Source organism: Pelophylax lessonae (genome assembly GCF_965119305.1).
Source record: "Pelophylax lessonae genome assembly, chromosome: 6".
Classification (NCBI taxonomy): domain Eukaryota; kingdom Metazoa; phylum Chordata; class Amphibia; order Anura; family Ranidae; genus Pelophylax; species Pelophylax lessonae.
Genome location: NC_138773.1, coordinates 45,858,827 through 45,980,722, shown reverse-complemented (window position 1 = coordinate 45,980,722; position 121,896 = coordinate 45,858,827). Strand labels below are relative to the sequence as shown.

Below are 121,896 nucleotides of genomic sequence, written 5' to 3'. Positions count from 1 at the left end.
ATGATTGGTGTGAGTGGGATGAAATGATCCCTATGATTGGTGTGAGTGGGATGAAATGATCCCTATGCTCACACCTGTGAATGGGCCTGACAATGATGGGATGGGAGATCCCCAGCAGATGGAAGATGTGAATTAGGCGGATCTATGGTGGATCACATTGTATTATGAGATCTCTCAGTACAGATGAGGGTGGTGGGGATTCTTATGCAGATGACTTGAAATCCTCCTACACTTTCCCTGGGACATGGATAGGACAACACACAGTGCAGAGCTGGATGGACAGGCTCTCTGGTAGTTTAGCAACCAGCAGAATGGCTGTGGGCCTGGCCTCGATTGTTTGTGCCTGTTGCTAGGAGACGAGGACGCTGAGCCTGGGAAGAGGAAGCAGCAGATCTGTGTGCAGGAGACGTCCAGGTATGGGGTACAGGCCAGGGCCTGCATGGACTCCCCCACATCAATACACAGGGAGGGTGCAGGGACTGTAGAGGACTATGGGCTTCTCATGATAATAAGGGACACAGGTTTCATCTCACTTTGCTCAAAGTTAAGCTAAATGAAATCTCACTTTGCAAAGAAGCACAGAACAGCCAATCATGTGCAAGGAAAATAACATAAAAAAAAAAAAGAGAAAAAAACATTTTTTGCTGCTAGGATGTGATTGGATGATTGAAGTCAGCGCAGCATCACCACATTCACTAAGCTGAGTGCAAGTTCACATTGTGACTTTTTTTTTTTTTTTTTAAATGTTTAGCTTAGTGAATGGGGGGGGGGGGGGGGGAGGGGTGCACTGACTTCAACCATCCAATCGTGTGCAAGCAGCAACATATTTTCCCTTTTTTTGTTTTTTTAACTTTAGTAAAGTTTTCCTTTTAGCCTTTTTATTTATTTTTTTTTACATATTTTCCTTTAGTCATTTTCCATTTTCTTTAGTAAATCAACCTCAAATGTACTATGAAAACTGGGACTCCAGGGTGTTAAAAAAAACAAAAAAAAAAAAACGATCACATATATATATATATATATATATATATATATATATATATATATATATATATATATATTTTTTTTTTTAATGTATATTATTTTTGTATATCTTTCATAACTGTTGACCTGATGCTCCATATTTGTATTGTCTGTGTGTGTGTGTATATATATATATATGAAAGACAAAAAAATGTTATATATATATATAATAAGTCTTTTCATAACTGTTACAGATTTTCTGTACCATATTTGTAGTGTCTGTGTGTGTGTATATATATATATATATATATATATATATATGAACAAAAAAAATGTTTTATATATATATATATATATATATATATATATATATATATATATAATAAATATTTTTTTATGTAATTTTTTTTGTAAGTCTTTTCATAACTGTTACAGATTTGCTGTACCATATTTGTAGTGTCTGTTTTGTGTGTATATATATATATATATATATATATGAAAGACAAAAAAAGTTTTATATATATATAATTATTTTTTTATGTAATTTTTTTCTAAGTCTTATAACTATTACAGATTTGCTGTACCATATTTCCAGTGTCTGCGTGTGTGTGTGTGTGTGTGTATATATATATATATATATATATATATATATATATATATATATACATACTGTATATATAATATATATTTTATGTGCACTATACTGACACTAACCTTTGGTTTAAAAAAATCTATTGAAGTTTGTATTCTTGAAGTAGAACTAAGGGCAAAACAATATATTTTCTTGTTTCATTTGAGATAGCATAAGGGAGGGTTATAACCCCTGTCATGTTATTTCCATCTGTGTCCCATTGGGGAGATTTCCCTTCACTTCCTGTCCCATAGCCAAAACAGGAAGTGAGAGGAAATTCTTTGTTGTCACCAGAACTAGTGTCCCCATTAGAAGAATTCCTGTTCTGTAAAGTTGGGATTTTCTTCTATGTTGCCCTGTAGATGATAATGGTAAACATGACAAATAGAGAGGGTGAATCTCCCTAACAGGGAGAACAGATAGCAATAAAGGCCTGACAGGGGGTCTAATATTTCTCCACTCTATCCATAACTAAAAAGTGTTGCCTTTAGTTATACTGTACTTTAACTCAGAAAATTCCCTTCTATCGCTCCGGCCTCCTCCAAATCTCCAAATTCCTTTTATATGTTTGCTGCTGTGATTGGACCTCCTGTTAGAGGGTGGCCACCTTTGTTCTCTATGGTCCCCCCTGTATGTAGGAAGGTAGCCCCCCCTCTTTTGCTCACTCCTGAGATGGACTATGAGAAGTGTAGTGTGCATAGAGCAGGACTAATTGACATTTCACACAGCTTGTTCCATACAAACAGAAGTGAGGGGGAAAGGGAGAAGTTCCGGATCTCACGGAGGATGTTACAAGGAGGCAGAGAAACACAGTAATAAATCATTTCATTGATTACAGGGCCAATAAATAGTGGATGTGTGTGGATAATTTTTTGGGAAAACAGGGATATCCTTTTTAGTGTCACTTTAACCTATTTTGGCTGAAGTTTGCCTTTAACCCTTTTGCCGCCAGACAGTGTGTGTGGGGGCGGGGCCTGTTCGATGGAACCATGCCGCCCGTTTCCTCCCACACACCCCGGTAACACTTCCCCCCCCTTGCCCGCACACGCCCCACCATGTATCCCAGGTTCTGCTTGCCCATCTCTGGGCCCGGAACGGACATAGCGGGTGACCCCGGGAAGAGGGGAGGGAGAGGAGCGGACACACATCTGCTCTCCTCCCCTCCTTGTTTTTCCGAGCTGGAAAGCGACATCTTTGACCTCACTTCTGAGTCCACCTCTCAGTGTCCCCGGCACGCATGGCCAGCAAAACATGTACAGGGGAGACGTCTGTTATTATTGTACAGGATTTATAGAACGCCAACAGTTTACACAGCGCTTTACCATATAAAGAGGGGCGGCACAATTTACAATATAAAGAGGGACGGCACAATGTACAATATAAAGAGGGACGGCACAATGTACAATATAAAGAGGGACGGCACAATGTATAATATAAAGAGGGACGGCACAATGTATAATATAAAGAGGGACGGCACAATGTACAATATAAAGAGGGACGGCACAATTAACAATATAAAGAGGGACGGCACAATTAACAATATAAAGAGGGACGGCACAATGTACAATATAAAGAGGGACGGCACAATGAACAATATAAAGAGGGACGGCACAATGTACAATATAAAGAGGGGCGGCACAATGTATAATATAAAGAGGGACGGCACAATGTATAATATAAAGAGGGACGGCACAATTAACAATATAAAGAGGGACGGCACAATGTATAATATAAAGAGGGACGGCACAATGTACAATATAAAGAGGGACGGCACAATGTACAATATAAAGAGGGACGGCACAATGTACAATATAAAGAGGGATGACACAATGTATAATATAAAGAGGGACGACACAATGTATAATATAAAGAGGGACGGCACAATGTACAATATAAAGAGGGACGGCACAATGTACAATATAAAGAGGGACGGCACAATGTATAATATAAAGAGGGGCGGCACAATGTACAATATAAAGAGGGACGGCACAATGAACAATATAAAGAGGGACGGCACAATGTACAATATAAAGAGGGACGGCACAATGTACAATATAAAGAGGGATGACACAATGTATAATATAAAGAGGGACGGCACAATGTATAATATAAAGAGGGACGGCACAATGTACAATATAAAGAGGGACGGCACAATGTACAATATAAAGAGGGGCGGCACAATGTATAATATAAAGAGGGACGGCACAATGTATAATATAAAGAGGGACGGCACAATTAACAATATAAAGAGGGACGGCACAATGTATAATATAAAGAGGGACGGCACAATGTACAATATAAAGAGGGACGGCACAATGTACAATATAAAGAGGGACGGCACAATGTACAATATAAAGAGGGATGACACAATGTATAATATAAAGAGGGACGACACAATGTATAATATAAAGAGGGACGGCACAATGTACAATATAAAGAGGGACGGCACAATGTACAATATAAAGAGGGACGGCACAATGTATAATATAAAGAGGGACGGCACAATGTATAATATAAAGAGGGACGGCACAATGTATAATATAAAGAGGGACGGCACAATGTATAATATAAAGAGGGACGGCACAATGTACAATATAAAGAGGGACGGCACAATGTATAATATAAAGAGGGACGGCACAATGTACAATATAAAGAGGGACGGCACAATGTACAATATAAAGAGGGACGGCACAATTTACAATATAAAGAGGGACGGCACAATGTACAATATAAAGAGGGACGGCACAATGTACGATATAAAGAGGGACGGCACAATGTATAATATAAAGAGGGACGGCACAATGTACAATATAAAGAGGGACGGCACAATTTACAATATAAAGAGGGACGGCACAATTTACAATATAAAGAGGGACGGCACAATGTACAATATAAAGAGGGACGGCACAATTTACAATATAAAGAGGGACGGCACAATGTACAATATAAAGAGGGACGGCACAATTAACAATATAAAGAGGGACGGCACAATGTACAATATAAAGAGGGACGGCACAATGTACAATATAAAGAGGGACGGCACAATGTACAATATAAAGAGGGACGGCACAATGTACAATATAAAGAGGGACGGCACAATGTACAATATAAAGAGGGACGGCACAATGTACAATATAAAGAGGGACGGCACAATGTATAATATAAAGAGGGACGGCACAATGTACAATATAAAGAGGGACGGCACAATGTACAATATAAAGAGGGACGGCACAATGTATAATATAAAGAGGGACGGCACAATGTATAATATAAAGAGGGACGGCACAATATATAATATAAAGAGGGACGGCACAATGTACAATATAAAGAGGGATGGCACAATGTATAATATAAAGAGGGACGGCACAATGTACAATATAAAGAGGGACGGCACAATGTACAATATAAAGAGGGACGGCACAATTAACAATATAAAGAGGGACGGCACAATGTATAATATAAAGAGGGACGGCACAATGTATAATATAAAGAGGGATGGCACAATTAACAATATAAAGAGGGACGGCACAATGTATAATATAAAGAGGGACGGCACAATGTATAATATAAAGAGGGATGGCACAATTAACAATATAAAGAGGGACGGCACAATGTACAATATAAAGAGGGACGGCACAATGTACAATATAAAGAGGGACGGCACAATGTACAATATAAAGAGGGACGGCACAATGTATAATATAAAGAGGGACGGCACAATGTATAATATAAAGAGGGACGGCACAATATATAATATAAAGAGGGACGGCACAATGTACAATATAAAGAGGGACGGCACAATGTACAATATAAAGAGGGACGGCACAATTTACAATATAAAGAGGGATGGCACAATGTACAATATAAAGAGGGATGACACAATTAACAATACAGAAGGAATAGGAGGGAGGGCTTTGCTCATGGAGCTTACAATCTAAAGGGAGCGGGAGGAGGTACAAAAGGGAATAGCTGATGGAGGTGACCCGGGTACAGTTCTTAGGTGGAGGTGGGGTGGGCTTCCCTGAATAAGTGCGTTTTCAAAGATCGCCTGAAGGTGGACAGGGTAGGAGCTGACCGGACATACTGGGATAGGGAGTTCCAGAGGATGGGAGAGGCTCTTGAGAAGTCCTGGAAGCGAGTGTGGGAAGAGGTAACAAGGGAGCTAGAGAGCAGGAGGTCTTCGGAGGAGCGGAGAGGACGATTTGGGCGATATATGCAGGTGGGATCAGTGATGTAGCTGGGGGTGATGCTGTGAATGGCCTTGTATGTTGTGGACATTGGGGGTCTTTTAGACCCTGGATGTCTCATTAACCACGAGGATTCCCGACCAGCCGCCACAATTATACAGCGGCAGGTTCCCACAAATTGCCATACCTGTACGGCGGTTCAGGGAAGCAGTCCTGTGGGCGCGCCGTGCCCACTCGCCAGCGGGGAAGCCGATCCACAGGGCTGGCGGCTGGGTATTTCACTCATTAACCACTTACTGCAAAGTGACGTATGGGTACGTCGGCTGACTTTGCGTGGTTATACCGGGATGAGGCCTCTAGCTAGAGACATCATCCCGGTACCGCTGTTTAGAGCCGGCGTTCGGCTTTCTGGCGGTAACGACCGATGCTGCTCGATCGTTACCCCCCGGCGAGCGGAAGGGGACATGTCCCCCCCTCCCCCACCGCCTTCTGCGGCTCTGCCCGTGTCTCCTGTCCCACCGGGAGACCCGAGCACCCAGCCGGCACGTCTGCCGGTTGGATGGAGTCCCGATCTAAGCTGGATGCTGCTTCGATCGGGTCTCCGATGACGTAACCCGGAGGCGGCGTCCATGACGTCACGTCCGGGTTACTCGGCTGCTAAAGGCGGCAGATTCAAAAAACGAGTGTATTCAAAAATGCAGTTTTCGGCGTTTTGCATACATGGAAGTGCAGTGGAGGGGTTTGTGGTCTTTTAGACCCTCGATCCCTCCATAAAGAGTACCTGTCACTGGATATTGCTGTCAAAAGGGATGTTTACATTGCTTGTGACAGCAATAAAAGTGATCCAATTTTTTTTTTTTTTTAAACCTGTGTTAAAATTAAAAAAATAAATAAAATAAATAGGAAAAAAAAAATGTTAGCCGCCCCCCGTCACCCTTAGCTCGCGCACGAAAGAAAACGTATACGGAAGTTGCGCCGTGAATTAAATCGCTGTTCAAACCACACATGTGAGGTATCGCTGTGATCGCCAGAGCGTGAGCAATAATTTAAAAAAAAAGAGCTACACTCTAACTCTAAACTGGTAACCGTTAAAATTTTTTAAAAGCATCGCCTATTGAGATTTCTATTAACATTAGTTTGTCGCCATCCCACGGGTGTGCGCAATTTTAAACCGTAACATGTTGGGTATCTATTTATATATATATAATGTTTGGGGGTTCTAAGTAATTTTCTAGCAAAAAATACTTTTTTTTTTACTTGTAAACCAAAAGTGTCAAAAATAGGCCTGGTGGGTAAGTGGTTAAAATGCAAATCAATTTATAACTTATAAAGTGTTTTTCTGGATATTTTTGTTGTTTTTCTGTCTCTCGCTGGTAAAAATAAACCTACTATTAAAATTATAGACTGATCATTTATTTTTCAGTGAGCAAACGTACAAAATCAGCAGGGGGTCAAATACTTTTTTCCCTCACTGTAGGTGACAGGAGGAAGACAGAGAGGGTCAATAAATCACAACCAGTTGAAGGATTGGTTCAAGTACATTGTAACTGTTCAAGTACAAAATGACCTGTTGATCCTGCCAGAAATCGTGTGAGCTGATAACTCTCTGCTTATGCTGGCTGCTATCAGTTACATTGTCCCCTGCTGTCTCTGAGGACTACAACACCCCTCATCCCACATCTCATGGAGAGGAGGAAGGGGGAGGTTTTTGTAGTCTCTCCCATTTCTGTTGCTCTGGTACAGTGTAGAGTCCCCCCCCCCCCCCCCCCTAAAAAAAAAAAAAAAATATGACGTGTTACTGCCAGGACCACCAGGTGAAAATTAGAAATCAAACAGCCTGAAAAAATAAAATAAATGCAGCCGCCGCATGTAAGGTCTGGTAAGCTGCAATATATTATATTTTTGTTTTTGGTTCCTTTCAAACTAGCAGCCCCCCTCCCCCCATATGAAAAGCACTTCATGGTAGGTCACTTTTCAGAGGGCAGTGAAAGGAGGTTTACAGGCATGCAGGAGGCGATACTGTTCTTTTTTTTTAATTTCTAAATTGAGACCAGACCAGACCAGACCAGACCAGACCAGACCAGACCAGACCAGACCAGACCAGACCAGACCAGACCAGACCAGACCAGACCAGACCAGACCAGACCAGACCAGACCAGACCAGACCAGACCAGACCAGACCAGACCAGACCAGACCAGACCAGACCAGACCAGACCAGACCAGACCAGACCAGACCAGACCAGACCAGACCAGACCAGACCAGACCAGACCAGACCAGACCAGACCAGACCAGACCAGACCAGACCAGACCAGACCAGACCAGACCAGACCAGACCAGACCAGACCAGACCAGACCAGACCAGACCAGACCAGACCAGACCAGACCAGACCAGACCAGACCAGACCAGACCAGACCAGACCAGACCAGACCAGACCAGACCAGACCAGACCAGACCAGACCAGACCAGACCAGACCAGACCAGACCAGACCAGACCAGACCAGACCAGACCAGACCAGACCAGACCAGACCAGACCAGACCAGACCAGACCAGACCAGACCAGACCAGACCAGACCAGACCAGACCAGACCAGACCAGACCAGACCAGACCAGACCAGACCAGACCAGACCAGACCAGACCAGACCAGACCAGACCAGACCAGACCAGACCAGACCAGACCAGACCAGACCAGACCAGACCAGACCAGACCAGACCAGACCAGACCAGACCAGACCAGACCAGACCAGACCAGACCAGACCAGACCAGACCAGACCAGACCAGACCAGACCAGACCAGACCAGACCAGACCAGACCAGACCAGACCAGACCAGACCAGACCAGACCAGACCAGACCAGACCAGACCAGACCAGACCAGACCAGACCAGACCAGACCAGACCAGACCAGACCAGACCAGACCAGACCAGACCAGACCAGACCAGACCAGACCAGACCAGACCAGACCAGACCAGACCAGACCAGACCAGACCAGACCAGACCAGACCAGACCAGACCAGACCAGACCAGACCAGACCAGACCAGACCAGACCAGACCAGACCAGACCAGACCAGACCAGACCAGACCAGACCAGACCAGACCAGACCAGACCAGACCAGACCAGACCAGACCAGACCAGACCAGACCAGACCAGACCAGACCAGACCAGACCAGACCAGACCAGACCAGACCAGACCAGACCAGACCAGACCAGACCAGACCAGACCAGACCAGACCAGACCAGACCAGACCAGACCAGACCAGACCAGACCAGACCAGACCAGACCAGACCAGACCAGACCAGACCAGACCAGACCAGACCAGACCAGACCAGACCAGACCAGACCAGACCAGACCAGACCAGACCAGACCAGACCAGACCAGACCAGACCAGACCAGACCAGACCAGACCAGACCAGACCAGACCAGACCAGACCAGACCAGACCAGACCAGACCAGACCAGACCAGACCAGACCAGACCAGACCAGACCAGACCAGACCAGACCAGACCAGACCAGACCAGACCAGACCAGACCAGACCAGACCAGACCAGACCAGACCAGACCAGACCAGACCAGACCAGACCAGACCAGACCAGACCAGACCAGACCAGACCAGACCAGACCAGACCAGACCAGACCAGACCAGACCAGACCAGACCAGACCAGACCAGACCAGACCAGACCAGACCAGACCAGACCAGACCAGACCAGACCAGACCAGACCAGACCAGACCAGACCAGACCAGACCAGACCAGACCAGACCAGACCAGACCAGACCAGACCAGACCAGACCAGACCAGACCAGACCAGACCAGACCAGACCAGACCAGACCAGACCAGACCAGACCAGACCAGACCAGACCAGACCAGACCAGACCAGACCAGACCAGACCAGACCAGACCAGACCAGACCAGACCAGACCAGACCAGACCAGACCAGACCAGACCAGACCAGACCAGACCAGACCAGACCAGACCAGACCATTGGTAATTTAGCTCAATGCCTCCACCTACTGGTAAGTATCATTAATAATACACAATGTAACAATACAGAAGTAGGATAAATGGCAGACACAAACAGGTAAGGCTAGGGTCGCGTTTGTGCATTGCAGGAACATTTACATGCCAAACATGCATCCCTTATGCAGGCTTGTGGCGGAGTCCCTAATGGGACCCCAATGCAACCTTGCTAACACACGTTTTAGTGCGGCGTAGTTTTGAAAAAATGTCCATGCACCTCTCCTGTGCGAATCTCACAAGTAGGGCTATCCGGTGAAATGAATAGGCTGCCCTAAACGCGCCAAGCAAAATTGTGCAAAAGCACACATGCACCGGCACACCTTCATGGAGGTGATTGGTGCCTAATTATCAGTAGCATTGATCTTTATTTAGTCTTTACAATTGGCTCTATTACAAAACATGCCCAAAGGTAGAATTGTCATCTAGGGCGCATTCACATTGGCGCTCAGCCCCATAGAGCACATAGAGCTGTTTGTTTCCTCATCCTAGCACTGAGCTGTGTGCAGGCAGTGTACTGTATATAGATAAATGGAGAGGCATCGGCTGTACAGACTCAGCAGCCCATCTGAGCTTAACAGGTACACAGGGATGGGTGTATGGCCCTGGATGGACAGGCTCTGGGACCATGCACCTGTCCTTGTCATGGCCAATAGGCCAAGCCACACTTAAAGTGGTTGTAAACCCTTCCATATACCCAGTGAAGGGACTATCCTCAGGTGATACATTGAGATGAAACAAATCCTCCTACATAAGTTGTACCTGTTTATCTGCAGCCCCTCTTCTCTACCTCTGTTCAGAATAAAGGGGGCGGAGAGCTGAAATTACACTCTGCAGAGCTTAGTGAGGAGAGTCCTGAATGCTGATTGGAGGGAAGGGACAATTATACCATCATATAGCTCACAGGAACAGAGCTGAGGCTCCCTCCCCTGTCACCATCTTTGTCTTGGTGTCAGGAAAACTTGTCAGAAATAACTCATGCTGATAGCAGAGGAAGGAAACTGCAGACAGAAATTACATTTGGTGCTATTAACCACTTCCCGCCCGCCCTATAGGCAATTGATGGCGGGAATGTGGTTGTGTTATCCTGACCGGACGTCATATGACGGCGGCAGGATAACACAGCTCTGGGCGCCCCCCGGGGGCGCGCAGAGCGGCGATCGGTGATGCGAGGTGTCAGCCTGACACCCTGCATCTCCGATCTCGGTAAAGAGACTACTGACGTAGCTCTTTACCATGTGATCAGCCGTGTCCAATCACGGCTGGTCACATCGTAAACAGGAACAGCCGTTGATTGGCTTTCCTTAGTTCGTGCCTGACAGGCACGAGTAAAGGAGCGCCGATCGGCGGTTCCCCTGACAGGGGGGGGGGGGTCGGCACTGGTAATCAGATCATTGATTACCAGTGCAGACCCTCGGGGGGGATGCCACTAGAACCACCAGGGATGCCCACTATGACCCCGGGGATGCCCACTATGACCCCAGGGATGCCCACTATGGCCACCAGGGATGGCAATCAGGGCTCAGGGAGCCCCCCATTGCCCTCGCCATCCATGCTGCCCGCCAGTGCCCTCCCTATCAGTGCTGCCCACAAGTGCCCATCATTGCCATCCTTTAGTGTCGCCCACCAGTGCCCATTATTGCCCACCAGTGCCGCCTATCAGTGCCCATTAGTGCGCATCAGTGCCGCCCATCAGTGCCGCCTATCAGTGCCCATTAGTGCCCATCAGTGCCACCTATCAGTGCCCGTCAGTGCCACCTATCAGTGCCCATCAATGCCGCCTATCAGTGCCCAGCAGTGCCGCCTATCAGTGCCCACCAATGCTGCATATCTGTGCTACCTATCAGTGCCGCATATCAGTGCCACCCCATCAGTGCCACACCATCAGTGCCTCCTCATCAATGCCTGTCAGTGCAGTCTCATCAGTGCAGGAAAAAACGTATTTATTTACAAATTTGTATAACATAAACAAAAAAACTTTTTTTTTTTTTTTCAAACTTTTCGGTCTTTTTTTATTTGTTTAGCAAAAAGGAAAAAACCCACAGGTGATCAAATACCACCAAAAGAAAGCTCTATTTGTGGGGGGAAAATTACATAAATTTGGTGCAGGTACAGTGTTGCATGACCGCGCAATTGTCATTCAAAATGCAACAGCGCTAAAAGGGGAAAATTGGCCTGGGCAGGAAGGGAGGAAAGTGCCCTGTATTGAAGTGGTTAATTGAGACAAGAACACACTATATAGGGGTTATGCTTTGTTCATATTTCATGTCTGAGGTTTACAAGCACTTTAACCACTTGATCTCCAGAAGATTTACACCCCTTCATGACCAGGCCATTTTTTGTGATACGGCACTGCATTACTTTAACTGACAATTGTGCGGCTCTGCGACGTTGTACCCAAAAAAAAAAATGTATGTCCTTTTTTCCCTACAAATAGAGCATTCTTTAAATAGTATTTAATCACCTCAGCGGTTTTATTTTGTGCGCTATAAACAAATAAAGACCGACAATTTTGAAAAAATATATATATTTTTTTTACTTTCTGCTATAAAAAATATCCAATAAAAAAAATTTAAAAAATCTAATTTCTTCATCAGTTTAGGCCAATTTGTATTCTGCTACATATTTTGGGTAAAAAAAAAAAAAAACCTAACAAACGTATATTGATTGGTTTGCGCAAAAGTTATAGCGTTTACAAACTATGGGATAATTTTTATTCATTTTTCACTTGTAATGGTGGCAATCAGTGACTTTTAGTGGGATTGCGATATTGTGGCAGACAGTCAGACACTAACTGACACTTTTTTGGGGACCACTGACACTGATACAGTGATCAGTGTTAAAAAATATACACTGTCCCTGTACTAATGACACTGGCTGGGAAGGGGTTAACATCAGAGGGCGATCAGAGGGTTAAATGTGTCCCTAGCCAGTGTTTGTGTACTGTGGGGGAGGTGCTTTTACTAGGGGAAGGCATGGATCCATATCCCTGCTTTGCAGAGACACAGGATTAATGTCTTCCCTACTGACAGAATGACAATCTGCCTTGTTTACAGATGGCCGTTCTGCCTGTACAATCAGGGGAGGGGCTGACATCGAGTCCGCGGTACCCACTGCTGGGCTCCCGCTGTGTGTGGAAGCAATGGGATTGGCAGCGCGCATGCGCCCCAGACCCGGAAATGTCAGACCGCGTACTAGGTACGTGATCTGGCGCAGAGCGCCCGCCCTGCCGCAGTGTATCTATGGTGGGGGGTCTTCAAGTGGTTAAGCGATCCAATATGGTTATGTTAGAGAGGAACTTACCCCCCTCCATCCTTTACAGCCAAGGAAGCTTGCCATCTTAGCATCTCTTTGATTGGCAGTTGCCCTGGTTGGTCAGTTATGACACCAGCCATTTGATGGCTTGATGATTTGGTTGAGAGCACAAGCAACTGTGACAGTTAGCATTCACAGCACGCCTTGTACAGTAGCTATTCGTTGTGTTAGGGTAATCCACTCATTATGAATTCTTATGAATTCTCCTTCACTGGTGTACTCTGATGAGGCGACACTGATAGGCTGCACTAATGGGCACTGATAGGCTGCACTGGTGGGCACTGACAGGCAGCACTGATGGGCAATGATGGGCAGCACTGGTGGGCACTGATTGAGGTCACTGATGGGCACTGATTGAGGTCACTGGTAGGAACTGATTGAGGTCACTAGTGGGCACTGATGGGCACTGACTGAGGTCACTGCTGGGCACTGACTGAGGTCACTGGTGGGCACTGATTGAGGTCACTGGTGGGCACTGATTGAGGTCACTGGTGGGCACTGATGGGCACTGATTGAGGTCACTGGTAGGAACTGATTGAGGTCACTAGTGGGCACTGATGGGCACTGACTGAGGTCACTGCTGGGCACTGACTGAGGTCACTGGTGGGCACTGATTGAGGTCACTGGTGGGCACTGATTGAGGTCACTGGTGGGCACTGATGGGCACTGATTGAGGTCACTGGTGGGCACTGATTGAGGTCACTGGTGGGCACTGATGGGCACTGATTGAGGTCACTGGTGGGCACTGATTGAGGTCACTGGTGAGCACTGACTGAGGTCACTGGTGGGCACTGATTGAGGTCACTGGTGGGCACTGATTGAGGTCACTGGTGGGCACTGATTGGTGTCACTGATGCTGGTGTTTTTGCTTTACTGTTGTCAGGGCACTGATGATCAGTGCCCTGATTACTTGTCCTAGATTTCCCTTTGAGGAGGAGCTGCTGCTCGGCTCTCCTCACCACGCACTCTGACAGTGTGAGGCGAGGACCAGCGATAAACGGCACTTCCGCATTTATATGTGACCAGCTGATATTGGACACAGCGGATCACATGGGTAAAGAGCTACGTCATTGGCACTTTACCAAGGTCGGGGTCACGCAGTGTCCTAGGAACATGGCGCCGCCGCGATCGCCACACTGCGCGTGAGACCGGCCATTCTGGGGCGCCATCATATGACGTCCTCCCAGAACGAGAGCCCCACCACTCTGCCATCATTTGACGGTGGGCGGGCGGCAAGTAGTTAAAGAGAGAAGTGCTCCTTATATTACATATCCTTATTACTTATTGTTTTTTTAGTGCCTGAAAAAAGTAGGCAGGTCAGAAGTATTCACTTCAGCACAGGTTAACCTGCTGCATGTGACAAGTCCATGGCTCAGAAATGATTGAAGCCAGAGACAGCCAGGCACCTAGCATTTTCATAGCACCCTCCTCCATCTTTCTTTCAGCACAGTTTTTATAGCAGAACTATACTCACCCGCAGTCCAATGATATAATGTCCCTGGAGCTACACGCCAGTGGCTGACGGGCCTCCAGCTTCCGGGTTTCAGTTGCCAGCTGCTTTTATTGGTCAGGTGGAGGTGGGGTCACTCCTGCTTATGCTCAGGAGTTGGTCATTGCCAAACTTGAACACTGAGCTGCAGGATCACTGTACAAGGGAGGACAGGCAGGTAAGTAACTTTAATGCAGAAGAGACAAAGCATGTGTTAAAAATTCCATCCGCTCGCCCATTTTGAACTTTTTACATAAAGTTCCACTTTAAGCACCTCCCACCTGTCGCCATGACAAATGATGGGTGGGCAGCCGTTATTTTTTTATAAGACGTCATATGACATCGTCCCACTCTCGCTACACTCGCGCGCCCGCAGGAGCGTACAGTGAGGCGATCAGTAGTGTGCTCTGCCCCTGAGACATGGCGCATCACCGATCTCGGTAAAGAGCTAATGATGAGGCCCTTTACCCATGTGATCAGTGTGAGGAGAGGAGGGGAGAGCCAATCAGCGATATTTCACCACAGGGGAAATCTGAAATGATAATCAGGGTACGATAATCAGTGCAGCTCCAGCAGTGATGCCAGTCAGTGCTGCCTTTCAGTGCCTCCTCCTCCGTGCCCATCAGTGCAGTTTTATCAGTGCTGCATATTAGTGCCTCCTCATCAGTGCAGCCTCATCAGTGCCCATCAGTGAAGCTTCATCAGTGCTGCATATTAGTGCCTCTTTATCAGTGCAGCCTCATCAGTGCCCATCAGTGCAGCCTCATCAGTGCCCATCAGTGCAGCCTCATCAGTGCTGCCTAATCAGTGTCCATCAGTGCTGCTTCATCAGTGCCCATCAGTGCAGCCTCATCAGTGCCCATCAGGGCAGCCTCATCAGTGCCCATCAGTGCTGCCTCATCAGTGCCCATCGGTACTGCCTCATCAGCGCCTATCAGTGCAGCCTTACCAGTGCCCATTAGTGCTGCCTCATCAGTGCCCATTAGTGCAGCCTCACCAGTTCCCATTAGTGCTGCCTCATCAGTGCCCATCAGTGCTGCCTCATCAGTGCCCATCAGTGCTGCCTCATCAGTGCCGTATACCAGTGCCCATCAGTGCAGCCTCATCAGTGCCTATCAGTGCCGCGTCATCAGTGCCCATCAGTGCTGCCTCATCAGTGCCGTCTACCATTGCCCATCAGTGCAGCCTCATCAGTGCAGCCTTATCAGCACACATCAGTGAAGGAGAAAAAATTCTTATTTACAAAATTTTATAACAGAAACTAAGAAAACCTTTTTCTTTTCAACCTTTTTGGTCTTTTTTAGTTTTTTTAGCAAAAAAAAAACCCCTAGTGGTGATTAAATGCCACCAAAATAAAGAAAGAAAGCTACATCTGTCTCCAAAAAATGATATAAAATTTTGTTTGGGAACATTGTAGCATGACCGCGCAACTGTCATTCAAAATGCAACAGCTCTGAAAGCTGAAAATTGGCCCGGGCAGGAAGGGGGTAAAAGTGGGCGATAGGCAAGTAGTTAAGTTCCCTAAGAGGCGATCCCTTTAAGTCGAGTTTGCATGTTGCAGATTGGATGTGTTTCTCGAAGGCGGCCAGCGGTTATGTTGGCTCTGCATTTCCCCCCCTGACCCCTTAAGATGGAGTGCATTAATATGTGACACTTGTAATGGGACCTACATCCCTAATCTCATGCTTTCTTGTCTCCGTTCAGATCCGTCGCTATGGAGATGCCACTGATTCGCCCCCCTGTGCCGGTACACATCACGGTCCTTCGAGCACATGATCTGGTAACACTTTTCATAAATAGCACTTAGTGTGGGGGGGGGGGGGTCTACTGACTCGATTAACCCTTCACTGACACACCGCAGGACTGTACATTGAAAGGTTTGCTCTAAGATAGATAGATAGATAGATAGATAGATAGATAGATAGATAGATAGATAGATAGATAGATAGATAGATAAGATAGATAGATAAGATAGATAGATAGATAGATAGATAGATAGATAGATAGATAGATAGATAGATAGATAGATAGATAGATAGATAGATAGATAGATAGATAGATAGATAGATAGATAGATAGATAGATAGATAGATAGATAGATAGATAAGATAGATAGATAAGATAGATAGATAGATAGATAGATTAGATAGATAGATAGATAGATAGATAGATAGATAGATAGATAGATAGATAGATAGATAGATAGATAGATAGATAGATAGATATTATGTATCTATAGCACATACAGGTGCATCTCATAAAATTAAAATTTCATCAAAAAGTTAATTTATTTCAGTAATTAAATTCAAAGGGTGAAACTCCTATTTTATATAGATACGTTACACACAGAGTGATAGATTTCCAGCATTTCTTTCTTTTAATTTTGATGATTATGGCTTACAGCTAGTGACACCCCAAAATGCAGTATCTCAGAAAATTAGAATATTACATAAGACCAATAAAAAAAAAGGAATTATAATACAGAAATGGCTTAGCTCCCAAATTCATCACGGACTGTGGAATCTTTTGCATTCATTTGGAAATAAAGGTCCCAGAGTCTGGAGGAGGAGCGGAGAGGCACAGATTCCAAGTTGCATGAGGTCCAATGTGAAGTTTCCACAGTCAGTGATGATTTGGGGAGCCATGTCATCTGCTGGTGTTGGTCCACTGTGTTTTATCAAATCTACATCCGAGCAGCCCTCTACCAGGACATTCTAGAGCCCTTCTTGCTTCTCTCTGCTGACCAGCTTTATGGAGATGCTGATTTCATTTTCCAGCAGGACTTGGCACCGCCCACACTGCCAAAATTACCAATACCTGGTTTATTGATCACTGTGCTTGTGCAGAGGATGACAGAAGGAACGCCAAACCAATAAAGACCCAACCTATCACTGCCTATAATGCTGATACTTATTGACATATTGGGGTTGATTTACTAAAACTGGAGAGTGCAAAATCTGGTGCAGCTCTGCATTGAAACCAATCAGCTTCCAGGTTTTATTGTCAAAGCTTAACTGAACAAGCTGAAGTTAGAAGCTGATTGGCTACAATGCACAGCCGCACCAAATTTTGCGCTCTTTAATTTTAGTACATCAACCCCATTGACTCTTCGAATCCAGTCATTTCACACTTAGGCTGGCCATACATGTTCAATTCTTTTGTACAATTTTCCTTTAGATTTACCAAAAACCATATAATTTGAAGTCAAAACCAAACAACTTTCAATTGTATCCAATTAGGCAGGCGCTTGCATTATATAGTTTAACCACTTATCCCTGGGTGGACGTCATATGACGGCGGTAAACTTTGCGGTAGTGTACCGGGATGATGCCTCTAGCTAGAGGCATCATCCCGGTACCGTGGTTTAGAGCCGACGGTTGGCTTTCCGTCGGTACCGACCGATGCGGCTCGGGAGCCGCTCGATCGTTACCCGGGGGGGGGCGGGAGGGGATGTCCCCCCCTCCCGCCGCCTTCCGTGGCTTTTACCAGGGCTCCCGTCCTGAGCCCCGAGCACCCAGCCGGCACGTCCGCCGGCTGGATGGAGTCCCGATCAATGCCAGAAACGGCTTTGATCGGGTCTCCGATGACATAACCCGTGACGTCACTTCTGGGTTACTGTGCTGCAAAAGGCGGCAAGTTTGAAAAACGGCTGTATGCAAAAACGCTGTTTTCGGCGTTTTGCATACAGGGAAGTGTAGTGGAGGGGTCTAGGGTCTTTTAGACCCTCGATCCCTCCATAAAGTGTACATGTCACTGCATATTGCTGTCACGAGGGATGTTTACATTGCTGGTGAAAGCAATAAAAGTGATCAGATATATATATTTTTTTTAAACTGTAATAAAGTTAAAAAAATAAATAAAATAAATGGGGAAAAAAAAAAAAAATTTAGCCGCCCCCGTCACCGTTAGCTCGCGCACAAAAAAAACGTATACGGAAGTCGAGCCGCAAATGAAATCACTGTTCAAACCACACATGTGAGGTATCGCCGCGATCGCCAGAGCATGATCAATAATTTAAAAAAAAGAGCTACACTCTAACTCTAAACTGGTAACCGTTAAATAAATTTAAAGCGTCGCCTATTGAGATCTCTATTGACCGTAGTTTGTCGCCATCCCACGGGGGTGGCGCAATTTTAAACCGTAACATGTTGGGTATCTATTTACTCGCGGTGACATCATCTTTCACAATATAGAAAAAAATGGGCTAACTTTACTGTTTAGTATTTTTTAAATGCAGTGAAATGTGATTTTTCTAAATTTTTCCAAAAAAAAGGCGTTTTAAAGACCGCTGCGCAAATACCGCGTGACAAAAAATATTGCAATGACCGACATTTTATTCTCCAGAGTCTTTGCTAAAAAAATATATATAATGTTTGGGGGTTCTAAGTAGTTTTCTAGGAAAAAATACTGATTTTATCTTGTAAACAAAAAGTGTCCGAAATAGGGCTGGGGCTTAAGTGGTTAATGTAAATCTAAAGGAAAATTGTATCAGAAAATTGATCATGTATGGCCAGCCTTACATAGATATAGGCAGAAATACTTCTGGGTACTTTCAAGTTCTTACTAAACCTTAATCCCTGATAAAAGGGGAGTGTGTTTGCCCCCGAAACGCATTGCCTTTTATGTGTGAAGCATTAAAGCTATTTGGACTTATGGTTTACCATCCAGTTTGGTGCTCCTTTGACCGGCTTTTTTTTTTCTTGCAGACACTGACTGACATAAGCAGAGACTGTCCAAATGTCTATCTCAGACAAGTCCTACGCCGACTGTTGGCTATTATTCTAAACATCTATTGTGTTTATGTGCTGAATATGCTTTTTACAGAAAGGGGTTAAAGGTGACTCGCCGGTGACTTACCTGAGGTCAGAGTTCAACAACGTCCTTCTGGGGGACTCCCCGAAACTAGAAGCCACCCCAGACCAACAGACTGATTACAACTTCACTACAAGCTTTGACCTTGGCGGTGAAAGCCCCCATAGCCTGGACGATGTGGCCCACAAACCTTTCATAGGTAAGTTACTCAGCTTGGAGAATGCTGTTTATTTTACCAAAAAGAGGTCAAAGCCAGGCAGTTTTTCTTATCCATTGTGAAATATTTCAGCAACTGTAGAAAGTGTTAAACTTCACAGGTGAGTTTAAAGCCAACCTGTCATAAATGAAATAAGTGTAGCCATTACTGACCCTTCAGAAAATGTTATTTGCTTGTCTGCCTTGCTTAGATATCCGTTCCATTAATTTCTAAATCAACGGCCCAGAATAAGTGTAAATGATAAAAATTTATAAATTCAGAGGCGTAACTAGAACCTTCAGGGCCCTGGTGCAAGAAACCATGAAGGGCCCCTCGGACCCCTGGCCGGGCCCTTCCCTTTAAGCCTGGGGCTCATCCCACTGATCCTGGGGCCCTTTACTCTCGTTGCGAGGCCCTTTCACAAGTTCTGCAGTGAGCCCCCTTCCTGCCATCTTGGGGCCTCCCCACAGTGGTAGAATGCCAGGGCCCGGTCGCAAGTGTGAGACCTTTGCGATCCTGGAAGTTCACCCACTGGTGTCAGTAGTTTTTATTTTTTGGTATTTTAATTGTTATTTTTTTTATCATTTTATTATATTTTTATTACAATGTCACTGACTATGACTCTGTCCATTCAGAAAAGGAAGGAGCTGGTAAATTACATATTTACTGACCCCTTCCTGGTTCTCTATTGCGACACATCTAGGGTTGCCACCTCATCCCTTTAAACCAGGACACACATTAATTACACAGGTTCTGTGGCTGATTAGGGGGTAATTAAATTCAATTAGTGCCTTATGTGCATTATATCAGCCTCAGAACCTGTGTAATTAATATGTGTCAAGGTTTAAAGGGATGAGGTGGCAACCCTAGACACATCCCCTGCAGCAGCCGGCAGGAGAGGGAAGGAGCACAGTGGGCGAGGGGCAGCACAGTAGGGGGGGGACCAAGGGAGCACACAGGGGCCCAGAGACAGCAGAACACAAGGGAACTGGATAGGAGGGGTGGCGGGGGCAGAATACAGAGAAACTAATCTTCTCCATTTTCCTCCTGCAGCTACAGGAGGAAAAAGGAGGACAGTGATTTCTCTACATGGCGCCCCCGCCGCCCCTCCTATCCAGGTTTACAGAGGAGCCGCACAGGCCCCCTGGAGCATGGGGCCCGGTTTCAATTGCAACCCCTGCAACCCCTGTAGTTACGCCCCTGTATAAATTGTATAAAAGTATAAACTTGTAGAAGCTCCCACTTCTGCTATGAACTAGCACTGACTGTTATTTGAATGATCCCCAGCCTGCAGATCAGTCCACATACAAGTAGTTTTGAGTCCATTTAACATTCTCCCATTTTAAACAGCCTTAATTAAGCCAAATTGGGTGACCCTGAAACGCTTTGGATGTTCTTTGCCCTGCTTGTTGTAACCAGTTAAACAATAAAGACTTTGGACTTCTAAAGATTTTTATTTTATGCTTTATTTGACCTATTATACTTGGATTTTCCAACTTGGATGAATGTCCTCCTCTCCTGGGGGATCCTTGTCTTTGTGTTGAGCTGCCAAATACAGGCCAGTTGGGTCCAGGTAATGAGTTTCTCCACATTTTGATTACTTTTGAAAATCTATTTCTAGCGCCCCTCTAAAACTACCCCTAGGTCTTTATTACTGTATGTGTCCCCAATGCAGAGAGTCCCCCCCCCCCTTTTTTTTTCCTGGTGACCGTTGTCCCAGAGACAAAAAGTGAAAAGAAATTCAAAGTTCATTAGAGTCGGTTCACACTAAGGCAACACGACTCTGTACTACTTCGGGGGCGACTTGTGCATTGCCATGCACCACGACTTCGGAGCGACTTGCATGGACTTCACATAATGGAAGTCTATGCAAGTCGCTCCGAGGTCGCCCCGAAGTAGTACAGGACCCTTTTTCTAAGTCGGAGCGACTTGTATCGCTCCTATTAGAATGGGTCCTGTAGCGGTCAATGGACCGCGAGGGAGCGCGACTTGTCAGGCTGACAAGTCACCTGACAAGTCGCGCTAGTGTGGATCGACACTTAAAGTTTTCACAAGAGAAAAAGGTGAGGGTAAATGTTCTTGTGCAAACCTTTGAAGATGGGCTGTCCATTCTATTAGAAAGCTTTCCTCTAATTTGCTGTTGTGTCTCCAGGACAAGAAGTAAAGAGAAATGTAACTAGGTGACGCTGGCAGCAATAAATAATATGGCAAGGATTTTTACTCTTCCCTATTCTTTGAAAACTTAAAAAAAGGCCAATGATCAGGATAAGCAAAGAAAAGCTGAGAAAAAACAAGACACAGGAGTTGATTAGGCATTTGCTGATTGTCCAGCACTCTACTTAAAGACTTCCTTAATTAATACAGGTGTGCACAGCAAATACCTAAACTGCAGTGTTGACTAACAACTGGCAGGTGGTGAAAGCTCAAGCTTGATTGTTACATAATTCTATCGGATTGGTAATCCTCACCTCCTCTACTTGCAGTCACTGTCATTGAGATCCTGCCCAAGGAGAAGAAGCAGAAAGAGGAGAAGACAGCTGTTCTGGGACAGGCAGCTGTGGATCTACTTCCTCTGCTACAAGGTGGGGAATGATTATACTTCTTCCTTTTAATTGGCTCCTATTGACTTTTTTTTTTATTACTTACAAACTCCACCTGCCACAGGAAGATAAAAACTTAAGAGACATGGTTGAAGGAAAGGGCGAGAAAATGAAAGAAAAAGAGAGAGAGAGAGATAAAGAGCAAAATAAAAGCAGGCCATATATGATCTGATTTTCTTTCCTTCCACCATGGGTGAAAGGTAAGAACATTGCGCGATTCCCTTATTAACACAGTCAATGTTGATAGGGGAATGCCTTTCGCTGTGTTATTGTATTCTGCCAGCAGGGGGCGCGGGGAGCTTTCTTGGCTGGCAGAATGCAATGACTACTGCTGGTGGCTATAGCCACCGGCAGTAATCAAATCTAGAAAAATCCAACAGGCTGGTTGTACCCAAGTCCATCAATGGATTAACTTGGGTACAATCAGCCTGCCCATACATGGATTGAAATTTGGCCGGTCCCTGCTGAATGTATGGCCTGGTAAAGTCAAAAAGATATTCACTACCCATTCAGGACAAAATGAATGACTGCTGATAGTCCGTCCCCTCAGGCTTTTATACTTATGGACCCATCCCAGCTTAGACAGGGGATGGCATCATAGCAAATATGATATTGATTTATGTGTATATTCTTTTGTTGCATTTTTTGGCCTTCCTGATATGAGTGACTTCTGCCTGAAATGCAATGGTTCTATATGTTTGTTGTATATTGTTCTATATGTTCTGGACTATTATTGCCTGGTTTGGCACTTCAGTCTTAGATCCTTCAAGTTACATTACAAAGCAAGGAAACTGTGGAATATCCCTGTGTGTGTAGAAGCTGCCATCCCAGAAATTAGAAACCCGGTTCCTACACCACTGCAACACTAATTGTAAAGTTTTAGGGTTCGGCGCTACTTATTCATGGCATGTGACCATGTTCAGGCCTGCTGTTTGGCCAATCACACCTGAGCACTGGTAAAAATAGAGGTAATATGCTCCCCCATACCTGGAGCGAGAGCAAGGGAGCATGGCTTAGTAAGTACAGTATATATGACTGGAGAGTTAGCTGACATGGTGATTTGTGAAAGAGGGAAAGAATACGTTTATATCATTCTATCCTGTAAATATTGATTGCATAAATTTTTCTAGGTGAATGTAATTTTAAGATGACGGTGCCACTGTATCCAGCAACTGGCTCTCCGCTGGAAAACATTCACCCAGATGCCAAGGTATTTATACCACATTGAGGGTTCAACTGGTGTACTTTGTGTTAAATTAATTATTTTTAATGTTTTTCATATCATTTTTCCTTGGTTTCATGAGCTTGTGTCCATATATTGTAGTACTAGCTTGTCCTGCTAGAGCCATTATGTGAATTTCGTAATTCTTTCTGCTGCAATGTACCATCAGAGCAATGGTTTTCAACTTACAAAGTATAAAGAGCCTTAACTATGGCCCCTGACATCACCCATAATGCTTAGTATATGTAAGATGACTACAGACATAATAGAAAAAATGATGGTCATAGACTCTGGATGTGCTACAGGTTTGGTTGGAGACTGGAAGGATACTGCAGAAGACAGTAAGAGACTGAGGACATTTACCATAAAGTTAGTAGAGACCCTGCTATTACCCCCCTACAAGCGAATGCTTGCAGGTTGTATACCCATGATCTAGAGTAGGGGTCTCCAAACTTTCGAAACAAGGGCGAGTTTATTTTCTTTCAGACTATAGAGGGCTGGACTATGGCCATTGGAAGTGGAAGAAGTCTTGGCATCAGTGGGAGTAAACCATGCCCCATCTTTGGTGTCAGTGACAAGAATTGTGCCCATCATTGGTGTCACTGGGTGGGAAAAATCATGCTGCACTGTTGGTATGACTGGGGGGAACAGTGCCCCATCATTGGTGTCATTGGGAGAAACAGTGCCCTATCATTGGGAGGAACTGTGCCCCATTTTTAGTGTCATCAGGAGGAACTGTGTCCCATCGTTGGTGTCATTGGGAGGAACTGTGCCCCATCATTGGTGTTATTGGGAGGAACTGTGCCCCATCATTGGTGTTATTGGGAGGAACTTTGTCCCATCATTGGTGTTATTGGGGGGAACTGTGCCCCATCATTGGTGTTATTGGGGGGAACTGTGCCCCATCATTGGTGTTATTGGGAGGAACTGTGCCCCATCATTGGTGTTATTGGGAGGAACTGTGCCCCATCGTTGGTGTTATTGGGAGGAACTGTGTCCCATCGTTGGTGTTATTGGGGGGAACTGTGCCCCATCATTGGTGTTATCGGGAGGAACTTTGCCCCATCATTGGTGTTATTGGGAGGAACTTTGCCCCATCATTGGTGTCGTTGGGAGGAACTTTGTCCCATCATTGGTGTCGTTGGGAGGAACTTTGCCCCATCATTGGTGTAACTTGGAGGAACTGTGCCCATTCATTGGTGTCAATAGGGGGAACAGTGCTCCATTGTTATTGTCATTGGAAGGAACTGTGCAGGCTGATATTGTTGACCCTTATTTTTGGAAATGAGAGTTGCTTTGCTGTCTGGTTGATCCTTTGAATCTCTTACTTTTTGGGTCCTAAAAAAAGTGTAGAGACTATGTACTGCATTCTTGTTCTGTGCCAGTGATTATGAAATACTAAAGCAGCATTAAGTGCCGGTTCACATTGGTGCGATGCGGGAACCCCGCAAATCCACTGCGGGTACCCGCATCGCACCCGACTAGCAGGCAGTTCACGCTGGCATATGCGAACTGCTGGGAGTGTCAATACAAAGTTAATGACCCCCCAAACTAGTTTGCATATTGCAGTGCAAGCTGTCAGTTGGGACAGGAATCGGATTGCATAGGTGTGAATACCCATGCGATCCAATTCTGGTGCAGACCAAAAAAAAGGGTCCTGCATGACTTTGGTTGGAATGTGATGCAAATTCAGCCATACAATGTGTATGGCTGAATTTGCATCGCACAGACATCGCATGTGATTTGCATAGCAGTGCGGTGCGAATCACATGCAATGTCTGACATCGCTATAGTGTGAACCTGCACTAAGGCAAAAGTGTTTTTTGTATTAACCAAATCTGGAAGTGGCAATTTCTGCCCCAGGGCCCTCTCTGACAGGTTAGTATTGAAAATTCAGTCCAAATTACCTTAAAAGCTCTAATTAGAGGTATATGATTTCACCCAGGTTATTAGGGGAACTTAGCACAGTTTTTCTTTTTCATGCACATGCAGTGTTTTCTGTTTAAAAGTCTAACCTGGAGGCTGCTGACACTGCCCTAGACCTTTACTCAATGATTCACAGATTATTAATATAAATATGATCCAAGTGATCTTGGAAGCTGCTAGAAACTCAAATGAGGGCTTTGCGATTCCACCCAGGGTACTGGGGAAGCTGAGTGAAGTTCTCATTTTTCATATGCATGCAGTGTGCTCTGTTTTAGCCAATGTTAAAAGTAGTGCTTTCTGTCCTGGGGCCTTTACTTACCAAATTACAAATACAACGGTGACCTGAACCAAGTGACCTTGGAAGCTGGTAGACACTCAAATGAGATCTTTATGCTTTTACCCAGGGTATTAGTGGAGCTGAGTCTAATCCTCCTTTTTCTTATGCACTGTTTTCTTTTTAAGCCGAGTCTGGAGGTGGCGGTTTCTGTCCCGGAAAGTTTACTCACCGAGTCACAAATTAATAATGGGAATCTGATTCGAGTGACCATGGAAGCTGCTTATTGTGTCCCTGAGTCCTGGAACCCACAAGGGCCACAGTACAACTATGTCACCAGCCTTCAGCTACCATCTATTGGAGAGGTGAGAAATAAACCATCCAAGGTAACCCAAAGAAGGATACTTTTTATAAATATAAATGGTAGGAAATGAAATAAAGATAATTGCTAGAGTGTGCTTCTCTTCGCAGTTGTTTAAAGTGGACCTGTCACTTGTGAAAATCTTATTGACCCTAAATAAGCCATTCATGCGCAAAATGACCCGTCCTTCAGTCAGTGAAGGTTGAAGTCATTCTGTGCATGCACCAACACCCAGGAATTAAACGCAATATTCTCCATTCACACGTTCCCGAAACATGGCTATTCGGTATTGCTGGGTGCTCTAATGACTACAGGCTGTGAACCGCAGACAATCCAAGTGAAGAAATGTCACCAGCACACCAGACAGACAAGTGACGAAGGGGCCCTGCATGGCTCCAAAGCATTGCCTTATGTTTACCATGTAACCAAGAAAATAAAGCTTTGAACCCATTTTGAGGAATCCTTGGTGTGCTAGTGACATTTCTCCAGGAATGACTCATTCCTGCCAACATGTAAACAGTGTAATTAGCACCCGCTGATTACACACTATTTATTACAGGTCGGCCTTTACCAGTGGCAGCAAGGTCCTATACACTGTACCCGTGTAAATATTAGCACTAATGTTTACATGCATACAGTGTAAAATGATGACCAAACGCCTACACTGGACGCAGAGTTTTCTAGTTTTTGTCTACACAACAGATCACTGTGGACCAATACAAATGTGGGTGTATGAGCACATAGTTTACAATACTGTTGTGCTCAGATTTAAATAAACTAAGATCTGAAGTCAACAAATTTATGTTTGGTAAAAAAAATCGCAAAAAGTGTATTTTGATTGGTTTGCGCACAAGTTATTGCGTTTACTAACTAAGGGAAAGAATTTTGTAATTTTTATTGTTTTTTTTTTTTGAGAGTAATGGCGACGATCTGCGATTTTTTTTTTTTTGCGGGACTGCGACATTGCCGCAGACAGATCGGACCCTTGACTGACATTTTTGACACTTTTGGGGGTACCAGTGACATTACTACTGTAATCAGTGCTATACATATGCACTGTTACTGTAAAAATGACACTGGGAGGGAAGGGGTTAACTTTATTGGAGAAGGAGGGGTTAAGTGTGTCCCTAGGGGTGTGCTTCTAACTGTGATTGGATGTGGCTGTGTGTGTAACAGCACAGATCAACGGTCCTACATAGTAGGACCGTATGATCTGTGCTGTTACACAGGGGACAATGACAGGCGGCTGTGTTTACATTAGCCGCCTGCTTTTCTCCCGCTGTATCCGACGATCGCGAGTGACCGGTGGACATCGGGTCCGCCGGTCACACGCGCGGGCTGCTTAGGGAAGGAGCGGGAGCGCGCCTCCGGCGGCACGTGCTCGCCCCCTATTGGCTCATAGGCTAGTGACGTACCGGTACGTCACTTTGCCTGTGAGGGGCTGACCGCCGCCGTATATAGTCGGGCGGCGGTCGGCAAGTGGTTAAAGTGCAAAAAATAGAAAAACCCAGTAATGATTAAATACCACCAAAAGAAAGCTCTATTTGTTTGAAAAAAAAATCATATTGGTACAGTGTTACATGACTGACTAATTGTCGTTCAAAGTGTGAGAACGCTGAAAGTGGGCAAGTGGTTAAAGTGGTTGTAAAGGCTTAAGGTTTTTTATCTTCATGCATTCTATGAAGGTAAAAAACCTTCTATGTGCAGCAGCCCCCCGATCCCCCCTAATACTTACCTGTGCTCCATCTGGTTTCAGCGATGTGCATGAGAGCAGTGCTTCTCCCGGGTCTCTTCCTCCTTTTTGGCTGAGACAGCCATTGGCTCCCGCTACTGTCAATAATAGTCAGTGCACCAATGAGAACAAGGCGGGGGCAGGGGCGAGCCACACTCCATGTGTTAATGGACACACAGAGCAGCGGCTTGGGAGCAAGCCTGCTCGGATGCTCCCGTAGCAAGCTACTTACTATGGGGGCACTCAACAGGAGGGAGGGGCCAGGAGCTACGGCAAGAGACCCGAGAAGAGGAGGATCGGGGCTGCTCTGTGCAAAACCATTACACAGAGCAGGTAAGTATACCGTGTTTGCTATTTTTAAAAAAATATTTCTTTAATATCACTTTAGGCTTGGGTTTTATTGCAAAATTTCTGGTGGCGGGGGTGATTTTGGAAAAATGGAGCCACCCAATAAGCATATTTGCTTTTTTTTTTTTTTTCCAGAAAAATAAAAGACAAAAGCTAGTTGTTTAACTTTTCTTGGTCCTTCTTGTTTTTCTCCTGACACAGAAGGACCTCAATTTGATCTTCTCAAATGGAGCCCTGAAGGCAGGGGGAGAGAGTGAACCTCTGTCCAGGCAGAAGAGATGGCCAATGAGCGGTATCATGGCGCCAGGAGCTCAGCATATCCCAGAATCATTCATTTTAGGGGGAGCGTATGAAGAGGAAGATGGAGAGATGAATCGCAAAGAGGTTAGATAGTTACAGAGTTGGGTTAAAAAAAGATTCCTATTCATCATTTACAACTAAGAAAAAGAAAACACAATAGGCTCAATACACTAAGCTTTAACACAAAGTTTTGCCACATGAAAAATGTTCAAATCTTATTTGATTCCACTAAAAATAACTGTCACTTTTTTGAAAAAAGGTATCCTTTCTTGGTGTGTTAGCTTTATGAATGGATCCTAATGTATCAAGCTTTTCAGGAGCACTCAAACCAAAGCAACAGGTTTACTTTAAAGCGGAGTCCCGGTCAAAATATTTTTTGGGGATAAAAATACCCCTAGGACAGTCAGGGTTAGTGCATTTAAGCAATGATAGCCTCTGAACTGTCCCCTGCTTAGTGTACCTGTAAGAAGAAAAACTTACCTTGAAAATTTCTTGTCACGCGCTGCCATCTCCGGTGTGGACAGCTGAAGCCGGAGCGTCCCTCATCGCGTCCCTCTTCCTGGATGTCGGAGTCCCAGAATGCCATGCTCGTCACTTCCGGGGCAGGCGCGTCATCCCGCAGCTGGTTCTGCGCATGCCCAGAAGCTGTTCTAATTCATTTAGCAGAGAATGACGCGCCTGCACCGGAAGTGACGCATTGACTCCTGGGATTGATGACGCTCACCTCCCAGGAGTCAATGCAATGGAGGAAGTGACGTCAGGGGCCTGGGCCACATAAGGAGGAAGAGGAAGGAAGGTAAGTTAATTTTCATTAAAAATAAGGTAAGTGAAACAAAAATTATAATTATCCAATTCTTTTTTAGGTATTTTTAATCTAACTGACGGTGTAAAGTTAAAAAATAGGGTGGAACTCCACTTTAAATCTCATCTCTGGGAGTCCTGCCTTCTCACCTACTATTGTTCTTCTACCCATTCACAAACTCAATGCATATAACATTTTCAATGTATGAGCTGCAGAAAGGATAAATTCAATATATTAGTACCTGTGACCAGGGCTGCTGTTTGAAATCATGGGGCCCCATACAGCCTACCTGACAACTTCAATACACCCACCATGCCCCTTACTAAAAACCGTGGAATGTCTATTTTCCAAAAAGGGGTCATTTGGGGGGTATTTGTACTGTCCTGGCTTGTTAGTGTCTCAAGAAATTAGATAGACCATCAGTACATCAGGTGTAATCAGTTGTGATCAATTTTTAATGATTGGCACCATAGCTTGTAGACTCTATAACCTTTACAAATATTAATATAAACTGATTTGGGTTATTTTCACCAAAGAAATGTAGCAGTATAAATTTTGGTCAACATTTTTGTAGAAGAATTACTAATTTGCAAGTTTTTATAACAGAAACAAAGAAAATGCATTTTTTTTTTTTTTACAAAATTTTCAGGCTTTTTTTATTTATAGTGCAAAAAAAAAAAAAAAACACCAAAAGAAAACTCTAATTGTGTAAGAAAAAAAAAAGCAAAAATAATTTCATATGGGTAAAGTGTTGCATGACTGAGTAATTGTCATTCAAAGTGTGAGAGCACTGAAAGCTGAAAATTGGCCTGGTTGGGAAGGGGGTATAAGGGCCCAGTGGTGTGTTAGCTTTATTAATGGAACCTAACGCCTCAAGCTTTTCAGGGGCACTCAAGCCAAAGCAACAGGTTCACTTTAAAGCTCATCTACTATTGTTCCTTTACCCATTCATAAATCCAATGCATATAACATTTTCAGTTTATGAGCTGCAGATAGGATAAATAAAATAAATTAGTACCTGTGACCAGGGCTGCTGTTAGAAATCATGGGGCCCCACACAGTCTACCTGACAGACACCCTGCCCCCCCCCCCCCCCCCCAAAATCCGAGAATATCAAAGTCTGAGAATAGTAAACACTATGCTTCAAGAATGATTGAACACAGGAGTGATCAATACTAATCACTTACTGTGTTCATTCAGGAACGGAAGGGAACAGAAAATATGACCTATTTACTCCCCTGCCCAACACTCCCTGCTCTCTGTCCTGAAACCACACCCTATGTGCCCACGGGCCACGGCAGTTGGTGGGAGAGGAGGGAAGCCAACAGTGCTGCAGGGAAGACGGAGCATGCAGGGAGGTCCAACAGCAGGTGGAAGGGGGCGCAGATCCTAGAACTGATCCCCCTGCAGCGCAGGGAGAAAGAAAAGTAGAAGCCAACAGCGCTGCAGAGGGATTCAGAAGAGCCACAATTGTCAGCAGTAAGCCCGGTACTGGAGAGCTGGCTGTACTGCCTTATCAACAGCCCTGCCTGTGATGTCATCAAAGAGCTTTTGTATATTCGGCTATACTAGGATGCCTGGAGCAGGCGCTGCACTTCATTTCCTAGCATTTTGTGGAACTACATGCCCCATAAATCCTCAGCACTGTAATCATGGTCACCAGATGAGCTTTGTGTGCAATGGGCAGTGTTAGGCAATACAGGGAGAATGCAGATGGGCTGATCTCAATTAATTTAGATATTCTCACCTACATAACTCTATGCAATTTATGAGATCCTCCCTGAAACCGCCTGCATGTCCTCTACTTATTTCAGTTCTCGAAAAACAAGCATGACCCTTTATCAAAATCACACTGCACTGGGAGAATAGAAGGTAGAATCTGATTTGTTGCTAATGACAAGCTCAGTTCTTCCTTCATACATGTTAAAATATCAGGCCTAATGTATAGCATGGAATATAAGCTATATAAAAATGTTCCTGTGCACCATCTGCAGGACAAAGAGTTCCGCATGGAAGCCGAAACCCAACGTAAGAGAGTGATGTGGGACACGGAGAGGAGGTGCTACCTTGATAAGCCCGCACTGACCAGGTAACGTGTAGACTCCATTCTTCTAAAATTGGGAATCATAATGGTTTTTCATTATTTATTTATGTTTATGAATTTTATAAACTGATTATATCTCTATATTAATATCAAATCTTTTTTTTTTTTGTTATACAAATAAACATTTCATTTAGGACACATTCATAACACTAGATTCATCATGGTTTTTCTAGCTTGCTTTTGACTGCCTCTCTGTCATTGAAACTCTGTCTGAACAGAGCAGGAAGGGATAGGGAGGAGTCATTTCTTCAGTTTGAGATACTGAGTTCTGTAAGCAAAGGTCTAAGCAAAATCTAGAGTATGTGAAAAAAAGGGAGCCAAGAGCTGGATAGGAAAAGACAAAACATTCATATGTATTATTTCAAGCTTACTTGGATTTAAAAAATATAGATATGTAGCACTACTCCCTGGGGAGCTGCTTGAAGCGGATTCCCCTGGGTTACCCATAGCACAACTTAGCAATTCAAAGTACTTTAAGCGTTTGGCTCAGTCAGAAAATAGTCCAGGGGATGTGTTTTTTTTTTGTTGGTTTTATTTTAGAACTGGGGTAGTAGGAGAGACAAGTGGGATACTACAACTTGATGAAATATGCACAATTTTTGGACTTCTAGCTATGTTGAGTGTGGCAAGGCCGCTACTTCACCTTGCCACTGTAGTGAAGTTTTTGATAAGCGAACTGTATAGTGAATTACTCTTCAGGGCCCCGCTTGGCACCCCCTTTACCCCTACTCTTTAGGGTTCTACTTGGCACCCCCTTTACTCTTGCTTACTGTGTGAGCTGACCTTCTATCCTCTGACTTCTCTGGAGTGGTCCCCCTTCCTGGGCGGACCCCTTGGCAAGCCCCCTGGTACTCATGAACACTGTTTTTCCCAGATGACTTCTGCCTGCAGCTCCACCGTCAGCTTTCCAGGATTCTTCAGGCTCAGCTCCACGCCTGGCTCACCAGGCCAAATGCCTGTGACCACCTTCCTCAGACTGCAGGAGGAGAGACAGCCGTCACCCTCCTCCTGGGACTCTGCTTCCCGCCAAAGATGCCCTGTCACATGTGCCCTTGGCTTTTATGGTCAGTCCCAGGATGCACTGCGGTAGTGCCCTCCCACTGGGACTGCCACAAAGCCCGTTTGCCTCTGGCTAGGTTTCCTCCACTTTCCAACAGGCTCCCCTATTGGATACAGTGGGGACACTCCCTCAGACCAAGTGACTCACACCTGGACACATGCAACAGGCAAGACTAACAGATCAGGCTCCCCTGATAAGCGGATGGAGCATAATAATGCTTTTTCCCAGCACCTACCTAGGAGGGCGCTACAGATATTTTGTCTAAGCCAACGTGACCCCATCTCCGTCCATCACTAAGACCTAACCGCCGAAACATGTTGGCCCCCTGTGTGGATTTTATCTGTTTGTGAATTTCACCAAGGTGTTGGCATTTCTTCAAGATTCAGATGTCTCCGTCACATGTAGTATGGCTCATATGAATGACATTGGTGTATTTTCAGCTTACAGAAGCGGATAGCGGAGTGCCGTTACTGGCCGGTAGAGATAATGAGAGCGCCAATTTCAACCACCAGCAAATCTAAAGCAGGCAAGGCAGAAAAGGTGAGTACACCGAATCCAAGAGTGAGTATATATATATATATATATATATATATATATATATATATATATTTTGCATTACAGCAACATCATTATGCAAGGTGCTAGACGCCAGTGGAACACATGGACACTATACTTTTTCACAAATTAGTAGCAAGTCATCTTGCAACCTAAAATAATAATTTGCAAAATAAATTTGTAAGTCCCCCGTCTTCTCCTTTAAACATTCCCAGAAGAATGAAGGATTCTAGAAAATGCTGAAAAGAGTGAGAGACTTGTGCCAGGAAGGGGTTCCTGCCATCAGCCTGACCATTGGCCTCGGCAGGCTTTTATTAACTGTGACAAGCCTACTAGGTCTGTACTGGACATCTCTAAATGTAATATCTTTGTTTTTATTACTTTAAGATAAATTAGGATAAATTAGGCTTGAGGAATAATTAAGGGTCCATTCACACTAGCGCGACTTGTCAGGCGACCAAGTCGCCTGACAAGTCGTGGTCGGTCGCTCGCTCGCCATTGATTAGCACAGGACCCGTTCTAATAGGAGCGACACAAGTCGCTCCGACTTAGAAAAAGGGTCCTGTACTACTTTGGGGCGACCTGGAGGCGACTTGCATTGACTTCAATTATATGAAGTCCGTGCAAGTCGTGCCGAAGTCGCCCCTGGAAGTCGGCTCTAAGGGTAAAACTTAAAAAAATTATAAATAAATAACAACATAAATAGGTCCACCCTTTTCTGCCACAACATTTGGATGTCAGTCTAGCTCGTAACTGAAGAATATATGCAAACATATACTGAACAAAATTATAAATGCAATACTTTTGTTTTTGCCCCCATTTTTCATGAGCTGAATTCAAAGATCTAAGACTTTTTCTATGTACACAAAACACCTATTTCTCTCAAATATTGTTCACAAATCTGTCTAAATCTGTGTTAGTGAGCACTTCTCCTTTGCCGAGATAATCCATCCACCTCACAGGTGGGCATATCCAGATGCTGATTAGACAGCATGATTTTTGCACAGGTGTGCCTTAGGCTGCCCAAAATAAAAGGCCACTCTAAAATGTGCAGTTTTATCACACAGCACAATGCCACAGATGTCGCAAGTTTTAAGGGAGCGTGCAATTGATATGCTAACTGCAGGAATGTCCACCAGAGCTGCCCGTGAATTGAATGTCCATTTCTCTACCATAAGCTGTCTCCAAAGGCGTTTCAGAGAATTTGGCAGTACATCCAACCGGCCTCACAACCACAGACCACGTGTAACCACACCAGCCCAGGACCTCCACATCCAGCATCTTCACCTCCAAGATCATCTGAGACCAGCCACCCGGACAGCTGCTGCAACGATCGGTTTGCATAACCAAAGAGTTTATTCACAAACAGTCAGAAACCGTCTCAAGGAAGATCATCTGCATGCTGGTCGTCCTCTTTGGGGTCTCCACCTGACTGCAGTGTGTCGTCATAACCGATTTGAGTGGGCAAATGCTCACATTCGATGGCACCTGCCACTTTGGAGAGATGTTCTCTTCACGGATGAATCCCGGTTTTCTTAGAGCTTGGAGTTCAGCTCATGAAAAATGGGGCAAAAACAAGTGTTGGGTTTATAATTTTGTTCAGTATATATGGATAATTGCACTCCGCTAAAACCAATTTTATTGATACAGTGGGAGGAAGGTGACATCCAATGCGTTTCACGCTATACAGAGCCTAATCATAGCACGGATACGTATCAATTAAAGTGGTTTTACTGGAATGCAGTCACCCACTTTTTCCTGCATATATAATTGTATATTTTAGTTTAAATAAAGTGAAGAGGGATTAGAACCCCTGTCGGGTTATTTTTGCTGTCTGTGGCTTCGTTAGGGAAATTTACTCTATTTGTCCTGGTGACTGTTATCACCAAGAGTGAAAGTGAAAGAAAATCCCAAATTTTGATTGGTCGCCAGAACAGGAGTAGAGGAGAAATCTTTTGGAGGGATTTTGGAGGGATTTCCTTTTACTTTCTGTTGCATCTATGGGACAAGAAGTGAACATATATCTCCCCTATAGGACACAGGTGGTGAAAAAAAGAAACGTGAAAGAGGTTATAACAAGGGTTTATAAAGAAAAAAAAAAGTTTGCCTTTACTTTTACGCACTAGGAAGTTTGTATTGGTGCTGCTGGACTGGGGATTAAGCAAAGGTATGCATGAGATTAACACTGTTAACCTTTTTCTGGTTACTTGAGAGCAAGGTAACAACTCTTGGGCTGTCCTCTTCTTTCTTCTTCCTTCTTTCTTTTTCCTATTTCTTTTGTCTTCTTTCTTTCTTCTTCCTATGTTCCTTCTTCCATCTTATCAACTCTTGGGCTGTCTTCTTTCTTTTTTCTTCTTCTTCCTTCTTCCCTCTTCCTTCCTTCTTCTTCCATCTTTCTTTTTCCTTCTTCTTCCTTTTTTCTTCCTTTAAATACGTGGGAACCCATAGAAAGTTGTTTTTTTCCCCCTTTTTTTGGCTAGTTCTTTACTCATGCTATTGGTTCATTCTTCAGTCTTCCATTATATCTTCCAGCAAAGTGAAGAGGACACCCAAATATCATTTCATGGTGTGGCCTACGTGAACATGGTGCCCCTGTTGTATCCAGGAGTGAAGCGTCTGCGTGGAGCCTACCGGATTCTGGCCTACCAGGAGGCTGAAGTGTTGGAGAAGGTAGGAATCAGACAGACGAGTCTAAAAAAACATAACTGTATTCTCATCTCTGGATTTCTGCAAAAATTACAGGATCGTCTACACCTGAGATATAGCTGTAGTTTTGTAGCCCCATCGAGAATCAAAGTTGCCCCAAGGGCATTGTGAGTGTAGGTGGCAAACATTGGGTCTTGGGTTGATTATGGTTACCATAAGCCCTGCAAGTCAACTATACATTTCAAATGGTAGGGGCTAGGAGACCCTCTTCTTAAAGAGACCCTGTCATCATCCTGAAACGAGAAATACAATGCAATAAATCTCAGTATACCTGTATTCGTAGGCCTTAAGATAACCTATGGACTCCGGTATAAAAGGGAGAGAATGATGTTTTGTGTGTCAATCCCCTTCCTTAAAGTCTTGAGACCATTAGCACAAACTCTAATGTATAATGCAATGAATGGTAATGCAGAAGTCAAATTTTACACCCTTTTCTTATGTAAAAGAGTTCCCCTTTTACTTGTACAAGTATTTTATACTGAGTCCCTTGGATTATGGCAGCAGAGATGCAAGAGTCCTTTAGGTGGAGACATCCAGTATCTTCAGCCAGCCAACTTTTATGCGAGAAATGGAACACTCAGTGACCAGGATGGACTAATGTGCAGTATCTTTTGTATAAGCACAAACAATGGCGGAAGATAAGAGTGTCGCTTGCAGTGTTTCTTTAAAGGTGGGCTTAGGGTGGGTGAGCTTCTGCCCTCTTACTGATCCCAGTAACACCACAGCCCTCTGGTCAGGATAGCCTGAGGTAGACTTTTGAAGGAGGCCCAATTGAATGCCTGATGATCCAGAGGCCTAATGATATCTACGTCAGTACTCACACAGCCGATGAAGTGCCCGTGGCGGTGAGTCTGCATCCAACTGTGGAGATGTTTAAGGGAAAGGCTGTCCCGCCATCCTGGCTTCGATGCCCCTTGATTCCCATTCCAGAACCACCAACCAAAACAGACCCCTTCCTGTCCATTCTCTGCCTCATGGTGTCTCTCCCTTTCTGAGTGTCCCCCTCATTACACCTACTGGGAATTGTATTCTTCCTACAGGAGATTGTTACTTATAACCGGGACTACACATCCCAAGATCCTCTGCTTGATCCTTTTGATTGGTCCTGGTTTTGGCAGATTAGGAGCAGACATTGCCAGCTTGCTGCACAGGCACTGTCTGTCCTTTCCTATGAAAGCGGTAGCTGGCCAAGCAGGAAAAAGAAGTTGGCACTCAATACATATACAACTATAAACATAAGACTAAAATGTGGGACAAATGAGGAGGAAAGATGGACAGAGGGACTTTGTTCCAAATCAGGGACAGTCCCTTGAAATCAGGGACAGTTGGGAGCTATGTTGCTGTCATCACTCCAAAGATGGCAGCACCCAGCAGCAGTCTTCAAGCTATTGAATGTCTACAAAAGAGGGGCTTTTACAGATAAATAACATGCATAAATACATTGAATGCACATATATTGTTATCGAAAGGCTATTTTTCAAATGAATGGTCTAGTCATAAGTTCTTTTTAAAGAATACCTATGATGGGAGAAATATGGGAGTTGTCATCGCCATTCTCCATGCTAGTTTCCTGGCTGTGTCTGGCTTCTGTATGTCTGAGTCCCTAACCCAGATTAAGCATGCAGCAAACAAATGATGGGTGTAGGTCCAAATCTCTTATCCCTATACTCATGTTAGATGAGTGACTCTAAAATATTCAAGTCCCTGTCACAGCATAGCAGCCAGGCAAATGTAATGTTCAGAAGAAAATTACAGTCTCTATATTTATCTTATAACAGGTTCAAGCCCAACTCTGGCCAAACATTGTTTTTTACATTTAGACAGAGTAGGAAAGGATAGATTCCCTGACAATTCTTTAATGGGGGTCTGTACCCCCATTGGCTAGTTTTATCCTTTCTTCCTATTATTACTGTTTTGTGTAGTCTTGTCTGGTGACCACTGCTGGCCTACTTTTCTTGTCCTGCTGTCACAACCTGTCACAGGGTCCAGAAGTGGAATAAAATCTCACCATTAGGTCAGAAATATTGGAGAAAATGATAAATTGAAAATTTAGGCATAAATCCAAATGAAATTGTTAGAACTGTCTAGCATATTCATGAAATTTTCATAAAAAACAAACATGTAACAGGCGCATAAGCCACACAATTAAGCCAAAGTCCATAGGAGTCAAAAAAGTCATTTAGTGGGATGGGAAGGAAAGTCCACCGTATTAGGGCAGCCGTCCAGAAACCAAAGCCAGGGGTTCCACAGGGCTAGAGGCAAAGAAACAAAGGTGACCAGCGCTATGGAGTGTACGGTGAAAGAAAAAATAGGTACTAGGTGTAAGCAGCCAACAACCGAACCCCCGGGGGGTTAAGAATTAAATAAAAGTGCAAAAGAGGTTGAAGCGGCGCTACCTATAGGTGTGTATATATACACATACACACATATAGGTGTGAAAGTAGCGGAACCCTATGCCTGCGCTAATTAAATTATTTGCAGGGATGTGGCTCCGCTCCTATCACACCTATATGTGTGTATGTGTATATATACATATATGTGTGTGTGTGTGTATATATACATATGTGTATATATACATATATGTGTGTGTGTGTATATATACCCCTATACAGAAGTTCAGATGTTATGCCTGCCTCCAAAGACGTCCAAAAAATGCCAAAAAAACGCCTGCAACAAAAAACGCCCAGGTGTGTTTTTGCAGGCATTTTTTGGGGGATTTTTTGGGCGTCTTTGGAGGCAGGCATAACATCTGAACTTCTGTATAGGGGTATATATACACACACACATATATGTATATATACACATACACACATATAGGTGTGATAGGAGCGGAGCCACATCCCTGCAAATAATTTCATTAGCGCATGGATGGGGTTCCGCTACTTTTACACCAATATGTGTGTATGTGTATATATACATATATGTGTGTGTGTATATATACCCCTACACAGAAGTTCAGATGTCATGCCTGCCTCCAAAGACGTCCACAAAAAAGCCCAATAAACGCCTGCAAAAAAAACACCCAGGTGTGAAAGGAGTGGAACCACATCCCTGCTCTACTAAAAATTCTAAGACAAACGATCTTTTTCCTATAGCGGTCACCCTGACATGGATGAATTCGATCACCCTGGCATACAAAGAGCGGAGCCCCATCCCTGCTCTACTAAAAATTCTAAGAAAAATTATCTTTTTCTTATGGCGGTCACCCTGACATGGATGGATTCTGTCACCCTGGCATAGCAGTCAGAGTCAGCTCACCCTACACTACACTATGGTCACCCTGACACATAACACTTTCCCTACAGAAACTAGATTATTAAATCTAACTATAGTGGAAAATAGTACCCTAACTACACTAGATATCCCTTTCCTCACACTAATAATTGCTAAATGACACTTTTGCAGCAGGAGTAACAGAACTGCTTCCTTTCTCTTCCACAGCCCCTGTATTACAGTGCTAGAGATTTGGCGGGGCTATGTTATATACTGGGGGGCGTATTCACTACTCATTGGCCTCTGGACCCCCTAGTCACTCCAATCACATTCCTAGCATCCTCCTGCCCCCTCAATTGGCTTTTACTGATGGTTCTGGTCCAATCAGGGGCTTTTAAAGCCCAGTTCCTGTCCCATTGCATTTTGGTCGGTTCTGGTTGCCGAATTCCGAACTTTTTCCGCAAAAAGTTCGGAATTTGGCCGAATTTCGAACAGTCAATGTTCGGGTCGAACCGATGGTCGACCCGAACCGTTCGATCATCCCTACTCATGAGAAGACCCATTCTGGAGGTTCCAAGATGGGTGGGTGGTGAATGTTGTCATCCAGTCTATGCAGCCATCCTACTGGGACTGAGCCCTCCTCGCCGTAGCCGGCAGTGACGGCGAAACTTGATACAAGAACGAGGCTCAAAGTCTGTCGGTGAAAACGAGGCTTGGTTTGCAGTCAAATGCGGATGACGTCATAGAAGATGCGACTTGTTTCCGAGCGTGCGTGCTGCTGCCCACCCATCTCAGAACCTCCAGAATGGGTCTTCTCATGAGCACCTGTTTATGGATGTGAGTGCATATTTTTACTAATAAATGTGTTTACAAGTCTACACGTAGGGGCGCCTCTGTTTTTCTATGAAATTTTCATGACTTAGATGCAGAGGTGAGCTAGCACTGTCTTATTCTGTCTTCGACACAGACAAAGGTTCAGTCGTCCGTTCTGCGGGATCTTGTGCGGAACAACAGCTTGATGGGAAAAGTCACAGGCGCTCCTTTAGGCCACAACTCTTCACATGTGAAGCCGGCACCCAGCCGCATGGAGAAAGGCCCCAAGGAGAAGGAGGGCAGACGGGTAAGCCTTGTGAAGCTGGAGGCGTTCCTAAGCTCCCACGGGCCCCAGGGGTGGAAGATGGTTTTATCATATATATCTCTTGAAAAAAAGCTTGTGCCTCACCTTGTTTTGCCTGCAGATGTCCGCAGTGCTGAAGTCGTCAGAAGTGGCGGACCTCGATCAAGCAGCTGCCAATGCCCAGGCTGTACCTCCCAATGTGGAAGGCCAGGTAACACCCACTTTCTACTGAAAGCAATGAGTGGAGGCCTAAAGAGAATGTGAAGCCACTAGGATTTCTTTTTATTTTACATAAAAGTGCAAAACAGATCAGCTTTCTTTTAAATAATCTTATCAGTTGTGTGTTTGCGTCAGGAATTGCTTGAATGATAATTATGAGTAGTTTTACCAGTCAGATTTATTTTTTAACCTCCCTGGCGGTATGATTCTTTCCGATTTTAGGTGCTGAAAGCGATACCATTATTTTGCATGTAATTCTTAAGAATGAGCAGCCCAAACCAACTATTTACATATGATTTTTTTTTTTTCTGTGCGTTCTTCTTTATAACATCTCGATTATGATAAAGTTTGAAACACAAAATCCTAAATTATAATATAATAAATAACTATAAATAAGTTAAAGTATGTATGTATGTATGTGTATATATATATATATATATATATATATATACGTATATATATATATATATCTGTGTATATATATATATATATATATATATATCCTTAAAAGTACAGTAAAACTGCAGGAAAGGGCACTGGGGGGCAAACTAATGTGAATTTATATTTTTATTTTCCAATGTATCAGTGTGTTTGGTGTGTTTAACTTTTTGGATTTGCCGCCGGTTCCACCCCCCTGCGAGCGTCACGTCGCAGGAGACGGAAGCCGGGGCACAGAGCATCGGGAGGAAGATCCGGCCGCTGCACACTGCCGGGATACATCGCTGGATCCCGGGGACAAGGTGAGTACCCTCTCTTACAGGATCCAGCGATCTTCCTAGCGGTACCCCGAGTGTGGCTCGGGGTTACCGCTTTTGGCACTGAAATTTAACCCCGAGCCACACTTGGGAAGGTTAAAAACACAGATCAAACAATATGAATACAGACTTCAAATGGAATATTTATTCACTAGACATGTATTCACAATAAAAAGTAAAATTATGGATGGACAAAAATAAAATCTTACATGAAATACAAATTATTATGTAACACTTGCTAATGGGTTTTGATACAATATGAATGTAACGAAAGGATCAATTTCTCCCCATAGACACAAAAAAACATATATATATATATATATATATATATATATATATATAATTAACTATCAGCAAAAAGTCTGCGATTTACGCAGCCAACAGTTACTCCTCTGCAGCAGGAATAAGAGTTAAACTACGTAAAAAAAAAAAAAAAGATTATAACATTTAAAAAAACAAAAATAAAGTTGAAGAAAAATCCACAATGGTTTTTAAATCGGGGAAATAATAATCTAAATGTTATGAAAAATCAAGAATCAGTATTCAAATATTCAATGAATCAGGAACAGATCATTATAACATAATTGCCCTTCCAAAATAGCTGCTGGTTTACATTGGTCGATACCAGAGTCCCCTAAGTTGGCTGCCTTTCCCAAAATGCCTTCTCATCTAGGTGAAGCTGCATCTTGGCGTCCCTTAAAGTGTCAAATGATGAGGCGTGATAAGTGTCTGAGGTGTGAATGAAGTGCAGTGTGTCGTGTCGAGTCAAGCGTCCCCTATGGCTTCCTCTCCTGGTCCTATATACCGTTCTGCACAATAAGTTCATAAAAATTTGAATAAGCCTTGCCCAGAAGGTGGAACTTCTTTCCACTGGTTCATGTAGCTAAATATTGGTTCCGTTATTGGATTAGGCATTGCCTCTCTTAGCCACCAAGTGGCATTCTAAGACCAGGGATATATTTGTTCTAAATAACTTGTTGTAGGACTGTGCACTTCCTCATGATACAAGTGTGACCATGTAATATTTCTAATACCTCGTTTCCACTAAATGGTACGGTGCGGTTCGGTTCAGTACGGTACGGTTCGGAACGGTACACCTTGCGTTTCCACTGCCAATAGTACCCTTTCATGATAGGCGTGGTGTAGCAGGAAAGCTGTGATCGACGATTCTCTATCAACCAATCAAGGTTCTGCAGAGTGTAGCTCCACCCTGTTGGTACGGTACTAATGTGCTTGGTACCCCAACAAAAGGGTCCCAAAAAAGTGGTATGGTACGGTTCGGAATTAGGGTACCATTCACAATGGAAACGGCAAAAATTGCATACCGAACCGAACCGTACCGTACCGCTTAGTGGAAAGGAGCCATAATACATATATATTGTGTAGTGTTAGGAGATCTGGTAACAACATCAGATAAGTATACATTTCTAATGCAGCAACATTTGACAGTACCAATTTTTTTGATGATCAGAAGTTTTAATTCCATATAGAGCAAAAGGAATACGCAAAATATTTAGTAAAATACTAAAACACACTATTATTTGAATATAGTCATGTCACACACACACACATTTTCCTAATATTATAGATTACCAATAAAAAACTGTAGTCATAATAACACCGTTTTTCCGGCAATGGAATATCTTGCCAGTGTAACATATCTTTGTATTATTTTCTGATTTACAATCATATAAATATGTCCATTATGTTTGTCAGGTAGAATTGTTTATAACCCATTGGTTTACAGTGCCTTGCGAAAGTATTCGGCCCCCTTGAACTTTGCGACCTTTTGCCACATTTCAGGCTTCAAACATAAAGATATAAAACTGTAATTTTTTGTGAAGAATCAACAAGTGGGACACGATCATGAAGTGGAACAAAATTTATTGGCTATTTCAAACTTTGTTAACAAATAAATAACTGAAAAATTGGGCGTTCACAAATAAACATATCCAGGTGTTGAAATGGCCAAGTCAAAGTCCAGACCTGAATCCAATCGAGAATCTGTGGAAAGAACTGAAAACTGCAAACGCTCTCCATCCAGCCTCACTGAGCTCAAGCTGTTTTGCAAGGAGGAATGGGCAAAAATTTCAGTCTCTCGATGTGCAAAACTTACAGCTGTAATCGCAGCAAAAGGTGGCGCTACAAAGTATTAACTTAAGGGGGCTGAATAATATTGCACGCCCAATTTTTCAGTTTTTTATTTGTTAAAAAAGTTTGAAATATCCAATAAATTTCATTCCACTTGTTGATTCTTCACAAAAAAATTACAGTTTTATATCTTTATGTTTGAAGCCTGAAATGTGGCAAAAGGTCGAAAAGTTCAAGGGGGCCGAATACTTTTGCAAGGCACTGTATATATACAGATTATATCACACAAGCTCCTGATAATTTGCAACATAGAAATTGTGAAGTGACTGAATATTATATGAATGTCTTTAGCTGGTGAAATGAATACAGGATAAAGTAGTTCAGTCTGTGAGGTCTCCTCTGGGCTTATCTTTAAAGTAGCCAGTCATTGGATAACTAGCCTTGTTTATCCTTTCTGTCTATAAGCCTACCTGGATATACATAAGGCCTTGGAAAGTCAGTTGAAGTTTACTGTTTTTTTAGGGTTTTATCACTAGTGCAAGGATCCTCAAAACAATTCTGACGTCAGCGGGGGGATTTTTGGCCTCGCCCGCTATAGCTATCAGAGAGGAGAGAGCCGATGTGTCACGTGAGCGCCAAGAGACGCTCTAAGTAAGATAAGGTAGAAATCAGCATTTTTTTTTTTATACAACACAGGCACTGGGACACATAGCATTAAATAACAGATGGGATAGTATTCAGATGATATCGTTTTTTATAGCAGCAGTAGGGGGGGGTCGGTCAGTGTCTGGAGCTGACAGGCAGGGAGAGGACAAGGAGAGCAGAGACAAGACACCGCGAATGATGGAGGCACGTAAACTGACCACGGTGTCAGGGCTCAGCAGCCACGATAAACCGTGGTCAGTTTACAGGGGGGAGGGCAGAACCAGGCAGTATCAGCCAAGTATTTTAGGTTATACAAGGGGCCAAATTACACAGCACAAGCACTGTGCTGTATAACAGGCTTAAGGGAACAGGATCTATTTTTTTTTTTAGGGTAACAAACACTTTAACCACTTGCTGGCCGCCCCACGCATATTTACTGCGGCAGGGTGGCTTGGCTGCACATAAACACGTAGAGCTACATGATTATGTGCATGCGGTTACAGGGACGCGCTTGCGCTGCCAGAGCTGCGCTCCCACTGTGATTAGACACAGCAGACCGGGGGAAGGAGCGGTCTCGATCTCCGCCGGCCTCCCGCAATCTTCAGAGAAACTGAGAGGAGAGCCGCCTGCCAATGCAAACAAAGCAGACGGCTCTTCTCTTAGACAGGCACACTGAGATTGTGTGTTTCAGCTAAGCTGAAACACCGATCTCTGTGTGCCTGTCACAGAGCCCCCCACAGTTAGTAAGCACATTTAGGCATACATTTAACCCTTTGATCACCCCCAGTATTAACCCCTTCCCTGGCAGTGCCATTTATAAAGTAACAGTGCATATTATTTAGCACTGATTACTGTATTGGTGTCAAAAATGTCAGTTAGGGGTCCGATCTGTCGGCCGCAATGTCACAGTCCCGCTAAAAATTGCTTATCGCCCCATTACTAATAAAAACAAAAATAAAAAGTCCAAAAATCTATCCCATAGTATGTAGATGCGATAACTTTTGAGCAAACCAATTAAAATATGCTTTTTGGGATTTTTTTTTACCAAAAATATGCAGCAGAACACAAATTAGCCTAAACTGATAAAAAAATTAATTATTTTTTTATTTTTTTATTGAGAATGTTTTATAGCAGAAAGTAAAAAATATTGTTTTTTGTTTTTTTCAAAATTGTCGATCTTTTTTTGTTTATAACACAAAATCTAAATAGAGGTGATCAGACCACCAAAAGAAAGCTCTATTTGTGGGAAAAAAAGGGCATTAATTGTATTTGGGTACAGCGTCGCACGACCGCGCAATTTTTAGTTAAATTAATGCAGTGCTGAATCGGCCTGGTCATTAAGGGGGGTAAAACCTTCCGGAGCTGAAGTGGATAAAAACAAGTCTATGGGTCTTCAGACTCACTAAAAACAATGCACTCCCTGTGCAGGCGAATATCTCCTCAGTAGTCGAGGGGGAGGCTAAGTAACTGTGTCAAGCTCCCTCTTAAGGCTAATCTTAAAATCTTAATGGAGAAGTAGGGCCAAATCATAGTTCCCCACTCCTGTGACCCAGATTCAGCCGGGTAAAGCCCGCTGATGGCTGACATCACACAGCCGTCCATACCACGAAGGTATACCAACTTTAATGTCCGTATCTGCCCAGATGCCTGAGGGGCAGCTGGCTCAGTCGCTCAGCGTGACGCTCAACAATGTTGCATCTACCTGGGTGAGTATGGTTATTTGTTATTTTGAAATCCCACACTTCTCTTTTATTATTCAATACAAAATATTAAAGGGTAAAATTGTACAAATATGACAGTGATCAAAAATGTAAACACTGCAATAATAAGTTCAAATTTAAACTACAACTAAAGACAAAACTTTTTTTTTTCATCTTGGATAGAGTAAGTCACGGTTATAACTCGTTAGAATTATTATTATTTTTTTTTGCTATTTGTGTGCCATTTGGAGATTTCCTTTCACTTCCTGTTCCATAGCCAAAACAGGAAGTGATAGGAAATCTCTCCAAACTGAGGAATTCCTGGTTGTCCCCAGAACTAGTGTCCCGATTGGAAGCTTTCCCCACTATTACTGTTCTACAGACAACAGAAAATTTGGGAATTACTTTTCACATTCAATGATAATGGTAAACTAAACAAATAGAGAGGGCAAATCTCCCTAAAGGGGACACAGACAGAAATAGAGACCTGACAGGGGTTGTAATCACTCTCCACTCTATCCTAAACTAAAAAAGGTTTGGCCTTTTTTTCAAGTCGATTTTAAGTTGATTGTTCGTCTACGAAAAAAGATTTTTTTTTGTTAAGCAAACTTTTTCCAGCTATTTTTTATAAAACTGTTTTTTTATAAACCACCTTTGTGTATGGTGGATGTTCACATATTGCAAATACAAGTCAACCCTTTTCTGGTTACTTGAGTGCAAGTTATCAGCTCTTTTCTTCTTCTTTCTTTTTCTTCCTTTTTTCTTCTTCTTTCTTCTTCCTTCATCCTTTTTTCTTTTTTTCTTCTTCTTTCTTCTTCCTTCTTCTTCCTTCTTCTTCCTTCTTTCTTCTTCCTTCTTCCTTCTTCCTCCTTCTTCCTTCTTCCTTCTTCCTCCTTCTTCCTTCTTCCTTCTTCCTTCTTCCTCCTTCTTCCTTCTTCTTCCTTCTTCCTTCTTCTTCCTCCTTCTTCCTTCTTCCTTCTTCCTCCTTCTTCCTTCTTCCTCCTTCTTCCTTCTTCCTTCTTCCTCCTTCTTCCTTCTTCCTCCTTCTTCCTTCTTCCTTCTTCCTTCTTCTTCCTTCTTCCTCCTTCTTCCTTCTTCCTTCTTCTTCCTTCCTCCTTCTTCCTTCTTCCTTCTTCTTCCTCCTTCTTCCTTCTTCCTTCTTCTTCCTTCTTCCTTCTTCCTTCTTCTTCCTTCTTCCTTCTTCCTTCTTCTTCCTTCTTCCTTTTTCCTTTTTCCTTCTTCCTTTTTCCTTCTTCTTTCTTCTTCCTTCTTCCTTTTTTCTTCCTTTTTTCTTCTTCTTTCTTCTTCCTTCTTCTTCCTTTTTTCTTCTTCTTCTTTCTTCTTTCCTCTTCTTTCTTCTGCCTTCTTTCCTCTTCCTGCTCTCTTCTTCTTCTTTCCCATTCTTTCTTTGTTTCCACTAAAGGCAAAACTTTTATTTTTTTCATTTTAGAGTAAGTCAGGGTTATAACCTGTTTGAATTTTTTTTCTCTTTGTTTTTTTTTTTTTTTTTATGAAATTGAATGGGTTTTTTTGCTAATCAACTTACTTTGCTATTTTTTATGGAACGCTATTTTTATAAACCACCTTTTTGTATAGTGGGTGCTCACATATTGAAAATACAAGTCAACCTTCCCATTATGGCCCAGCACTATCCCCACTATCCTTGCTGTTGTGCTTGTGTGTGTTGTGGAGTTCCAATAACTTCTTTTGCGAAGTGGCACTCACCCATGGGTTCCTTTCCTTCCCTTCTCTACAGCAATATGTGGATTCTGGGGCTTACCTGGTGCTAGAGTTCAGTCTGGAGAAACCCCTGGTGCCCAAACGCATGGCGGAGGAGATGGAGCTGAAGTAAGTATCCAAATCAGCTCTTCTATGTCTGTTCAACAGTCTAATCATAAAGCTGAACTGCCGACACAAAAACTTTTGTTTAAATATATTTCTTAAAAGCCACCGATTGCCTTTGCAAACCCAAAAATTACATTGTAAAGGTTGCAGTGGCATTATCACTGTGCTGTACGTAGCCTGTGCAGAAATAAGAGATGTGGGAGGGGCCCAGCAGACTCCACCCACCACAGGACAGGACCAGTCACCCTGCACAAGGAGAGAGAGCAGCAGTGAGCGGTCTTTATCACAGGAAGTTCTTGCACAGAAGTAAAGTCCCACACTGGATTACTGCACAGATCTAAAAGAAATACATAAACACACCAAGATTCAAGAAGAATACACATAATAAAAGGAAGTAGACAATATTGCTTTTCTTGACGTTCAGCTTTAAAGTCACAGATCGCAGTAAAGGGCCAATCACAGCTGATCACCTGTAAACAGACTTGCCGTTTATCAGCAGTCCTTTCCTCCCACGCTGTGTCTGTGTGAGGAAAGGAGAGCTGTTAACCAGCAAGACAGTGCATCAGTATATTGTTTATACTGATAATCTGAGCACTGATCATTAGTGCCCAAATTATCAGTGCAGCCTATCAGAGCTGCCTATCAGTGCTCATCAATGCTGCTTATCAGTGCCCATCAGTGCTGCCCATCAGTGCCCATCACTGCTGCCTATCAGCAGGGCCGTTGCTATACTATTTTACGCCCTAGGCAAGACCAGCTACTTGTGCCCCTCCCCCCCCCAACAGTGGTGGAAAGCCAGGACCTGGTAGTTCCGCCACTGCCCAAGACACCTGGCATCTTCCTCTGTCCCTTCTTCCTCCCCCACTGCCATCCCTCCCCTCAGCTCACAAGGATCATTTATGATGGAGAGAGAGTGCTGACTCGTAGCTGCACCCCTAGGGGGCAATGCGCCCTAGGCGGCTGCCTAGTTTGCCTAGTGGAAGCATCGGCCCTGCCTATCAGTGCTGCCTATCAGTGCCCATCTGTGCCACCTTAGCAGGATTCTGAGCTGAGAGTGTCTCTCTCATACAGCACAGAGCCTGCACTGAGACACTGAGAGCTCCCTCTACCTCCGTCCTCGCTGGGATGGGAGAGGAGAGAGACGATCTGCTCCTTCTCCTCCCACCCCTCTCCTCCTGTGTGTGCACTGCAGGAAGTGTAAAGTCCAGCAGCTGAATGATCAAATTTACACATCCCGCCATGCACACAGGAGGAGAAGGAGCATATCACAGGAACATATCAAGGGAAGACTCCGTCCCACGGGAACATATCAAGGGAACACTCAGTCCCACGGGAACACTCACTCCCACTACCCAATGATGTGAACATGGCCCAAGTGAAGTACTCCATCCACTAATTTGCTTTTGGTGCCTCCAAGTCTACACCACCCTGCTCTCTGTTAAAGTTGGCACACGCTTACTCTCTGACATCTGGTCAAGTGGGCACCCTTCTTACTAGGTTCTAACCCATCTGTTGTCAACTTATGAGCTAAAAGGGGCCGTTAAAGGCAGCCCCTGACATCAACAAAAGGGCCATGCAAAATTTTCTAAATATGTAAAGCTTGAAAGGACTTCAGAACCTGCAGACTTAATAGAGGTATTGAGGGTCAGAAGACAAAACAAAACTGGTGACATGTTACATGAGGCTAGTAGAGAGTAATGCTATTACTCTAATCAATGTTCCCATTAAAGACTGCCGAGGTCCAAGGTCTGAGGTTAGAACCCTGGTGCCCAACCTGCGACCCAAGGACCGCATGTGCCCTTTGGTATGTGATGTGCGGTCCTTGGGCCACTGGTTGGACACCAGGGATCTAGCCTATCCATACTCTATCCAAAAACAATAAAACATTAACACAAAAAAAATGTCTATAGATATACTTTAAAGTCTGTACATGAAATGTAGAAATGACTTGCTATGGGCATTTGCACTTTTATACATATACATTTTTACAATTTCATATCTTAGTCTTCGAGTGTAGAGAGCAGTCAGTGTATTGGGGACACAAAACCTACCACACAGCTCCACATCTGCTAATTCCCTTCCACCAGTGTTTACGACCAGCAGACCTCAGCGTCGGATAACAGCTGCCAATTTATAACTATATCTGTCTCACTCTCAGAGTGCCCCTGAAATCTGTGATCAGCCTGACATATGATCCTCACCAGGAAAATAATAAACCACCCAAGTGCCACCAGCCATAAAGAATGGCTGTGAATTCTGACACTTTGTAATAATATATACAAGATCATGTTCAAAGTCACACTCAATGTTGTCTCATCACACAGGGTGAAGGAGCTTGTCCCACCCCGAGCACAGCTTAACCGGCGGACAGCCAACGCCCAGAAGGTGAGGATTCGGTTTTGATGGACATAATTTATAATTCACAGCTGTGTATAGGCCATCAGTAGATGCTCCAGAGTACGTATAACTGTATTAAACAACAGAGCCCCATAATGGTTGACATTTTTCTTAAAGGATAAGTAAACTTTAAGACAGAGTGCACTTATCCATTTTGCCCCTTTGCCCTGACCTAACCTAACCTACCTTCCCTCTCCATGGGAACCTACCGTGACCTAGTGGCAACAGTTTTGTTATATGTTTACATCCAGCAGTGTAAGTCGTAAGTGTCCTAGCCATGCATCCCCTATAGAAATCTGTGGGGCTGTAATGCGTAGGGATGGCCAAGAGGACTAAGACCTGTGGCACTGGATGTAATAAAACAGCGGATATCACGGCCATTGGATTGCGATAAGTAAGAGTCTATGGGAGGGGGCATGGCTTCCGCTGCCATGGACAGATGTGGTTAGCATGAGCTCCGTGCTCAGCCTCTAGTCCGTGGTAGTATCCTGTAATAGACCCGCGGCTCTGAAGACCCAAAGGGTGTTATAACTCTGTAGGTGGAACAAGGATCGGCAACAAACGGCTCCGGGAATATATATATATTTATATATAGGACAGGCTGGGTATGGCTAATCAGTTCATATTTTTAACATGGAATGAGTGACAGGAGTCACTTTGGGTGGGGGGCTTGTGGAACCCAGATTACTTTAGAAAGGTCGGGAAACTCCTTGTCCAGCTTCCTCAGCCCCTCTTATGTGTAAGTCACCCTGTGTCTATTAGGGACACAGGGTGCCCAAGAACCCCAGTTGGGTCTGCACTAATCAGACTCGCTGTACAACCACACTGGCCTTTCGTGTTACCCCGGTTATCTGAGTTCTATATGTGTGGTTTGTATTGAAAGAGTGAAGGGCTCTTTCACTTGGCAAAATAATATTTCTGAACAGTGTCCCTCAGGAAATATATGAAGATGAACGGTTTGACTTTTCAGATTGCTAAAATATTGCAGGAGTGTCTCATAGACCCTTGCTAGATAGTGAGGAGGGGTGGGGTTTGTTATTGTTAAGTACTTGTATTCCATTGATCTATTGTTTCTGTCTGCGTTAAGATCAACCTATTATGGGATGTATATGTGTATGTGGATTGGCTGCTAAGGGGGAGGGGTTGTCCCACAGTGTATATCTCTTTGTGCCTGTGTATGAATAAACAGTTTTATTCTGGTTGACTCCAAAACTGGTACTGTCTAGTTCTTGGGGTAACTATAGCTAGATTCACGGATCTCATGTTCCAGAGCTTAGGAAGCAGCTTCTTGGCGGAGATACCCAGTCAGGGTGTCCGAAGGCCGTCACAGAATGTAAGAGGCCTTCGGATAACATTGAAGTGTAATCAAGTATTTTCTATCATACATAAGTCCCAGGCTAAAATATTATGTTTGCAAGAAATGCACATGATCAAAGAGCATTTTGACTATTTTAAAAAACCATGGGTTCACTGGTCATGCCATACAATATATTCGAGGGGTGTCACATTAATGGTACACCGGACTGTATCTAGGGAATGTATGCGGGTTAAAAGAGACCCGGATGGAAGATATATATTTGTGTATGCTAGGTTGTATGCATTACTATTTGTAATCATAGGACTTTATAACCCTCCCCTGGCTAACATAAAGGTGTTAAAGGAAGCTGTGTTATTGATGTCGCAATACCCAGATGCCCATGTTATATCTATGGGAGATTTTAATATGTTAATGGACTCTGTTCTAGATAGATATGGAAAGTCTCCCAGGGATCAAGTAGGGGGAATGGGCATTCTTGGGAAATTTGTTAAAGAGGTTGGCTGGGTAGACATATGGAAGATGAAGAACACCCATACTGGAGCATATTCCTGTTCGGTAAGAGATGTTTGTCTAGGATAGATTTAATACTGGGGAGTGAGAAAATAATACCATTAGTAGACTCAATTGCTTACCTTCCCCAGGGGGTATCGGATCATGGTATGCAAGTTAACAATATGCCCCATGGGAAGATGCCCAGGGTGGAGAGTACATTCTTATCGGTTGTCTCAGATAGGAGCCAATAATAGGATAGTAGATTAATTGAAGGTGTTTTTGGAGGCCCATGGAGAGTTCCAGATGGACAGGATCTCATGGGACCTTCTTAAGGCATATGTAAGGGGGGCCTGGAGGTCTACAAATGCATATATAAAATGGGATATTAGGAAAGCGGAGGAGGAGCTAGCACGGGCATGTGCCCAAGCAGAGGCGGATTTTATAACTAATAATTCAAATTTTAATCAGCAAAGATGGGAAAGTCCTTATCGCCAGTATATTTTTCATTTAGTTGCTAATGCTAAAGGTAGCCTTTTTATTTCAAAAACAGAAACATTTGGAGCAGGGAGATCAGTCAGGCAATTTATCAGAATTTTTAGTAAAACAGCAAACACACACCTCAGTAATCTCCAAAATAAGAATGGAGAATTCTCCATAGAATAAAACCCTGACCCTGCTCTATCCAAAACAAATTAAAACAAAATTGCTGGGGTTTGGATTTATCTCTGTTATTTTAAATCTAATGCACACTTAGGAGTTAAAATACACTATATTGTCAAAAGTATGGAGACTACTGCCTTTACATGCACATGAACTCTAATGGCATCCCAGTCTTAGTCCGTAGGGTTCAATATTGAGTTGGCCCACCCTTTGCAGCTATAACAGCTTCAACTCTTCTGGGAAGGCTGTCCACAAGGTTTAGGAGTGTGTCTATGGGAATGTTTGACCATTCTTCCAGAAGCGCATCTGTGAGGTCAGGCACTGATGTTGGAGAGAAGGCCTAGCTCGCAGTCTCCGCTCTAATTCATCCAAAAGGTATTCTGTCGGGTTGAGGACAGGACTCTGTGCAGGCCAGTCAAGTTCCTCCACCCCAAACTTGCACATCCATACTACTGTATATTGGCAAAAGTATTGGACCATCCCTCCAAAACATTTGGTGGAGAGGGGATTATGGTGTGGGGTTGTTTATCAAGGGTTGGACTTGGCCCCTTAGTTCCAGTGAAGGGAACTCTTAAGGCTTCAGCATACCAAGATATTTTGGACAATTTCATGCTCCCAACTTTGTGGGAACAGTTTGGGGATGGCCCCTTCCTGTTCCAACATGACTGCCCACCAGTGCAAAATGCAAGGTCCATAAAAACATGGATGAGCGAGTTTGGGGGGGTCCTAACTAGGGATGTAACGATATCGAAGATATCGCGATATCGTATCGTCGTGGTCGCCTCGATATCGTCGTGGTTGGGTTACAATATTAAAAAGGACAGGTGTCCGTCAAAAAGCAAGAGGAATAAACACAGTCCCGCGGAACAAATCATTGTTAACTACATAGACCAGAGTTTAAGGATTTTTTTTACTGTTTTTTTTTTTTTTTTTTTTTTTCTTGCAATGTAGATATTTTGATCTTTCTGATGAAAAACGTGAACATAAGCTAAATGATAGGTCAGTGTTTTTTTTAAAGGCTTTTTGACTGACTATTTAATTTAGGTTTAAGTTATGTTCCTAAATACCAGTTTTAAAAGGCTGCCTTTATTTGCCTTGCACATTTAAACCTGACTTAACTTGATCTTTGTTTGCACTTAAAGGGAATTGCCTATTGTTTGTTTACAATTGTTCTAGCTGCTTCTTAACTTGAACATTGCACAGAAGAATCAGTTATGCAACCAAATATTACTATACAGAATATTGATGTTCCTGACTACAACTTGCACTTTAAAAGCACTATGTGATCAGTGTTTTATGTTGTCATGGATCCATAAATACAACAATAAATTGCCTGTTGACTGGCAAAAGCAGAATAAATGTCGGTATTTTTTCGCTATTATCATCACAAACACTATCATGAGCTATTTAACAATACCATGAGATTTTCCACAATATCGCAATAAATATCGTACCGTGAGGTCAATATCGAAATTGTATCGTACCGTGAGATTTTGATATCGTTACATCCCTAGTCCTAACCTCAACCTCAACTCGTCCAACATCAGTGCCTGACCTCACAAATGCACTTCTGGAAGAATGATCAAACATTTCCATAGACACACTCCTAAACCTTGTGGACAGCCTTCCCAGAAGAGTTGAAGCTGTTATAGCTGCAAAGGGTTGGCCAACTCAATATTGAACCCTACGGACTAAGACTGGGATGCCATTAGAGTTCATGTGCATGTAAAGGCAGTAGTCTCCATACTCATGTGCATGTAAAGGAGGCATTCCAGTACTTTTTACAATATAGTGTATATTATAAGGTATCAGCATGGGATAGGTGGATAAAAATGTAAAAAGCATGTTTGCATTTCCATTGTGTATTTAACTGCTTGTCTTGAGTTCCTCTTTAACCATCCCTTGTGTCTCTCTGAATTCTGCAGGCAGTTGCTGACTTTCAGAGCCAGGTCACCAGCATAACAAAGGCCATTTTGGAGGAATACTGCGATCTGTTCGGTCAGCAAGCTGCCAGCGGGGTGGAGGTGGATCCCCAAGTTCTAGAAGAACAGAAATGTCAACTCAACTATGAGTTAAACTGCTCCGGAAAATACTTTGCTTTCAAGGAACAAATCAAGGTAGAAACAGTAGAAATAAGAGGAACAGAGTTTGACAAGGGGGTTATTCTCCGTACCCTGATACATGTGAAAGCCAAGAAGCCTTTTTTAATGCTGATTTTCCTTCCCTGATTCATCTCTTTACCTTCATCATCATACTAATGAAATTTTATACAAAACCTTTCAATTTTTTTTAAACATTTCCCTAGCACTTGGAACCAGTGTTATCATCACTAGTTATCTTTGCTTCCCTCTGCAATGCAGACAGATAAAAGCTGGAAGGAGAGGCTGTAATTATTTCCTGGAAACAGCAGACCTCTCTAGGTTATGCCTAGGATGCTGCGCCTCCATGATTGAAAGATTTGAAAGATCTAGATGATACTGGATGTCCTTAAGCCAAAAAATGAGCTATATCTACCGTAACTTGCTGCAGCTTCTAATGCACATTGTGGCTACTTGATTGGTAGGGATGGCGTCATCCTGCACGTGCACAAAAGAATAAGTCATTCAGGCACAACCGAAAGTGTGCCAGGAATGCACTCTGAGATACGCATGTACATTTGGTAGCTAACTGTGAGCAGGCAGGTACGTTTGTATTATTAATTTAATAGTGCTGCCCATGCCCTTTAAATTGTGCAAAATTCTACAAAGTAATGAGTCAAATCACATTAGATCATATCAACCAAAATCATAGAAATAATTAATTCCCCATAAAATATTAAATAGATCTTATTTAAATATATACTTGTGAACACCTAACTGTAAGCTTCTGGTCCCCTGATGATGTCAATTCTGATGAAATGCGTTGGTCGGGGCTTAACGATCTGTTGTCATTGAGCACTCTGATCAGCGCAGCACCATCTTTGTTTAGAAATTAATTAATTAAAATGTTTTCAAGATATAAGCATGATGAAATCTTTTGTGTAGCACGCAGTAGTGAAGATTGTCAGGGAGAAGTACCTGAGGACCACAGCTTTCGAGGACCGTGACCAGCTGCAGGCATTCCTGAGTGAGCTGTACATTTACCTGGTGGACCAGATGCACATTGCTCTGAACAAGGTAAGAAACACCGAGCTCTGAGAAGTCTAACATATGGGAAGAAGGGAACATAGACATTTACATTGGTTTACACCAGGTTTTCCAAAAGTTTGGGAGGACGTCCATTCATTTGGCAATGGGTGAGCCTCTGTTTCTTCCATCCCCTAGACTCTATTTGATGACAAAGAAGAGCCGCCCCCCGATCCTATGACAGATACGGAACAGCTGTTGCGATTTGCCAAGGAAGCAGAGATGAATGAAGATTATAATCTAGCTGAGATGTATTATAAGGAGGTAAGGAAATGCTTTGTATGTGTAATAATTTACAATATTCTGCAGCTATTTGCGAAGAACAGAGAGACATTGACATTGGGCACCTATCCCCACCACACTCATTCAGGTCCAACTTTTTTCAAGGTCCCAGAAACCAACTAGTAAGATCTCGGGAGGAAAGCAGAGCAACCAATGGAAATCAAAACAAGTATCTCTAAACTAGGGTGCCTATTTGGCTTTCCTGGGGTGCCTTGAGCACAAGACCCAGTTTTTCCTGGATCAGAGATGGATTAGAAGTCGTTATGATGCAGTGGGGAACTCTGTTGTGATGGGAAGAATCTGATGTGATGGGGGGCTTTTATGTGATTGAGGCAGGGGCGTAACTACAGGGGTTGCAGGGGTTGCGATTGCTACCGGGCCCCATGCTCCAGGGGGCCCAGTAGCAAACCAGTGGGTGAACTTCCAGGATTGCAAAAGTCACACTTGCGACCGGGCCCTGGCATTGCACCACTGTGGGGAGGCCCAAAGATTGCAGGAAGGGAGCCCACTGCAGAACTTGTGAAAGGATCCTGCTGCGGGACCGTAATAAAAGGCCATGCAACCAGAGTAAAGAGCCCCAGGATTAGTGGGAAGAGCCCTGGGCTTGAAGGGAAGGGCCCCGGCCAGGGATCTGGGGGGGCCCTTCATGGTTTCTTGCATCGGGGCCCTGAAGGCTCTAGTTACGCCTCTGGATTGAGGGTCTCTGGCTATGGTGATGGGGGGGGGCTTTGATGTATAGGGGGGAATTTGATGTGCTGGGGGGACTTTAATGTGTAAGGGGACCTCTAATGTAATGGGGCATCTGATGTAAAAGGGGAACAATGATGTGATGGGAGGACCTCTGATGGAAATGGGTCCATCTGTTGTGAAGTTCATTTTCATCATGTGGTTGTGTGCATCATCCAAGGCTCAGGTTTCCCATTGATAAGTAACATTTGCATTTTAGACTGGGGTGCCTTAAAATTTTGTATACTTTTTAAATCGTGCCACAACTCAAAAAGTTGAGAAATGCTGATCTGAACAAACATGGGGAGAACTTACACAATCCATACAGGTTCTTGGTTGGAACTGAACCTTAGGCACCATTGCTAAAGGCCACAGTGCTAACCACTGGAGTGGACATCTAGAGAATTCTATAAGCTGTGGTTTGGCTGAATTTTCTAAAATCTCTCCTGGCAGTCCTTCTTGACAAAATGATGGGGCCAAAAAATAAAAAGATTTGGACGAGGACTTGAAAAAAGCAGTTCTTAGCAGCCCTGGAAGCCCTTACAAAAATCGACCATGGGTACTAAGATAGAAGGATGACTACACTGAACCTCCTCACACACACCATAAGAAATAAGAGGAAATCAAAGTTAAAATTATTCAAGGTTATGGCGCCAGCAGTTTGCGCAGAGCTTTAAACTATATCAAGGTGCAAGTGCTATAAATACTCGCGCCAGTGTGGTAAAAATAAATGTGTATGGGGGTAAACAAGACTGCAGCTACCTCACAATCACAAATTTAAAAAGTACTGTATGAATATCTTGAAGCTATGCTCCAATTAAGCAGCGCAATTCTTGCCATACAAATAAAGGTGCATATATATTTAAAGTGCTATGATGACATAAAATGCTCTTAAAATGATACCAATCCTAATAGAAAGTGAATATGTAATACCAAAAATAAATTAATATATTAAAGTGCTCTGTGGTAATTCATATAAACATACGTATACAAATAAATATAATTTGTATGTGAAAAACATCAATCAATAAAAAGTGCTTTGTGCTCTGTGCAGCTTCAATTGATCACTCAATAAATCAGTGCAAAAAGTCCAATATTATCCCAGTGAGGTATTCACAACCATGCAGGGGAACAGTGGTGGTGGGTATCTCCTATTCACTCATGCAGGTATGGCTAGAATTCAAGCTTCCGAAGACATCACGTGATGACGAAACATGTTAAGCTGACACGCACGCCGCCTCACTGTGAAGTTTAGCTGGAACGCATGCCGTTTGCCAGAGCAATAACCAGGAAGGAACGACGTGACTTGAATCCAGAACAGTCTGATATCTCCAGCGATCCGGTAAAGTGCATAAAGCTTCTCAGTATAATGCTACATAGGCATTAATGGATTTACTGTTTTGTATGAGCTCGCATTTTAACCTATAATAAAAAGGAATGATTATTTAAAATACTACACAATGAGAAGTCCCTTGTCTCTCTCCTAATATCCACTTCGAGAAATACAGGTGACCCCAGATTGAGGTAAAGTGGAAGAGAGGACCACCCATCAGCTAAATATTAGCAAAAAGCGTGTAGGATCCAGGTTGCCATAAGGTAACAGGGATCATATCCCTCTGGTAAGCTTGAATTCTGGCCATACCTGCATGAGTGAATAGGAGATACCCACCACCACTGTTCCCCTGCATGGTCGTGAATACCTCACTGGAATAATATTGGACTTTTTGCACTGATTTATTGAGTAATCAATTGAAGCTGCACAGAGCACAAAGCACTTTTTATTGATTGATGTGTTTCACATACAAATTATATTTATTTGTATACGTATGTAAAAACAGGTGCATACATATAATAAATCACATGCATACACTAACAGCGCTATGATTAGTCACATAGTCCATCCTGTGACATATTAAATATAGTCCAGCTTGCTGGTATAATCTGCAATCTTAAAGTCCTTTGTGAGTATTCCAGTGCTCTGGCATAAAGGAAGTGTGAACCAGAAGGAGCCCCTTCACCACACCAGCATGCCCCCCAAGCAGTGCCCACGTACCTCACTGAGGGGTAATAAGCGCCCAACAAAGTATGCTCGGGATGGAAAGCCTCAATCTGCCAGACAAGGAACCTCTCAAGGATGACTGCTCACCACAGGAAATATACAGATCAAACCACTCAGATGTTTTTCCTAGCCCAACTCCGGACTTCTTTAGGGCTGCAGGCTGGATCACTCCATGTATGTCATTTCATGTATAAATAAAAAACGCTCATAGCGTGATTCCATACACATGCAATTTGATAAAATAAAATAAACAATATGCACTCACAAAATAAAATAATTTCAATAGCATCAAGGATAAAACAGACTGTGGTCCCGGACCGGGCTACCTGCACGGCTCCCGCCGTCCCGTTGTGGAGCCGAAGTATCGGCTGAGAACGCCGGACGACTATCGGGTTCCGACTTCCGGGTTGGCGTGACGTCAGACGTCCGGGACGTAGGGTTGCTATGGTCACCGCGTGTCCACGCCCTAACGCGTTTCGTCATTGGCTGATTTGTATACGTATGTTTATATGAATTACCACAGAGCACTTTAATATATTAATTTATTTTTGGTATTACATATTCACTTTCTATTAGGATTGGTATTATTTTAAGAGCATTTTATGTCATTATAGCCCTTTAAATATATATGCACCTTTATTTGTATGGCAAGATATGCGCTGCTTAATTGGAGCATAGCTTCAAGATATTCATACTTTACACTATATGTTAGAGAAAATCTCTTAGGGATTTGTCACCAGAACATGTGTCCTTGTTGGAAAGTCTACTCTCACCTCTTGTTCCAGTCTTGTTCCGGTGACAGTGACCACCAGGTCAAATGGAGAGGGTAGACAAAGAAATTGATGAAATAATCCATTAGTGCAATCTATCCACCATCATAGCCTTGTCCCAACTGCAGAGAGGTCCCCAGATTATAGTGCTACAGAATTATAGTTCAATTCAGAAATAGTCAGCATTTAAGAGGGGCTTTGTGATGGGTTAGAATTGGCACCAAGAGCACATGTCCCTGCCCCGCTTCTGTCCTTTTGCTAGAACACTATCCCTCCTGCTGAGACTGAACCCTCCATCATATTGTGCACACTCCATGCCAGAGGCCTCCACACACTATTCCCGGCCATTATCTTTTACATCCCAAGGAAGGAATGTCCGTACGAATGAGTAGATTTTCTGGACATTACTGATGGAATTCAGGAAAAGGTATACCAGTTACATTACAAGGACATATATTCCAGAGTTACTTGACATTACACAGTCAATCACATTTAGTGGACGGTCCATAGTAGACACGCATGAAAGCATATTCAGCACTTTAAGCATCCATCTCTCTTTAACAGTCTCTCCTTCCACCATCTTCCATCTTCGGAATTCACATGCATGGGCTTTCTGAAGACACCTCCTTCATAAGTACACATCGCCCAGGACCCTCCAGAGGAGACGCCTCCCTCAGGGAACTCTTGGCCTGGCCTAAAAGGTCTTTTGCGGTCCACCCTAGCCCTGGCTCTCCTGGGTGCATGTCTACTCTATCTTGGCCTCCTGCCTTTTACAGGGCCTCCACATGCTGGTTACATATGTGCTGGTGTGGGGTGTTTGGCTCCCATGCCCCAAGTTTACAAGGGTCCATCCCAACCTGGTTTAAATATGGGCACTGACTCACCCATGACATCACTGCAGAGGGCGCTACCTTAGGGTCTAGTGTACTTGATACCTACTGTAACCAGACACTACCCTGGCACAGAGCCACCTAGTGGTAGACTAGCTAACTGCACTTGCCTACAAGCACACCACCTATACACCTGAAATGTTTAATGAGGCCATAATACAACAATTGTATAACAAACATTTGTGGGAAAAGCTTTTCTTACAATTTTTCTATTGCACTTGTTGCATTATTGCCTCTAGAAAATTTATGAGCTTTATTTTAACTGCTTCTAACAGTTTCCTGCTCTATCTGAAACTAAGAAAAATAAGTTTTGGCTTTAAATAAACTTTCAAAGTAAAAAGTGATGTCGTCAACATTAACTACTTTAAATCCTTATGCTGCTAGCATGAGTAAAAAGATAGGAACGTATAATATATTTACTTGTCTTAAGTATTTTTTTTATATTTCTTTCCTGGTTTCTGGCCTAGGACAAAATGATGCCATATATCCCAGGGGTCTTCAGGAGGGGTTTTCTCAGCTAAGCACACCTTCCTGCCTGAGCTGAGGGCAGTTGGATTCCAAGAAGTAAATGCTACATGAATCATCTGCCCATCAAAATGGCCACGCCTTAAAATGCAGGGATGGGGGAGGGGTGATGTTTTCAGTTTGTGGGCCTCAGACATAGTGGAGTTCCACTTTAAGAACCCCCATATTTGTATGGTGCCATGCATTTTTCCTAGTATAAAAATCAGAGTGTATGTCAATTAGCATCTTCGTTTCCAGTTTATCTGATTAGTGAGAGCCATATACATGTCCCTTCTGTTTTTGTCATTCCTCTGTAGAGATTGGCTCGTGATCGTCAGTCTCCTGATCACTGGTTGGAGTATGGAAGTTTCAGCCTTTTGGTTGGTGATATTATCAAAGCTCGTCAATGCTTCCAGGAGGCCTTGCTTCTAAACCGGCAACATTTACACAGGTAATCAACACTCCAGAGCAACCACCGTCTGAATAGATAACCCACATGACTAAGGCACCCCAGATGTAATTAGGACAATACCATAACCCTTATCCCAAACCCCTTAAATACACTTCCTGCAATAAATACACGGACACCATTATTGGAGTAAAATTGGCCAACGTGGCCATTTATTAACCAATAACAAAAATATATATAACACGTTCCTTAGAAAAGGAACCAAAATAGTATAATAAAAGATAACCTAAGGTTGCCGAACTTTGGAGGTCCCAAATAACAAGTACCATTTTTGTATCTGTGTAACTCTTAACTGTCCCCAGCCTCAGCACCGGCTCGGGGACGACCTCAACACACAGCAGATACCTCCCAATTTAAAATACCAGTTAACCCATCTATTAACTGGTATTCCCCAGGTGACTCCATACCTTAGATGGGTCCCTCAGCTGCTAAGTACAGCAGGTTTTAACAGAAACACCTCCAAAGACCCAACCATACAATCAATAACAAGCACATGAAACGGACATTCCAATGTAGGGGCGGGCGGGCGGGCGGGAATGCTCCTCCACCCACGCTGAAACTGCTGCCCGGGAAAGACTGCAGTGAGCTAACTCCCCCCTCTGCAGCCCCTCCCTTATCTAACCTTGGCCAATAGCAGAAAACCCCCATGACTGCCTAACTTTTTTTAACCCCTGCTAGGCTAATTCCCCTGTTGGCCCAGTCATGCTAGACCTTCACTTATTTATTCGATATTTTGCTCCGGGCTGTACTTTCTTCTCATTTTGTGTGTTCAAGGGCCCTTCGAATAATCATGTATGTCTGTCCTCTAGTGGCTGGGGTGTGCACATGTGGTAATACTATTTCTTCTATGTTCAGTTTGCTCCTGTGTGGTATAGTTGCTGTTCTGCTGAATAACAATGAGGAAGCCGAGGTGTTTTTTGAAAACGCAACTTGTGTTCACCCGAGCAGTGTCTTGGCTTGGACGGTGCTAGGTATGTACATGTTTTTTTTCCAAAGACACGCTTCTAAATCTTATGGAAAGTCTTTGCAGAGAAGTTAGGGCTTTTCGACCTGTGAAATAGGGGGAAACACAGTATTAATGCCCATGGTTTTTGAGTAGAATGCCCACCAAGCTCATACACATGTGATGGTCAGGGACTCACAAACCTTGGGATTTATAGCGTACATCAGATCATTCATCAATGGCATAGCATGGGGCGCAAAATTAGTAAGGATTTGAGGTGAGAAGGGGTGGGAGATCGGTCTGTTTGCTAAAGTTAATCTACTACTGTATGTCCTAAGGCAGTGGTCCTCAACTCCGGTCCTCAGGGCCCACTAACAGGCCAGATTTTAAGTATTATCTTCGGGAGATGCAGACTAGAGTACTGCAATCACAGAGCAGCAAATGATATCACCTGGGATGTATTTCAGTTATCTTGCAAACCTGGCCTGTTAGTGGGCCCCGAGGACCAGGGTTGAGGACCACTGTCCTAAGGCACCAATATTTTGGCATTTTTCCTTCTCTAGAAATAATAGTTCCACCAGTTTCACTTTTTTTATCTAAAATTGTTCTGGGACATTTCTCCAAGCTCTGATATATTTAGATAAATGTGGATTGGAACAGTCAGGCTTGGATGACTGACAAATACCTCCTTCTCTGTCTATCACACAGGGCTCATCTATGAGGTCCAGGGCAATGACATCCGGATGGAGATGGCCTTCTCTGAGGCTGGAAAGCTGCACCAGGCTGAACTGTCTTTGGAAAGATCAGTGGCTCATGCTGAGTCCAGAGTACCAGACAGTGGAAGGACTGCAGCTGCAGAGACCAGTGATAAAGGTAAGATACTTTTCCCCAGGTCTATTTTTCATATTTTTTTATGTCATATACTGTAAGTTTCAGCACTAAACCAATGCAAAAGTCCAAGCCTGAAGGTGGTGGCAGGCAGTGCAAGTCACAAAGTGGTGAGGGTACTGAAAGTCTAGTCCGCTGGTGGCTGCTCCTGGAGGTGGTCAGCAGGATAGCTTACTGGCTGAGAGATGGGTGTTTCAGCAGGATCACAATGAGACTCTCTAGAGGAGAAGGTGGAGCCCAGCAGTTGGCGGAATGTTGACACTCATGGTATTAAGAGATGATGCAGGATAGGACCAGGGAAAGACAGGAGGGTTGCCATGTCAAGAGCCAAGCCAAGAGCCAAGCCAAGGTCATACACTGGTGAGCAATTGGATGTAGGTTAGAGAGTCAGGGTCTGGAGCCACACCAAGGTCATACATGGGTGGTCAGTAGAGTTGGAGATAAAGGAGTGGTCAGAAGCCAAATCCAGGGTCATACAGGCTAGATCAGTAGAAGCAAGGTCCTTAAATGAGTTGAGATCACAACCAGAAATCAGGCAGGCGGATTCAGTAAAAGGAAGTCAGGATAGGCACAAGAACAGAATACACGGAAGCAGGGATCACAGACTAGCTGAAGATCATCCCAGCAACCATCTCTCACTATTCCTTACTTTAAAGCGGAACCAATCGATTTACCGGGTTTAAAAAAACAGTTACACATGCCCGTGCCAGGAATTCTAACTGTCACATTAGTTGTGCTCCCTCAAACGAACTGTCAAACTACCAAATAGCTGGTGTCATAACTGATCATAACTGATGTGCAGCATTGTGGCAGTTGAAAATCAAAAATAGGCCAAGATGGCAGCATCCTTGGCTAAAAATGGAAGGAGGGTTTATTTACGCTTTAAATAGTGCAATCAGTGCCAATTCTGGAATTGGATACACATGCAGACCTCCATGCAATGCTCCTGTGCACATTTCCAGACAAATGAGCGTGCCCACACAGGATACTAATCTAGTCTCTAGACTTTTTAGTATTTAAAGGATCCAGACCCAGGAAAAAAAAGACTTGATTTGAAGTGAATTACGAAGCAGGCTGTTGGTGTTAAACAAGCTGCCAAAACGTATGCAATCCATTCCAAATCAAGCCCACACAACCATTACACCATATTGACGTAAGGCCCAGTGATATATATTCATGGTATATATACATACATACCTTTTTACAATGGTCTCCTGACCATGAAGACATCATGGGTTCTTTCACTTTTCTGGCAGTGTTGGTGGGAGGTTGTTACTACTTTTTGAATTGTGTTCATGTAATGAGTTTTGTTCTCCATGCAGTGCAGTAATACTCTGGGTACTGATGAAGCTGCTTGAATGATGCTGCCCTTCATTTGCCCAGAATTGGAGTGCCATCTATTGGTGGAAAAAAATACTATAGGGGGCAGTTGTGGATTAAAGGGGAGTATTGCAGCAAAAGCTGACTTTTCTTTTCCTCTCTTAACCACTTTACCACCGGAGGATTTTCCTGCTAAAAGACCAGGGGTTATTTTGCGATTTTTTACTGCGTGACTTTAACGGACAATCGCGCGGTCGTGCGACGCTGTACCTAAACGAATTTCACGTCCTTTTTTTCCCACAAACAGAGCTTTCTTTTGGTGGTATTTGATCACCTGTGCGATTTTTTGATCACGCGCTATAAACAAAAAAAGAGCGTAATTTTTGCAAAAACAACAATATTTTTCACTTTTTTTTATATGAAATTCCCCCAAAAAAAAATGTAAAAATCAAAATTTTTTAAAATTTTCGGCCAATTTGTTTTACGCTACCTATGTTTGGTAAAAAAAATCGCAAAAAGCGTATTTTGATTGGTTTGCGCAAAAGTTATCGCGTTTACTAACAAAGGGAAAGATTTTTGTCATTTTTGGTGTTTTTTTTTTTAACGAGTAATGGCGGCGATCTGCGATTTTTTTTGCGGTACTGCGACATTGCGGCAGACAGATCGGACCCTTGACTGACATTTTTGACACTTTTGGGGGTACCAGTGACATTACTGCAGTAATCAGTGCTATATATATGCACTGTTACTGCAAAAATGACACTGGCAGGGAAGGGGTTAACAGTATTGGACAGGGAGGGGTTAAGTGTGTCCTAGGGGCGTGATTCTAACTGTGCAGGGACATGTCTTCTAGTGTAAAAACAAAGATCAACAGTTCTACATAGTAGAACTGTTTGATCTTCACTTTTACACAGGGAGAACTGACAGGTGGCTTGTTTACACAAGCCGCTCTGTCTTTCTCCCGCTGTACCGACGATCGTAGTGTGACCGGCGGACATCGGGTCCGCCAGTCACACTCCCGCACTCCTCCGTGAACGAGCCGAGGCGGGCGCGCGCCTCAGCGGGCGCGCGCCCGCCCGCTATTGGCTCTGGAAGGAGTGACAGGCGAGCGACGTAGACCTACGTCACTCTGCCTGGCCGGGGCCGACTGCCGCAGTATATATACTGTGCGCAGTCGGCAAGCGGTTAATTTAGGCATTTACTGTTTTTTTAGTTAGTGTTCTGCCTTGACTTTTTTGTTTGCAGGGAGACTTTTGTAATGTTTAATTGAAGTGTAGCACCCTCCTAGGTAGGTACTAGAGAGAGAAAGTATAGTTTTGAATCCTGTCTGCTTACCAGAGGAATTGCAGGTAAATCTATATTGTTCTCTGCCTACCAGAGAGCAGGATCTGTAAGTGAGGTCTGCTCATTGTGCTCAGGTGCAACTAATTCTGTCTGCAGAGTGTTTCACACTAGTCCAATAGGGAGACATGTTGGACAGTGGGAGGAAACCTGACAAATGAGTGCACAGGTGTTTGATACAGCCCTGGTGATTTGGCAGAGGAAAGTGCCTCATTGCATGCTGGGATACTGTATAAATGCCAGGAACACATTTGCTCTGGGTTTTTTTTTTTTTGGCTGGATAGTGGAGTGCCGGAGGGAGGGGGTGGCTGCCTCCTCCTTTGTAGAGGTGCCATGCTGCCCCAGGGGATCGACCTGGAGGCCTAAGGAGTGTTAGAGAAGAACTGAACCCAGAGGTCCTGTGAAGCTGACTGAAAGGGGAGACACTGGAGGATCTGATTCTGCAGTACAGTGAGTACAGATCTGTGTCAAGGGGCCTGACCTGAGGGGGGCCACTACTGCAGCTAGAAGAATCAGTGGACAGGTGTCAGGGATGCTAGCGAGTTTGCCGAAGAAAATATAGTTCACCATGTCTATTCCATTCATGTGGCATTATGTATTAGGCAGTGCATCTGCTTCCACAAGCAACCTGGTGAGGCCAAGTGAGAGTTGTCCTTATCCATTGTGAATAGTTACAGTTGGAGTATCCCACTATTCCCTTCTCCCATTCAAGTTCCAAAATAAACACAAAAAACTGGACTGTTTATTGAGTGACGAGCCATCGGGAGTAAGGAGAAATGTGTGAACTGTTCCCTAAGTGACTGTGTGCTGGTAATCAGAGGAGGCCCAACAAGTCGTCATACAGCAAGCCCTATGGGGACAGCGCTAAAGAAGCAAGAAACCGCTATTTGTAAAACAAAATCTGATGGCCGAGGGTGAAAGAGTATATAAATTATTAGATTATCTTTGTTATTCAAAATGTAAAATAGAAATTGAAGAGTCTCTGTTTTTGAAAGCTGAAGCAAACAGATCAACCAATCATCCCTCATCCTCCAGCCTGTACTCTGAAAAAGCAAGATGATGACAGGGCCAATTTTCTTAAAGCTTATCATACTCTGTATGAATTTCAGTCAGTTCATGGGGAACCAATTTAAATTCACTCAGTAGGTGGCCCTGTTAACAACCTTTTCCCTGGCACTGAAAAATCATAGAAGCAGGGCGGAAAATTGTGGGCTGAAAAGCCGCTGCATTTATTCAGATGCAGTGGAGCCAACTATCAGAATACAATAGCCACAGAGGGAGATTCGTCCATCCTTGCTATATAACAGGGGCCTCCAAACTTTCTAAACAAAGGGCCAGGATACTGCCCTTTAGACTTTAGGTTGGCCGGACCCCATCATTGGTATCCATGGGAGAAATAGTGCCCCATGCCCCATCATTGGTGTCAGTGGGAGGAATAGTGCCCCATCATTGGTTTCATTGGGAGGAATAGTGCCCCATCATTGGTATCAGTGGGAGGAATAGTGCCCCATCATTGGTGTCAGTGGGAGGAATAGTGCCCCATCATTGGTGTCAGTGGGAGGAATAGTGCCCCATCATTGGTTTCATTGGGAGGAATAGTGCCCCATCATTGGTGTCATTGGGAGAAATTGTGCCCCATCATTGTTGTCATTTGAAGGAATAGTGCCCCATCATTGGTGTCATTGGGAGAAATTGTGCCCCATCATTGGTTTCATTGGGAGGAATAGTGCCCCATCATTGGTGTCATTGGGAGGAATAGTGCCCCATCATTGGTGTCACTGGGAGAAATTGTGCCCCATCATTGTTGTCATTGGGAGGAATAGTGACCCATCATTGGTGTCAGTGGGAGGAATAGTGCTCCATCATTGATTTCATTGGGAGGAATAGTGCCCCAACATTGGTGTCATTGGGAGAAATTGTGCCCCATCATTGGTGTCATTGGGAGGAATAGTGCCCCATCATTGGTGTCATTGGGAGAAATTGTGCCCCATCATTGGTTTCATTGGGAGGAATAGTGCCCCATCATTGGTGTCATTGGGAGAAATTGTGCCCCATCATTGGTGTCATTGGGAGAAATTGTGCTCCATCATTGGTTTCATTGGGAGGAATAGTGCCCCATCATTGGTGTCATTGGGAGAAATTGTGCCCCATCATTGTTGTCATTTGGAGGAATAATGCCCCATCATTGGTGTCATTGGGAGAAATTGTGCTCCATCATTGGTTTCATTGGGAGGAATAGTGCCCCATCATTGGTGTCATTGGGAGAAATTGTGCCCCATCATTGTTGTCATTTGGAGGAATAGTGCCCCATCATTGGTGTCATTGGGAGAAATTGTGCCCCATCATTGGTTTCATTGGGAGGAATAGTGCCCCATCATTGGTGTCATTGGGAGGAATAGTGCCCCATCATTGGTGTCACTGGGAGAAATTGTGCCCCATCATTGTTGTCATTAGGAGGAATAGTGACCCATCATTGGTGTCAGTGGGAGGAATAGTGCTCCATCATTGATTTCATTGGGAGGAATAGTGCCCCAACATTGGTGTCATTGGGAGAAATTGTGCCCCATCATTGGTGTCATTGGGAGAAATTGTGCTCCATCATTGGTTTCATTGGGAGGAATAGTGCCCCATCATTGGTGTCATTGGGAGAAATTGTGCCCCATCATTGTTGTCATTTGGAGGAATAATGCCCCATCATTGGTGTCATTGGGAGAAATTGTGCTCCATCATTGGTTTCATTGGGAGGAATAGTGCCCCATCATTGGTGTCATTGGGAGAAATTGTGCCCCATCATTGTTGTCATTTGGAGGAATAGTGACCCATCATTGGTGTCATTGGGAGAAATTGTGCCCCATCATTGGTTTCATTGGGAGGAATAGTGCCCCATCATTGGTGTCATTGGGAGGAATAGTGCCCCATCATTGGTGTCACTGGGAGAAATTGTGCCCCATCATTGTTGTCATTAGGAGGAATAGTGACCCATCATTGGTGTCAGTGGGAGGAATAGTGCTCCATCATTGATTTCATTGGGAGGAATAGTGCCCCAACATTGGTGTCATTGGGAGAAATTGTGCCCCATCATTGGTGTCATTGGGAGGAATAGTGTCCTATCATTGGTTTCAGTGGGAGCAATTGTGTCCCATCATTGTTGTCATGGGGAGGAATAATGCCCCATCATTGGTGTCATTGGGAGAAATTGTGCCCCATCATTGGTTTCATTGGGAGGAATAGTGCCCCATCATTGGTGTCATTGGGAGAAATTGTGCCCCATCATTGGTGTCATTGGGAGAAATTGTGCTCCATCATTGGTTTCATTGGGAGGAATAATGCCCCATTGTTGGTGTCAATGGGAAGAATGATGTATTGTATCAGTGGAAGGAAAAGTGCCTCAAGGGCCATAAAGAGGTAAGCACAGGGCCGCAGTTTGGTGACCGCTGCTTTATAGCATTGATAGAGGTAGCTGTTATGTTTTTCTTTTTCACTGTCAGTGCATGGCCAGCTTTAGGCAACCTTTTACATCTGTCTCCTCTCTGTAATCATTTTTTTCTAACTTTTGCAGTGACAGGAGCAGGTTCCAAAGTAGGAGCTGACGTAACAGACGGGAATGCACCGACGTCATCCAGAGTCCAGTCGGCATCAGGAGGTATGTCACAAGCCAGCCATCCCCAGGAAGAGAAGACCTTAAATGCTGCGCCAAAATCCCCTTCATCCACCATCTCCAAAAGCAAAGCTGGAACTCAGAGAGGTGAGGGATCTGCAGAACCTTTTAAAGCTACCCAATTCTATGTTCCCAACTATGTCCATCCACATGACTTATATTAACATTTGTTTTATATGGGACAGCAGGAACACAAAGTTTATGATAAGAAGGGACTAAATATATCAAGAATCCCTAGATTCTAATCAGTGTGAAGCACAGTAAAGCTTTCATAAAACAGAAGGTGATCACATGTCTTGTTCCATCACTTATCCCAAAAATAAGAGGATTATTCCTCATTTTAGGACAGTGAATGGAGCCCTGAAAATCATTCCTTCATGTCCCATCAGCCACGTCCCATCAGTCCCATCAGCCAATGCACATGCAGAATTGCTGGTGTATAGTGCAAATTCTGCCTAATAATACAGAGCCATTTTTTCCAAACCACTATTTGGCCATCCTCAGTGCAGTATATGGAAGCCATGGTTTCTAAGGAGTTGGGCTTGGGACCATACAGCTAATGGGGAGAAGGGACTAAAGCAGGGATTTCTAAACACATCTGGCCCACTACAAGGTTTTATCCGGCCCCCCAGTTAGGGTCAGACACATATCCTCAATGTATATTAAAAAAAAGAATAGCGCGCAAATGCAAAAGAAATTACTACCAAATCTGAAGAGAGTCCATAAATAAAAATGGGGGTTTGGTCCCACCATATGGCCATATCGTGCTCAAGCCCACTACTGCGTCAAAGTACCCCATTATCAGTGGGTCCTACACTATCCATGAAAAAGAGATGAATCCAGCCCTTCTAACCCTTGGAGATAACACTCCTTGCTGGGAAAAATGTGCAAATGCACTACAGGGGACTCCTCCTATATCCACTTGATGGTGGACACTGATTGAGTACAGGTGTATGTGGGGGGTGGGGAGGGCTGCTCAACCTCGATAGTCTGGTCAGACCGAATACATAATAAACAGGCAAAAAATTTGGGGGAGCATACCCATGTATTTCCAAAGCTGCTGCAGCTATGAACCAAAAGACATGTATATTAAAAAAAAGAATAGCGCGCAAATGCAAAAGAAATTACTACCAAATCTGAAGAGAGTCCATAAATAAAAATGGGGGTTTGGTCCCACCATATGGCCATATCGTGCTCAAGCCCACTACTGCGACTACTACCTGTACTCAATCAGTGTCCACCATCAAGTGGATATAGGAGGAGTCCCCTGTAGTGCATTTGCACATTTTTCCCAGCAAGGAGTGTTATCTCCAAGGGTTAGAAGGGCTGGATTCATCTCTTTTTCATGGATAGTGTAGGACCCACTGATAATGGGGTACTTTGACGCAGTAGTGGGCTTGAGCACGATATGGCCATATGGTGGGACCAAATCCCCATTTTTATTTATGGACTCTCTTCAGATTTGGTAGTAATTTCTTTTGCATTTGCGCGCTATTCTTTTTTTAATATACATGTCTTTTGGTTCATAGCTGCAGCAGCTTTGGAAATACATGGGTATGCTCCCCCAAATTTTTTGCCTACATATCCTCAATGTACACTGATTGAAAGTTAGGGTCAGCAGAGGCTACCTATGGTCTCCTCTTCTGATGTAAGAGGGGACTTTGAAGAGCACCCAGATGTAAGGGGGGACATCAGATGTAAAAGGGAACTTTGATGGTGAATCTGTTGTAAGAGGGGACTTTGATGAGGACCCTGATGGAAGAGGGGGGGGGGGGCTCTGATGGGGACACCTGATGTAAGAGGAGACTTTGAAGAGGACTCTGATACAAGGGGGGGGGGGGGCTGATGGGGACACCTGATGTATGAGAGGACTTTGATGAGGACCTTGGTTTAGGAGGAAGACTCTTATGAGGACCCTGATGAAAGAGGGGGCTCTGATGGGGACACCTAATGTAAGAGGGGACTTTGATGAGGACCCTGATGTAAGGGGGACTTTGATGAGGATCCTGATTAAAGAGGGGGCTCTGATGGGGACACCTGATTTAAGAGAGGACTTTGATGAGGAGCCTGATGTAAGTGGGGACTTTGATGAGGAATTTGATGTAAGCAGGGACTCTGATGGGGACACCTGGTGTTAGGTGGGGGGGAAGCTGATCAGAACCCCGTGGAAGAGGGGGACTCTGATGGGTATCTGATGTAAGGTGGGACCCGGATGAGGACCCTGGTGAAAGAGGGGGGCTCTAATGGGGACACCTGATGTAAGAGAGGACTTTGAAGAGGACCTTGATATAAAGAGGGACTACAATGAGGGCCCTGATGTAAGAGGGAACTTTGATGGGGAATCTGATGTAAGGGGGAACTCTGATGGGGACACCTGATATAAGGGGGGCTCTGATGAGGACCCCGGTGGAAGAGGGGGACTCTGATGGGCATCTGATGTAAGGTGGGACTCTGATGGGGACAACTGATATAAGGGGGGCTCTGATGAGGACCCCGGTGGAAGAGGGGGACTCTGATGGGCATCTGAAGTAAGGTGGGACTCTGATGAGGACCCAGATGAAAGAGGGGGACTCTGATGGGAACCTAATGAAAGAGGAGGACTCTGATGGGAACACTAATGTAAAGGGGACTCTGATGAGGAACCTGATGTAAGGGGTAACTCTGAAAAAAGACCCTGGTGAAAGAGGGGGAGTCTGATGGGGAATCTGATGTAAGGGGGGAATCTGATAGGGACACGTGATATAAGGGGGGACCTCTAATGAGGACCCTGATGAAATAGGGATTCCTGTTGTGAGGGGAGAATTCTTTTTCGGCCCGCAAAAATTTTTAAAAATATGATGTGACCCTGGAACTGAAAAGTTTGGAGCCCCTGGAGTCCTGGACTAAAGCAGTATAAATGTCCTCCTATGAAACAGCACACAGAACTGCATCTATGTGCAGCACAGGGAAATGCTTCCCATATAAATGTCACAAACCATTTAAAGACTAGAGCTACTTTACCAAGATACACACAGCAGCTTCCTTTGCTGATCAACTTGTACAAGTTTCCTGGCTGTCTCTGGCCTATGTTCTCTGACCTGGATTTTCCTGTAGATATCCTACAGGATATCCTACAGGATGACCTGGACAAAATAACGGAGTGGGCAACGACTTGGCAAATGAGGTTTAACGTGGAGAAGTGTAAGGTTTTGCACTTGGGGACTAGAAACATAAAAACACAATACACGTTAGGAGGGGAACCCTTGGGAATCAAAAATGGAGAAAGATCTGGGAGTCTTGGCTGATGATAGACTAAGCAATAGCATGCAATGTCAGGCGGCAGCTGCCAAAGCTAGCAGAATATTAGCATGCATAAAGAAAGGGATGTATTCCAGAGATAAGTCTATAATCCTTCCACTTTATAAAACTCTGGTCCGACCGCATCTGGAGTATTCTGTCCAGTTCTGGTCGCCAGTCCTCAGAAGGGATGTGTTGGAGCTGGAGAGAGTCCAGAGAAGGGCAACTAAACTAATTAGGGGATTGGAGGACCTTGAGTATGAAGAGCGTCTGCAATTGCTTGATTTATTCTCCCTAGAGAAGAGACGCCTGAGGGGGGACATGATAGCAATTTTTAAATATCTCAATGGGGATCTCAGCTTGGAAAAAAAGCTGTTCAGTCGAAGGGATTGCATGAGGACTCGGGGGCATACAATGCGATTAGAGGAGAAGCGTTTTAACCTCAGGCAACGTGGGGGGTTCTTTACTGTTAGGGCTACAAGATTGTGGAATTCTCTACCACAAGAGGTGGTTTCTGCGGGAAGTATGGTGGCTTTCAAAAGACTATTGGACGTGCATCTCAAGGATCAGAACATTCAGGGGTATGTGAGATGATTACAGCCACACACACCTACACAGGTTGAACTGGATGGACTATTGTCTTTATTCAACCTCACCTACTATGTAACTATGTAACTATGGACAAGATTAGAGGGTATGGAAGTCGAAGAATAAACATGACAGCCAGGTGACTGGCATTTTCACAAGCAGATGTCAGCAATAAATATTTCTCTCAGTCCAGGTTTCCTTTTAATTGTCTAGATTGTACTGATCACGTCTGAAAAGACCTGAGACTGATTAGGTACAGCACTAATGCTGGCCATACACTATACGAAAAATCGGCCCAAAATTCGGTCGTTTGGACAGTTGGTTCGTTTTTCGGCCAGTTAATGGGCACGAATCGGCAATCGGTTGTGACGTTTTTGAGCTGAAAAAAGGAAGGACAAGTTTGGAAATTTTCTGAAAGGTTAATGTGTTTCTCATCCAAACTGTTTGCACTCGGTGAGTGTGAAAAAATATTAAAAAACCGGATTTATGTCCATTGCAGGGGCATAGATAAGTGGGGGTCAGGGGGTCCAACCCCCGAGCATTGGTCAGTTTCACAGCAGCTAGGGTTGGTTAGCCTATCAGCTGTGGGAGCCGCACTGCCACTGGGAAGACCACCTCTCTCATCCACGAGGCTGACAGGCAGGGCCCTGCTGACATTGAAGCCATGTTTACTATTTGCTTCACTAACAGATGTGCCTGCTGGGGGCGCTGTATTTACTGTATATATACACATCGCAATTTGTCACAGCATGGCAGGCGTGCTAATTATTGTTCTTCTCTGGGTACTCAAGGATGAACTCCCCCCCCCCCCCAGAAGAAAAATTATCTACGGCCCTGGTCCATTGAATGATTTATCGGTCATTACATGATGGCACGACCGTTTGCTCTCACGGCCGAGTGTTCATTTTTCAAAAATGCGTTTGAACAATTTTTCATATAGTGTATGGCCAGCATAACATTCTGCTATAACATGTTTCTTTTTCAGGTGCTCGGTCCAGTATAAGCCACAACCCTCCATCCGCTGTCAGCAGCATCTACATGGAGACGGCTCAGTTCTTGTCCCAAGTCAATGCTATACAGGTGGGACCCTGACACCACTTCTCATACATGAAAGATGTGAATTCCAGGCAGATGTCAAAGACAAACAATGAATGCAGCTCTGTAATCATTACTACAGCAACAATGTATTTATTTTGATGCAAGCATTATTAGTACCTGAATGTGACTTAGTATAAGCTACTTGCAGTCCCTGTACAGCAGAACTCAGACTGGGAAAGGACAAAGCAATGCAAAGGGCCAATCAGTTGTACTATAGTGTTAATGTGCTAACGAGGAACATGCTGATAGGAGGAGAGAGCAGACTGACAGAGAGATGAGCTCATCAGTCATCTGCTACTCCTTCACTGTCCAAAGTGAAGGAGTGTCATCAGCACACCAAGGATTCCTCGAAAGGGTCCAAAGCTTTATTTCAGTGGTCACATAGTAAACATATAGCAACGTTTCGGAGCCACGCACTTGCCTGAGGAATGGGCCCTGCCTGGCTCCGAAACGTTGCTGTATGTTTACTATGTGACCACTGAAATAAAGCTTTGGACCCTTTCGAGGAATCCTTGGTGTGCTGATGGCACTCCTTCACTTTGATCATCCGCGGTTATTGCAGCACCCAGCACTACTGAATAGCCGGTTTCCTGAACGTGTGCGTGGGGAATATTGCTTTGTCTATCACTGTCCAGTCACGGATTGGTAGATGGGAAGGAGACCTGTAAGTAAAAGTGAAGCTGCAAACTACAAACAAAAATCAGGTCTCACCCTTCCAAACAGGGCCGTGCTGTGTGTCAGAGCTGTATACATTTCAGGGCTGGATGGACAAAAATACAAATCCTTCTGCAGGTACATCACCCATACAGTATATACACTGCTCAAAGAAATTAAAGAAATATTTTTTAGTCAGAGTGTAGCATCAAGTCAATTAAACTCCTGGGATATTGATTAGGTCAGTTGGTTGTTTATCAGTTTTGGCTGCTTTGGTGTTAATGAAATTAACAACAGGTGCACTAGATGGGCAACAATGAGATAACCCCCAGAACAGGAATGGTTTTACAGGTGGGGACCACTGACATTTTTTTCCCTACTCTTTTTTTCTGACAGTTGTTCACTAGTTTTGCATTTGGCTAGGGTCAGTGTCTCTACTGGTAGCATGAGGCCATACCTGGACCCTATAGAGGTTGCACAAGCAGTCCAACTCCTCCAGGGTGGCACATCAATACATGCCATTGCCAGAAGGTTTGCTGTGTCAGCAAAATCTCAAGAGAATGGAGGAGATCGCATGAGACAGGCAGTTACTCTAGGAGAGCTGGACAGGGCCGTAGAAGGTCCTTACCTATCAGCAGGACCGGTATCTTCTCCTTTGTGCAAGGAGGAACAGGATGAGCACTGCCAGAGCCCTACAAAATGACCTCCAGCAGATCACTGGTGTGAATGTCTCTGACCAAAAAATCAGAAACAGACTTCATGAGGGTGGCCTGAGGGCCCGATGTCCTCTATTGGGCCTGTGCTCACTGCCCGACACCATGGAACTCGACTGACAATTTCCATTGAACACCAGAATTGCCAGATCCTCCACTGGGCTCCCTGTGCTTTTCACAGATGAGAACAGGTTCACCCTGAGCACATGTGACAGATGTGAAAGGGTCTGGGGAAGCCATGGAGAACGTTATGCTGCCTGTAACATCATTCAGCATGACTGGTTTGGTGGTGGGTCAGTGATGGTCTGGAGAGGCATATCCATGGAGGGACTCACAGACCTCTACAGGCTAGATAATGGCACCCTGACTGCCATTAGGTATCGGGATGACATCCTTGGACCCATTGTCAGACCCTACGCTGGTGCAGTGGGTCCTGGGTTCCTCCTGGTACACGACAATGCCTGTGGTGACAGCATGCAGCCAGTTCCTGGAGGATGAAGGAATTGATACCATTAAATGGCCTCCATGCTCACATGACCTAAATCCAATAGAACACCTCTGGGACATTTCGGTCCATCTGATGCTGCCAGGTTGCACCTCAGTCTGTTCAGGAGCTCAGTGATGCTCTGGTCCAGATCTGGGAGGAAATACCCCAGGACACCATCCGTTGACTCATTAGGAGCATGCCCCAATGTTGTCAGATATGCATACAAGCATGTGGGGGCCGTACAAACTACTGAGGACCATTTTGAGTTGCTGCAATGAAATTTCAGCAAAATGGACTAACCTGCTGCTTCATTTTTTCACTTTGATTTTCGGGGTGTCTTTGAATTCAGCCCTCTGTAGTGTGATAATTATCATTTCTATCAAATGATGCGGCATCCTTTCATTCCTAACACATTACCCAGTCCATACCAGTATAGATCCTAACACATTACCCAGTCCATACCAGTATAGATCCTAACACATTACCCAGTCCATACCAGCATAGATCCTAACACATTACCCAGTCCATACCAGCATAGATCCTAACACATTACCCAGTCCATACCAGTATACATCCTAACACATTACCCAGTCCATACCAGCATAGATCCTAACACATTACCCAGTCCATACCAGTATAGATCCTAACACATTACCCAGTCCATACCAGTATAGATCCTAACACATTACCCAGTCCATACCAGTATAGATCCTAACACATTACCCAGTCCATACCAGTATAGATCCTAACACATTACCCAGTCCATACCAGTATACATCCTAACACATTACCCAGTCCATACCAGCATAGATCCTAACACATTACCCAGTCCATACCAGTATAGATCCTAACACATTACCCAGTCCATACCAGTATAGATCCTAACACATTACCCAGTCCATACCAGTATAGATCCTAACACATTACCCAGTCCATACCAGTATAGATCCTAACACATTACCCAGTCCATACCAGTATAGATCCTAACACATTACCCAGTCCATACCAGTATAGATATTCAGCATGAAAATTTTCCCCATTGAGATCTGATGTGTTTTCAAAGTGTTCTTTAATTTTTTTGAGCTGTGTATATTTTGTCTGTGTATTCAGCTGTTTGCCTGGAGTTCTGCTTTATTAAAGAACAAATGTATATTTTGTACAGTTATCTTTTAGTCCAGCTCAGTGTTGCCAACCGCTCATATTTTTACAGGCAGCCCATAAAAACAGGGCACTTTTCTCCTGCCCGTAGCAGGAGAAAAGTGCCAGTAACAATGGCTGTGAATGGCTCAGCTCGGAACTGCGCATGCGCAGTTCCGGAGACACCCGAGATGATCATCTGATCCGATGCAGCTTTTCTTAGCTGGGCAGGCTGCTGGGGTAAGTGTAAGACTTGGATGGGGTGGCCACATTAAGGATTGCTATACCAAAAATGCAGTCATCCTTTAAAATACAGCTCCACTCATATTTATTACAGCTTTTAAGGTTTTTTGGCAAGTTGAATGCTACCAAAGTTTCTTGTATCTCTCAGGAATGATAAATCCCCTAAACACCTAAAGAAACACCAGCTCTTCTTAAATTCCACAATTACAGATCCAAATCATGGTGCCCTAGTGTCCATTCAAAACGGAATTTTATTTTGAATGTGGTTGACTTAAAAAATGAAACATTCACAGATTTTACCATACAAGATTCTAATTCCCCTTTGTTTAGTTTGTACAGAAAGCCCTGGCACACGAACTCCTGAGCCCGGACGGAGGACCCAGCTGTAAGTACTATCTGATGTGTGCGCAAATGAACCTTCTTCGAAAAGAGTTTGAAGCAGCCAATGAGAACCTGCAAGAGGCGTCACAGATAGACCACCAGGTACATCTTACATTCTGCAGTGTAACCTAGGTTACCCTTATAAAGTAGCAGTATGTGGATAAGGGGTAGTAGGGCCAGAACAAGGGGTGGGCAGGAGGGACGGCTGCCCAGGGTGTAGTAAGAGGGGGGTATCCTTTCACTGCATGCAAGCTCTAGATCAGCAGCTAGTAGCCAGTGGGCTAAAATTGACCCATGTCCATAGCCAAAAGCACCTTCAATGGGCACAGCATCCATTAGAACTGAACCACGGAGCAATGGAAGAAGGTGGCCTGGTCTGAAGAATCATGTTTTCTTGTACATCATGTGGAAGGCTGGGAGCATGTGCGTCACTTACCTGGGGAAAAGATGATGCCAGGATACACTATGAAAGGCAAGCCGGAAGAGGCAGTGTAATGCTTTCTTTGGGCCATTTTCTGCTGGGAAACCTTGGGTCCTGCCATTCATGTGAATGTTACTTTTACATATGCCACCTAGGTATTCCCTTAATGGCAGTGGCCTCTTTCAGCAGTATAATGTGCCCTGCCGCACTGCAAAAATGATTCAAGAATGAAGAAATTCAATGAGGAACACAACGAGATTGTAGTGTTGACTTGGCCTCCAAAATTTCCAGATCTCAACCCAACAAGCATCTGTAGGATGTGCTGGAAAAACAAATCTGATCCATGGAGGCCCCACCTCACAACTTACAAGACTTAAAGGATCTGCTACTCATGGCTTGGTGCCAAAAACCACAGCGTACCTTCAGAGCTCTAGTGGCATCCATTGATACTAACAAAGAAAAGCCACTCAGGTGAGGCAAGGCATTCCGGTGCGAGTCGGATCCGTCATTCAATTACTTCACAGCCAAAAAGAGAAATTGACTGCACTCAGGAATTGATGAAATCGAAGTGTTTAAATTCCTCATCAAGAATAGATACAGACAGTGCATCACAGGAACATGCAACAGGTTGACGTGTTTCACAATACTGAAACGCGTCAACCTGTTGCATGTTCCTGTGATGCACTGTCTGTATTTATTCTTGATGAGGAATTTAAACACTTCAATTTCATCAATTCCTGAGTGCGGTCAATTTCTCTTTTTGGCTGTCTAGTGGCATCCATGTCTTGATGAGTCAGGGCTGTTGTGGCAGCAAAAGGGGGCCTACTTAATATTAGGTGGGTCATCGTAATGTTATGGCTGATTGATGTTCATTATCTCTCACTTCAAACCCTGATGAAGATGACGTTATTTGACCTCTGAAACGCCTTGGCTCTGTGATAAAATCTTATTTTGGAATAAATTTATATGTGGTCAATTAACTTTCGGTGTGGCGCTTCAATCTCAGATGTACATCCACTTTAATTAACCACCTGTGATCGCGCTAGAGCTGAATGATGGCTACAGCGCGAACAGCTAGTTCTGGGAAGCCAGTATATCCGGGGGACACTGCTGATCACAGATTAAGGTAAAGAGCTAATCAGTGGCTCTTTACCACATGATCAGCTGTTTGCAATCACAGATGAAAATAGAAGCCGGTTATCGGCACTCCTTTCCTCATGCTTGCAGCGTGAGGAGAGGATAAGAGAGTCGATAATCGGCTTCTCTAAAAGGGATATGTCCTGATTATCAGTGAAGTCCAAACAGTACCCATCAGTGCTGCCAATGTGTACCCATCAGTGCTGCCAATCAGTGACCACCAGTGCTGCAGATTAGTGCCCACCAGTGCTGCCAATGTGCACCCACCAGTGCTGCCAATTAGTGCCCACCAGTGCTGCCAATATGTGCCCATTAGTGCTGCCAATCAGTGCCGCCTATTGGTGCCACCTATCAGTGCCCATCAATGCCCACCAGAGCCTCCTCATCAGTGCCCATCAGTACTGCTTCATCAGTGCAGCCTATCAGTGCCCATCAATGCCCATCAGTGCCACCTAAGAATGTCGCCCATCAGTGCCACCTATCATTGCCCACCAGTGCAGCCTCATCGGTGCCCACCAGTGAAGCCTCATCAGTGCCCACCAGTGCCTCCTCATCAGTGCCCACCAGTACCGCCTCATCAGTGCCCATCAATGCAGCCTATCAATATCATGTCTGATTTTATCTTTTTCCCCCAGAACCCGGACGTGTGGGCATTCACAGGACATCTGCGTTATCTGAGTGGCAGAAAAGGGGAGGCACGAGAATGTTATGAGCACACACTCAGCTTGGTGGCTGATGCATCAGACATGCATCCCATCTACCTCCGTTTGGGGTCCATCTACCTCCAGGAGGGAGAGGTAAGTCCCTGCATTATATGAACCAAGCGGCTTCTCTTATCTATATTGTCTGGCTGCAAATCATAATTCTAGGGAATCGCCCACAATGTCTGTATTTATATTGCAGTATGAGAAGGCTAAGAAGACTTACCTGCTGGCTTGTAAGAGGTCACCTACTTGCCTGACCTGGCTGGGCGCTGGAATCGCATGTTACCGGGTAACCTTCTGAATCCTATATACTCCACATAACATCCACGGTTATATATAGGTCATTGATGTAATACTTTGGTGAACTGTAACTGTCTAGGTCAATTAGCATCAATCATTGAGTTTTCTATGCTGTCCAGGACCCTGGCGGCAAGATCACCCCCTACCTTTGGCACCTCAAGGCTGAGATCAGGTTTTCTTCTGCCACTGTCACCCATCCAAGTGACCATTCTCCCTTTTTTCCTATTGCAAAAGTGGGAGAGATTTACTAAAAGTAGTGCACTCGGAATCTGGTGCAGCTTTGCATAGTAGCCAATCAGCTTCTAACTGCTTGTTCGGTTAAGCTTTGGCAAAAGAACCTGGATGCTGATTGGTTTCTATGCAGAGCTGCACCAGATTTTGCACTCTCCATTTTAAGTAAAAAAAAAAACATTGTGTCATGGGTTAATACTAGCACTAGTAGCTCAGCTGAAAATCCAAGCTTGGCCTGTAGGGTGGCAAATATCTCCCAGCTAGGGTACTGACTGCAGTGGGATCTTAATGTGGTTGGTAACCCTTACATATACCCAGTGAAGTGACTGGCTATCGCTAATACACAGAGATAAAACAAATCCTCCTACATACGTTGTACCTGTTAATCTGCAGCCCTCCCTTCTCTACATCCATTCAAAGTCCAGAAATTATAGAAGCTTGTCTAAGCTTTCAGGAAACAGGGAGCGGAGAGCTGAAATTGAAAACAATGCAGAGCTTAGTGAGTAGAGCTGAGTGGGAGGAAAGGGACACCCCCTCTATTCATACAGCACACAAGAAAAGAGCTAAGGCTCTCAATCACAGGCTGTGTGCTGGAGCGAAGCAGACAGAAATTATATTTAGTGCTCTGGATTGAGACAAGTACAGAGTATAGAGGAATATGCTTTGTTCATATTTAATGTCTGAGGTTTACAGTCACTTTAACCCTGTCCCTTTTACCTATTGACAAATTATTCTTTAACCACTTCCACCAAATGGACGTACCCGTAAGTCCTTGGGTTTCAGTGGGTATACCAGGAAGATGCCTGCACCTACAGGTATCATCCCGGTATCATTCTTTGCAGCCGACGATTCTGTACAAGGCAGAAGTGATCTTAGTGGCTTATTAGCCACTCGATCACTTTTGCAGGTGGCAGAAGGGGGTCCCACCCCCCCCTCCTATCGCCGCCTCTCCTGGTCCCATCGCGGAGGCAATGGCTGCCAAGTACAGAGAGAGAGGAACTGACGTCGTTCCCCTCTCTCTGTAACCCTGGAGTAATTTGTCACTTCTGCTTCCGCCCCTTTGTTTACCTGGCCAACAGGGCCAGAGAAGCAGTCGATGGAACAGATCTCAGTCTGATCGGCTGCATGGAGAGCCAGAGGAGAGATTTGGGGTCTAATAGACCCCAAATCTCTACATAAATAGGACCTGTCACAGCCCGTGCCGTCACAAGGGATGTTGTCCATCCCTTGTGATAACAAAAAAATGAAGTGCAAAAAAAAGAAATAAAAAATTAATAATAATAATATTAATTTATCGTATAAAATAAATTTAAAAAAATAAAAAACATTTAAAGCTCCCCTGTCCTACCGTGCTTGTGCGCAAATGCGAATGCATTCTTTACTCCCACATGCATATGTAAGCGGTGATCACATTCACACCACACGTGAGGAATTGTCGCAAAAGTCAGAGCGAGAACAATAATTTTAGCACCAGACCTCCTGTGCGACTCTAAACATGTAACCTGTAAAGGCGTTTTAACTTTGCCGCCATTCCACAGGCAGATGCAATTTTACAGCGTGACATGTTAGGTATCTATTTACTCGGTGTAACATCATCTTTCACATTATACAAAAAATATTGGGCTAACTTTACTGTTTTGTTTTTTTTTTTAATTCATGGAAGTGTTTTTTTCCTAAAAAAATTGTGTTAGAAAAACCGCTGCGCAAATCCCATGTTACATAAAAAATTGCAACACACACCATTTTATTCTATAAGGTTTCTGCAAAAAAAAAAAATATATATATATATATATATATATATATATATATATATATATATATAATGTTTGGAAGTTCTAAGTGATTTTCTAGCAAAAAAATGTAGATTTTTACATGTAGGAGCGAAGTGTCAGAATAGGCTTGGGAAGAAGGTGGTTAAAGGGTAAGTCCACCAAAAAAAAGATAGTTCCTGCCTCTCTCTCTGGGAGTTTTGGGTGTCCGTTCCCCCCATTACCTTTCTGTGTTCTGGCTCCTCCTATTATGTTCTCCATAGTATAAAATAAATATAACCCAGCAGGGATGGTGAGAACCCCTCATAATGGCCATAGCTGGTCCCAGACCCAGGAACTCCGCACATCTCACCAAAAGAGAGAAAGGAAATTTAACAGAAAATGTAACTCTCCAAAATTTACTATAATATTGTACTGTTGAAATGATGTACTGATCCTTTAAATGTATTTTCTGGGCCGTTGTTAGCAGAAGCAGCATGGGTCTGATTATAAAAGAAACTTGATTATTCATAGAAGACTGTTCTTATTTATAGCTGGAGGAAATGGCGGAGGCTGAGGAAGCTCTCTCGGAGGCCAACGCCTTGAACAACAGCAACCCAATGGTTTGGGGTTACCTGGCTCTCGTATGCTTGAAGGTGAGTTCTAAAATCCAGATCTTTCCTATACGTATAATCAGATACTCTTATATATAAAACAGGTGCAAACCAAAGGTGGTGGCCATAGCAATCAATTGGAGTCCATCGCTGATACAAACAATTGATGCAGATCTGATTAGTTGACGTGGGGCATGGTGGCCATTGCGCAGTGTAACATGATCGTTTACAAGCAAATCTTAGGCCAGGGCTCTTTATTGCATAACTGACTTTTATTTATTTCCATAAGATAGTTCAGTAACACTGGAAAATACAAGGTATACATAGATATATATCAGTGTGCAGAAAGTATCATGAGGTTCAGCATTTATGCATTTATGTGAACCCTTATCTTGTTAAAACAAAAAAACATTAGTTGAAAATACAAATGAAATTCGTAAGATTTGTGTATAGATATAAAAATATTATAAATAATTCCTACACTGACCACTACACTGGCATACCTGATTCCTACACTGACCTGCCTGACCACTTCACTGACCTACCTGATTCCTACACTGACTTACCTGATTCCTACTCTGACCACTACACTGACCTACCTGACTTACCTGCCCCTGCACTGACCTAGCTAACCTTTACACTGACCTACCCAACCACTGCACTGGCCTACCTGATTCCTACTTTCTGCAATACTTACACTGCCCTCTATCCTCTATCCCCCCACACACTTACACAGTACGGTGTCGATTGGTGAATCCTCATTACATCTCTAAGGCCTCCATCATCCATCTGATCAGGGCAGTATTGTTCTGGAGTCCCGTCACCCAGCCTGTCCTCGGTATCCCCCGCCGGGGAGTCAAGCAACAGTCATTGTAATTTGTACCTCTCCCATCTGCACCGAGCACCACCCCTTGGCCATTCTCATACACACAGGGTGAACCAGAGGGATCCCGAGGAACAGGCTGGACCTGAGGAGTCCCAGGGCAGGGGGAAGGGGAAAAGGTTGCTGAGGAGGAATGCCCGGAATATCCCATATCTGAGGTGTAAATGCCAGGGGAGTCAATAGGCTTGCAGCACAGACCCTCAGGACTCCACAGGAATAATTTTGTGCCCCCCCTAAATGTTGCACCCAGGGCAAGAGTACCTGCTGCCCCCCTCCACGCTATGCCATTAGTGGGGTGGATAAACAGTTGTACGCTGATCTTCCGAATGAATAGCTGTGCAAGGGGGGCATGTCAGAACAAGTCTGATCATTGGAGGAAAGGCAGGCTGTGCTCCCAGCACTGCCAGAAAACTGACCATGCTGGGATGGATGTGCTTCTATGCCTAGTGGGGTCAGAATGAAATAGGGAAGTAGGGGAACTGGCAGGATCACCAGGGATTTCAAACAAAGGAAACAATACAAAGAGAACAGGAGACTTCTTAACACAAGTACATGGTACAAAAAACACATTTCAGGAATATGAAATGTTGGGGTAACATAATCTTTAATTGATCACAAAAGGAGTATTAAGCTGTGGGTACCAACATAGACATGCTCAACAGAGTCATGCTCGAACCAGAAATCACCATATTGTCAGGGTGCCAGAAAATCAGACAACACAAAGGTGCAAGTAAAATAAATCAGTTTATTAGAGCAACAACAATAAACGCACAGCAAGAGTGAGGAGCGAAATCAGGAACAGCTGGGGTCAAGTCCAGAGCGGGTAGTCATCCAAGCCAGGATCGAGTCTAGAGGCGGGTATTTATTTGAAGCCGGGACGTCTGCCAATGAGAAATCGAGAGCCAGGAAATTCGTCAGCCAAGCCAGGTCATGCATGGAGGAACATGGAGAACAGAAGACTGCTAGCAGTGATGCACCCTGGAGCACAAACACAAGGGAAAAGGACTACAAGCCAACAGGTAATATATATAGTCAGGTGTGCAACATCATCACTGAGCGACGCCCAGGCAGCAGGCAAGTGATGATGCAAACAGAGTTTATAAAAGACAGGAGTCTGGACATGTCCAAGCTGGCTGCCAACAGAAAGGCAAGGTAAGACCTTGACAGTACCCTCCCCTCAATGGCCCCTCCTCCGCGGAGCAAAAAATGGTTTCTGAGGAAAGCGAGCATGGAAAGCGAGGAGAAGGGCAGGAGCATGAACATCAGTGGAGGGAACCCAGGAGAGCTCCTCAGGACCATAACCCTTCCAGTGCACCAGGTATTGAACCTGACCTCGGAACAAACGAGAAGCCAAGATGCTGCTAACCTCATACTCCTCATGATTGCCCACAGGAATGGGACGAGGACGAGGAAGTGAAGAAGTATAGTGATTTCAAGCCAGTGACACATGAAAGATATTGGAGATAGGAATACCAGGGGGAAGATCAATGGCATAGGCCACCGGGTTCACCTTATGGAGGATGCGAAAAGGCCCAACAAAATCAGGAGCCAGTTTAGGAGTGGGTACCCTGAGGTTGAGATTACGGGTCGACGACCACACCCTCTCCCGACCCGGTACGAAGGAGCAGATAAATGTCTCTGGTCTGCCTGGAGCTTCTGACGCTGTGCAGAGACCCTTAAAGACTTTTGAATCTGCACCCAAGAGGAACGGAAGACATGAATATGATCCTCTACAATAAACACATAAAATTGGAAATACTGCGCTACCAATAAACAAAAGCTGCTTGCACTAATCACCAGACAAAAAAGTGACAAAAAACATAAAGAACATAAAAATGTGCAGCGCTAAAAGCGATAAAATATACTTGAACATATATAACATGTGAAATAGATATGTGTATCCAATCATAAACAAATGTAAAAGAAATGTCCAAATGGAATAAGAGTCCCAAGTGAATGAAGTGATAAAAAATCCAACATACTGTAAGTGACGTGATCACAGTGTGCAGCAAATCCCAACAACCACAAGGAGTAATAGTATGCGCTCACCAGAAAAGTAGGACCCAGATACCATATAGCATATAGATACCATATAGTATGTGGGTCATACAACATAGAAACATAGAAACATAGAATGTGTCGGCAGATAAGAACCATTTGGCCCATCTAGTCTGCCCAATATATCTGAATCCTATGAATAGTCCCTGGCCCTATCTTATATGAAGGATAGCCTTATGCCTATCCCATGCATGCTTAAACTCCTTCACTGTATTTGCAGCTACCACTTCTGCAGGAAGGTTATTCCATGCATCCACTACTCTCTCAGTAAAGTAATACTTCCTCATATTACTTTTAAACCTTTGCCCCTCTAATTTAAAACTGTGTCCTCTTGTGGTAGTTTTTCTTCTTTTAAATATGCTCTCCTCCTTTACCGAGTTGATTCCCTTTATGTATTTAAAAGTTTCTATCATATCCCCTCTGTCTCTTCTTTCTTCCAAGCTATACATGTTAAGGTCCTTTAACCTTTCCTGGTAAGTTTTTTCCTGCAATCCATGTACTAGTTTAGTAGCTCTTCTCTGGACTCTCTCTAGAGTATCTATATCCTTCTGGAGATATGGCCTCCAGTACTGCGCACAATACTCCAAGTGAGGTCTCACCAGTGTTCTGTACAGCGGCATAAGCACTTCTCTCTTTCTACTGCTTATACCTCTCCCTATACATCCAAGCATTCTGCTGGCATTTCGTGCTGCTCTATTACATTGTCTTCCCAACAAGCTGTTAGAATATATGGTGGATGCTCCGAATGGATAAGAAGACCTCAGAGGTATCCGTGTGAACCAGCAACAGACATGGATAGACCAAATTCCAGCTCCAACGTTGGTAGAGATATAAATCAAAGAGGGACAGACATAGTGTAATATTGCTAAAAATCATTTAATGAAAATACATAGCAAGTACACTTACAAAACATCCCATGGTATTAATCACATCAAGGGTGTATAGCAGGGCTGACTGTAATGTAAGAGGATTACATTAGTCAGCCCTGCTATACACCCTTGATGTGCTTAATACCATGGGATGTTTTGTAAGTGTACTTGCTATGTATTTTCATTAAATGATTTTTAGCAATATTACACTATTGCCTCGTACACACGTACCGATTGTCGGCCGTAAATATTTGGCCGACGACCAATCGGCCGATTGTATGCTTGTTAGTATGATGCTTCCTACAGCCGACAGCGCATTTTCGGCTGAACAGAATCTATCGTGCACTCATTAAAATTTTTGTTGGCCAACACCAGAACGGCCGATTGTTCGCCAGTCAGTACAGAATTCGGCTGACAATCAGCAGATTTGCAAGACTGGGCATGCTCAGAGAAGAAAAAAGACACGGAAAGTTATCCATCACATGACATCACTTCTGTTGTTGGCCGACAAAATTCATGTGCAGTCTTTTGCACTTTTCAGCGGACACGACAGCCCTGGACAAAAGACGGCCGATCGGTCGGCCGACGATCGGTACGTGTGTACAAGGCATAAGTCTGTCCCTCTTTGATTTATATCTCTACCAACGTTGGAGCTGGAATTTGGTCTATCCATGTCTGTTGCTGGTTCACACGGATACCTCTGAAGTCTTCTTATCCATTCGGAGCATCCACCATATATTCCAACAGCTTGTATGAACCACATGCTATATGGTATCTGGGTCCTACTTTTCTGGTGAGCGCATACTATTACTCCTTGTCGGTGTTGGGATTTGCTGCATGCTGTGACCACGTCACTTATGTTGGATTTTTTATCACTTCATTCACTTGGGACTCTTATTCCATTTGGACATTTCTTTTACATTTGTTTATGATTGGATACACATATCTATTTCACATGTTATATATGTTCAAGTATATTTTATCGCTTTTAGCCCTGCACATTTTTATGTTCTTTATGAGCCTCTACAGCTGGGATGTCTTGTGGCAAGAACGACTCAGGCAACACAACGGGTTGAAACCCATACTTGACCATGAATAGAGACATTCCGGAAGACAAGTTGATGGCAGAGTTCCTGGCAAACTCTGCCCAGGATAGCAGGTCAACCCAATTGTCCTTAAGGTCAGAGATATAGCAGCAGAGAAATTGCTGTAGAGCTTAGTTAGAACGCTCAGCGGCACCAATGGACTGCGGATGGGAGGCCAAGGAGAAAGAGTGGAATACCCAGCTTGGAGCAAAAGGCACGGCAGAACCTGGAGACAAATTGGCTCCCACGGTCCGAGACAATCTCCTTAGGCAACCAGTGTAAGCGGAAAACCTCCCTGGCAAACACGAGGCAAGCTCCTGAGTGGTAGGCAGCCGCTTAAATGGAACACAGTGGCACATTTTGGAGACAACCATGAGAATAACCGTGTACCCTCGAGACACGGGAAGTTCCACAAAAAAATCCATGGCCAGGTGAGACCAGGAACGCTCCCAATTGGGAATGGATGCAGTAGGCCCAAGGGAAGGTGCCACAGAGATTTGTTCTGGGCACAGACCGAACAAGCAGCCACATACCCAGCAACATCAGTGCTGAGAGATGGCCACCAGAACTGACGGGAAATAGCCCAGGACATCTGGTTCTTACCAGGATGACTAGCAGTCTTGGAATTGTGGTACGTGCACAACAGTCTGACGCACAACCCCTCAGGTACAAAACATTTGCCAGCAGGTCTCTCTATGGGAGCATCAGGCTAGGCAGCCAAGATCTGTTCCCCAAGAGGAGAGGTTGGGTTGGTGCGGATGGCAGCCAGGATATGATCAGAAGGTATGACTGGTGTCGGCACGGAGTCCATCCTGGACCACTCAGAATACTGGCGAGACAAGGCATCAGCTTTAACATTCTTGGAGCTGGGCATATAGGAGACCACAAAGTTAAAAGAGACAAGAATAAGGCCCATTTGGCCTGACGGGGTGTGAGCCTCTTGGCCTCCGAGATATATACGTCAAATTCTTATGTTAGGTGAGAATGAGAACTGGAACCACAGAACCTTTAAGCAAGTGTCTCCACTCCTTGAGAGCCAGGATAATGGCCAGGAGCTTTCTGTCTCCAATCTCATAATTGCATTCCGCTGGAGACAGGTTCTTGAAATAGAACCCACAAGGAAGTAAGGGTCCATCAGGTGCCCGACGCTGAGACAGGAGGGTGCCTACTCCTATCTCAGACGCATCCACCTCTAGGACAAAGGAAAAAACAGGTTTGGGATGAGACAGAATTGGAGCCGAAGCGAAAGCAGACTTTAGGGCCTCGAAAGCTTGGATGGCAGCAGGTGTTCAATTGTGGGGATCGCTACCTTTATTGTTCAGATCTGAGATAGGTTTGGCCAAAGAGGAAAAGTTCCTAATAAATTTCCGATAGTAGTTGGCAAACCCGAGGAAACGCTGAATGGAACAGAGACCACTAGGGCTAGGCCATTGCAGAACAGCCGAAACCTTCTGAGGCTCCATGGAGAACCCTTTGGCAGAAATGATGTAGCCCAAGAAGGCAACCTGAGACAGGTGGAATTCACATTTCTCAAGCTTACAGAAAAGCCCATTCTCACGTAACCGTTGCAGCACCCGTCTGACATCCAGGTAGTGTGATTCAATGGAGTCTGAATAAATCAAGATCTCATCCAAATAGACTATCACACATTGCTGCAACATATCACGAAAGGCATCATTGATAAACTCCTGGAAGACAGCGGGCACATTGCACAAGCCAAAGGGCATCACAAGATATTTGTAATTACCGGTTCTGGTATTAAATGCGGTCTTCCACTCATCGCCCTCCTTGATCCTTACGTTATACGTGGCCCTTGTGTACTGTCAGGGTGCCAGGAAACCAGACCACATGAAGATGCAAGTAAAATAAAGCAGTTTATTAGAGCAACAACAATAAACGCACAGCAAGAGTGAGGAGCAAAATCAGGAACAGCCGGGGTCACGTCCAGAGCGGGTAGTCATCCAAGGTAGGATCGAGTCTAGAAGCGGGTAGTCATCCAAGCCGGGGTCATCTGCCAAAGCGGAATCGAGAGCCAGGAAAGTAGTTAGCCAAGCCAGGTCATGCATGGAGGAACACAGGGAACAGAAGACTCCTAGCAGTGATGCACCTTGGAGCACAAACACAAGGGCAAAGGACTGCAAGCCAACAAGTGATATATTTAGTCAGGTGTGCAACCTCATCACTGAGCGACGCCCAGGCAGCAGGCAAGTGATGATGCAAACAGAGTTTATAAAAGGCAGCAGTCTGCACATGTCCAAGATGACTGCCAACAGGAAGGCAAGGTAAGACCTTGACACATATTGAGTGGATATTGGGATCGTTTAGGCAATTTGTCATTAGAATGGAGAGTTCTCCTTAAGTTCAAAGAATCAAGAAGTACAGCACTAATTAATACAAAGCAATATATAATATAAAAATATAAATGTGCCAAATCATACACACAAACAACTCTTTTTAGTGAAACAAATGTGAAAGAATCTGCTCATCCACATAATCTGTGCCCAGTGTCCATTGATACATACTAAATAAATTCTCCTATGCAAAAACAGCAATGTGAAATCTGAATAGTGGCATTGAAATAGTCCATAAACAAATCAACCAGCTTTCAGTTTCCATTGGTGCAATGCATGACTCCTATAATGGTGCTAATCAGATTACTGAGCCTGCAGGGCCAAGTGCAAGAATCTTCCAATGGAAGCCATCACATTACACACATGGATCACCCAGTATGCTTACCAGAATGAAACGACCCTCTAGAAATTAGTGGTCATTAGCACTGGTGGGATTTTACATACAAACACATGAGATAAAATAATCAATGGCCGTAGCGTAGTAATAAAAATTAAATCTGCTTCATTAATATAAAATGCCCACTCACATGAAAATAGAAGCAGTACCGCATACCGTCTTATATTAACATCTACACTGTGGTCGAGCTGAAAGTAAGGCTTTTTCAGTACAACGTAATCCATTTAATTGCAATCATTTAAACAGCATACCAGATCTCAGAAACGCCAATCTTCGGCGAGTGTGCACCATGACGTCACGTCTGGTCCTGCCCTACACGTTTTGTCATAAATGATGTCCTCAAGGGAATTATCATTAGGCAATCACCTTCATGACAGTATTGGTTATAGCTTTTACTCAAAAACGCAGGCTAATAAAAGTACCTGCTGGTACCGCATACCTGGTCTTATGTTTTATCTCACTCTGTGTTGTTTGTAGCAATGGGGGGGGGGGGCACATGACAGGTTACCTTTTATGTTTTTTTACTTTTTCTATATACTATTGTTTCTGATATTATTTTTTTTAGACTGGACGACAGCTGGAAGCTGAGCAGTCTTATAAATACACCCGAAAGGTATGTTCTTGTTCCTAGTTATACTGAAAATCATATTGTATTTCAGAAATTTGAGTTAAAGGAGAATTATGGCCAAAGCTCTTTCAGCCATACTTCTGTGGGTCACAGGAGCGCACTTCGATCTGCACTCCTGTGAACCAAATTCAGCCACCAGCAGGCTAAAGAGCGCTGTTGGCTGACATCACAGAACCGGTCCAGGCTCTGCAGAGATCCCGACAATAATGTCATGATCTGACCAGATGCCTGACTGGCAGCTTACTCAGCCATAGCTCCCAACTGTTCCTGATTTCAAGGGACTGTCCCTCTTTCAGAAGGAAGTACCTCTATCCCTCTTTCCTCCTCGTTTGTCCCTCATTTTTGTCTGATCTATATAGTTGTATAAAAAATGCACTACTTATCTATCAAAAAGTGTTTCCCAGTGCTAAACCTTTCATCCAATTTCTACATTGCTGCATTTGTAAATTCCAAAACCCAATATAAAGGAATAGTAGGGGTAAAAAAAAAGCACTTGTGGGTTTAACCAATCTTTTTTTTGCACAATTCTCTTTTAAGGGGGTTTGTCCTACACCTACATACTTTTGCTAATAGTAATCCCTCATTCCCATCTCAGAAAGTTGGAGATATGGCTCCGCCTCCCAGCATGTACTGAGAGCCTGAGCCAACTGCTCCCGCCCCCTTCGCAGTCTGGCGCTCTAGTGAGTTCTGGAGGGTCAGAGCATATTGCGGTAACTGACAGTCATTGCTCGGTGCTCAGAGCAGACCTGAGAACTGAGCGATCAGCGGTGTTTGATCGCTCAGTTCTCAGATTTCGAGCTGGCAGGGGGACAGATGCAGCATCAGATCCATGCTGTATCCACATAGGTGAGTAGGTGTGTTTGTTATTTTGAAATCCCATACTTCTCTTTTAATATATTTAACATTTATGATATGTTCGTTTTTTTCTTTTATATGGCTTTCATATTTTTCCTTGCAAATATTCCATAACAAAGATTTATAGAGAATCCTCCTAGTGCCCTGGGCCACATACAGTTCTTGATCACTTACTGTGTGTGTGGCCCCTGCAGATTACTCTGGCCATTACGTCAGCCATGCACTGTGCGAATTTCATTATCCTGTCATCGGGTGGTCTTGTCAGCCGCATCATGCCTGGGATCTCTCCGTGTGGTTGGAAAATTTCCAGCGGAACAGCAGCTGCATCCATTTAGATGCAGCCTCTATTTAGGTATATTGACAGCCGGCGGGGAATTCCTCTATCAGTGCTGCTGTATAGCGTGGATGGAGGAATCTGTTTGCTTTCTTTCCTCAGCCTGCGGGTGTATGGCCAAATTTACCTGGGTTCCTTCTTAAGCCAGTGAAGGAAAAATATTATTTCCTCTTCTAATGTTTTCCCTCTGATCTTTAGAATGGAATATGCTGAAATAAATCACAAGACAGTTTAACCACTTCAATACAGGGCCCTTTCACCCCCCTTCCTGCCCAGGCCAATTTTCTGCTTTCAGCACTGTCACACTTTGAATGACAATTGCGCGGTCATGCTACACTGTACCCAGTGGTGGGATTCAGCCGGTTCGCACCGGTTCCATAGAACCGGTTGCTAACTTTCTGCAAGTTCGCAGAACCGGCTGAATCCCTCTGCGGGTCTAAGGACGCGCAGTACAATTGAATGTCCCGCGCTCGGGCAGACGTGCGGCCGGGGGGCGGAGCAGTACGCCCTGACCCGCCCATTCTGTGACAATGGCGAATGAGAATTTGCTATTGTCACACGGATCCTCCTCCTGGCCAATCAGGGAGCGGGTCCTCCGGCTTCCTGATTGGCCGAAAGGCAAACACCGTGCCATTGGACGAGGAGGAGGCGCCGCGGGAGGACTGAGGACTCGGAGACGCGGGGAGCCAGGGACTGAAGAGAAGCTGTGACTGCGAGACCGTCCGTGAGGTAAGTGCATGGGTCTCGTGGGGGGATCGCTGGCACTCTGCAATTGGGGGCAATGCTGTGGCTGGCACTCTGCAATTGGGGGCAATGCTGTGGCTGGCACTATGCAATTGGGGGCAATGCTGTGGCTGGCACTCTGCAATTGGGGGCAATGCTGTGGCTGGCACTCTGCAATTGGGGGCAATGCTGTGGCTGGCACTCTGCAATTGGGGGCAATGCTATGGCTGGCACTCTGCAATTGGGGGCAATGCTGTGGCTGGCACTCTGCAATTGGGGCAATGCTGTGGCTGGCACTCTGCAATTGGGGGCAATGCTGTGGCTGGCACTCTGCAATTGGGGGCAATGCTGTGGCTGGCACTCTGCAATTAGGGGCAATGCTGTGGCTGGCACTCTGCAATTGGGGGCAGTGCTGTGGCTGGCACTCTGCAATTGGGGGCAATGCTGTGGCTGGCACTCTGCAATTGGGGGCAATGCTGTGGCTGGCACTCTGCAATTTAGGGCAATGCTGTGGCTGGCACTCTGCAATTGGGGGCAATGTGTAATGTTCTGGTACCTTTGGGTACCCTAATTACTCTTTCATAAGTGTATGCGCCCCACCATTCTCTTTTGGTAAGGTGCGCATACACCTTTAAGACTGATGCTGTCATCACTGAGCACCGGACTGATGGCTATTTAGATCGCCGGCTCTCACTCACATGTGTTCGTTCAAACTGCTTTGTGCCTTGATGCTAACCTGTCTTGAAGCTCTCATGCTTGCAAGCATACCTCGCTATCGGAACCACGCTGCGCTGATCCCTGTATCCCGCTACCGGATCATCCGCTCTTGCCGAACCTCTCCTCTGCTACATTGCTATTAGTGATAAGTACCCCGTAGGGGAAACCTCTATAACTTTCATACTAAAGCTTACACTATCTAGCTCTGCATACTAAGGACTATTACTACATCTGCATTATCTAAGATTGCTAGCTCTTGAGCCTACTACCACCTGTTCTTGCACTGGGTTGATCTCTCTTGTATGTCCACCTGCTACTCTGTCATCTGCTACCATACATGATTGCTAAACCTATCTGCATCTCATCTGCTACAATCTTACTTTCAAGAACATTTCCTTTCAAGTGTCTGTCATCTACCATCTCTACCCAACCTGTCTCTTCAGCCTATCATCACTGTGTTACTATATACATAAGCCACTCTAGGAAACATCTTATTGAGTGTGTGTATTTACTTGCTGAATTGAGATCCTCCACACATGATGAGTCATTGAGAGTTGGGAATGGTGTCTCAGCGTTTCTCTACATGACTACTGAAGTGGAATATTTCTGCAGCTGAAAATCCACATCATACATAAAACGCAGGAGCGTTACAGATTGAACGAACCACAAATGGATTCAGCAGAAATAACCACTCAGATGACACAATTAAAACAGCAAGTACCTGCGTTAATACACGCACTTGCTGAATTAAAAGAAGACAATCAGGCTCTGTCGCAGCAGGTAATTAGACTGACACAACTTACCACTGCTCAGTCCCCTGAACCCAAAATAAATCCTCCTTTGGTATTTACAGGCGATCGCAAAAAATTTCGCGAATTTAAAAACGCATGTGAGTTACTTTTCTTGCTAAAACCCCGTACCTACCTTACTGATCACATTAAGGTTTGTACTATTATTTCTTACCTAACAGGCGATCCTCGGGCCTGGGCAGACTCTCTTTTTGAGAAAAGCGACCAGCTTCTCAACTCCTATGCCTTGTTCCTAGCAGAACTCACTAGCCTATATGATGATCCCAATAGGCAGAGTACTGCCGATCTTCAATTAAGATCCTTGAAACAAGGTGGGAGACCTGTAGAAGACTTTGTCACAGAATTCAAGAGATGGACCCTTGATTCAGAATGGAATGATGCAGCTCTGAAATCCCAATTTAGGCTTGGCCTATCAGAGGCCGTTAAGGACGAGCTCGCCCGAGCGGATCTGCCAAAAACCCTGGATGCATTGATACAACTCAGTATCACCATAGATAGAAGACTACGAGAAAGAAAGGCTGAGAAAATGGGAATGCCATTATCCAGTTCTCCTCGGATTTCGGCCGTTGACCCCGTTCCTATGGAGATAGGAACCATACGCCCACCTCTATCAACTATGGAAAGAGCCAGAAGACGATCTGGTAATCTCTGCTTGTACTGTGCATCCCCGGATCACAAGATAAACGTCTGTCCCCTAGTCTACAAAAAGAAGGGTGAGTGTTCACATGTCCTCCTAGGGGGATTGACAACTTCAATCACTAACCCTTTCTGTTTGCTTAACATTACAGTGGGACCAGAACAGGATTACTACTAAGGCCATGATTGACACAGGATCTTGTGGAAATTATATTGACATACGTTTTGCTGCTTTAAATAAAGTTCCTATTATTTCTAAACTTAAACCTGTCTCAGTGAGTCTTATTAACGGTGTTCCTTTATCCTCTGGTCCGATCACTGATCAGACACAGGCACTCCTAGTCACTACTAACGGGTCTCATATGGAGACCACTACCTTCGATCTAATACCCTCACCCCACTTTCCCATTGTTTTGGGACTTCCCTGGTTGCACACACATCAACCAACCATAGATTGGAAGGAACGGACCCTGACCTTCCTCTCTTGCTATTGCGAGGGTACGTGTAACCTCCCGTCTTTCGGGAAGATCCTGTCTGTGGTGACAGATGAGATTGCACCACTATGTTATCATCGACTATAGGCAATTAAATGTTATTACAATAAAAGATCGCTATCCTCTACCGCTTATCCCTGAGCTCATTGAGCAGGTGCGTGGAGCTACCTATTTTTCAAAATTGGACCTGAAAGGAGCATACAATCTCATTCGAATCCGTGATGGACACGAGTGGAAGACTGCATTCAGAACCAGATACGGATTGTTCGAATATCTTGTAATGCCATTCGGGCTATGCAACGCCCCTGCAGTTTTTCAACGATTTATAAACAATATTTTCAGAGACTTACTAGATGTCTGTGTTGTGGTATATCTGGACGATATACTTATATACTCACGATCCCTGTCTGAACACATAAGACATGTAAGACTAGTATTATCGAGATTGCTTGCACACAACCTTTATGTGAAACTGAAAAAATGCTTGTTTCATAAAGAAGAGGTACTGTTTCTAGGCTACATCATATCCAAAACAGGAATCGAGATGGACATGAGTAAGATATCCTGCATTCAGGATTGGCCTACACCAACCACACGCAAGGCGCTACAGCGATTCCTTGGATTTTCGAATTTCTACAGGAAGTTCATTAGAAACTTTTCTGCCATTGTGAGACCCCTCACACAGCTCACTAGCATTAAAAAACCATTCAAATGGTCAGATGAAGCAAATAAAGCTTTTCACCTGTTAAAGACAAGGTTTACTTCTGCTCCCATACTACGCCATCCAGACCCATCCCTCCAATACATTCTGGAAGTAGATGCGTCAAACATGGCAGTAGGAGCAATACTCTCCCAACGACCAACTCACACTTCACCACTTCATCCAGTCGCCTTTTTTTCTAAATCCCTAAGCAGTCCAGAGATAAATTACCCCGTGGGTGAAAAGGAACTGCTTGCTATAAAATTGGCTCTGGAGAATTGGCGACATCTACTCGAAGGCACCCAATTACCAATATTTATATACACGGACCATAAAAATCTCCAATATCTTCAGACTAACAAAACTCTCTCGCACCGACAGGTACGATGGTCACTATTCTTTCTAAGGTTTAACTTCCTAGTGACCTACACACCTGCAGATAAGAACAAAAAGGCGGATGCACTATCACGACTAACTGAAGAAAACTACTTCGAAATCCCTTCCGTTCCTATAATACCTCACAAACGCATTATTGGAGTTGTCCGTTCCTTGAAGGAAGAGGTTTTGCATGGTATAAGTTTGGATTCACCCCCACCACAACTAAATACTGATGCAGAAGGCTTCCTCTACTACAATGACAAACTTTACATACCACCTACCATACGCACCAAGATCTTGGAATTATCGCATGATGTGCCTATGGCAGGACATATGGGTATGACAAAGACTCTTAATCTGATTACCAGGCAATTCTGGTGGCCTGACATGAAAACATCTATACAAAAATTCGTCTCTTCATGCAATGTCTGTGCCAGGTCCAAAATTGACACTACGAGACCATCCGGTCTACTATGCAGTCTACCAATACCCCAAACTCCATGGGAAGTTGTGTCCTTGGACTTTATAGTGGAATTGCCTCCTTCCAAAGGATTTAATACCATCTTAGTGTCAGTGGACCATCTGACAAAAATGGCACATTTCATTGCTATTCGCAGACTACCTTCGTCCAAACAAACGGCAGAACTCCTGATGAAACATGTCTTTAAGTTACATGGTATCCCAAAAACTCTTCTGTCTGACTGTGGATCACAATTTATTTCCAAGTTCTGGCAAGAACTATGTCACATACTACGGATCGAGCGGAAGCTCACTTCTCCTTACCATCCGCAGACCAACGGACAGACTGAAAGAGTCAACCAATGCATCGAGCAATATTTACGTTGTTACACTTCTTACCAACAGGATGATTGGGTGGATCTTCTCCCTCTGGCAGAATTTGCCTACAACAACGCAACCCACAGTACGACCAAGCAGAGTCCGTTCTACTTGAACTATGGGTTTCATCCCTCTATTCTTCCACCACGCATCCTTCCTTCAAATAACCCAGTAGCTTCAGACTATCTTACCCAAATAAAGGACTCTCTGGGTTTGCTTAATACTACTATTGCACACGCTCATAGTCAACAAAAGAAGTACTATGATCTTCGCAGAAGACCTTCTCCTCAGTACGCTATCGGGGACCTCGTTTGGCTCTCAACAAAAAATTTAAGACTGAAAATCCCTAGCAAAAAGCTTGGACCTCTGTTCTTGGGACCTTTCCCAATCAAGAAACTTATTGGAAAAGCTGCAGTACAGCTTACATTGCCAATAGACCTCAAAATACTTCCCATTTTCCATGTGTCGCTACTGAAGCCCCATGTTCCTGACCAAGGAATAAGGCCTACTATCCCACCTCCTCCTCCTGTACAAGTTGAAGGTGGAGAAGAATATGAGATAAAAGAGATTCTGGATTCTCGTATCCACAGAGGAAGACTTCAGTACTTGGTTCGATGGAAGAACTATGGGCCCCAAGACGACACCTGGCTAAACACCTCTGACATACATGCCTCTAGATTAATCTGCAATTTTCATGCGAAGTACCCAGACAAACCAGCTCCAGAGGCCTTCAGGAGCCGGCCTTAAGGGGGGGGTACTGTAATGTTCTGGTACCTTTGGGTACCCTAATTACTCTTTAATAAGTGTATGCGCCCCACCATTCTCTTTTGGTAAGGTGCGCATACACCTTTAAGACTGATGCTGTCATCACTGAGCGCCGGACTGATGGCTATTTAGATCGCCGGCTCCTACTCACATGTGTTCGTTCAAACTGCTTTGTGCCTTGATGCTAACCTGTCTTGAAGCTCTCATGCTTGCAAGCATACCTCGCTATCGGAACCACGCTGCGCTGATCCCTGTATCCCGCTACCGGATCATCCGCTCTTGCCGAACCTCTCCTCTGCTACATTGCTATTAGTGATAAGTACCCCATAGGGGAAACCTCTATAACTTTCATACTAAAGCTTACACTATCTAGCTCTGCATACTAAGGACTATTACTACATCTGCATTATCTAAGATTGCTAGCTCTTGAGCCTACTACCACCTGTTCTTGCACTGGGTTGATCTCTCTTGTATGTCCACCTGCTACTCTGTCATCTGCTACCATACATGATTGCTAAACCTATCTGCATCTCATCTGCTACTATCTTACTTTCAAGAACATTTCCTTTCAAGTGTCTGTCATTTACCATCTCTACCCAACCTGTCTCTTCAGCCTATCATCACTGTGTTACTATATACATAAGCCACTCTAGGAAACATCTTATTGAGTGTGTGTATTTACTTGCTGAATTGAGATCCTCCACACATGATGAGTCATTGAGAGTTGGGAATGGTGTCTCAGCGTTTCTATACATGACTACTGAAGTGGAATATTTCTGCAGCTGAAAATCCACATCATACATAAAACGCAGGAGCGTTACACAATGCTGTGGCTGGCACTCTGCAATTGGGGGCAATGCTGTGGCTGGCACTCTGCAATTAGGGGCAATGCTGTGGCTGGCACTCTGCAATTGGGGGCAATGCTGTGGCTGGCACTCTGCAATTGGGGGCAATGCTGTGGCTGGCACTCTGCAATTGGGGGCAATGCTGTGGCTGGCACTCTGCAATTTGGGGCAATGCTGTGGCTGGCACTCTGCAATTGGGGGCAATGCTGTGGCTGGCACTCTGCAATCATTAGGGGCAATGCTGTGGCTGGCACTCTGCAATGATTGGGGGCAATGCTGTGGCTGGCACTCTGCAATGATTGGGGGCAATGCTGTGGCTGGCACTCTGCAATGATTGGGGGCAATGCTGTGGCTGGCACTCTGCAATCATTAGGGGCAATGCTGTGGCTGGCACTCTGCAATCATTAGGGGCAATGCTGTGGCTGGCACTCTGCAATGATTGGGGGCAATGCTGTGGCTGGCACTCTGCAATGATTGGGGGCAATGCTGTGACTGGCACTCTGCAATGATTGGGGGCAATGCTGTGGCTGGCACTCTGCAATGATTGGGGGCAATGCTGTGGTCACTGTGCATTGAAAGGGGGCACGCTGGTCTCTCTGCATTGAAAGGGGGGCACGCTGGTCTCTCTGCATTGAAAGGGGGGCACGCTGGGCACTGTGCATTGAAAGGGGGCACGCTGGTCACTGTGCATTTGGGTCAATGCTGTGGCTGGCACTCTGCAATTGGGAGCAATGCTGTGGCTGGCACTCTGCAATCATTAGGGGCAATGCTGTGGCTGGCACTCTGCAATGATTGGGGGCAATGCTGTGGCTGGCACTCTGCAATGATTGGGGGGCAATGCTGTGGCTGGCACTCTGCAATCATTAGGGGCAATGCTGTGGCTGGCACTCTGCAATCATTAGGGGCAATGCTGTGGCTGGCACTCTGCAATGATTGGGGGCAATGCTGTGGCTGGCACTCTGCAATGATTGGGGGCAATGCTGTGGCTGGCACTCTGCAATGATTGGGGGGCAATGCTGTGGCTGGCACTCTGCAATCATTAGGGGCAATGCTGTGGCTGGCACTCTGCAATCATTAGGGGCAATGCTGTGGCTGGCACTCTGCAATGATTGGGGGCAATGCTGTGGCTGGCACTCTGCAATGATTGGGGGCAATGCTGTGACTGGCACTCTGCAATGATTGGGGGCAATGCTGTGGCTGGCACTCTGCAATGATTGGGGGCAATGCTGTGGTCACTGTGCATTGAAAGGGGGCACGCTGGTCTCTGCATTGAAAGGGGGGCACGCTGGTCTCTCCGCATTGAAAGGGGGGCACGCTGGGCACTGTGCATTGAAAGGGGGCACGCTGGTCACTGTGCATTTGGGTCAATGCTGTGGCTGGCACTCTGCAATTGGGAGCAATGCTGTGGCTGGCACTCTGCAATCATTAGGGGCAATGCTGTGGCTGGCACTCTGCAATGATTGGGGGCAATGCTGTGGCTGGCACTCTGCAATGATTGGGGGGCAATGCTGTGGCTGGCACTCTGCAATCATTAGGGGCAATGCTGTGGCTGGCACTCTGCAATCATTAGGGGCAATGCTGTGGCTGGCACTCTGCAATGATTGGGGGCAATGCTGTGACTGGCACTCTGCAATGATTGGGGGCAATGCTGTGACTGGCACTCTGCAATGATTGGGGGCAATGCTGTGACTGGCACTCTGCAATGATTGGGGGCAATGCTGTGACTGGCACTCTGCAATGATTGGGGGCAATGCTGTGGCTGGCACTCTGCGATGATTGGGGGCAATGCTGTGGCACTCTGCAATGATTGGGGGCAATGCTGTGGTCACTGTGCATTGAAAGGGGGCACGCTGGTCTCTCTGCATTGAAAGGGGGGCACGCTGGTCACTGTGCATTGAAAGGGGGCACGCTGGTCACTGTGCATTGAAAGGGGGCACGCTGGTCATTCTGCTGGGAAAGTCGGAACTGGTTACTAAAATTTTTGAATCCCACCACTGACTGTACCCATATGACATTTTTATCATTTTTTTCACACAAATAAAAAAAAAAAAAAGGAAAAAAAAGACAGACAATTTTGGAAAAAAAAAGTTTTTCTTATTTTCTGTGAGTACATTTTGAAAATAAGGAATTTTTCTCCTTCACTGATGAGCACTGATAGGCTGCACTGATGGGCACTGATGAGGTGGCACTTATGGTCACTGACGATGAGGTACTGATTAGCGGCACTGATGGGCATTTAAAGGTGGCATTGATAGGCAGCACTGATGAGCACTGTCACCGCACTGCACAGGTCAACTGCTCATTTTGTCTAGGGGTGAGGAGAAAGCTTTTACTCACCTGATCCTCCTTGCAACTGGAAAATGGCGCCCCCCACAGTCCAGCATTAGACTGTTCCTGGTCTTTGGAGCCTGCTCTGGGCTTGATCATGATGTCAAGAACAGTCAACTATTCAAGACAGCTAGAGGGCTGGGGTGCTAGACCGGTCTTGTGCTGGGAGGATTGGAGAATTAGGTAACAAATCTCCTTTCTCCTCTCCCCTAGACAAAAATGAGCAGTTAACCTGTACAGTGCCCGGAGATGAGCTTAAAGCGGAGTTCCACCCTGGATTTTTTTTTTTTTTTTTTAATACCCCCGGGACAGTCAGGGCTAGTGCATTCCACAATGGCTAGCCTCTGATCTGTCCCGGGTTGCACTTACCTGTTAGGACAAATACTTACCTTGCAAACGTCTTGTCCAGCGCTGCCATCTCAGATGTGGGCAGCTTGAAGCCAGCGAGATCCCCTTCAGCGTCTTCTTCCGCCTTCTTTGGTCCCACGATGCTCTGCGCCGGCCCCGACGTCACTTCCGGGTCGCGCGCGTCATCCCTCTACAGCTTCTGGGCATGCCCAGAAGCTGTTTAGAAGGGAATGACGCGCGCGACCCGGAACTGACGTCGGGGCCGGTGCAGGCGCAATGATTCCTGGGAGCGATGACGTTCAGCTCCCAGGAATCATTGCAGAGCCAGGAAGTGACGACGGGCCGCGGCCGAGGAAGGAGGAAGAAGGAAGTAAGGTAAGTATATTTTCTTCGCTACGAGGTAAGTAAAAAAAAAAAAAAATATGCGATTATCCATTTCTTTTTCAGGTGACTCGGAGCGAGAAGATGGAGGTAAGTATAAAAATAGGGTGGAACTCCACTTTAAGGCAGTTGGCTACAACACAGTTGCACATTGCCGTGAGGGCATCATATGACGTTCTCCCACTGTGGTGCACAGCATTCTCTGTGATCACCGTGTCCTTAAGACACAGCTGATCACAGATCAGAGTAAAGAGCCAATCACAGCGGCTCTTTACCATGTGATAAACTGTGTCCAATCACAGCTGATCACAATGTAAACACAAGTCAGTTATCGGCTTTCCCTTTCCTCACACTGTTAAAGGAGAGGAGAGGAGAGCCGGTAACTGTCTTGTGTGAAAGGGACAAGTACACTGATAATCAGGGCGCTGATTATCAGTGTCCTCATTATTAGTGCAGTCCCAACAGGGCCCACAAGTGCTGCCAATCAATGGTCACTAGTGTCACCTATCAGTGCCGCCTATCAGTGCCCATCAGTACCACCTAATAATACCCATCAGTGCTGCCTATCAGTATAGCCTCATCAGTGCCTCCTTTATCAGTGCCCAACGGTGCCACTTCATCAGTGCAGCCCATCAGTGGCCCCTAATGCCGGCAATCAGTGCCCATGAGTGTCACCTATTAGAGCCGCCTATCAGTGCCCATCAGTACCACCTAATAATGCCCATCAGTGCCGCCTATCAGTATAGCCTCATCAGTGCTTCCTTTATCAGTGCCCAACAGTGCCACCTTATCAGTGAAGCCCATCAGTGGTGTCTCATCAGTGCCCATCAGTGCAGCCTCATCAGTGCACATCAGTGAAGGAGAAAAATTTCCTGTTTGAAAAATTTTAAGACAAACTATGAAATAGTTTTGTTTTGTTTTTTGTATTTTTTATTTCTAAATTTTCTGTCTTTTTTATTTTGTTTATTAAGCAAAAAAAAAAAAAAAAAAGCAGTGCCACCAAAAGAAAGCTCTATTTGTAAAATAATAAAATTTCATATGAGTACAGTGTTGCATGACCGCGCAATTGTCATTCAAAGTGTGACAGCGCTGAAAGCTGAAAATTGGCCTGGGCAGGAAGGGGGTGAAAGTGCCCAGTAGGCAAGTGGTTAATAATGTAACAATGATAACACTGCCCTTACGTGGAATATTGTAGGTAACATAATCCAGCTCAGTCCTCTAATTCTTCTCTTTCAGCTAAATCTTCAGGACCAGACCCTGCTGACCGAGATCCACCAGCTGCAGGAGGAGGTTGGCTTTGGTGACCCGTCTTTCTAAGGTCACCCCGTGTCTTGTAATGGAACCCCCCTCACCTTGATGTATCAGTTGGAACTGAATGGGCATTTGTTATTCACCTTAATAACATAGTGGGACATGTTCCTATGAAGATAACCAATCCCAGAGGAAGACTGAGACCCTGAATTATACATATTTAACAAAGTTTATGGTTCAACACAATAAAACCCTTATTTTGGATCACTTGCACCTCTTTCTCTGCAGTCCACAGAAACTAGGGGGGGGGGGGGGCAATCCTGATGGGATGAAATAGCCCTGGCTTCTTATAGTTCTAAGATATATGAGGAATCCCTGCACCGGAGTGCCCAACTCTGCCCGCCCATTACCGTCCCAAGGAGGTCTCATTTTTATTGATGGACATTGCAATTGCTTATTAAACAGAGAAGATATCTGGAGGAGTAAGAATTTACTTTGGGGGCAAAACCAAGTATTTCATTGTTATCCTTGAGTAATATTAGAAACCGGGTGGTCAAGCCCTCCAATGTCCACCCATACCTGAAATATCATATCTGGTGGGACTAATCCTTTAAGGATAAATTCCAGGTATGGCTTTGTGCAAAGTTACATTGATCTAGCTTGGACCAATGTAACTATACATATAACATACTTGTGGGGTCCCTGTGGAAGGTAACAATGACTGTAGTAGACACCACCACTCCAGTGATCTCCACTATCTTCCCAGTCCTGCACTGAGGGGTTACTCTGCTGCATTGTGGACACCGGAGGTCACATGCTCGGTAAAGGTGCCATTTACAGAACATCTTGCATTTTGACTGCAAGGAGTTATGTGATTGGACAAAGTGCAGAGGGTAGGGTGGTGACATCACAATCTCCACCTCGTCCAAACAGAGAACGCCTTAGGCATTGGATCTGGAAGATAGTGGCAATCACTGTAGTTGCGGTGGCTATTACAGTGATTGTCAGCTTCCACAGGGATCACACAGATATGGCATATGCATACTTACATTGACTAAACCAAATTGTAACCCCCTGATGGGACTTTAGAGGTACTAGGTCATACAAATTGATTAAAAACCATCTCAACAATTTTATTATAATACAAAACCAAATATATTAAAAACATGATTGCAGAGGAAAATATCACAGAGCACTGTCATAGATGATGCAAATTTGTATGATGTATCTCCATTCACCCAACGCGTTTCAGAGATATACAACTCCTTCTTCAGGAATGTAAAGGATTTCATATCTCTATAATACAATTGGAATAGTATTATACAACATGTACAGAGGTATATGTCTACTGTATAGCCACACATTCATGTTCTTGTGTTACTCACAGTTAGGTAGACAGTAATGATAATGATAGGAAAGCCATAAGAGGTAAAAGCATATGTGATTTTCACCACCTGCCAAGGGAAACCCAGATCCTCAGTCCCATTGTCTACAAGCCATATAATGGTTTTATTATTTTTGGTTTTGTATTACAATAAAATTGCTGATATGCTTTGTAATCAATTTATGTGACATAGTTCCTGTAAAGTCCCATCAGGGGGTTACAGTTTGGTAAAGATGTGCCACCCATTGGAGTAGACTCATTGTATGTAGTTTATACATACTTGTATTGGTCCAAGCTGGGTCAATGTAACTATGCAAAAAATGCCATACCTAGAATTTAGCTTTAAAGAGGAACTAAACCCATCAATTTAACAGACTCAAAAAACATATGTCAGGAATTCAACCAAACTGTCAAACCATCAAACAGCTGGTGTCATACCTGATCTCATGTGCAGCACCGTGGCAGTTGCAGATCAAACAGAGGCCAAGATGGCAGCTTACTTGGCTGAAAAAGGGTTTAGTTCCACTACTTGTCAACCGGCCGCTGTGTATTTATTGTGTGAAATGACGTACGTGAACGTAATTTCGTTCAATAGCCACTAGATGGCGCCATCACACTGTGATTGGCTAGCGGGGATATCAATCAGCAGGCCACCTGCAATCATCCCCGGGAGAGGCAGATCGGCGATCTGTCTGTAAACAAGTCAGATGGCCGTTCTGAAAGGGTACAAGATGGAGATCTTGTGTTCCTGCTACCCGGATCTCTGTCTTCCCCCAATCAGTGCAAACCCCCCACAGTTAGAAAGCACCCCCTAGGGACCCACTTAACCCTTTGCCCCTGATGTTAGCTCCTTCCCTGCAAGTGTCATTAGTGCAGTGACAGTGCATTTGTTTTTAGCACTGATCACTGTATTAGTGTCACTGGTCCCCAAAAAGTGTCAGATGTCCGATTTGTTCGTCGCACTCTCATAGTCCCGGTAAAAATCGCTGATCCCCACTATTACTAGTAATCAATAAATAAAAATTCCATAAAAATATTGCATAGTTTGTAGACGTGATAACTTTTGCGCAAACAAATCAATATACATTTATTGTTTTTTTTTTTTTTTTACCAAAAATATGTAGCAGAATACATATTGGCCCAAACTGATGAAAAGAATTGATTTTTTTAAATGTTTTTATTGGATGTTTTTTATAGCAGAAACTAAAAAATTGTTGCTGTTTTTTTTGTTTATAGCGCAAAAAATAAAAACCGCACAGGTGATCAAATACCACCAAAAGAAAGCTCTGTTTGTGGGGAAAAAAGTACAGAAATTTTATTTGGGTACAGTGTCGCACGACCGCGCAATTGTCAGTTAACTGCTTCAGGACCGCCCACCGCCGTTTTACTGCGGCAGGCTGGCCCTCCTGCGCGAACTGATGTAGACCTACGTCGGTCGCGAGCCTGCAGCTAGGGAGCACTCCTGCCCCCACTCAGCAGCGGGGACTCCGATGCACGGGGCAGGCCGCTCCAATTGCAGCCTGACAACTGCGATCGCTCCACACTGAGAGAGAAGGAGGGTCAGCTGTTTTAAACACAGCTGACTGTTCTTCTCTCTGGAATGATTACAGAGCGCCTGTGATCCTTCTATATAGGTCATTTCACAAGCCCGGCCCCCATATAGTTAGTAAACACGCCCCTAGATACACATTTAACCCCTTGATCACCCACTGTGTTAACCCCTTCCCTGCCAGTGTCATTATTACAGTAACAGTGGATATTTTTAGCACTGATTACTGCAGTAATGTCACTGGTCCCCCCAAAGTGTCAAAAATGTCAGTTAGGGGTCCGATCTGTCTGCTGCAATGTCGCAGTCCAGCTAAAAATCACAGATCGCCGCCATTACTAGTAAAAGAAAAAAAAACAATAAAAATGACATAAATCTTTCCCGTAGTTAGTAAACGCGATAACTTTTGCACAAACCAATCAAAATAAGCTTATTGCGATTTTTTTTTTACCAAAAATATGTAGCAGAAAACAAATTGGACTAAAATGTTAAAACATTTAGATTTTTACATTTTTTGGGGGGGGGGGGGGGGGGGATGTCATATAGCAGAAAGTGAAAAATATTGTTGTTTTTTTTTTTTCCCAGAATTTTTGCTCTTTTTTTGTTTATAGCGAAAAAAATTAAAATCGCACAGGTGATCAAATACCACCAAAAGAAAGCTCTGTTTGTGGGAAAAAAAGGACATCAATTTTATTTAGGTACAGCTTAACACGACCGCGCAATTGTCTGTTAAATTAACACAGTGCCGAATCGCAAAAAAATGGCTTGGTCATGAAGGAGGAAAATCTTCCTGTCCAGAAGTGGTTAAATTAACACAGTGCCGTATCACAGACAATGGCCTGGTCATTAACCACTTGCTGACCGCCGCACGACTATCTACGGCGGCGGTCAGCCCCTCACAGGCAAAGTGACGTAGGGCTACGTCACTAGCTTGTGAGGGTCTAGGGAGCGAGCATGCCTTTTGGATGAGCATTTCCGACGCCAGCCTACCTTCAATTAGTGGATCACCGGAGTGGTAACATCCAGCACCTAAAGCGGGGCTTCAAAAAATCATAACAGGTTGCAGTAAGCCCTACCTTGAGTGTTATATGAAAGAACACACCCATGACATCCTTTTAGATGTGCATGCTCCTGTAAATGTAACAGCCCCCTACCGCATATCTTCTTTTAAGCATTATATGAAAAATAAATCCACAGCAAAAAACTTCCACATCATCCCTGCATCCCCTTAGCACTCCTGTTCACCAACATGTAATATAACAATTCAATATTTTGGTGTCTTTCATCCTAAAATTCACATTCTATCCTGTATGCTCCTTTGTGGAACCCCGTATAACCCTGACAATGTATTACATAAGGGGCTTTCTATGTATCACCCAATTTAAATAATATCTAAACCCAAATACAAATGTAACACCCTCCTAGATAGGTAAAGCCTAGTGTCTCCATCTGCATATCAGGAGAGCCTGATCAGTAGTTATGCCTGTTGCATGTGTCCATGTGAGATTTCTCTGGTCTGAGGTAGTGTCCCCACTGTATCCAATAGGGGAGCCTGTTGGACAGTGGAGGAAACCCAGCCAGTGACACACAGGCTTTTGTAACTATCTCAGTGGGTTGGCACAAACAGTGGTGCATCCTGGGATACGTTATAAAAGCCAAGGGCACATGTGACAGGGTGTCTTTGGGCGGGAAGCCAGGTCCAAGGAGGAGGATGACATTTGTCTCTCCTTCTACTCCAGTGGATGGTGGTCACAGGCGGTCGGCCTTGTGAGCCAGAAGTGTGGTGCTGAGCCAGGAGGTCCAGTGGAAGCTGACAAGTGGAGTTGGAGGCAGAGCAACCTTGGGAAAAACATTGTCCATGAGTACCGGGAAGCTTGCCAGGTGTCTGCCCAGGAAGGGAATCACTCCAGTGGAGAGTCAGAGGACAGGGGCTAGCACACACAGCAAATGAGAAAGGGGGTGCCAAGTTAGAACCCTGAAGAGTAATTCAAGCAGGAACACATTATCTATCTTCACTTCAGTGGCAAGGTGAAACAGTGGCCTTGCCGCACACTACAGCTAGTTGTCCTCAAGATTGTGCATAGTTCATAGTTGGAGTATCCCACTTATCCCTTCTCCTATCCCAGTTCTAAATAAAACACAAAAACTATTGATTGATTTGACATGAATCATTTCAATAAATAATGCAAATAATAAATAGTTACATAGTTTGTGAGGTTGAAAAAAGACATCAGTCCATCCAGTTCAACATGTGTGTGTGTGCGTATGCGTGTGCGTGTGTGCTTGCTATAGGACCATGGAGAATGAATGTAGCCACCCTCTAACAGGAAGTCACATCACAGCAGAAAAAAAATAAGAAAATAAATTAAATAAATAATGCAACTAAAAAATATAAATAGATAATATAAATAAATAAAATAACAAAATAAATAAATAGGACCATGGAGAATGAATGTAGCCACTCTCTAACAGGAAGTCACATCACAGCAAGAAAAAAAGAAAATAATTTAAATAAATAATGCAAATAAAAAATATAAATAAATAAAATAATACCAAAAAATAAATAGGACAATGGAGAATGAACATAGCCACTCTCTAACAGGAAATCACATCACAGCAAAAAAAAATAATAATAATAATTTAAATAAATAATGCTAATAAAAATATAAATAAATAAATAATATAAATAAGTAAAATAATAACAAAAAATAAATAGAAAATAAAATAAATAGTAAATAATACAAATAAATAAACATTAAAAAAAGGAATTTGGAGGAGGCTGAGAGCAATAAATACAATTTTTTTGAGCTGAGAATAGAATTTTAGTTTTTTAATCAGAATTTAGTATCTATTTCTACATTTTTCTATTATTATTATACAGGATTTATATAGCGCCAACAGTTTATGCAGCATTTTCCAATATAAAGGGGGACAGTACGATTACAGAAGGAATAGGAGGGTTCTTGCTCTTGGAGCTTACAATCTGGAGACTCTCAGGCTGGGACCACACTGTCCGGAGGTGCTTATTTAGTTATAAATAACCAAAAAGTGAAAAGCAAAAAATATTGCGCTAACCATAAAAAAGCTGCTACACCAAACAACTGACAAGAAAATTGTGAATAGCAAAATGTGGAAAAAAGTGCAGCGCTAATAAATACTAGCAATATAAACGTGTATATATATAAACCAAGAAAGGTAAATACAAATAAATAGCAAAATTAATAAAAGTGAACATCAAATCAACTGTCCCATATGTGAAGTGAAAAAAAAAAAAAAAAAAAAAAAAAAAAAACAGTCCACAACGGTGATAATTGAAGTGCTCACTGGATCCCAACACCAACAAGATATAGAGATATAATGTGCTCACCAGAACGATAGGACTCAAAATGCCATATAGCATATGAGTCAAATCAGCTTGTTGTACAATGGATGGATAATCCGAAAGGGATGACTGAGGTCACTGATGTTGAGGTGAAGAGGTAATAGCAGATATGAACCGTCACACCAGAGAGGCTCTCACTCCGTCAGATGGCCAGAAAGGAACCAAAAAACAAGGGAGCACAAAATAGTGTAACACTGCTAAAATTTTAATTAAATAAAAATACACCAAATTGCACTTACAAACATCTCGTGGTAAAGAGCGTATACAGATGCAAAGGTAGGCTGTCAGCAGCGTGGCCTTGACGCGTTTCAGCATAAATGCTTTTTTCAAAAGATAGTGCCAGCCAAACACCCACAGAAGCCACTTATTTATAATCTAAGTAGTAATAAGTCACCCAATGAGAAGGTGCCTACTGTGCAGACACACCAAGCCCAAAATGGGGCTTGGTGTGTCTGCACAGTAGGCACCTTCTCATTGGGTGACTTATTACTACTTAGATTATAAATAAGTGGCTTCTGTGGGTGTTTGGCTGGCACTATCTTTTGAAAAAAGCATTTATGCTGAAACGCGTCAAGGCCACGCTGCTGACAGCCTACCTTTGCATCTGTATACGCTCTTTACCACGAGATGTTTGTAAGTGCAATTTGGTGTATTTTTATTTAATTAAAATTTTAGCAGTGTTACACTATTTTGTGCTCCCTTGTTTTTTGGTTCCTTTCTGGCCATCTGACGGAGTAAGAGCCTCTCTGGTGTGACGGTTCATATCTGCTATTACCTCTTCACCTCAACATCAGTGACCTCAGTCATCCCTTTCGGATTATCCATCCATTGTACAACAAGCTGATTTGACTCATATGCTATATGGCATTTTGAGTCCTATCGTTCTGGTGAGCACATTATATCTCTATATCTTGTTGGTGTTGGGATCCAGTGAGCACTTCAATTATCACCGTTGTGGACTGTTTTTTTTTTTTTTTTTTTTTTCACTTCACATATGGGACAGTTGATTTGATGTTCACTTTTATTAATTTTGCTATTTATTTGTATTTACCTTTCTTGGTTTATATATATACACGTTTATATTGCTAGTATTTATTAGCGCTGCACTTTTTTCCACATTTTTTTATTTAGTTATGTATTTATTCCTTACAATGTGGTGCCATCAATTTACACAGCGCTTTACATATTTTTTTTATTCTACATTCACATCAGTCCCTGCCCTCAAGGAGCTTACAATCTAAGCTCCCTAACCCACATTCATACATACACATACTAGGGCCAGTTTTGGGTTGGGGGGGGGGGACAATAAACCTACCAGACTTTGCTGAGCCCCTTGAGTTTTGCAAAAGCTGTACAACTAAAACCTTTGTTTTTAATGCAATCTGTTAGAGAGTGTAAATTGTTGTTAATTTTTATTATTTTTTTATTTGCCATCTTGGTGGTAAATATGTGTTATGCTTGTTCCAGTATTAATAAATGACAGACTTGGACCACTTGGCCTTTTCTTCTGTATTTCTATAAAATTGTGTTTCATGTGTCGTTCCCTTTTTCTTACACATGATGGCGACAAAGTCCACAAATGATACAGCGCTAACTCCCATACATTGACTTTATAAACGTGCCTTTATTATGTACTAAATCCTTATTCATAACTCAGGGCCATTCAAAAATTGTGCCAATATGGTTACAATCTTGTTATCAGTCTCAAAAAAGAATTTACCAGGCGGGGACGTTTTTGATCTATATTATTTTCACTTTTTTGTATTACGGTGCCCTACTGATCTACCGGAATCTGGAGATCCAATCATTTTAGTCTTCACTCAGTTTGCATCGAACATTACTGGCCTGGGTCTGGTTATACTGTAGATGGAGGTCTGGCTATACTGTAGATCGGGATTTGGCTATACTGTAGATGGAGGTCTGGCTAATCTGTAGATCGGGGTCTGGGTACACTGTAGATGGAGATCTGGCTATTCTGTAGATCGGGGTCTGGCTATACTGTAGATGGAGGTCTGGCTATACTGTAGATCGGGGTCTGGCTACACTGTAGATCGGGGTCTAGATATACTGTAAATCAGGGTCTGGCTATTCTGTAGATCAGGGTCTGGCTATACTGTAGAGTAGGGTCTGGCTAATCTGTAGATCGGGGTCTGGCTATACTGTAGATGAAGCTCTGGCTATACTGTAGATCGGGGTCTGGCTATACTGTAGATGGAGGTCTGGCTAATCTGTAGATCGGGGTCTGGCTACACTGTAGATCGGGGTCTAGATATACTGTAAATCAGGGTCTGGCTATTCTGTAGATCAGGGTCTGGCTATACTGTAGAGTAGGGTCTGGCTATACTGTAGATCGGGGTCTGGCTATACTGTAGATGAAGCTCTGGCTATACTGTAGATCGGGGTCTGGCTATACTGTAGATGGAGGTCTGGCTAATCTGTAGATCGGGGTCTGGCTACACTGTAGATCGGGGTCTAGATATACTGTAAATCAGGGTCTGGCTATTCTGTAGATCAGGGTCTGGCTATACTGTAGATCAGGGTCTGGCTATACTGTAGATCGGGGTCTGGCTATACTGTAGATGGAGGTCTGGCTATTCTGTAGATTGGGGTCTGGCTATACTGTAGATCGAGGTCTGGCTATACTGTAGATCGGGGTCTGACTATACTGTAGATCGGGATCTGGCTATACTGTAGAGTGGAGTCTGGCTATACTTTAGATCGGAGTCTGGCTATACTTTAGATCGGGGTCTGGCTATACTGTAAATCAAGGTCTGGCTATACTGTAGATTGGGGTCTGACTATACTTTAGATTGGGGTGTGGTGATACTGTAGAGTGGGGTCTGGCTATACTGTAGATCGGGGTCTTACTATACTGTAGATTGGGGTCTGACTATACTTTAGATTGGGGTCTGGCTATTCTGTAGAGTGGGGTCTGGTTATACTGTAGATTGTGGTCTGGCTATACTGTAGATCGAGGTCTGGCTATACTGTAGATTGGGGTCTGGCTATACTGTAGAGTGGGGTCTGGTTATACTGTAGATCAGGGTCTGGCTATACTGTAGATCGGGGTCTGGCTATACTGTAGATCTGGGTCTGGCTATACTGTAGATCGTGGTCTGACTATACTGTAGATCGAGGTCTGGCTATACTGTAGATCAGGGTCTGGCTATACTGTAGATCGGGGTCTGGCTATACTGTAGATCGTGGTCTGGCTATACTGTAGATCAGGGTCTGGCTATACTGTAGATCGAGGTCTGGCTATACTGTAGATCGAGGTCTGGCTATACTGTAGATCGGGGTCTGACTATACTGTAGATCGGGGTCTCTAACCACTATGTGGGATCTCTCTAAATGCAGGAAAAACAACATTACCTTTAGTATTTATCAAAACATATATGAGGAGATTTACCAATACTGGTAAAAAATCTGGTGCAACTCTGGATAGCATCAGCTTCCAGTTTTTATTGTCAAAACTTAAAAGGTAACTCCACTTTTCTGGGGGAAAAAATCAGCAAATAAAGAAAAAACAATATAGCGTAAACAATTGCGACACAAATCATATTGTAATTGAATGTTATTATAAATGACCTTTCCTTTTCAATCTGCAGCTGTTGTAATTTTCTGAAAATGCAATGCAATATGGCCGCCTGGAGCTGTTCTGTCCACAGAATGTATACTGACCACACCCCCAGAAACATCATTTCCTGCTTGTGTGATTGGCTTACCGATTTTCCCAGAAGTCTGCCTGAGATACAAGTCAGATTTCTGTCATCCCCTGCAACATAAATGTCATTTTTGGAGGGATACTCCCAATAGGAACACGTGTAAAGGGATGCAGGCCCAGCAGCTTTCCTCGTTAGAGCCCTGCAGCTGTTTTTTTTTTTCTCAACAAAAGTGAAGTTACGCTTTAAAGCATTTGTTACACCAACATTTCCTATTCCTGACATGTGGCAAGCTGATTGGCCGCCATGCACAGCCGCTCCAGATTCTGAGTGCTCCTGTTTTAGTAAATCTCCTCTATACTGTGATGGGCGATATAAAAAATCGATTCCATTGTATTCAATCAGAAATAAGTGGAAATTGCTCCAAACGTGAAATCCCCTCTTACCACCAACTTTGATGCAACTTTGGATGGGTGCAACTTGGATGCGACTTTGGCTTTGACCAGTGATAATGCACAACTGTTACATTGTATAACATTCAGGTATGACTTTCATGTACCTTTTGAAGATTAGCATTAGTCTATGGCCCTCAAGTTGCATTAAGGCCCCTTTCACACTTGTGCGACTTGTAATGCAATTTAGGACTGCAAAATTGCATGACAAGTCGTTCTCCATTATTTCCAATGAGTACCATTCATATCTGTGCGACCTGAAGTCGCACCGACTTCAAAGTAGTCCCTGCACTACTTTGGCACTATTTTGATGTTTTGAGGTCCAAAGACATTCAAGTCCAGTCAAACTCGCATCAAAAGTCGCCGGGAAATCGTACGACTTTGAAGTCAAGTGTGAAAGGGGCCTTAAATGTCGGACCAAAGTAGTGCATGAACTATTTTGAAGTTGCTGCAACTTTAAGTCGCACATATATGAATGGGTATCATTGGAAAACATGAAGAACGGCTTGTCATGCAACTTTGAAGTCCAAAGTTGCATGATAAGTTGCACAAATGTGTGAATGGAGCCTAAGCTGCCAGCAGAAAAGATGTCCCCGTTGGAAGATTTCTCTTCACTTCCTGTTCCAGTGACTACTTTAAAATGCAGCAATGCACGCGGATGGAACACGTCGGTGCGGCATTTACAGAGTTGAAAGAGGTGATGGGGTGGCCTCCTCACCACCAGTCAAAGGCCTCTAAAAAGCGATCTGAATGTGGTTTGTATTTTAGGCTAGGTTCACACCTGTGAGTTTTTAGGACACTTTCAGAAGTGCAGGAATGCAAATTTATCAATTTATTCCTGGGTTGCACCTGTGCGTTTTGCATTGCGTTTGTAGAAACCCACTACAGTCTATTTAGAATGACTTCCTATGGGTTATGGTCACATCTATGCGGTTTCCTGACGTGTTTTTGGAAGAGGTGCCGGGACTTTTTCATGCAAGAAGGTGTGATTTTGGATTCATAGAATGCAATAGAAGTGCATCAAAAATGCATGAGAAAAGCATGTAAATGTGTTTTTGGTGCGTTTTTAGTAGGGTTTTGTCCCCTCATGCAAAAAAGTACATGAGGGTGCATCAAAAAGGCATTTGAAAACGTGCAAAATGCACCAAAAACGCATGAAAAGCACAGGTGTGAACCTAGTTTTAGGCTAGGTTCATATCTATTCATATGCGGTTCATGTGTTTTTGCAGTGCATTTTTTAGTGATTTGAAAAAATATAACAATAAATGTAGCAAGTAATATGATAGTAAAGTAAATAGTGCCGCAGCAGCTATAGAGTTTAGAGTAAATGATGATGTTAGCCTTAAGTGTCGGTTCACACTGATCCGACACGACTTCGGGCGACTAATGCCATCGCCCATGCACTGCGACTTCGGCGCGGCTTGCAACGACTTCACATAATGGAAGTCAATGCAAGTCGCTCCGACTTTGCAAAAAAAAAAGTGCAGGAACCTTTTTCTAAGTCGGAGTGACTTGAGTCGCTCCTATTAGAACGGTTCCTATTGCACAGCATGGACCGCTACAAGTTGGAACAGTGTGAACCGGCACTAAGGCTAGCTACAGTGCTTGCTGCTGAATGTGACCCTTATATTGTAAAACAAATAGTGGTTCAAGTATCTAACAAATATTTAAAGATAATCAAGTATAAGGTGCAGTAAGTGTCCTAATTGCATCAATAATTAATCAAAAGTAAAAAAGCGCAGTATAAAATAATCAATAAACATTGGTGTAAATTGCACGTGATAAATAAATTAAATCAAATCCAGATAAGTGACTGTTGTGCCCAAACAGCTCAAATAATAAGAGTCCTTGTGCAAATGTGCTTATCCATTAGATTCCAAGTGCAGGGGCTCAAAAGTGGGTATCCATTATCTCTTGTGGCATCGATTTTTTCCGTGGTGTGGGTAAATTAAATGACTTACCAGATCCAATGGGTCCTATATGCCTTATGGCATTAGGACCACTCACTCTTAGTTGGCCCTCTGGGCCAGGATGGGTTCCCCTTTAAGTATCCAATGGGCTGGCATAGGGTTCCTCCTCACACCGGGGCAAGGACCAGATATATGTGGAAGAAGAAAAGGCTCCAGATGGTGTAGTATAATTAACGTTTTTATTACCCACAAAGTGGGTTAAAAGTAAATACAGTAAAACCTTGGTTTGAGAGAAACTTGGTTTAACCACTTAAGCCCCGGAGGATTTGGCTGCTAAACGACCAGAGGGTATTTTGCGATTCGGCACTGCGTGACTTTAACGGACAATTGCGCGGTCGTGCGACGCTGTACCTAAACGAATTTGGCGTCCTTTTTTTCCCACAAACAGAGCTTTCTTTTGGCGGTATTTGATCACCTGTGCGATTTTTTGATCACGCGCTATAAACAAAAAAAGAGCGTCAATTTTGCAAAAATAGCAATATTTTTCCCTTTTTTTTATATGAAATTTCCCCCAAAAAAAATGTAAAAATCAAAATTTTTTAATATTTTCGGCCAATTTGTTTTATGCTACCTATGTTTGGTAAAAAAAATCGCAAAAAGCGTATTTTGATTGGTTTGCGCAAAAGTTATTGCGTTTACTAACAAAGGGAAAGATTTTTGTCATTTTTGTTGTTTTTTTTTTAACGCGTAATGGCGGCGATCTGCGATTTTTTTTGCGGTACTGCGACATTGCGGCGGACAGATCGGACCCTTGACTGACATTTTTGACACTTTTGGGGGTACCAGTGACATTTCTACAGTAATCAGTGCTATATATATGCACTGTTACTGTAAAAATACACTGGTAGTGAAGGGGTTAACTTTATTTGAGAGGGAGGGGCTGTGTGTGTCCCTAGAGGCGTGATTCTAACTGTGATTGGCTGTGGCTTCAACTGTATGCAGAGTGATCAATGGATCTACATAGTAGATCCATGTGATCATCTCTCATACAGAGAGGAGAATGACAGGCAGCTTGTTTACACAAGCTGCCTGAATTTCTCCCTCTCCCCCGCCGATCGCAGAGTGGCCGGCGGCGATCGGGTCCGCCGGTCACACGCGCGGGGGGGTCCGTGACCACGCGGGAGCGGGAGCGCGCCTCCGGCGGCGCGCGCTCGCTCCCTAAACCCTCACAGGCGAGCGACGTAGACCTACGTCACTTTGCCTGTGAGGGGCTGACCGCCGCCGTAGATAGTCGTGCGGCGGTCGGCAAGTGGTTAAGGGCGCTTTGCAAGACAAGCAACATTTTCAAATAAATTTTGACTTGATATACAAGTAGCCTCAAGTCACAGCTGAGTATAAAAGAGAAGAGAGGCGCCTCTAAGTGTAGCAATATGGTTACATTTAATGAAGGTACAATATATAGCAACTCACATGGTTGATGATTGGAACAGGCACATCTAAGGATGCAGGCATCCAGGCTAAAGCTGTCCACATAGACCATCCTCCGCACCGCCATCTACGTCATCCTTTCCATGCTGCCCCTCGCTTTCAGATCGCTTTACTGCAGGATGGTCTTCCCGGTCAGGATTACAGACTGGCAGCTGGCGGTGCAGAAGATGGTCTATGTGGACAGCTTTACCCCGGATGCCTGCATACTTAGATGTGCCTGTTTTATTCATCAACCATGTGAGTTGCTAAATGTTGTACCTTCATTAAATGGAACCATATTGCTACACTTAGAGGCGCCCCTCTTCTCTTTGATACTCTGTAGCTCCTGCTGGATTTTGCTTCCAATCCCCTTGTGGAAGCGGCTATTTGTGGATGGACATTTTATGGTTATATAACCTATCGCAATGCTATAATCTTTTTATATGGACTATAAACTGAAGGACTTATGAATAAATGGTTGTGGAACAAATCATCTGAGTTTCCATTATTTCTTATGGGGAAATTTGCTTTGATATAAGAGTGCTTTAGATTACAAGCATGTTTCTGGAACGAATTATGCTCGCAATCCAAGGTTTTACCGTAGTAGTAAAATAAATGGTAAAAAACAGCTGTCAGCGGTCAGCCAGCAAGCTGCACATCCTCTCTGCAGAGTGGGGAGCGGAGCTTCCGGCTTGCATTCCACCTGACGTGACGTCGTTACACTAAGCATTCCAACTAACGCGTTTCGTCGCTTCCTGTGACGTCTTCAGAGATTTTCTTAGTGCAGTTTGCGTTTTTCATGTGTTTTTGGGGAGTTTTGATGTTACTAGTGGGACCTGTTGTATGGCAGGAAAATGCACCAAAAACACATGTACATACCTTTTTTTTATTTGTTTTTGATGCAATTCCATTGAAGTCTAGAGAGCCTAAAAAAAGCAAAAAAGCATGTGCACTGTTCCAAAAAATGCATTGCAGGAAAAGGCATAGATGTGACAGGACCCATAGGAAATGCGATTATATGGATTGTAGTGGATCCGCACACTAGGGTTGCCACCTCATCCCTTTAAACCAGGACACATTATTACTCAGGTTCTGTGGCTGATTAAGGGCTCTTTCACACGGTCCGCCTCCGTAGGCGGATCCGTGTTGCTCAGCGGGGATCGATCCGCTGATCCCCGCTGAGCCGGCAGACGACAGCTCCGTCTCTGCTTGCAGTGCGGAGAGGGAGGTGTCACAGCCCCCGCTGCTCTCTATGGGGGATCGGATGAGAGCGAACCGCCTGTCTGCTCTCATCCGATCCGATCCGATCCCTGAACGGATGGAAAAATAGGGTTTCCATCCGTCCAGATTTCACGGACAGGATCGGATGCGGATGGCAGCGGGTGTCAGCGGAGGTGTCTCCACTGACATCCGCTGCCCCATAGAGCTGCATGGAGGATCCGATCAGATCTGCCTAAAAAACTGACAGGAGGATCTGATTGGATCGCCTGTGTGAAAGAGCCCTAAGGTGCTAATTAAACTCCCTTGATGCCTGATCTGCATTATATCAGCCTCAGAACCTGTGTAATAATATGTGTCCTGGTATAAAGGGATGTGGTTGCAACCCTACCTCAGACACACACAATAAACGCAAAGAAGTGAACCTAGCCTAAGGCTCCATTCACATTAAGGCGTCTCGGATCACAGGGCAGAATTGCTGCAATTCCCCCAGCAGCCCCGAACCATTGCAAGTCGCGGGACGCCCGTGCGATTCCTGTGACTTGCAATGGCACCCCAAATGCGACACTATTTTGCCACGATTGTCGCCCAACGAATCGCGATAAAATCACGCAAACAGAATCATTAGATGCCTTTCGTCCAAAAATAGTACAAGAACTTCTTTGGGGTGACAGGCGTCCTGTGATTCTGTTTGCGCTATTTTACCGCCATTGGTCGGGCGACAATCGTATCAAAATCACGCCGTGTTTGGGGTGCCATTACAAGTCACGGGAATTGCACGGGCGTCCTGCAACTTGCAATGGTTTGGGATCACGGGCAGAATCGGGGCAATCCGGGACACCTATATGTCAGCCTTAGAGGCACGGCAATTTGAAATGAATGGGCTGCCTTATGTGTCTGGCAAAAAACGCATACATGAACACGCAAAAAACGTGGCGTGACCTAAATCCCCTTTCACACTTGTGCGACCTAAAAGTTGCAGGATTTTACCATGATTTTTTTGCCACAATTTTGATGTGATTTAGGCCACTTTCACACTTGTGCGACTTGTCCTGTGACTTGGGGCTGGAAAGTCGCATGACAAGTCGTACTCCATGATTTCCAATGAGTACCGTTCATATCTGTGCGACTTCAAGTCACAACGAATTCAAAGTAGTCCCTGCATTACTTTGGGACAATTTTAATGCATTTTGAGGTCCATTGCTTCAACTCCTGTCAAAATCACAGCAAAATTGCGGTAAAATTGCGCAACTTTTAGGTGGGAATGCTGACTTTAGGCCTCTTGCACACTGCAGCTTAAAAATGCTCAGTACAGCTTTTATTTTTTTTCTGAGCTAAAATACAGCCCATTATTTGTAATGTGCCTGTGCACACATGCGCGTAAATGAGCGCCGTGCATTCTTCAGTAAGAACAAAATAGAAAAATCTGCATTTTTGGACAGTAATTTACACCTAATGCACGCAAATATGCGCAAAAACATAAAAAAAAAAAGTCTGGAAAAAGTAGATGCTCAAACAGGGGTATTGTGTGCAAGAGGCCTAATTTGCATATTTTACAAAAATGCGAGAATACATTTGCGCGAACAGAGGTGAATTTGCACGAATGCGTATGCGCAAAAATATGCGCATTTCAACAAGACTTATGGCTGAAAAAGGAGACGCTCAAACAGGAGTATCATGTGTAAGTGCCGGTTCACATTTCTGCGATCACAGAGATCGCATGTAATTCGGAGCGCATTGCTCCTAAAAATACATGCGATGTCTATGCGGTGCAAATTTCATCCTTACAGTTTGTATGGCTGAATTCGCACCGCAATCGCACCCAACTCGCACAGGACCCTTTTTTTGGTCCGCAGCAGAATCGGATTGCATGGTGGTTCACACTAGTCCGATCCGATTCTGTGCGAACTTTCAGATTGCACTGCGATATGCGATCTGATCTGTGGGTGTCGTTAACTTTTAACTGACACCCCCAGCGTATCGCATATGGCAGTGTGAACTGCCAGAGGTGCGGATGCGATGCGGGAACACGCTGTATATTCGCAGCCTTCCCGCATTGCAGAAATGTGAACCGGCACTAAGGGGCCTTTCAAACCGTCCGCATCCGCCGGCGAACTATGTTCTGCTCAGCGGGGGGATCGATCCCCTGATCCCCACTGAGGAGGCAGATGGTAGCTCCGTCTCCGCTCTGTGTGCAGAGACGGAACTGTCAGATCCCCGCTGTTCTCTATGGGGGAATCAGATGAGAGCGGACTGCCTGTCCATTCTCATCCGATCCGATCCTCCAGATGGATGGAAAATAGGGTTTCCATCCATCCGGATTTCCCGGACAGGATCGGATCGAATAGCAGCGGGTGTCTGCTGCCCCATAGAGATGCATGGAGCATCCGATCAGATCTGACAGGTGGATCGGATCAGATCGTTCGTGTGAAAGGGGCCTAATGCTGGCCATACACGCACAGAATTTCGGCCGAAAATGGTCGTTTTAGGAAAGATCGTTCGAAAATCAGGCCGTAGTGAACACAAGTTTACCAACGATTTCCATGGTGTGCCCGGCTAATGTCAATGGATCCATAGCGAAAAAACTTTTATCGTTTCAACGAAAGTTTATACGTGTATGGTAACATTGAAACGAAAATAATATTCTGACTCGTATTGCGCATGTCTTTGAAATATCAGTTATTATCAGTAATATCATTATGATCATGAAAACGATTATGTAAAAGAGTTTATTCTGTCAGTTAGTGGCCAATTCGCTTTCGACCGACGAACAATCGTTCAGTCTGCAAACGGCCGAAATTCTGTGCGTGTATGGCCAGCATAAGAGTTGTTTTTTTTTTATTTATTACTTTTATTGTGTCAACAAAATAACAAAAAAGTAAATAAATAAATAGAAATCTCCGGAGGATCATGTTATGGATACATTGTATCTCTTCGCAGAGAATGATTGCTGCAATAAAGCTGGTTAAAGGAAAAGCCAGGGTGAAGGCAGTGAGGCATGCTGGGTAATGTAGTCTTCTGTGTGCTGCCTGCAGGTCTGAGCTGTGCACAGGGTTGGCCTGTAGGGACTCCATTCCCAGCATGCATTGTGCAGGGGGAGGAGTGTCTGCTGGGCTGTAGAGTGATGTGGAGGGTGAGTATAGGATCCTATAGAGTCCATGTCATGAGAAGCTGCTGAATACGTCCCCAGCACATGGGTAGCGGGGGATGGTAAGATCACAGCGTTCTCTACTAATGGAAGCTTACAGAATCGCAGACTCAGTGTTTGTACTGTACATATGGGTAGGGGGTGAATCTGACATTCACTGCAGGGGATTCTTCCTGGTCAGAGCGATTGATTCCCCATCAGAGAATGTTTGATGAAAGTCGCTTTCCTTGGTTAATAAATACGCCCCTAAAGC

The 121,896-nt window shown here is 44.1% G+C and overlaps 2 protein-coding genes across 2 annotated transcripts in view; both read left to right on the top strand.

Annotated features, from left to right (window-relative positions):
- Positions 1-357: 357 nt before the first annotated feature.
- On the top strand, positions 358-103,741 carry CFAP70 (cilia and flagella associated protein 70). The gene is made up of 28 exons (XM_082260131.1): positions 358-414; positions 16,311-16,386; positions 19,431-19,617; positions 22,098-22,196; positions 23,345-23,424; positions 25,825-26,001; positions 28,279-28,461; positions 31,174-31,268; positions 32,784-32,883; positions 35,431-35,568; positions 39,785-39,937; positions 40,056-40,145; positions 47,101-47,192; positions 49,514-49,574; positions 53,982-54,173; positions 55,080-55,211; positions 55,359-55,484; positions 60,769-60,902; positions 61,776-61,891; positions 62,572-62,736; positions 68,972-69,157; positions 73,920-74,014; positions 77,597-77,749; positions 79,841-80,002; positions 80,109-80,198; positions 82,743-82,844; positions 91,011-91,058; positions 103,460-103,741. The coding sequence occupies exons 2-28, from the start codon at positions 16,321-16,323 to the stop codon at positions 103,538-103,540; spliced, it is 3,303 nt and encodes a 1,100-aa protein (XP_082116257.1). The 5' UTR covers positions 358-414; positions 16,311-16,320; the 3' UTR covers positions 103,541-103,741.
- A 17,862-nt stretch (positions 103,742-121,603) lies between these two features.
- Positions 121,604-121,896, top strand: part of JMJD8 (jumonji domain containing 8) — a 22,451-nt gene continuing 22,158 nt past the window's right edge. The window contains exon 1 of the mRNA XM_082262078.1: positions 121,604-121,628. The gene's annotated coding sequence lies outside the window, so the exon portion shown is untranslated. The remainder of the gene's footprint in view (positions 121,629-121,896) is intronic.

Bases quoted from the DNA above. Each gene is read 5' to 3' on its own strand.
- CFAP70 (XM_082260131.1), top strand. From the start codon at position 16,321: ATGGAGATGCCACTGATTCGCCCCCCTGTGCCGGTACACATCACGGTC. The intron at 47,193-49,513 runs GTAAGTATCCAA...CTCATCACACAG, and splicing joins GCGGAGGAGATGGAGCTGAA to GGTGAAGGAGCTTGTCCCAC. The intron at 54,174-55,079 runs GTAGAAACAGTA...TCTTTTGTGTAG, and splicing joins CTTTCAAGGAACAAATCAAG to CACGCAGTAGTGAAGATTGT.